This window comes from Castor canadensis, chromosome 5 (genome assembly GCF_047511655.1).
Source record: "Castor canadensis chromosome 5, mCasCan1.hap1v2, whole genome shotgun sequence".
NCBI classification, from domain to species: Eukaryota; Metazoa; Chordata; class Mammalia; order Rodentia; family Castoridae; genus Castor; species Castor canadensis.
The window spans coordinates 5382738-5526916 of record NC_133390.1 but is presented as its reverse complement, the minus strand read 5'-3'; the positions used below and the strand labels follow the sequence as shown (position 1 = coordinate 5526916).

Genomic DNA, 144179 nt, shown 5'->3' with positions numbered 1-144179 from the left:
CTAGTTTCAGTTTTTTGCAGACTGCTAACCAGTTTTCCCAGCAGTTTTTGTTGAAGAGGCTGCTATTTCTCCATCGTATATTTTTAGCTCCTTTGTCAAAGATAAGTTGCTTATAGTTGTGTGGCTTCATATCTGGATCCTCTATTCTGTTCCACTGGTCTTCATGTCTGTTTTTGTGCCAGTACCATGCTGTTTTTATTGTTATTGCTTTGTAATATAGTTTGAAGTCAGGTATTGTGATACCTCCTGCATTGTTCTTTTGACTGAGTATTGCCTTGGCTATTCGTGGCCTCTTGTGTTTCCATATAAATTTCACGGTAGATTTTTCAATCTCTTTAATGAATGTCATTGGGATTTTGATGGGAATTGCATTAAACATGTAGGTTACTTTTGGGAGTATCGACATTTTTACTATGTTGATTCTACCAATCCATGAGCATGGGAGATCTCTCCACTTTCTATAGTCTTCCTCAATCTCTTTCTTCAGAAGTGTATAGTTTTCCTTGTAGAGGTCTTTCACATCTTTTGTTAGGTTTACACCTAGGTATTTGATTTTGTTTGAGGCTATTGTAAATGGAATTGTTTTCATACATTCTTTTTCAGTTTGCTCATTGTTAGTGTATAGAAATGCTAATGATTTTTCTATGTTGATTTTATATCCTGCTACCTTGCTATAGCTATTGATGATGTCTAGAAGCTTCTGAGTAGAGTTTTTTGGGTCTTTAAGGTATAGGATCATGTCGTCTGCAAATAGGGATATTTTGACAGTTTCTTTACCTATTTGTATTACTTTTATTCCTTCTTCTTGCCTAATTGCTCTGGCTAGGAATTCCAGTACTATGTTGAATAGGAGTGGAGATAGTGGGCATCCTTGTCTGGTTCCTGATTTTAGAGGGAATGGTTTTAATTTTTCTCCGTTAAGTATAATGCTGGCTGTAGGTTTGTCATATATAGCTTTTATAATGTTGAGGAACTTTCCTTCTATTCCTAGTTTTCTTAGAGCTTTTATCATGAAATGATGTTGGATCTTATCAAAGGCTTTTTCTGCATCTATTGAGATGATCAAGTGGTTTTTGTCTTTGCTTCTGTTAATGTGGTTTATTACGTTTATTGATTTTCGTATGTTGAACCACCCCTGCATCCCTGGGATGAAGCCTACCTGGTCGTGGTGAATAATCTTTTTGATGTGTTGCTGAATTCGATTTGCCATTATTTTGTTGAGGATTTTTGCATCAATGTTCATTAAGGAGATTGGCCTATAGTTCTCCTTTTTGGAGGTGTCTTTGCCTGGTTTTGGGATAAGTGTAATAGTGGCTTCATAAAATGTGTTTGGCAGTTTTCCTTCCCTTTCTATTTCATGGAACAGTTTAAGGAGGGTTGGTATCAGTTCTTCTTTAAAGGTCTGATAGAATTCAGCAGAGAATCCATCAGGTCCTGGACTTTTCTTTTTGGGGAGACTCTTGATTGCTGCTTCAATTTCATTTTGTGTTATAGGTCTATTCAGGTGATTAATTTCCTCTTGGTTCAGTTTTGGATGATCATATGTATCTATAAATCTGTCCATTTCTTTTAGATTTTCAAATTTATTTGAATATAGGTTCTCAAAGTAGTCTCTGATGATTTCCTGGACTTCCATGGTGTTTGTTGTTATCTCCCCTTTTGCATTCCTGATTCTACTAATTTGGGTTTTTTCTCTCCTCATTTTAGTCAGGTTTGCCAGGGGTCTATCGATCTTGTTTATTTTTTCAAAGAACCAACTTTTTGTTTCATTAATTCTTTGTATGGTTTTTTTGGTTTCTATTTCGTTGATTTCAGCTCTTATTTTTATTATTTCTCTCCTTCTATTTGTTTTGGGATTTGCTTGTTCTTGTTTTTCTAGGAGTTTGAGATGTATCATTAGGTCATTGATTTGGGATCTTTCAATCTTTTTAATATATGCACTCATGGCTATAAACTTTCCTCTCAAGACTGCCTTAGCTGTGTCCCATAGGTTCTGGTAGGTTGTGTTTTCATTTTCATTGACTTCTAGGAACTTTTTAATTTCCTCTTTTATTGCATCGATGATCCATTCTTCATTAAGTAATGAGTTATTCAGTTTCCAGCTGTTTGCATGTTTTTTGTCTTTACTTTTGTTGTTGAGTTCTACTTTTACTGCATTGTGGTCAGATAGTATGCATGGTATTATTTCTATTTTCTTATATTTGCTGAGGCTTGCTTTGTGCCCTAGGATATGATCTATTTTGGAGAAGGTTCCATGGGCTGCTGAGAAGAATGTATATTGTGTAGAGGTTGGATGAAATGTTCTGTAGACATCTACTAGGTCCACTTGATCTATTGCATATTTTAGATCTTGGATTTCTTTATTGAGTTTTTGTTTGGATGACCTATCTATTGATGATAATGGAGTGTTAAAGTCTCCCACAACCACTGTGTTGGCGTTTATATATGCTTTTAGGTCTTTCAGGGTATGTTTGATGAAATTGGGTGCATTGACATTGGGTGCGTACAGATTGATGATTATTATTTCCTTTTGGTCTATTTCCCCTTTTATTAGTATGGAATGTCCTTCTTTATCTCGTTTGATCAATGTAGGTTTGAAGTCTACTTTGTCAGAGATAAGTATTGCTACTCCTGCTTGTTTTCGGGGGCCATTGGCTTGGTAAATCTTCTTCCAGCCTTTCATCCTAAGCATATGCTTATTTCTGTCAGTGAGATGGGTCTCCTGTAAGCAACAAATTGTTGGATCTTCTTTTTTAATCCATTTTGTCAAACGGTGTCTTTTGATGGGTGAATTAAGTCCATTAACATTAAGTGTTAGTACTGATAGGTATGTGGTGATTCCTGCCATTTAGTTATCTTAGTTGTTTGAAGGTTTGATTGTGTGTACCTAACTTGATGTTACTCTCTACTGTCTTGCTTTTTCTTATCCTGTGGTTTGGTGCTGCCTGCCTTTTCATGGTTAAGTTGGGTGTCACTTTCTGTGTGCAGGATCCCTTGCAGAATCTTTTGTAATGGTGGCTTTGTGGTCACATATTGTTTTAGTTTCTGCTTATCATGGAAGACTTTTATTGCTCCATCTATTTTGAATGATAGCTTTGCTGGGTAGAGTATCCTGGGGTTGAAGTTATTTTCATTCAGTGCCCGGAAGATCTCACCCCACGCTCTTCTTGCTTTTAATGTTTCTGTTGAGAAGTCTGCTGTGATTTTGATGGGTTTACCTTTGTATGTTACTTGTTTTTTCTCTCTTGCAGCCTTCAATATTCTTTCCTTAGTTTCTGAACTTGTTGTTTTAATGATGATATGTCGTGGAGTAGTTCTATTTTGATCTGGTCTGTTTGGTGTCCTGGAGGCCTCTTGCATTTGTATGGGAATATCTTTCTCTAGATTTGGGAAATTTTCCGTTATTATTTTGTTGAATATATTACGCATTCCCTTCGCTTGCACCTCTTCTCCTTCTTCGATGCCCATGATTCTCAAGTTTGGTCTTTTGATGGAGTCAGTGAGTTCTTGCATTTTCTTTTCACAGGTCTTGAGTTGTTTAATTAGTAGTTCTTCAGTTTTTCCTTTAATTACCATTTCATCTTCAAGTTCTGAGATTCTGTCTTCTGTTTGTTCTATTCTGCTGGATTGGCCTTCCGTTTTGTTTTGCAGTTCTGTTTCGTTCTTTTTTCTGAGGTTTTCCATATCCTGGCTGTTTTCTTCTTTATTGTTGTCTATTTTTGTCCTGAGTTCATTTATCCATTTATTCATTGTGTTCTCTCTTTCACTTTGGTGTTTATACAGTGCTTCTATGGTTTCCTTTATTTCTTCTTTTGCTTTTTCAAATTCTCTATTTTTATTGTCTTGGAATTTCTTGAGTGTCTCCTGTACATTTTGGTTGACCCTATCCAGTATCATCTCTATAAAATTCTCATTGAGTACTTGTAGTATGTCTTCTTTTAAATTATTCTTGTAGGCTTCATTGGGTCCTTTGGCATAGTTTATCTTCATTTTGTTGGAGTCTGGCTCTGAGTTTCTGTTCTCTTCATTCCCCTCTGGTTCCTGTACTAATTTTTTGCTGTGGGGAAACTGGTTTCCTTGTTTTTTCTGTCTTCCTGTCATTGTCCTTGGTGTTGTTACTGTCCCTGTACTGTGTGTAATTAAGTATTTTCTAGCTTGTAATAATAACAATGGTAATATTGAGAATGGAAGAGTGAGCTGAGATGGAAAGCAAGAAGTTAAAGAAAAGGGGAAAACAAATATACAGACAAGAGGGAGAAAGCAGAACAAGGTATCAGATAGGAGAGTTTCAAAGGTATAAACAGGGAGTGTTAGTGTACTAATCGACAGTAAGCTGAACAGACAATAGAGTGACAGAGAGAGGATTGAAAATCAAAGATAAAAAAAATAAAAAATAAGTATATGAAAGTAATATCTATTTATAAAAATGAATTAAAATAAAATGGAAAATAGAAAATTAAAAAAAACAAAAAAAACCAAAAAACCAAAAAACTTCCAAGTTTATATGCAATGCAATTTCAGTCTTAATAATTTGGATGTCCGTCTCAATCTCCAGTCCTGGAGTTGGTGCCTCAGATGTTGTTCTGTAGTTGTCTCATCAAAGGGGATGCATAAAGTAGAACAAAACTACACTCACACACACACAGAAGAGAAAAAAAAAAAAAGCCCCACCAAGTGTCCCCAGTTCAAATGCAATACAGTTTCAGTAAGTTTTTCGGCTTGCAGGTGTAATTCGGTTGTTCTCTCATCAAAGGTAGGGAGAAAAAGAAAAAAAAGCGTCTGGAGGCAGTTCTGAGAGTGGTATCTGCAACTGTGGCTTGCCTGCCTGCTGCTCTCAGCCTGTAGCTGGCGGCGTTATTTATGCAGATCTCTGGGGTGAGCTTAGCACTCACCTGGTCCCACAGGCTTTGTTTGCTCAGAGTTCTCCTGTGCCGGGGAGGGGGGCCTCTGCTACAGGCTTTCCCCTTTCCAAGCACTGGGAAAGGCGACACTGCCCCGCGTTGTCAGGCCTGCGTGTTTATTTACAGTTCACGTGGGAAGTGGGTCTTCCCTCCTCTCACAAGCGTCCCGCTCCTGGTTGCTGGCGCGCCCCGCTCCCGCCAGAGCCTCTCCGGCCCGCCCGGCTCGTTTATTTACAGTCCCGGGAAGGATTCCCTTCCCCCAATCTTCAGCGCTCAGGGCGCCCCACCCTCTTTCCAGCGTGTCTTAACTGTTCTTATTGCTTAGTACTCAGTTTCTCTTTTTTTCCCGGGTGGAGGTCAGTCTGTCCAGGGGGCTATGCTGCTCTGGCCCAGGCTTGTCTGTGGGGGAACCGCGGTACCGCGAAGCTCACCTGGTCCGCGTCTTCCCAAGCCGTATGGGCGCCGGCCACTGGCGGCCCGGGGGCCTCCTCAGTTCTCCGTTTAACGTGAAGTGGAGATTCTCTGCGCCGGCTGGAGATGTGGAGGAGTCAAAGTTATGCCTTTTCTCAGTGATTATGCCTGCAAAGTGTGTCTCCAGCGTCTCTCCAAGATTTCACTATAGGAGGGTCGCTTTCTGCTTCCTCCCTCTAGCCGCCATCTTGGAATTCTCCTCCCTCACTTTTGTCTGGCTGGGAATGGTTTACTTTCTCCCTCACTTTCAAAGGACAGTTTTGCCCGGAACGGGATTCCTGGTTGATACACAGTGTCTTCATTTGATCACTGTGGCTCTTGACCCACTGCCTGCTAGTGACAAGTCATCTGGTAATCTTACTTGTGTTCTGTGGTCCGGGGTAAGTCGTTCTGCTTTCACAGGGTCTTTCTTTGTCTTCTGAGTTTGAATGAAATATGGTTTTAGTTTTTTGAGTTCATCTTACTCCATATCTTTCCTCACATTTGGGACGCTGTTAGCTGTTACTTATTTGGTCTCTGCTTTGTTTTCTTTTTCCTTCTGTTACTCCCAGTGGCAGATATCAGTTGCCTTGGTGGAGTCCCACAGATCTGTTAGGCTTGGCTCACTTTTTTTCAGTCTCTTTTTTTCTTTCCCAAAGACTCAGTAGTCTACCATCCTGTCTTCTGTTTGCTGCTGTTCTCCCTGTTCAGATCTGTGTTTGAATCCCTCTAGTGAGTTTTTATTTCAGTTGTTGTACTTTTTAGTTCCAGGATTTCCTTTTAGTTCCTTTTTTAGGATCTCTGTTACTATTTCCAGCTTGTTTGTAGAGTTTTCTTGACTTCTTCCGTATCTTCCTTTACTCCTTTGAGGTTTTTTGTTTTTTGTTTTGGTTTTTTGTGGTACTGGGAATTGAAGGAAGGACTCATACGTGGTGGCAAGTATTCCAGCACACGAGCCAGCCCTTATCCTCCCAAGTGGTTGGATTGCAGGTGTGTACACCTTACCTGGCTCCCTCGCAGTTCTTTGAGCTGTTAGCTCTGCCATCAGGTGTCTTTTCATGGGTAGTTTCTGCTATTTTTTACCCTTTCAAATGGGCCATTTTTCTTTTGTTTGTACGTTTGTGTGCGTGTGTGTTTTGTCATTGTTAAAACTTGACATTTGAATCTAATAATATGGTAACTGGAAATTAGATTCTTCTTTCTCTAGAATTTGCTGTTTTTTGGCAGTACTGGGCTTTGAGCTTACGAGGCAGGTGCTTTACCACTTGAGCCATGCCTCAAGCCCATTTGTTACTGTTTTTGTTTACTCTTTGTTTTTTTTTTAATTGCGGTATCCTGTTTCTTTTTTCTTTTCTTATTTTTGGCAATACTGGGGTTTGAACTCAAGGCCTCACACTTACTAGGCAGGTGCTCTACCACCTGAGGTACTCCACCAGCCCTTTTTTGTGAAGGTTTTTTTTGAGGTAGGGTCTTGCAAACTATTTGCCCGGGCTGGCTTCAAACTGCAATCCTCCTGATCACTGCCTCCTGAGTAGTTGGGATTACAGGCGTGAGCCACTGGCTCCCATCTCTGTAGTCCATTTCTGTGCCAAGGGTCAGCCTGTAGTGTAAGCTCATGGTCTTCTCAGGTCTTCCCTGGACGTGCACGGTCACTTGCTATTTTCCCTTGTTTATGTAGTTGCTTTTGAATGAACTAGCACTTAACGTGTGGCTCCCAAAAGAGGAAAAAAGAGGAATTAAAGGGAATTAAGGGCTGCTGACCCTCCAAACCCCTGCTAATCACTTCAGTTGGTGTGTGTGGGGTGTACAGCAGGGCGAGGACAATGACAACACCATCTGTCTCTCTGCTCCTCTGTAGTTGGAGCACAGATCCGGATTCACTGGGCCCTTTAGCTTGTCCTGGCTCCCACCTGCCGTATGCAGGTTACTCACGGAACCTGGGCTGGGGTGGCTGCTGAGTAAGGTGTACCTTGAGATGTTGCAGTCTTGGTCAGATCTGAACCTGCAGTAAGCAAGTCCTGAGGATTTTGGTTGCCAGAGCATGTAAAAGTTACTGCATCACACTGTAGTCTACTGGTTGTGTGATAACATTGCATATACAACAGGGTGCCTACCTAAATTGAATAATATTTTATTTAAAATAAGATTAAAGTATTTTTAAACTAAAAGCTGATTACTAAAAAAATGCTAGCAATCTCCTGAGCCATTGGATAGATGGCACAAGGACACTTACTCCATGCAGAGCTGTCACAACCCTCAGTTGTGTGTAGCACAGGACATCTGAGAGGCGCAGTAAAGCAAGGTGCAAGGCCATGAGGTCACCTGAGGCTGCCAAGAGCTGAGGCTGACAGAAGTCAGCACCAAGTCTCCCTGGAAGCTACAGGTCGTCAGAAGACAGAGCTCCCCAACAGTTGCAGTGGGTCGACTACCAGGGCAGTCCCTGTCGTGGTGGGGAGAGAGTACTGGTGCTTCCTTTTCTGCCACCTTCCCTGAATTCCCACCCATCTACTTTTGTCTCTGTAAATTTGCCTCGTGTGGACACTTCATGCTAGTGGAATCCTATAAGTGGTCTTTTACGATTGGTCCTTTCACTCAGCGTGGTGTTTCCAGGTTCATCTGTTTTGCAGCATGTAAAACTGTTGCTTCATTCTGCACTTCGTTCTGCTTTATGGTCATCATACTCCATGGTATAGCGACATCAGCTGGTGGATGTTGAGTTCCCATCTTTCGACTATTATGAGTGATGCTGCTATGAACATCCTGGTGAAAGCTTTGTGTTTTTATTTTCTTAGGTACATTCCCAGGTGAGCAATTGCCTGGTCCAGTGGTAAGTCTGTGCTCAACCACAGACTCACTGGGCCTGCGAGGCTGCTCTTCCAAGCTGGCTGTGTGATCTCTTTCCACCAGCAGGATTCCAAGGCTCAGACTTCTCCACCTCCTTGCAACACTGAACCCACACATGTGTGTGAAAGGGTCACATGTAGGGCCACCCACTTACCCTCAGCATGCATATTGCGTATGGAGCACTTTTCTCAGATCACCTAGTTATTATTATTATTATTGTTTTTTGCCTGAAGTTTGTAGACAAGCGTCCATGAGCTAGACCTGTAGCCAGCCTGCTGCCTGCCTTTGCCAGTAGCTGTGCCCATTGGTTGATACGTTTTTTTGTTTTCATCCTATAGTGGTGGATTTGAACAGTTGTAACAGAGACTGCATGGCCTCCTAAAGCCAAAAATATGTAATAGCTGCTTCTTTACAAAAAATATTTGCTGATGCTGGCTTTAGAATTTCTTTAGTAAGGCTCTGATGGTGACAACCTTTTTTTTAAAAAATATACCTTCCTTCCTTTCTTCCTCCCTCCCTCCTTCCCTCCCTCTGTCCCTTGCCTTTCATTTTTGTTTTTTGTATTTTGAGACAGGGTCTCATTATATAAGTCACTCTAACTTGTGATCCTCCTGGTTCTACCTCCAAGTGTTGGTATTATAGGAATGCACCACCATGCCCAGCTATTCCTTCTTTTCTTTTCTTTATTTTTTTTGGCAATACTGGAGTATGAACTCAGGGCCTCACACTTGCTAAGCAGGTGCTCTACCACTTGAACCACTCCACCAGCCTTTTTTTTTTTTGTAATGGGTTTTTTTGAGATAGGGTCTCATGAACTGTTTGGCCAGGCTGGCTTTGAACGGTGATCCTCCTCATCTCTGCCTCCTGAGTAGCTAGGATTATAGGTTTGAGTCACTGGTGCCCAGCTGTTTTTTTCTTTTTTTTGATAGAGGGGGTCTCACTATTGTCCAGTCTGGTCTCCAACCATGGGTACAAGTGATGGTTTGTCTGCAGCTTCCCGAGTAGGTGGGTTACAGGCAGTGTCACCGCGCCCGCCTTCCTGGAGGTTTTCCAGCTGCTTGGGTCTCCAGTTTTGGCAAATGCTGGGTAGACAAAGGCTGACCTCAGAGCTTGGCTCACCTCCCGCCTAGGTGCTTGCTGTGACTGCAATGACCACTGACCAGCTGACGCACATGTCTCCAGTTGGTACAGATGTTTGTAAATAGGTGCATTATATTTTTGAATTAGCATACATTAGTAATATGATGGGATTGCATTGTGATAATGCAATCACGCTTACAGTGCACCTTGAACAAGCTCACCCTCTCCATTATATTCCCACCCTCCCACCCTTTCTCAAACAGTGTTTGGTGGGTTTCAATGTGTTGTCTTCCTGTGAATAGACATAGTGTATTTTAGTCCTTGTCACCCTCAGTGTCCTTTCCTCTGTCTTCCCATTGGTCTACCCCAACAGCCCAGTTCACATTCATGTCCCACTATCATTTTTGTTGTCATCTTAGCTCTAGGTTCCACAAATGAGCAACAGTGTGTGATAGTTGCCTTTTTCAGTGTGGCTTACCTCACTCAAGGTGATGATCTCCAGTTCCATCCGCTTTCCTGTAATTTACATAGTAGCACTTTTGTTTATATGACTGAGTCATATCCACGGTATCTCCCTCTCTCTCTCTAAAGCTATGTGTTAATATAGCTCTTTAGACATTCGTTCACTGTGGGCATCTGGGCTGTCTCCATAGCTTGGCTACTGTGAACAGAGCTGCAATAAGCATGGGTGTGCAGGTGCTGCCCTTGTATATGGATTTACACTCCTTTGGTCACGTGCTCAGAAGTGGTATGGCGGGATCAGAAGGGCTAATTTTAGTTTTCTGAGGAATCGCTGCACTGGTTTCCAGTTATTGCACTGGTTTACATTCCTACCAGCAGTATGTGAGGGTTCCTTTTCCCCACATTCTCACCACTTTGTTGTTTTCTCATGATTGCCATTCTGTGTGGGATGAGATGGAATTTAATATAGTTTTGATCTGCATGGCCTTTATAGTTAAGGATGCTGAGCATTTCTTCGTGTGTTTATTAGCCATTTGTATTTTTTTGAGAACTACCTGTTCAATTTGCCCATTTATTATTGGATTATTTGTTCTTTTTCTGTTTAGTTTTTTAAGCTTTTTGTATATTCTGGATTCTAATCTTTTACCTGTTGACTACCACTAAGATTTTCTCTCACTCTGTGGGCTGTCTCTTGATTCGCGTTATTGTTTCCTTTGCTGTGCAGAAGGTTTTTAATGTGATGCAGTCCCATTTGTCAATCCTTGGTCTTATTTCTGGGCAATTAGAGTCCTATTCAGAGAATAATTACCTATGCCTGTATCTTCCAGAGTTTTCCTGTAGTAGTTTCAAAGTTTTAGGTCTCATGTTAAGATCTTTGACGCACCTCTGGTTGGTTTTGTACTGGGTAAGAGACAAGGGTCTAGTTTTAGTCTTCTGCATGTAGATACCCAGATTCCCCGGTACCATTTGTCAAAAGAGGTTGTTTTTTCTCTACTGTGTGGTTTTGGCTCCTTTGTCAAAAACCGTATGGCTATACTTGTGTAGTTTTATTTCTGGTTTTTATTTTGTTTCATTGTTCTTCATGTCTGTTTTTGGCCAGTACCATGCTGTTTTTGTTACTGTGTCTCTAGCATAATTTGAAGTCTGGTAGTGTGAAACCTCCAGAATTGCTCCTTTTGTTCCAGATTACTTTTGCTATTTTGGGATCTTTATGCTTCCATAGAAATTTTATGGTTGAGTCTGCAAAGAATGACACTGGATTTTTTTTTTTTTTGGTAGTGGTACTGGGGGATTGAACTCAAGGCTTTGTACTTAGTAGGTAGGCAGTTTTCTACTTGAGCCATCCTTTCAGTCTGAGTTTAACAATCCTTTTTTTTTTTTTTTTTTTTTTTGTGGGGTTTGAATTCAGGGCCTCACGCTTGCTAGGCAGGTGCTCTACCTCTTGGACCACTCTGCCAGGCTGATATTAGAATTTTGATGGGCTTGCATTGAATCTGTAGGTTGTTTTTGGCAGTATAGCCAAAACCAATATCTTCATAATATTAATTCTGCCCAATCCATGAATATAGGAGGGCTTTCCATTTTCTGGTGTCTTCTTCAATTTCTTTTTTCAAAATTTTTGTAGTTCTCATTATAAAGATCTTTTACCTCCTTGATAAAGTTGATACTTCAGTGTTTTCTTTTTTTAAGGCTATTTAGAATAGCCTAAACTTTCTTTCTCAGCCTGTTCATAGTTGGTAAATAGAAGAGCTATTGAATTTTTAATGTTGATTTTATATTCTGCTACTTTGCTGAAATTGTTTATCACTTGAGCCATTCCATCAGCAGAGTGTTTATCAGACCCAGGAGTTTTTTTGGTGGAATCTTTAGGGTCTTTTTTTTGTGGAACTGGAGTTTGAACTCAGGGCCTCACATTTGCTAGGCAGGCACTCTACCACTTGAACCACTCTGCCAGTCATTTTTTGTGTTGGGTATTTTTGAGATAGGGTCTTGATTTTTGCCTAGGCTGGCCTTCAACCATGATCCTCCTGACTCTGCCTCCTTGTTGGAATTAATAACCCTCTGGTGCCGAAAACAGACACACAAGGAGCAGAAAATCTTGACAAGGCAATTTTCTCTTGATCAAGAGGGTGCAAGCATGTGCTCGCTCCCGCTAAGCAAACACGCAGGCACAAAATGGCTGACAGTGGCTCCTCCTTATATCCCTGACACAATTGTACCTGCCCCTCACTTGGGATTTGTCCAGGTCAAAGGTTCACAGTATTTTCCGACTGGCTAAAAGGCTTGAGAGATGGGTTAGGGTATTTGGTTTGATAGGCAATGGAATCTTCTTCCAGGAATCTGGAAGAAGAAGAAGCAAGGACCCTTTAAACATGCAAGTCACCTAAGATGGTGACCTGAGGAATTTTAAGTATTCTAAGAGGGTGACAAATACTTTGATAGAAAAAACCATTGTTCTTACATTCTGAGTAGCTAGGATTACAGGTGTGAGCCACCCGTGCCGAGTTCTTTAGGCTCTTTTAAGTATAGAATCATATCTACAAGTTGGGATAATTTGACTTCTTCCTTCTCTGTTTGAATCCCCTTTATTCTTTTTTGTCTTATTGCTCTGGCTAGGAATTCCAGTACTATATTGAGTTAGAGTGAACACCCTTGTCTCATTCTGATTTTAGAGGAAATGATTATTTTTTCCCACTTCGTATGATGTCAGCTGTAGGGTCGTCATATATAGTCTTTATTTTGTTGAGGTATGTCCTCTTTTTCCTAGTTTCTTCAGAGCTTTTTCATAAGACAATGTTGACTTTGTTAAAGGCTTTTTCTGCGTCTATGGAGATGATCATGCGGTTTTTGTCCTTGATTGTGTTTTTAATACAGTATTACATTTTTTGACTCATGTATGTTGAATCAACTTTGCATCCTTGGAATGAGGACTGGAGGTGCAGTTCAAATGGTAGAGTATCTGCTTTGCAAGTGTGAAGCCCTGAGTACTACCCTCCTCAAAAAAGCATCCCTAGATTGAAACCAAGTTGATCATGGTATATGATCTTTTTGTGTGTATGGTTTTGGGGTTTGAACCCAGGATCTTGGGCTTGCCAGGCAAGTGCTCTACCATACCACAGCCCCCCATTTAGCAATAAATCCTTTGGATCCTGTGTTTTCATTGTTGGGAGAATATTACTGCTTCAATCTCATTGCTTTTTCTTTTTTTTTTTTGTTTTTTGGTGATACTAGGGTTTGAACTCAGGGCTTTGTGCTTTCTAGGCATTTGCTCAATGGCTTGAGCTATACCTTCAGCCAATCTCATTGCTTTTTATAGATCTCTTTAGTTGGTTTATATCCTCTTGGTTCAATTTTGGTAGATCAGATGCATCTAGAAATTTACCCATTTCTTCTTAATTTTCCAGTTTATTTGAGTACAGGTTTTCATTGTTATTTGTTGTGATATTTCCTTTTTCATCTCTAATTTTATTAATTTGGGTCTTTTCCCTTTTCTTTCTAGTCAGATTGACTAAGCATTTATCAATCTTTTTGAGGCACTAACTTTTCATTTCCTTGATTCTTTGTACAGTTTTTTTGTCTCTATTTCATTAATTTGTATTTTTTTTCATGTGCTAATTTGGGGTTTGGCTTGTTCTTGTTTTTCTAGGAGCTCGAGGTACATCTTAAACTATCTGAGTTTTTTTTTTTTTTTTTTGATGTAGGCACTCCTAGGTAATAAACTTTCCTCTTACCACTGCCTTTGCTATATTCCATACATTCTGGTAGGTTGTATTTTCATTTTCATTAGATTCTAGGAACTTTGGGATTTCTTCTTTCAAGAATGTGTTCTTTAGTCTTCATGTATTTGAATATTTTATGTAGTTTCTTTTGCTGTTAAATTCTAGTTTTATTCCATTATGATCTGATAGAATACAGGGAGTTATTTCACCTTTCTTGATTTTGCTAAGACTTGCTTTGTGTCCATATCGTATATTTTGGGGAGAGTTCCATGGGATGCCAAGAAGAATGTGTATTGTGCAGCTGCTCAATGAAATACTCAGTAGATGTTCATTAAGTCCTTTTGGTCTATAGTGTCATTTTGAAGTTTCTTTGTTGATTTTTTGTCTGGATAGTCTATCTGTTGATGATAGTGGGGTATTGAAGTCTTCTACTATCATCATTTTGGGGTCTCTGTTTTTAAGTGCAGTAGTCTTTGTTTAATGATGTTGAGTGCGCTAACATTTGGTGCATATATGTTGGCTAATAGATTGTTCCCTTTATTAATATGAAGTGAACGTCTTTGTCTCTTCTGACTAATTTTGGTTTGAAGTCTATTTTATCAGATATGAATTAGTTATTTCTGTCTCCTTTTAGGGTCCATTTTCTTGGAAAATCTTTTCTACCCTTTCACCCTAAGCCAGTGTTTGTTTCTGTCAGTGAAATGATCATAGTGTGTGATCTTCCTATGGGGTTTGAAGTCAAGGCTTTCTGCTTGCTAACCAGGTGTTCTACCACTTTAACCACACCTCCAGCCATTTTGGCTCTGGTTATTTTGGAGACTGGGTCTTGCTTTTTGCCCAGGGTAGCAGTTTATGCTTCCTGCTGTTTCTGGGATGTCTGTCAGGCATGCACCACCATGCTGAGATTTTGTTTTGTTTTGTTTTGTTAAGATGGGGTTTCATGAACTTTTTTTTGCCCTAGCTGGCCTGGAACCGTGATCCTCCCAATCTCAGAGTCCTAAGTAGCTAGATTATAAGTATGATCCACCTGGTTCTTGGCTTCAAGATGCCTTTCTTTTAGGCAACAACTAGTCAGGTCTTGTCTTTTGATCCAGTTTGCCATTCTGTGTCTTTTGATTGGTGAATTGAGAACGTTAACATCAAGTGTTTATATTAAAAGGTACATAGTAATTCTCATTTTGTTGCATTTTGAAAGTGTTTTCCTACTCTTCATTTGCTTATCTATTCATCTGGTAAGATTTATTTATTTCCATATTTTCATAATTACATTTATATTTCTCATATTTGTGTAGGATTCCTTTGAGTATTTTCTGCAGTGTTGATTTAGTGGCTGTAGTTTTTATTATGGAAGGTTTTTAAATTTCTCCTTCAATTATAAATGGTAGCTTTGCTATCAAGGTTGGCAGTGATTTTCTTTCAGTGTTTGAAATACCTCATTTCATGTCCTCCTTGCTTTTGCGGTTTCTTTTGAGAAATCTGCTGTTATTTGGATGGGTTTGCCTGTATAGGTGACTTGTCAGTTTTCCCTTGAAGCTTTCAATATTCTTGTTCCTTTTCTCTGTGCTTAATGCTTTAACTATAATATGCCAAGGAGAGGTTCTATTTTGGTCTTGTCTGTTTGGAGTCCTATAGGCCTCCTTTACCCAGACAGGCATCTCTTTCTAAAGATTGGGGGAGTTTTCTGTTATTGTTTTGTTGAATATATTTCTTATGTCTTTAGCTTGCACCTGTTCTCCTTTTTCAATGCCCATGATTTGTAGGTGTAGGCATTTTTGTTTTCTTTTTTTGGCTGTAGTGGGGTTTGAACTCAGGACCTCCCACTTGCTAAGCAGGTACTCTACCACTTGAGCCATGCTTCTAGCCTTATAGGTTTCATCTTTTAGTAGAGTCCCAGAGTTCTTGCATATTCCATTCATATTTCTTCATTTTTTTTAACCTACATCTGAATTTTCTATTTCACTTACTTTGTCCTCAAGCCCTTATATTCTGTCTTCCATTTGATTCTGTTGGGTAGAGAGGCTTTCAGCCAAATTTTTTATTTGACTTAGGGAGCTTTTCATTTCCAGAACTTCATTTATTTCAAGTTTTATATATCTTTATTGAATTCTCCTTTCATATCTTTCATTGTATTGTTTCATTTATTTATTTACATCCTCTTTGAGTTTATTTGTATTGTCTTTGAGTTTATTTAGCCATTTAATTGTATTCTTTTTTATTTCATTTATGGGGACTAGCATTCTTATATGGTACAGTAGGGGATTAGAAAAATAAAACTTATTTGTGCAGGAATTAAAAATTAGGTAGTAAAAATAAGGGGTGAGATAAGAAATAAGGAAGGAAGATGGGGAGTGAAGTGTGAGGATTTCAGGTAAACAAAGCACTAATGTGTAGGAATATGGTTCAATTATTGTGGAGAATGGTGCTATCATTGGGGATTAAGAATAATAAAAGAAGGTAGAATAAACCACCAGTAGAGGAGTTTGTAAACAAGAGATGGAAAAAGTGAAAAGAAAAAAAAAGAGAAAAATGACTATGTAAAAGAGATAAATTGAAAAAATAAAGTATTTCATCCTTGTAAGGAGAAAAGTGAATGTCTGCTGGGTTCTGTAAGAACAACAGATGCTCTCCTCCAGTCTCTGATCCTCAGGTTTCTGTTGGAAATTGTTGCATTTATTCACATATCCCTTCTGGGCTCCAGACTACCTAGAATTTCCCTCTGGATGCAGCCTGAGTTGAGGCTCTGGGGCAGAAGCAGCTGCTGGAGTGAGGTGGAGCAAGATCAGTGGAGCAGCACCAAATCCCAGAGGGTGGGCTACTCTGCTTGGGTTGGGGGTGGTTCCAGCATGTGGAGTAGCATTTGTATGTCTCCAGATGGGAATGAAGTGGCCGAGTGGCTTCTCCTACCCACAGGAGCAGAGCCTGGCGTGGGAGCTTGTGGATCTTGTGGGCACTGTAATGATGAGTAACAGGCTGTGCTGAAGGTGCCCGAAGTGTGCAACCAGCTGGAGTGATGTCTGCAAGACTCCATGCTTCTGTGGATTCCCACATGCCAGAGGAAAGGAGCAGTTCCCTTCCTGCTTCTGTGAGGAAGTCTGGGCTCCACTGGTGCAAAGTTTTCTGTTTGTTTCTTCTTTAATGTTCAGTATTTTACATTTTTCTCTAGCCACTGTCTACGTAGTTTTTCACTGGTGCCCTGCCTTAGCTTGCTAAATTTCACACATGTAGTTGTGGTTTTATTTCTGGTTCATGAGACACAGGAATGTGGTATGTGTGTCTGTAATCTACTATCTACCTTTTTTTGGGGGGGGGCAGTACTGGGGTTTGAATTCAGGGCCTCAGGCTTGCTAGGCAGTCGCTCAACTTCTTGAGTCACTCTGCCAGTCCTTTTTAGCTGTTTTTAATACAAGTGTCAGAGTACTGTCTCTACCAGACCAGAAAAGTTGGATTTAAAAAAAATAATTTTTTCCCTGATTGTAAGGTTATGCTCAGTATAAAAAACACATAGAAGATAATGTAGAAAACACTAAAAATAAATTTGAAAAACTGGCCACAATCTTATTTCTCAGAGATGAGAAGTGTTAGGAAAAACTGCTCAAAAAGAAAGCTCACGAGAAAAGTCTCACGTCCATAGAGCAAGGTTTAATGGCAGGCCCAAACTGCCAGGCTGGCTGGAGAAAAGATGGTGCAGCCCAGAGTCTGGGTGAGCAGTGGCTTTTATAGAGGGGGAGGGTAAGGAAGTTAGCACATGTGCAGTAGTCTCTGGTAGGGGTGGGGCTGTCGCAGGAATTTCTGTTAAGGGGCGGAGCTGCCATTTTAGCCGATTCACAAAATGGAGACATTATTACTCTATCAAGAAGTGGTATTGTAAATATCATCCTATACTTTTCCCAAGGCACACAGTTTGTATGATTAGAAAGCAGCAGGCTTAGATTAGCTTTTTACTAAATCAGTTCCCTACAGAAGCTCTTCTAAACAACTGAGTGACTACTATGATCTGTGCTTTTATTGTGGGTAAGCTTAAGAAAGGATCTCTTGAAAACCCTCCATCTCACATACAGCAGGAGTGCACATTGTAATGTTAACTCAGTACACATCATTTCCAAGACTTGTTTTAGCAAACTTATTCAGAAGTTAGGTAACCATGTCATTTCATGGACCTTTGCTGATTTCTTGTGACCTCTGAGAACTAAAGCCCCTCCCTTCCTGCCTGCCTCTCCTTCTTTCCTTACTATTCTGTTTTTTTCCCACCTTGGTTTTCATAAAGGTTAAAGTTTATGTTAATTATAGCATTTACTCTATTGTTGGTTTTAAATATAATTCTTTTCCTTCCATGACTGTCATTCCCTTTAAAAAAATTATTTTCCTGGCAGGGATCCAAGATGGCAGATAGTGGAGGGAAGCAGAAATCTTGAGTTCTACAATTTCAGAAAACACTTCAGAGTCATGGTAGTCATATTTTGGTAATTCTGTTTCTTTTTAGCCAACTAAATTACTACTAACACATAGGGTGCACATACAATTCAATGACTGACCCTTAAAACAGCTATTAATTGCATAGCTGGGGAATTCCTGGTGTGTGCTGGGACTGGCAAAGCCACTGGTCTGCCTCCAGGATAGCTGTTGGCCGTTTCTCTCTCTTGCTCCATCTGTTTTTCAGTAGATCAAACTGAACTGGATTCTGTGATATAATGATCCCATATCATGCAGCCACAGCCTACATACAACCCACCTGCCTGGACCCAACTCCACTGGAGTGAATCTGTAACCCTAACAGGTGAATGCCATACACCACCCACCCTCCAGGGAACCACACTGTCCAGCACAGTTTGTGGGAAGATTGCACCCTCCCCCTGAACAAAACTGAATACCATAGTCGGAGAACATAATTCACCTCTGCCTGGCAGGGGCAGGGTGGAATGTGGAACCAGCCTCTGAGAATGGGGGTGGGGTGAGGAACCAACCTCCCAGAGTAGGGGTGAGGCAGATCACTGAGTTTATCTCCTGGAACTGTGGATGGGACACAACACTGAGTTGCCCTACCTTGTTGGGGGAGGGACTGACCTGCTAGCCAAAGTGTCTGTGGAGTGACTCAGCTGCCACCTGGTGAAAACAGAAACATATCTGACCACCTTAGAGAATCTGGTAGTGAGTGATCAGAGAGCTCAGTTGCAAGTCTCTGTGGGCAGAAGGAACCAGCAACTGCTCACAAACCAGCCTCCTGCTGAGACCACTTTAGAGATAATGCCTGTACAGATGGCCTACCACACCAAGGAAACAGTGGGCTCAAAAACCCTGAGCCAACTCCCCCCTAAGCTGTCCAACAGAGAGACAACGTCCATCACCACACAGCTCAGCATACCAACTTTGAGAAGGGACAGGGAAACTGAGAAAGCCCCAGTCAAAAGCACTAGTATCTGGATTTAATGCCAAAGGAATAAGTCCAGAGCTTTCAGCAAAATGGTTTTCTCCCCCCTTTTTTATTTAGTAGTTTTAATTTTATTACTACTGTTTTCTTATCTTTATTCTTACTCTCTTCATTTTCTCCCCTTTTCTGTGTGACAATCCATTGTTACCTTCTCTTCTTCCTCTGTCCAAATATCAAACTTAGCCCTCTCTTGCCCCACTTTCCCTTCTCTCCTCAACTATTTTTCTGCCCTTTTCCATTCTCTCCTCCTGTCTTAATTTTCCTCTTGTCTCCCCCTACCCTTCACCCCACATCCCCTTCCTCCTCCACACTTACCACTCACTGAATTGTTGGCTGTACCAACCCTACATGTTACACCCTCCGTCCTATCCCTCTGCAATCCCTGACACAAGCACCCTCCTCTACAATTGAACTACACATTAACATACATAAGGACCCTAATACCCTGTAGCCCCTACACCTTACACCGCTTCCCCCTTCATCATACCTTTTCTGTCCCCCTCCCGTACCATTTTTTTAATTACCTAAGTAACTCTATCCAAACAACTGTTACCCCTCCAATTTCCACTGCTTATAGATAATATCACCAAGGGGTTCTCTATATATTATGTAAATAACTGATCTGGCATTGAACCTGTGAATTTGTAATTGCTAATTTATACCACCAGGTCAGGGAACAGAAATAGCACATCAACCTAGCTAACAACTAAGCCAGTCACAGCATAGTAATTCAGTCAAGGGAAAGATAACAGGTGATTAACTCCCCCCTCCCCCCAACAAGCCAATCAATACAACAGGAGGAAGGCACAAAATAGAAACATGGGGAGAAAAAGAAGGCAGGGGAACACAACTCCTCAAAAGACTAACAATTCAATACAGGATTTAGTGGAAAATGAAGGAAAGTCATACCCAGTTTCTGACCCAGTAGCATGATGATAAGTGTGCCCACTGAATTCAATAAGGTCTGTAAGGAGATGCTCAAAGAGGATCTCATAGTGGAAATCATTGAGGAGATTCAAGAGAAGCTCAAAGAATATCAAGATAACACAAAAGACTTGAGAAGACACAGAAACAACTAAATGAACTCAGAGAGGACACTTCAACAAACCCAAAATAAAACTAAGGAGTCTATAAAAAAAGACGTATGAAAGAAGACAGCACAAAATATGAAAGAGATTAATAAAGATATGGAAAACCTCAGAAAAAAGAATCAAGTGGAAATCCTGGAAATAAAAAATTCCTTAAATCAAATAAAAAATACAGTTGAAAGTACTCCAGCAGACTAGGACAAGTGGAAGAAAGAATTTCAGGGCTCAAAGTCAAAATGGATACTAAAGAAAAAAACAGAAGAATTTTTAGACAAAAGACTCAAGAACTGTGAAAAGAATATGCAAGAACAAGCAATTATATTAAAAGATCAAATCTGCAAATCTTGTGCATTGAAGAAGGAAAGAGGTACAAGCCAAAGGTATATGTAATATACTCAACAAAATAACAGCAAAAATTCCCCAAATTTCAAGAAAGAGATGGCCATCCAGATACAGGAAGCCTCCAGGACACCAATCAGATATGACCAAAATGGAACCTCTCTGGGGCATATTATTGTTAAAATAACTAGTACAGAGAATAGGGAAGAATATTGAGGTCTGTTAGAAAGAAAAATAAAATAACATATACAGGTAAACTCATCAAAATAACAGATTTCTCAACAGAAACTTCAAAAGCAAGAAGGGCATGGAATAAGGTATTTTGTGCACTGAAAGAAAACAGTTTCAGTCCTAGGATGCTCTACCCAGCAAAACTATCATTCAAAATTGATGGAGGAATAAAAGTCTTCATGATGAACAGAAACTAAAACAATATATGACCATCAAATCACCACTACAGAAGATTCTGAAAGGAAATCTACATCCAGGAGATGAAAACAAACCTAACCATAAAAAGATGGAAAATATTAAACCTCAAGAGAAGAACAGATAAGCACTCAGAGAGTAGCACTGAATTGGCTGCACACACAGAATTCCTAAACAACAAAAATAACTAAATGGCAGGAATCACCACATGCCTCTAAATATTAACACTGAATGTTAATGGACTCAACTCTCCCATCAAAATATACCATTTGGCAAACTGGATTAAAAAGGAAGACCTTCAACCATCCATTGTTTACAAGAAGTCCACCTTATTGACAGAAAATACACTGTCTTAGGGTGAAGGGGTAGAAGATTTACCAAGCTTATGGCCCCCCAAAACAGGCAGAAGTAGCAATACTTATATCAGATAAAGTAGACTTCAGACCTAACTTAGAAGAGACAAAGAAGGTCACTTCTATTAATAAAAGGAGCAATACATCAAGAAGAAATAACCATTATCAACTTACATGCACCTAATGTTGGTACACCAAACTTCATTAAACATATACTAAAGGACTTAAAATCATAGATAGACCCTAAGTGGTAGTGGGAGACTTTAATATTCCTCTATCACCAATAGATAGATCATCCAGACCAAAAAAATCAAATTCTAGAAATGAGTGACACCATAGATCTAATGGACCTGACAGATGTCTACAGAGTTTTCCATCCTGAAACAGCACAATATACATTCTTCTCAGCAGCCAATGGCACTTTCTCCAAAACAGATCATATTTTAGGTCAACAAGGTAGTCTCAAGAAATATAAGAAAACTGAAATAATTCCCTACATACTGTCTGACCACAATGCAATAAAACTAGAACTCAACAACAAAGAAACAGCAGAAAATACTCAAACAATTGGAGGCTGAACAACATGTTGCTCAATGATCAGTGGGTCATAGACGAAATAAGGGAGTAAATCAAACAGTTCCTGGAATTTAATGAAAATGAAAACACAACCAATCAGAACTTGTGGGACACAGCAAAGGCAGTTCTACGAGGAAAGTTTATAGTCATGAGTGCATATATTAAAAACACAGAAAGATCTCAAATAAATGCCCTAATGCTACATCTCAAACTCCTAGATAAACAAGAACAAGCTAAACCCAAAACAAGGAGGAGAGCTACAACAAAAGAGGCAAAACAACAACAACAACAAAAACAAACAAAAAACCCCCCAAAAACCAAAAACCAAAAAACATAGAATCAATGAAACAAAAAGCTGGTTCTTTGAAAAAATAAACAAGATTGACAAACCCTTGGTATACCTGACTAAAATGAGGAGGGAAAAGACCCAAGTTAATAAAATCAGAATCAAAAAGGGGAAAATAACAAAAAACACCAAGGAAATCCAGGGAATGATCAGAGACTACTTTGCAAACCTATATTCAAATAAATTGGAAAATCTAGACAAAATGGACAAACTTCTAGATACATATGACCATCCAAAATTGAACCAAGAGGGTATTAACCATCTAAACAGATCTAAAATATGTAATGAAATTAAAGCAGCTATAAAGAGTCTCCCAAAAAAGAAAAGTCCAGGACCTGATGGATTCTACCAGATTTTCAAAGAACTAACACCAACTCTTCTTAAACTTTTCCACAAAAATAGAAAGGGAAGGAACACTGCCCAACTCATTCTATGAAGCCAGCAGTACACTCATCCCAAAACTGGACAAGGAGACAACAAAAAGGAGAACTACAGGTGAATCTCTTTCATGAATATAGATTCAAAATTCCTCAATAAAGTGATGGCAAACTGAATTCAACAGCATAACAATCAAAAAGATCATCCACCATTACCAAATTGGCATCACCCCACGGATGCAGGGATGGTTCAACATATGCAAATCATGAAATGTAATATAGCATATTAAGAGAAGCAAAGGCAAAACCACTTGATCATCTCAATAGATGCAGGAAAAAGTCCAACAAAATTCAACAATCTTTCATGATAAAATATCTGATGAAATAGGAATAGAAGGAATGTACCTCAACATAATACAGGCTATATATTACAAACCTATAGCCAACATCGTACTTAATGGGGAAAAGCTGAAACTATTTTCCCTAAAGTCAGGGACAAGACAAGGGTGTTCATTCTCTCCACTCCTACTCAATATAGTCTTAGAATTCCTAGCCAGAGAAATAAGACAGGAAGAAGAAATAAAAGGAATACAAGTAGGAAAGAAAGAAGTCAAATTATCCCTAGTCACAGATGACATGATCTTATACCTAAAAGACCCAAAAAAGCCACCAGAAAACTCCTAGATACCATAAACAGTTTTTGCAAAGTAGCAGGATACAAAATCAATTTATAAAAATTAGTAGCCTTTCTATACACCAACAATGAACAGATCTAAAAAGAATATAGGAAAAACAATTCCATTTACAATAGCCTAAAAAAATTAAATACCTAGGAATAAACTTAACAAAGGATGTGAATGACCTCTACAATGAAAACTACAAACCACTGAAAAAAGAAATCAAAGAGACTATAGAAGATAGAACAATCTCACATGTTCATGGATTGGTAGAATCAACATAGTAAAAATGGCTATACTACCAAAAGTAGTCTACATGTTCGATGCAGTTTCCAACAAAATCTGAATGATATTCATCACAGAGATTGAAAAATCAACCCTAAAGTTCATTTGGAAACACAAAAGACCATGAATAGCCAAGGCAATACTGAGCAAAAAAAGTAATGCTGAAAGTATCACAATACTTTCAAGCTATATTCAGAGCCATAGCAACAAAAACAGCACGGTACTGGCACAAAAACAAATGTGAAGACCAGTGGAACAGAATAGAGGACCCAGACATGAATCCACACAGCTAGGCCCACCTAATTTTTGACAAAGGTGCCAAAAACATGTGATGGAGAAAAGGCAGCCTCTTCAACAAATGCTGCTTGGAAAATGAAAAGTGGTTATCTGCCTGCAGAAAACTGAAACTAGATCCATGCCTGTCACCCTATAAAATATCAGCTCAAAGTAGATTAAGGACCTTAATATCAGACCTGAAACTTTGAAGCTAGTACAGGAAAGAGCAGGGAATATACTGGAGGCAATAGGTATAGGCAAGGACTTCCTCAGTAGAACTCAAACAACTCAGCAACTAAGAGAAAGGATGGGAAAATGGGACTACATGAAATTAAAAAGCTTCTGCGTGACAAAAGAAATGGATTCTAAATTGAAGAGGCCACCCACAGAGTACAAGAAAATATTTGCCAGCTATACATCTAACAAGGGATTAATAACCAGAATATGCAGGGAACTCAAAAAACTAAACTCCCCCCAAATCAATGACCCAGTAAAGAAACAGGCAAATGAACTGAACTGTGCCTTTTCAAAGGAAGAAGTCCAAATGGCTAAAAAACACATGAAGAAACACTCACAATTCCTGGCCATAAAGGAAACGCAAATGAAAACCATATTAAGAATCCACCTCACTCCTGTTAGAATAGCTATCATCAAAAAACACCACCAACAACAAATGTTGGCGAGGATGTGGGGAGAAAGGAACCCTTGTACACTGCTGGTGGGAATGTAAGCTAGTACAACCACTCTGGAAAACAATATAGAGGCTTCTTAAAAAACTAAAAACTGATCTGCCATACAATCCAGCAATACCACTCCTAGGGATATAACCAAAGGACTGTGAGTCAGGTTACAACAAAGGCACCTGCACACCCATGTTTATTGTAGCACTATTCACAATAACCAAGCTATGGAAACAGCCAAGATGCCCCACTACTGACGAATGGATAAAGAAAATATGGTATTTATACACAATGGAATTTTACTCAGCCACGAAGAAGAATGAAATCTTGTCATTTGCAGGTCAGTGGATGGAACTGGAGAACATCATCTTAAGTGAAGTCAGTCAGGCTCAGAAGGACAAAACTCATGTGTTCTCTCTCGTTATGTGGAAGATAAACCCAATACTAACAGCAATATTGCTTTCTATTTTTATTTTTATTTTTAATTATTCATATGTGCATACAATGCTTGGGTCATTTCTTCCCCCTGCCCCCACCCCCTCCCTTATCACCCACTCCGCCCCCTCTCTCTCCCCCCCACCCCCTCGCTACCCGGCAGAAACTATTTTGCCCTTATTTCTAATTTTGTTGTAGAGAGAGTATAAGCAATAATAGGAAGGAACAAGGGGTTTTGCTGGTTGAGATAAGGATAGCTATACAGGGCATTGACTTACATTGATTTCCTGTGTGTGTGTGTTACCTTCTAGGTTAATTCTTCTTGATCTAAACTTTTCTCTAGTTCCTGGTCCCCTTCTCCTCTTGGCCTCAGTTGCTTTTAAGGTATCTGCTTTAGTTTCTCTGCTTTGAGGGCAACAAATGCTAGCTAATTTTTTAGGTGTCTTACCTATCCTCACCCCTCCCTTGTGTGCTCTCGCTTTTATCATGTGATCAAAGTCCAATCCCCTTGTTGTGTTTGCCCTTGATCTAATGTCCGCATATGAGGGAGAACATACGATTTTAGGTCTTTTGGGCCAGGCTAACCTCACTCAGAATGATGTTCTCCAATTCCATCCATTTACCAGAGAATGATAACATTTCGTTCTTCTTCATGGCTGCATAAAATTCCATTGTGTATAGATACCACATTTTCTTAATCCATTCGTCAGTGGTGGGGCATCTTGGCTGTTTCCACAACTTGGCTATTGTGAATAGTGCTGCAATAAACATGGGTGTGCAGGTGCCTCTGGAGTAACCAACACAGCAATATTGTGAAACACTGGTCACACTAAGGGGAGATCATGCATGGGAGGGGTAGGGTAAAAGAAGGAAACTAAGAACTTGAATAGGGTTGATATACTGTCTATAGAAGAATGAATATAGAAATCTTAAACCAACTGAAACCACCATAATAAAGGGATTAAAGTTGAGTGAAGAAAATTAGAGGAGATGAACCAATACATATGTACATGGAAATATCACAAGGAAACTTCCTATGTAGCTACCTTTATCTCAAATAAGCAAAAATGTCATGTTTTTCTTTTTCTCTTTTCTTCTTTTTTTTTCCTATAAAATCGTAGAACAAGAGGGTGGGACAGGTCTTGCCTGGGGGTGTGGTGGGGTTGGTACTGGTGGGAGGGGGGAGGTGGCAGGGAAAGGGAGTAGGAGGTGAATACAGTGACAAAATGTGTACACATGTATATAAATGCAGAAAAGATATGTGTTGAAACTTCCAGGAATTGGGTGGGGGGAGAAAAGAGTGGTGGAGGGGGTGAATTCAAGTATGACATATTTGGTAAGAACCTTTATAAGTGTCACAATGTACCCCCACCCATCACAACAATAAAGGAAAATAGTATTTTCCTGGCTGGGCATAGTGACTCACATCTGTAATTCCAGCTACTTGGGAGGATCATGCTTTTTGGCAAGCCCAGTGAAAGTTAGTGAGACCCATCTAACAATAAGCTTGTCTTAGTGGCTCATGCCCATAGTCCCCACTATGAGGAGGTATAGGTGGTAGGGCTGTGGTTCCAGGCTGGCCTTGGGTAAATGCGAGACCCTATCTGAACAAGGACTAAAGCACAAAGGGTTGAGGCGTGGCTGAAGTAGTGGAACATCTGCCTAGTTAGCATGAGGCCCTGAGTTCAAACCCCAGTACCACCAATAACTAAATAAATAAAAATTTATTGTACTCTTTTCTATTTTTAAAGAGTTAATACTATTCACCGATCCACCCACCAACCCACACACACCTTTGGAAATAGCATGGTCTAGAACTAAATGAACGTAAGGTTAGCGAAAGATCAGCTGGGTGTATAGACCCTTTTGACGCTCCCAAGTCAAGACATTCTGAATGTAATAGGTAATTGGGACTGAGCAGCTGGCTTGAGTGTACACTAGTTGTACTGGTAGTTTTTTTTTTTTTTTTTAAGAACAATATTAAGAGAAAAAAAGTCAAGTTACAAAAAGGCAACAAATCTCACAATCTCTTGCTTGTGGGTGAGAAAACATCCAGAAAGCCAGGATGCTGGACGCCTAGCTTAGCTGACCAAGAGAAAGTCTGAGAATCATTTTCATGAAACCTGGTTTGCTGCCCCTGAACACTGTTCTTGATAATCTTTTGATCATATGGTTCGCTCTCACAGCTGCTTCCTCATTCTTGTTACAACACAACTCCATTGCTGACAAAATTTTTGTGTGTTGAGATGTCTGTCTTGGGTTGGCTAATTCAGAGTTACCAGCTACGGAGCTCCACGGAGTACCTAAGCTATATAATAATAAATCAGCCTTCCAAAAAATGATGGACATTTCACTTTTAGAGTAAAGATGTAAATTTGTATTTAAAATGTTATCTGGTAATATACAGTGGATTTTTATTAGATTAGCAGTAAAACAAAACCTTAATTATCTAAAGTTAATTTAAGTGCCAACATGTATTCACACATACAGCCTCTCACATTAAAATTATAAGATTAAAGGCACATATGAATTGGTATATCAAAGCAGAATGTATTAGGATATTGATTATATTTAAATAATTACTTTTCTTTTTCCTTCTGTAGGTGAAGAGGGCTTGATAGAATTCACCACGGTGGCTTTCGAGTCTCCAAAGGCATTGCTGGCGGAGGCCTGACTGGGGGGCAGGTGGTGCAGGGTCTTATCTTTCAGGCTGTCCTCATAGCCCTCCATAGCAACAGGGCTGGTTTGGTCATTTTTTAGAACAGAGCCTGATCCAAAGAGTTCCTCCATCAGGCTGCTTTTCTTATCTCTGAAAGCTATGTCTTCCACTTTTGCTCTGGAGGACTTACCAAATGAGGGCTCGTACCTGCTGACAGGGTGCTCGAGCTTCATGTCTTCTGTGTTACTGCGATGTCTGCTGGTGCTGGCATGATGGCAGCGGGCACTGCCTGTGCTGGCTGCCGCCCCAGAGGTGGGAAGCCCCTGATGCAAGTTCTCGGTGGCTTCTGTGAATGAGTAGTGCTTCCTTTGTCTGAAGGATACCTTGGTATTTGGAAGAATGTATTTATCAGGTATCTTGTCAGTGTCACTTATTTGTACACTTCTTTTAATCTTTTCTTGTGTAGTGTCTTCTTCCTGACTGCTTTCTCTTTCAGGATGAATTATCTGAATTCTTTTTGGTGATAATTCTTGTTCTTGTAAAATGGTCTTCTGTTCTTCATCTTCCGTTTTCTCTTTTTGTCTCCTAACATTCTCCAGAAGAGGTGTTTGTACTTCCAACTGTTCCTCTTCCTTTGATAAATCTATATTAGGAAGACAGACAATTTAGTGCCCTTAAAACTCAGTGGATTTCTGGGCTGGGGGTGTGGCTCAGTGGTAAAGTACAAAGCAAGCATGAGGCCCTGGGTTCTGTCCCCATCATCACAAAATGAACAAAGAAAAACCCCAAGCAAACAAAAGCTTGATGGGTCTCTGTTTCAAGATGGCCTGTTTAGCACATTAACTGGCACTTCCTGCAGCACATTAGAGGGACATAAGGTAAGAGCACGAGTGTGGGCAACGCAGCCTCCAGAGGAGGGCACGCTGAATTAACAAGCCTAACGAACTACTTTTCCAGAACATCTCAAATAAATGGCACTTATGAAACCAAGAGAACATTAATAGACAAAGAAACAAAATTTGCCTACAAGATTATTAAAAGATGTTCAACATGAGAAACTGGACACAGTGCCAGTTAAAGCAATGGGAGTGTTTCCACCATCCAGTGGAAAATAACTTCCAGACTTGGTGAGAACATGAGATTGCAGTTTTTCATCCTCCTTGGTGGGTGTGTAAATTGGTAGAGCTTTTTTGAATGTCAGTTTATCAATACCTAGCAAAACTGAAATGAACACACTCTTAGGCTCAATGACTTCACATTTAGGAAGAATACATACAGGAATCCACAAAGAGGTGTGATGTTGATTGCAGCGAGGCTGCGTGTAGGGGAGGCTGTGAGTATGTCATAGGAGAAGTGAAGTGTTAGTCCATGCAAATCAGGTAGTTCTCTAAGGAGCAAGGGGGACAGGGTGACCCATACTAGAAGAGAAGCCGTACAGGGCATGTTGCATTTGTCCACTGCTGTCTTCCCAGTTCTCAGAGCAGGGCCTGACACATGACATATACTCAAAAAGGATTTGTCAAATGAATGAATAAACTTCCTAGGACAATAGGTATTACTGAATTGGGCTGAAAAATACATAAAAAATTTAAATAGACCACAGTGAAAATGCAATTGGCAATCAGTTTCCAGAAAACTGCACCAAAGAGTGTCTTTATAGGTGAGTGCTACCAAACTGTGGTGCTATTTAAATCTTATTTGGTGTCACCAAAGAAGGTGTGGCTTGCCCAGGGCTTCTACTGTGAGAGCTCACTGTGTTCAGCAAGGCTATTCTCCCTAACCCAAGGGAACACACACAATCCCAGCCCAGAGTGAGCTCTGGAATTCTTCATCTGGGGCTGCTCTCTTCTCAGGAGTTCTTGCTTAGTCTTGTGAGGTTTTACCCAGACGTGCATTTACAATAATGTAATATGGAAACAACGGGGCAAGTGTCCTCAAAATCCTGAAGGACAACGACCTCCAACGAACAATTTTCTACTGAGGTGATTATTGATCAGGTGTATGTGTAGAATAATGGCATGTCCAGATGAAAGGTACAGGTTTGCCTCTCTACCCACTCATTCTCAAGAAGCTAGTAGAGGTTGTTCTCCTTAAAACACAATAGGATCTACCAGAAAAAGACAAGGACATGGTTTGGTAAACAAGATTCAGTAGAGAAGGGGGTGGTGACAAGAATCTGCAGGAAATGATGAAGGAGGGCCCCATCTGTGCACTAGAGGCTGAGACGGCTAGGACTCCTGCTCTGTTATCCCTCTAGGTTCCCAATACCAGGTGAGCCAAGTTTGTGGCCTACCTCCGTGGATTGGTGAGTGTTATGTGGTCTCCTGTACCCTGAAGCCTGGACTGGTTTAAGACTCTCCTTGCACCCAGAGAAGCGTTAAGGTTTGACCTACTCTTCAGAGCTGGGGGTAAGCTTTGGTGATCGTGGCAGGAAGAGAGCCCCCCGCCATGAATTAAATAGCCAGAACCTTGATCTTGGACTCCCCAGCCTCTAGAATTGTGAGAAAATAAATGTCTGTTGTTTTAGCTCCCAGTCTGTGGCATTTTGTTGTGGCAGCCCAAATAGACTAATAACACAGGTACATAGGAGGACGGGGCTGAGAGAAGAAGCAAGGGACTGACTGGCATAAAAGCCAACACTGGTAGGCAAGGCCAGGAGAGAAGCTTGGGTTCTAAGGAGCACTAACGTTCTGGGTGCACCGTGTTGCTTTTATTATAATTTTGTAAACTGTATGTGTTATGTGTTCTTTCATAATACATCAAAATGCACAATTTAAAAAAATCAGGTAAGAATAGAGGAGACATTTCCCCTCCTTTTTTGAGACAGGGTCTTACTTTGTGGTCTAGGCTGGTCTTAAACTCATGATCCTCCCACCTCAGCCTCCTGAGGTCTGGGATTAAAAGTAAGCACACCACCACACCCAGTTTGAAAGAGTTGTTAATTCCAGGTGTGGCTTTACGAAGCTGTTAGGATTACTGGGACTGAGCATGGTGACATAATGTAGGAGGCAGAGGCAGGAGAACCACAGTCTGAGGCCAGTCAGGGGCAAAAACTCAAGACCCTATGTGAAAAATAACTAAAGTGAAAAAGGGCTGGCAGCATGGCTCATGTGGTAGGGCTCCTGCCTAGCAAGTGCAAGGCCCTGAGTTCATTCCCCTGTACCCCACAAAAAATTACCTTCATATTTTTTCTTAGATTCTTCTTGCTTTGGTAATTTACTGATATAGTGAGGAATTTCATAGTGTGTTTCAGATGATTTTTCTTTATAACCAGTGTTTCCTGTTGGCTTTTTACCCTATAATTTAGAAAAATAGCAAAAAATACATTTGGGAGGTGTAGAGTTTTGAAATTGTGTTTCACGCTAATGAATATACAAGCACTTTTTAAAAAATAGAATAAGTGATTGTAGTTTACTCTATAGTCTTAAGACATGTTGAATTAGACCCTGTGAGATTTCAAATTTGCCTTACCTTGCTTGTCAAAGATGGGACATCTTCTGATTTTTGAGTTTCCTGGTGTCTCATACTTATAAATGATATATTTTTCCTGTCTGCTTGTACAGATTTTGTTGAAGAAACTGCAGAATAGGTAGATTATATGCAAGAAACATTTTACATCTGGAAGCAATTTTGACATTAAACATAAAATAGCATCAAAATACACAATGTTGAAATGAAACAAGGTACAGGAGGCACTTTCTAAACATTCATTACATGAAAAACACTTGGAGGTCCCTTTTTGTTTTTCGTGCCATCTCCTTGTTTTGTTTTTTTTTTTTTTGGGCCACATAGGTTAGGTTTCAGTGTTAGAGTAAGGCAGGTGGGTGTTGGGAGAAGACAGCTGCTAGGAGATGAGGAGGCTTGCTCTGTGAGGAACACGTTGCAATAAAAAGGTCCAGACTGAGAACAGTAGCATCACCATGGATGAACCTCTGAACACTGTGCTGCACAAAAGAAGCTAGATACAGAAGAGCAGTGCATGCCAGGTGATTCCACTGACAGGAGGTTCTAGAACAGGCAAACGGAGCCATTGTGACAGGGAGATTAGTTCCCATGAGAGGTGGGGACGAGTGACTGTGAAGGAGCACTGGGAGCTCCCAGGGGGAGGTGACCTCATCACGGGGGAGTTTACATGGCATGTCAAAGTCATTGCACTGAAAAGCTGAAACAAGTGCATTTTGTTGAAGTAAAGTTCCTTTTCAAAAGCCACACACTGGCTGACAGAGATAATTAGAGAGTTCAAGTCCTGGCAGACGTTTTGCTTCAAGCTGAAAAGTTACCTCATTCTACCTGAAGAAAGGACATAAGACTGAACCAAAACTGAGAGAAGGGGAAAGCATTTCTACTCTTTTCTAGCTTGTCAGTATTACAGCTTCATTATTCTAGAATCACAATGTGTACTTCAATGCCCAAAGAGATGATTTTTAAAAATATCCATTATTTTGGCTATATAAAATAGGAAAATATGACCAGATGATTAAAAATAGATTTTGAGCAAAAGTAACTAAAACATACCTTTTGGGTAATCATCTTTTTCATGTAAATTTTTAAGTATTCGATTAGTATAGATGTTTTTAATTTCAAGCTCATGATCCTTCTCCTAAAAAGAACCACAATGTCAACTTTTCTATAAATATTTGTTTATAAATATTTGTTTAGAAAAACAATGTAGGTGAATCTATAGTTCTGCAAATCCCAGAAACAGGCCACATCATTGTAACCATTCCTAACACCGAAAGCACTGGCTTTTTCTTAGAAGTGACACATTACAGTGATGAGGACCAGACTCTGAACAACCTGGCAGGTAAGCTGCTTTCACTGTGCTCTTCCTGTCCCCTGGGCCTGGCCTGACCTTTATTGTCCCTCTGCACTGTCCACCAAAGAGGCCACTGGCTGCATGTTGTGATTTAAATTAATTAAAGTGAAAAAATTGCAGTTCAGTTCTCAGTCATACCACCCATGTATCAGTTGCCCCAACACTATTGTGACCAGTGACCACGTATTGGGCAGTCGAGAGCCAGCATTCCCATCGCCTCAGAAAGGTCTATCAGACAGGGGCTGTGTTGGCACAAGTTCAGTGTGGGTAAAACTTAGAACAAGGACATCTTTGCACTATTTTAAAATCTCAATATTGGCTTTTTTAGGTCACGGCAAAACAAGTTTTGAAACTCTTACCTCTGTGTTTGTGTGTGTGTGGTTTATTAAATACTCAGTGCTCCTTCTTAATCATGCATCAAGAGGAAACTGGGACTTGACCACCAAGTCCCTTTCTCCAGGTCCATCTCCATTCCCAACCCTGACTTATGAGGCTCATAAGGAAGTCTACTTCAGTTGTAGAAGACAAGACCATATAGACTTCTGTATGTCTCAGTTGTAGAGTGTAGGTTTGTATTCATTTAATCATAAAGTTAGTTCACTATGAGTGGTACATAAAAGGATAAAACATGAGAATATTAATCTCTTTTGGAGTTAGGTCCCAGAAGTAAAATTATTATGGCCCATCTCCCTTTACTTCTTTCTCATTGTGGTGACACTTAGCTCAAAGGTTGGAAATGCTGAGTTTATTGCTGTGAAAAGGTGAGTAAGTGTACTCTGGACTATTATGCTGAACAGGAAGGAGACAGTATAAAGCACTTACAGTGATTTTTCACTCACACTGCCTGATACAAAAAAGGTCTCGATTACTGGGAAGTTCAGTTTCATGTCTGGGCTGGGCTGGGCACACAGAGGACAGCATGTAGCTCAGCAGGGAGCAGGAGGAGGCAGGTGGAGAGCAGTTGTGTGTGTAGCTGATGCAGGCAGGGATGGCGGGGGTTGGAGGGAAGAAACAAGAAGGACAGTCCTCCTTCAGGCTTGGAATGGAGGCTCACATTGGGTACCCAGGACAGAGCCAGGCCCCAAAGTCTAAGGCAACAATTTTGGAACACATCCAGGTTACCAGTGTGGTTGAGTTCAGTCACTTAATCAAGGGAATAAGAAAAATAATCCACAATGAAGAATGCTCCTGGGATGCTTGGGGATACCCACAGCAAAGGCTGCTAGCAAGCTCATGGGTTATCAAGTCACAGTTAAATGCAAAGTCGGGTCCTGGTATGGAACCATTTTTGATCGGTGTAGATGACTTCTAAATATTAGGTAGGAAGCAATGTCTTGGTGGCCCACACCCCTGGCAGAAGTAAAACTATTGCCTGGTGTAAGCAGGGGTTGCAGTGCCTCATCTGGGAGCTGTGGAAGGCTCTCAACCATCATTTTACTTTGGCCCATACTCCAAAAATGGGGCTAGGCTTGGTGGTGGGTGACTTTGAAAACAGAAATAGACATTCTGAGTTTTAGGACCAGATCTTACCCTGATCAAACAATAATGACTTGGGTTAATGTGGCAGATTGTATTTCCTAAAATTGCCACAACAGTATTTCTGGTCCCTGTGCTCTTTCAGAACTGAGCCTCCACACCAACTTTACTGCCTACTTTGGACTGCCTTGGCACATGGAGTGAGGCAGAAGCGATGTGTGACTGCCAGGGCTAGGTTGTAAAGGACAATATGGCTTCTGCCTGGTTCTCACTCATGTCCATCCCTTCTCTCTCTCTCTGTCTCTCTGTCTCTCTCTCTTAACCCCTCTCTCCCTCTCATCTTCCCTCCTTTCCTGTCTCCTCCTGAATATTCATTCTTACTCTTGGAACCTAGCCACTAAGATATGAGGAAGCCCACACCACATGCAGAGGGCCCAGTGTGGAGTTTCGGCCAACAGCCCATCTAAGATCTCAGTTGTCAGCTGGCACTGCTGCAGATACAAAGTGGGACTTCAGATAATTCCAGTCCCCAGCCCATGAACCATCCTAACTGCTCCAAGAGGGGGAGAATGAGCTGTCCTTGACAAGTTTTGTCTAAACTGTAGATTAAAGAACAAAATTAATGTCATTTCTTTATTACCTTTTGGAAGAAATTTTTATACAGCATAGTAATGGGGACAGTTTCATTTTCAGTTTTCAGGAACCTCTGGAGCGTTTTCCATAGTGGCTACACTAATGTGCGTCCCCGCCAGCAGTGTGTACAGGTTCCTTTCTTCACATCATGCTATCATTGCTTGTTATTTTAAATTAACTTATTTTGGTAGTGGCCTCTCTGACTGGGGCGAGGCAGTCTCTGTTGTAGTGCTGCTTTGCGTTACCCTGATGGCTAAAGATGCTCAACATTTTTTCATATTTTTTTTTGGCCACTTGTATTTCTTCTTTTGAGAAGTGTCTACTCATATATTTTGCCCAATTTGGGTACTAACTGTCTTATTTAGCTTTTCCAAACTGTTGGACACTTTAGAAAACTTGAAGGCAGAAAGACAGCAAAGTCTGCAAAGTAAGTATTTGAAAATTCTCAGGGTTGCCTGGAGGCATGGCTCAGTGGCAGAGTGCCTGCCTAGCATGTGTGAGGGCCTGGGCTCAATCCAAAGCACTGTGAAACAATATTATTTTTAAAGGAGTGTGCATACTTTTAAAAAACAGTTTTGCAAATTTTTATTAATTTTGAGTCTGCAGGGGATTGAGCCCAGGACCTCATGCATGTTAGGCAAGTGCTCTACTGCCGAGCTATATCTCCAGTCACAAATGAGACTACATACATTTTTGGATCTTTAAAACTTACCCTCAGTATTATAATTTTATAAGTTAATCTTAAAATTTAAAAAACTACTTTGAGTTACTTTAAAATGTTAACAAAATGCAGTATTAACGTCTTGAAATAAAGTGATGACATTAAGGTTTACAAATGAATAGGACAGCGCTTTGGTCACTCATCACTTCAGATCCTCTTATCTGTTCATGACTGCAGGGAGGAAACAACTTGAAAAACAGAGTCGTGAAGTTAAATGACTGGAAGATGTGTTGGGACACAGAAGTCCACATCATTTTCACACGCTGTTTGGAAGGAAATACCTTAAGCTTTTGTTGCAGGCGTTTCACTTCCACTTGCAGAGTCTTTGTAGCCGTTTGAGCCGCTAACGTCTTCCGGTTCTCGATGGCCAGCTGCCGGCCAAAGGCTCGGTTGTTCAGCCTCAGCTGTTTCTCTAAGCTCTGAAAACAGGACACATTTCAACTATTCTGTACGCATTTTAGCATTATGAAAACAGAACTGATTACACTTACGAGAATGCTACCTAGGGGACATTATTGGAAGTAAGTATAACCAAAGGGGGAAAAAAGCATAAATCTCAGATCCCTGTTCTAGAGAATTCAAGAGAATAAATATCATATGTTACAAACCCAGTGTCCCAATGTTTTTTGGAATTTGCTAAAAAAGTTTTACTAAAAGGTCAGTAATATAATCAGTGTCATACCTTACATCAAAACCTAAGCAGTTCTACCCATATGAACTACTCTGCTGCCATCCTCCCTGGACAGCCGTCTAGCATGAGCACTGACTGTTGTGGACAGGGATTCCCAGAGAACAGAGACAGAGACTGGACTGTGTAACAGACCCACGCCTGTCCACAGTGATGGACAGTGAGAAAACTGATTTGGCCTGATGACCATCTGCACACACCCCACCTGTTCTTTGTAAGAGCTATTTCATTGGAGAACTGTTTGGTCCAAACTCTGACAAAGGGCTTGGCCAAAAGGACTTTTTTTTTTTTTAAAGTAAAATGGGCTCTTCCCTTTTATAGCATTAGTAATTTCCCATTAAAGACAAGTGGAAAGGAGAAGGCTAAAAGGATGACATTATCACTAAAAATCTCATTCCCTAAAATTAACGTTCAAAAGATATCTACATGTTTTGGTCCATACAACATCTCTCTCCACCACCAAATACAACCAAGTTGGAATGCCCCTCCCTACTAGCAAGTGCTTCTGGTCACCAGTAATGGTCAGCTAGTTCTGGAATTGGTTTCGGTTTTGTTCATAAATATAAAACATGAACTTCTGTAACATTTATATATAAAAATACATACGTGGGATAAAATACATTTAATCTTATATGACACATGCTAAGATGGGCCCAGTACTACCCAAAAAAACAACTAATATGACCTTGGAATACAAGAGTGAAGGGTGAGGTTGTTCACTATTTTCTATACCTCATACATCCTTTGTGTGTGTGTGTGTGGTACTGGGGTTTGAACTCAGGGTCTACTCCTGAGCCACTCCACCAGCCGTTTTTTATGATGGGTTTTTCAGGATTTTGGGTCTCTCAAACTATTTGACCAAGCTGACTTCGAACCGTGATCCTTCTGAGTAGCCACCATCTCTTGGCTCCTATATCCTTTTCACGTGAGACAACTCTTTTTGTAAGTGGAGAAGTTTACCAACAGAAGAAATGATGGGTAAAAATGTGAATGAAATGAGCTTGTTATTTATTTCATGATCATAGAGAAAGTAAGCTTGGTAGTGTGCACACCTGTAATTCCAGCACTTGGGAGGCTAAGGTAGGAAGATCACAAGTTTGAGGCTAGCCTGGGCTACATAGTGAGACTGTCTCAAAAAAGTCATAGAAAATGCTTATCAAGGAATTAATACAAATTAATTCCATTTATGTTTACATCCATAGAGACCTAAACTAACTCCCATGTAAAACAGGCAGAACTCTATATGATCAGTGCCTTCTCCCCAGTTACACTTGTAATGTAATTAGTCTCCTGGCTTCCGACAACCAGGGACTGTTGAGGAAAATCAATCCATTCATCTTCAGTTATTTTAATTCCTTTTCCTTTTCTATTCCCAGAAACATTCTGGTAAAAATTCCTGTTTCTCATAACTGAACATGTGTGTAGTAGTGATCAGCCAGACCGATGGAGAATACAAGCAAAGGGTTGATAACACAGTGGTAGGTGAGGAAGCAGCCTTTCAACAGCAGTTCAAAGAAGGGGGCTCACTTCAAAGGCATCCAGGAGATGACCCTGAGCTGGACATGCCTGTCCAGTTACAGAGTGAGCTCTTGCTCGCTGCAACAGAACTAGTGGCTCCAGTTTTGAGCCTCCCACTTTTCCTTCAAGCCTCTGCCTTTGCCCTGTCCTCCACTGGACGCTTAATTATTCAGTGGACCATGAGCTGGGTGGTCTGTGGTGCTCTGGAACAGGGCAGGCAGATGGGATCAACAATTACCCTCTGTGGATTAGTTTTGGAAGCTTAAGATTTCTAGGCCTCTGAAATACAGACCTGTATTTTCTTGTCATTTGCCTCCATTTTTGCCATAAGAATAGACAGTCTGTGAGTCAGCTCTTCCCTTTCCGCAAGGTTTTTGTCCTCGGAAAGCCTCTGCAGGGCCTGCAGGGCATCCTTGGTCTTTAGTAACTTGCTGTCGGTCTCTCTGAGTTTTCTAGATACAGTTCTTTCCTTCTCCTGAGATCTCCTGAGGAGCTGCCTTAAATTTTTCACTTCATTCTGATGTTTAACTGTAATTTGAGGGAGATTATTTTGTGAGTTCTCATATTTTCCTATAGCTTTCAAGTGCCTAAGCTGGAGTTGTTTCAGAAATTGGTTTTCGAGGACGATGGCTTCCAGTTTGCGGTGCATGTCAGCTAACTCATTTTTGAGCTCTTTAATCTTATGAAGCCGTGCTGAGAGAATTCGGTGGGCCATGGCATCTCTTCTTTGGGTAATCAAATTGATTTGAGAGTTAAAAAATGATGTATTCCACGTGTGCTTTTTCTCAGCTGCGATTTCCTTCTGGCCTGTGGAAGGAGACAATCCAGTGTATTATTGGCAATCTAGACATGTAAACATGCACATATGCGCACCCCACATGCACACACACATATACACCAGCAGAAGAGGAGCCAGAAGGGGGAAGAACTAACACTGAATGAATACTCATGCCTTGGTGTAACTGCATCTAGTTTATAGCTGGAGATTTAAAGTCATTTGCCCAATGTTACACAGTCATGAAGTGACAAAGAATGGATTGAAAAGCAGGTCTTCTTTGCCTCTCAGACCTGTACAGAGATTTCTGCAATAAAAGTTATATTAAAAGGCACGATACTGTAACAGCTGACATTTACTAAACACTTTGCCACGTTAGACATCGAACTTATTGATTTGTGTAGACTATCTGACGAATTCCTTCAACAATACGTTACGAGGTAATGAGAGTGTAGCGTGAGACTGCAACGTGAAGAGCTCTTATATTCAAAATAATTCTTAATACTGTGCACAAAAGAATGAATATAGAACATTGAAACCTGCTGAAATCATCATAAGAATGGGACTAAGGTAGAAAGGAGAAAAATGGAGGGGATGAACCAATTTGAGACACAATACACATGTACCTGGAAATGTCATAATGAAACTCTCTATAGAGATAACTTAAGCAAACTTGTCTTTAAAAAAAAAAACAAAAACAGGACAGGAAGGTAAAGCAAGTCCTGTCTGGGGGTTGGTACCAATGGGAGGCGGGAGGATATAAGGAAGGCTGTAGGAGGGTGAATGTGGTATAAATATTATGTACTCAAGTATGAAAATGGAAAAATGAGAACTTTTCAAACTATTCCAGGAATGGGGGGGATAAAGTAGAATGATGGAGGGGTGAATCTAACTAAGTACATTGTAGGCACTTTTGTAAATGTCACAATGTACCCCTAGTACAACAATACTTTATTTAAAAAACAAAAAACCCCAAATTACCCTTAAAAGCCATTAAACTGTATTTATCTACATTTACATTTATATATGTATCATTTTAATGAATCCATCACAATCAGTTTTTCTTTTGTGTCTTGGGGCACTAATAATTGGCATGTGTTCAGGGGTCTATTTTAAACAGAAAGTATCTAAAGACAATACACGTAACACAAAGTTTATATAGCTGAATTTGAGTGTGTTAAATTCATGTGTAACATCACTTCTTTTTTTTTACACATATTCTTTGGGTAATATTTATTTATTTAAATTATTCATTTATTCATATGTGCATACAGTGTTTGGGTCATTTCTCCCCCCTACCCCCCTCTCCCAGCCAGTCTCCCCCTCCCCCACTCAGTTCCAGGCAGGTCCTGTTCTGCCTTTATCACTAATTTTGTTGAAGAAAAGCATAATAAGGAAGACAAAGCATTTTTGCTAGTTAAGAATAGCTATACAGAGATATTCCTAGCATTGCTTTCATGTACACGTGTTATGACCCACGTTGATTCATCTCTAATTGATCTTTACCCTGGTTACTGATCCCCTTCTCATGATAACCTCTGTCACTTTAAGGTTTCTGTATTAGTTCCTCTGGAGTGGGGACATCAAACGCTTTCATGTTTTGGGTTTTCTACCTATTCCTATATCTCCCGCATGTGCTCTCCCCTTGTCATGTGAGCCAAGTCCAACCACATTGCTGCATTTGCCCTAGATCTAAAGTCCACATATGAGGGAGAACATACGATTTTTGGTTTTCTGAGCCTGGCTGACCTCGCTCAGAATGAACATTATTGTTCTATTAATCTCATTTTTTGGTGGGGGGTAGTACTAGGGGTTTTAACCCAGAGCCTCGAGCTTGCTAGGCAGGTGCTCAACCACTTGAGCCACGCCCCCAGCCCTATTATCTCATTTTGAAGATCAGATAGTGGCACATGGGGACTCCTTGCTAATAGGTCCACAGTGACGGTGAGCCAAAACCCACTGGGTGTCTATGCTATTGCTCCATAGGTGCATGCATGTGTGTGATGCATATGTGTGCATGTGTGTCTTTGTATATAAATATGTGTGTATATATATCAGCACATCTTACAGCTAGCCTGCCTTATTTGTGGATTTAGTGCATGTGGTTTGATGAAGCACAGTCAAAAATAAAAAACAAAGAAATTAAAACAAAATTTAAATTCCCACATGTGCATTACACAGCTAAGAGAATACAGAGAAGCTCTCGGTGGGTCCTGTGTTATCATCAGTTGTATTTAAATCAGTGTGATCTGCTGAGTGTCCCCTTACCCTTAATTTTGTGAAAATATGCCTCCCCAAAACCAAATGGTGCCCAGAAGGAAAAGTTAATGTGCTTAATTTAAGTGATGAAGTGAGAATGTGTCCTTAGCAGAGGTTGGGTGGCGGTATGGGAGATATGAAATCCAGCAGCTGCAGGGCAGCACTGGGCTCTGCATGCTGTGCATGGTGGTCTCCTTGGAACCAAACACCCAAGGACATGAAGGGTCTAGTGGATTGTGTGAAAGGGAGATTAAAACTGCATTCTAAAACCTAAAAGAGCCTAGCTCTTGTTCTCGTTCTGGAGAAAGAAGGGTGCTTAGGGACCAGTATCACTGGAGCCCTAACCCTAAGCAATTGGTCTGTGTGTGGACGCATCATTTGAAACATGGACTAATAGTTTAGTGGTGAGAAGAGAAATTCTGCCTGTGTTACAAACAGTGAGTCAGTAGAAACAAGCATGCTTTTTGGAGATAAAGCTGTGACTGTGATAGACCACCAGATTTTACAGCAGTCTGCAAGTGCACTTCAGGGGCACTTATTTTCCCAAAGGCAACAACAACTTGGTAGGGCTGGGGTTGAATACTGAGTGCTTTAGAATAGCTTGTGACGACAGTGAAGATGCATGAAGATTTACTTAAAATATTTTCTCAATATTAATATACAACAGGACACTGAAGCAAGAGCCAACCCTTCACTCTTCTGGATTATGGATTTAGGGATCCTAGTCTCCCATGAAGTGCTGGAATTGATTTAGGTTGCTCTTAATTGATGAACACATATCATACATAAAGGACTCAGCAGATATTTGTGTAAACAAGTGAGGGACCGGTTTAAAAGGCTAAATGATTAGTGTTCAGAACTCAAGATGCAGTTTGCTTCTTGTAAGTTTTGTAAAAGCTGACTGCCTTTTTGAATAGTCCCACAAAAAATTAAAACTGATGTAAAGGTTAGCACATAGATCTATGACCCCTGTCGTATGCCACTGGACCAGGGTTTCAGAATTCTATCATTACTTATTTATTTTGATAAAGGGTCTTGCTATATTGCCTAGGCTGATCTTAAAATCCTGGACTCAAGTGGTCCTCCTGCCTCATTTTTTCAGTGAAATATATAACTATTTACACCAAGTAAAATGAAGATCAGTTTTATATCAGCTCAAATCAGTTTTTTTTTTCCAAATCAATTTTGGTTTGAGAGGTTGGGTTTTCAGAAATCTGTAAATTTTCAATGTGGATGAGGGTTGTAGAATTGCAGGACCTAGCCAAGATATTGTTTCATAGTAACAGCCTCTTCCAAATTCTATAAAAACAGACTTCTTTTGATGGAGTCCATCATGAGAGAAGGATGTGGGCTTTTTATTTTCTGCTCAGGGCCTTATCAGCAGTGTGAGGCCCATTCTAGCCTATCTATAAAAGGGATTTTTAACCTTTTGAGAATCTGGTGAACACTATGGGTCCATCCCCCTAGAAAAGTTCACAAAAACACACAGGCAAAAAAACAATGCATGAAATTTCATGGGGTTCACTGACATGTGTCTTAGAAGAACTCTTGCTCTAGGAAAGAGGGGAACTGAAGAGTGTCCATGGTCCAGAGGTTGCACTGAGGGTCTTGGACACTCCTGGTAATAGCAGGCTGGGGGAGAATGACACTGGGTAACCGTAATGGTGGTAGATGAGCGCAGAGATAGTAGGTTTTCAATCAAGTATTGGCCAACTGTCGGCTGAGAGTATTCTAATGACTGAAGTGGAAAGGAGCTCCAACTATCCCTGAGTAAGGAATACTTATAATCTCTAGATCACCCACAATGGGAAAAAGAAATTACAGAGCAGGGAGGAAGGAGGCTAGCAATCTAGGGTATTACAAGACTGACTCCAACTTGGACCGTAGGAGTTGATGGGGTTGGTACTCTAAAAATCCACAAGGAAATAACATTAGCAATAGTCTTTGGTGCCTCTCTGTTTCAAAATATTGTCTTTGCCGTGCCTCACCAGATTTGGAGACCATCCTCTTGGGGTATCGAGACAGGCATTTACATTTCATTGATAGTTCAAACCTTGATTCTTCAGTGGAGATGAGAGTCAAGATGCCAGTGAAATCCGGGTGTTTTAGGACATTGTAACAAGGCCACCTGTCAACTAAAAATGGAACCAGCCTCACTAGCAGGCTCCAGTAGTGAGGAGCCTGGACTAGGCTTTACATTTTCAACCTGTTATTTTCTAATTATCCTTAATTTCTCTATTTCCTAATTCCTTCTAGAAAAGTTCACTATAATACACATTTATAATATGGAAAATCAATATATCTGAATATGGACCACTTTGAAATGCATTAAATAAAGTCATTGTAACCAGGGATCAGCCTTGGTTGGGAAATTGGGCTTCTTACCTTTGGGCTGGGAGATTTTAGCAGCATTGTACCTTTTCTTCGCCTTTTCTTTTACCACAGACTGCTCTAAATAATTTCTGTTAGTGGCTGCTTCTGAACATTCAGAGAGAAAGTCTTCTGAGTAGTCATAGTGAGAATTCAGGCTTCTGCAAGAGTATTGAGACCTGCTGTAGTCCACGCTGCCGTTGGATGCCTGGCTGCTCTTGGACAAACCGCCTGTGCACAGGCTTCCCCTGCTCTTCTCTAATTCCAAGATGGGGAAAAGCTCGTCGGTGTGTGTTTTTGTTGGATCAGCCAACGACATAGTAAACAACCTAATAAAAGAAAAGTGTTTTTGAGTTTATAGCTAATGACATTAAAATGAACCTGTGCTTTGTTTTCTTTCAATTATTATGGACAAGTAGAAATGTGACATGATACATTATTGGAAGTACATCTGGAAGAATTAAGTTTGTTTTTCACATTATTTCTACATTAGAGTTTAAGAACCTTGAGACCAAACTTTGGTAATATTCACAGGTAATGTAAGATAAAATCATATTAGATAATAATACTGAGAACATTTATGAGTTAGTGAAGTTCATTCTCATTTTTAAAGGCTGGTTTTTGTTTTTAATTTTTTTTTGCCTTTAGGATGGAAGAAATCTGTAAATTTGGACAGCTGGTATGGAGTATAACAGTGTGAAATTCAGACGTATTTATGGAGCTGTTCACTTTCACTTAATAATGATATTGCATTTGATAGCAAACACATATAGTATAACAGAATAAATCTCCTTGTTTTATAGACCTAGTACTTGCTCTAAACCAAGAGGAGTAGTGTATTCCAATGATGTGAATTGACCTAATGATTATAAGTTTCTTTATGTTTTAACCCAGGACATTTATTTTCCTTCCTGTGTTTTAGAGCGTCATAACATGAATGTGATCCCATGAGTACACACAGGGAGAAGAAGCAATTCAGAAAAGCATGCATGTCTTATGGGAAAATCATCCAGGGACCGAAACTTCTGAGAAGTCCATTAAGTGGAGAACTTACATTTCCTTAGTAAAGAACTGACCATACTTTCAGCTACACTGAAAACAAACTTTTATAAAGTGATCGGAAAAACCAAAATGAAGTTCCTGAATTATTATAGATTTAATTTTTCAACGTGAAAAACTGAAAGCTTATTGGGGACCTAAATAATAGTAAAAATAGACTTCAAAGGTGTATGTTTAACAGCTAAAGTGAAAATAAAATTTGGTGGTGTGACCCCACTTCCTAATTAGGGACATACATAGTTGGAGGATCTTGTAACCAAAGGCCAGAACTGAAAAATTAACTTTTTTGAAAAATTAATTAAAACCAACATGGCATTATCTTTAATTTGGGAAGGATTTGATTTAAACTGGGCATAATTTAAAGTCATTTAAGCACAGTAGTTTATCATTTGTAGATCAGGACTGTTTTCAGTTGGGTGAATTACTCCCAAGCCACATGCATAGGTAACTTCAGGGATCCTGGTAGCTTAAGTAACTCCTTACTTTTTGTCCCAAGGATATTAACATTCAGTAAAAAATAATTTGTAAGATTTATTTATTTAGTTAGTTACGGTAGTAGTACTGGGTTTGAACTCAGTGGCTTGCACGTTGCTAGGAAGGTGCTCTACACTTGAGTCATTAAAGTACTGATTGGATTAACAATCTTTCTGTGATGAGCACAGCTAGGAGACAATGTTCCTCCTGTCTGCTTCACACAGGCTTTCCCATACCTGTCATGCTATACCCAGCTTCTTGTCTTCATCTGAGGACTAGCCTCTGGGGGAGGCTGAAAGCTGCTGTTAAATACACAGGCCCCAAGAACCGGAGATTTTCACAGGAAAGATATCTCCTGAAGAACACTGTGTACACCTCTAAGGTAGCTCAAGACAGCTACTAACAAATATATAGTCCAGCTGGGTGTGGTGGTATATACCTTGTAATCTTAGTACTCAAGAGGCTGAGGCAGGAGGATTAAGAGTTTGAGACTAGCCTAGGCTACATAGTGAGGCCCTATCTAAAAAACCCAAAAACAATTAGTATATCCTTGATAATGTAGGAAAAGTGGATTCCAAAGGACATCCTAACAGTATAGTCTTTATTCTTGATAAATAGAAACTGGATTCCAAAGGACACCAACTTCTGACACTTTCAATAAAGCCCTGTTAGCTGTCCAAACTGAGAATTTAAAATGGACGGGACAGGCAGTCACAGGAAGGACCCCAAATGCATGTACACAATACAGTTAACTTTAGTTGGAAAGCGGGTCTGAAACTAGATCCATGTTTATCACCCTGTACTATTATCAACTCAAAATGGATCAAGGACCTTAATATCAGACCTGAAACTCTGAAGTTAGTACAGGAAACAGCAGGGAATACTCTGGAAGCAATAGGTGTAGGCAAGGACTTCCTCAATAGAACACCAGCAGCCCAGCAACTAAGAGCAAGAATGGACAAATGGGACTACATGAAATTAAAAAGCTTCTGCACAACAAAAGAAATGGTCTCTAAACTGAAGAGACCACCCACAGAGTGGGAGAAAATATTTGCCACTATACATCAGACAAAGGACTGATAACCAGAATATACAGGGAGCTCAAAAAACTAAACTCTCCCAAAATCAATGAACCAATAAAGAAATGGGCAACTGAATTAAACAGAACTTTCTCAAAAGAAATTCAAATGGCCAGAAAACACATGAAAAAATGCTCACCATCACTAGCCAAAAAGGAAATGCAAATCAAAACCACACTAAGATTCCACCTCATCCCTGTTAAAATAGCTATCATCAAAAACATCACCAACAACAGGTGTTGGTGAGGATGTGGGGGGGGGGAAAAGGAACACTCATACACTGCTGGTGGGAATGCAAGCGAGTGCAACCACTCTGGAAAAAAATTTGGAGGCTTCTTAAAAATCTAAACATCGATCTGTCATATGATCCAGCAATCCCATACCTAGGGATATACACAAAGGAATGTGACACAGGTTACTCCAGAGGCACCTGCACACCCATGTTTATTGCGGCACTATTCACAATTGCCAAGTTATGGAAACAGCCAAGATGCCCCACTACTGACGAATGGATCAAGAAAATGTGGTATTTATACACAATGGAATTTTACTCAGCCATGAAGAAGCAAGAAATCTTATCATTTGCAAGTAAATGGATGGAACTGGAGAACATCATCCTGAGTGAGGTTAGCCAGGCTCAGAGGACCAAAAATTGTATGTTCTCCCTCATATACGGACTTTAGATCTAGGGCAAAGGCAGTAATGTTGTTGGACTTGGGTCACACACTAAGGGAAGAGCACATACGGGAGGAATGAGGATAGGTAGGAAACCCAAAACTTGAAAGTGTCTGATGTCCCAACTGCAGAGGAGCTAATACAGTAACCTTAAAATGACAGAGGTTAATATGGGAAAGTGACTTGGAAGTAGTGAAGAGGTCAGGTATAGATGAATCAATTCGGGTTGTAATACACTTTTGCATGGAAGCAATGCTAGGAATCTCTCTGTATAGCTATCCTTATCTCAACTAGCAAAAATGCTATGTCTTTCTAATTATTGCAGATGTCTTCTCTTCAACAAAACTGGAGAAAAGGGCAGAACAGGTTCTGCCTGGAAGCAAGGCGGGGGCGGGGGGGAGGGAAGAGGAGGGAGTGGGGGGCAAGAGGGAGAAATGACCCAATGTATGCACATATGAATAAATGAATAAAGAAAAAAAAGAAGGCAGCTCTTGGGTTTTGTTTTGTTTTGTTTCTTGGTGTTACTGGGGTTTGAACTCAGGGCCTCATGCTTGCTAGGCAGGCACTCTTCCACTTGAGCCATTCCACCAGCCCAAGAAAGCACTTCTTGCAGTTCTTTGTGAGGCACTGCAGGAAGGCACTATTAGGCCACTGTGTCTCCATAGCAGCCTACCTCACTGGCAGATTGAAACAAATAAATCCATTTCCTGGGTCTTTAAAAGGATTATTTTTTCTTTAATTCTCAATTCTCTTGTTTTATCAAGAATGCAAAAGAGAAATTAGCTGGTATCAGATCCTTTTGAACGGGAATCTAAACAATCTCTCGAGAGGTTTTATTTTCCTAAAACAATTTCTGCTTTTTGCTGCCTCTGCTTAGCTCTTGTAGATTTTCCATTGTCACTACGAGGAATCTCATTAGCAATACATGCATTACGCTTCACCAGTGCTTTCATGTTGTACAATTGCTTTAGCATCGTCCATCCTCGCTGCAGAGAGGGAACAGGCTTAGACTGGTTAAAGTCTAAGTGATGACCTGTGCTTTCCAGCTCAGGGCCAGTGCTTTCTTTCTCAGCTTCACAGTGTGGACAGCACACTTGGGGGAACATCACATAATCCAAATGCAAAGAATTCTCTTTTCAGACACATTCTTCTATGTAGCAGTGGGAATCAGCAGAGGCAAAGATCCTTATTTGTGAAACTTTGTATCTGAATTAAGAATAATCCCAGATGCGATCCCAGTTGTTGGTGTAAGAGACCCTGAAGGACATTGCTTCGCCTGGCCTTGTCCCTAGGAGCTGAAGTTGTTCCTCCTCACCCTGCCTGCTCGCCCAACTTGATAAATTCAAATGGCCTGAGCCATGGCTTCTTATCTGCAGGCATGTTTTTGGGCCACTTGTCCCCGACATGAGCTAGTCTTTCACTGATCTCTCTTGAAAAAGCCAGATAGAGTCCTTCCTCCATCTCCAGTTTGGAATACTCCTCCCTCAGCAAGACTCAGGTTGGGGGCATGGCTCAGGGGTAGAGCACACGCTTAGCCTGTGCGAGGTGCTGGGTTCCATTCCCACCACCGCAAAAGAAATAAAGTCTTGGCACACCAGCATTTTTAGGTAAACCTTATTAATATGAGAGTATTTTTCATATCCCATTTATAATCTGCCCACCAGCTACAGAGGTGGCAGGGAGTTCGATGGGGCAGAAAACGATAGACAACTTGAAGGCAGGCAGAGTTGGGGTTGAACCTGGATCTGTCTCTTGGCCATCTGCACAATGTGACTCACACTGCCATCAAGGGGGAATGAGATAGTGTTCCTAGAATGTTTATCACATGGTAAGCACTTCCAAGTATTAGCTTCCCTCCTGAAGAGTGATTCTGGGACAAACCAAGGACTGTCAAGGGCACTGCTAGGTCTTCAGGTGAGAGATGCAAAAGACAGTTTGTTTCCCATCAGCTCTTTTATTAGAAACAGTTGTTGTATGAGCTCCCTAGGCAGAACTGTCCTGGAGGCAGAGGCCATGTCTTCTCCTTGTGGAGCTTCTTCAACCTAGCATAGTGCTGCCAGCCAATATTTTTACATGTTTGAACAATGACCATTATCACCCCATCTGACTACTGTATGATAAGCACAGAGGCAGGAGTTTTGCAAAGCCAGCTTCCTACTCATGAAGATGTCTTGTGAAATAGGCCTTATCAGTTCTGTTTTACAGATGAAAAAGCTAAGGCTTAACAAGGTTAAGTACCCTGTCCAAAATCAAAGCCAGTCAGTGGCAGAGCTGAGTTTTGAACCCACATCTGCTTGATGTTAAAAGTTGTTTTTTTTCACTGCATCACACTGCTTGACCCCAAACACACATAATTTGACAGACCCATTTATCTTACAATCTTAAAATGTTTGTTATTCGAAAACCTGTGATAAAGCTAAGAGAATTACCTGCTACTATTTTATTTCTATTCTAGAGTTCAAAATCCTAGACTAACTGAAAATAATCACTTATCCCTCACTCTTTCAGATTAACTAATGTGATGTACCCTGAGGTTGACATGACAGGAACAGTGAGGTATAAGTAAGTTGGGGGGGGTGTTCTCTTCCATTTCTAGGTTAGAATATTGAGGCCTACTGATGTGATTTTATCCCAACTACACTTTTTTTTTTTAAGATTCTCTCTGAATCACATGCTGTCAATGGGCTTAGAAGACCCTTGAGGACTCTACTAGCCACCTTCGACTCTTAGTCTAAGAAAAACTGATGTAACGGGAAGAAAAACATTCAAATTGAACTCCATTTGAGCTGCATGAAACTTAACAAACCAGACTAGAAACAACTTCACTCTTAACCTGTACTAAAATGCACATAATGGATAGTTGTGTAGCTCTGGCAGGGAGAAAGGTGGTGGATTCGAAGACATTATTGCCTTCCACATGTGTGTTATAATCAGAAGCCTCCACATGGCTGAATTGTCCCATTAAGTACAGTTTCCTGTGGGTCCATTTTGTAGGATCCTTTATTTTTCTTTTGCTTTTTCTCTCCTTTTATTTTCTTTCTTTCTTTTTTCTTTTTGGAGACAGGGTCTTCCTATGTAGCCTAGTATGGCCTTGAACTCAAGACTCTTGCTGAGGCTGCGTAAGTGCTGGGATTATAGTTCACCACCATGCCTGGCTTGCAGGATCTTCATAATGAGGAGTTAGTAACTGCTACTCCTATAAATTATTTGAAAAATCATGTACAGCTAAAAGTGTCCCAATGAGATGCCACCTCACTAGCAAAACTGTCCAACCTTTCCTGTTCAGCAATTCACTTTACCTAAGGCTAAGGCTGCTCCCTTAGGATGGGCTACGATTTTATAGTGAGTCATTTAGTAGGTGTACTGCCAGGCTGCTTGCATCGAATGTCTGAGGTGCGTGGCACGAGGCAGTTATTCTACTATTGGTCACTGTTATGACCTAATGTGGCTCAGAACCTCAGGTTAACTGTTGTGTTTACTGTCCTATAATTAAGTGGCTACAATATCTAGAGATCAGAAACTATAATTTCAATTCATATCCTAAGACACTGAATTTTTGGGAACTTAACCTTAAAGTTGTTATAAAAGTTTTAGGTAGCATATTTCTAGGCTATATTGTTTTGAATAATGTATTTACAAATCGGTAGCATCTGCATATTACTTGGTTGGCCCATAGATTCATCAGGACTTATTAATATTAATATCTCTAAAATGAACTTCAAGGCAAAACTTCTTTTTGCTACAACACAGATAATTTTTTTTTATTATTTTATCATTTACTCACATGTGTATACATTATTTGGGCCACCTCATCCCCTGCCCCCTGCTGCAGGCAGAACCTGTAACGCCTTCTTGTTCTCTGATTTTGTTGAAGAGAAAAACATAAAAGATAATAAGAAAGACATATCGTTTTTGCTAGTTGAGATAAAGATAGCTATCCAGAGAGATTCCTAGCATTGCTTCCATGCCTTTGTGTATTATAACTGACATTGGTTGATCTCTACGAGACCTCTTCACTAGTTCCCAGTCCCCTTCCCATAGAGGCCTCAGCCAGTTTAAGATTACTGTATTTGCTCCTCTACAGTGAGCACATGAACCACATTCAAGTTTTAGGTTTCCTGCCCTTTCCCTCCCATGCATGTTCTGCCCTTAGTGAGTGACCAATGTCCAATAATATTACTGCATTTGTTTTGGGTCTATAATCTGCATATGAGGGAGAACATATGATTTTTGGCCTTCTGAGCCTGGCTAACTTCACTTAAGATGATGTTCTCCAGTTCCATCCATTGACTTGTGAATGACAAAATTTCATTCTTCTTTGTGGCTAAAATTCCATTGTGTATAAATACCACATTTTCTTAATTCATTTGGCAGTAGTGGGGCATCTTGGCTGTTTCCATATCTTGGCTATTGTAAATAATGCTGCAGTAAACATGGGTGTGCAGGTGCCTTTGTAATAATCTGTGTCACATTCTTTTGGGTATATCCCTAGGAGTGGTATTGCTGGATCATATGGCAGATCTATGTTTAGTTTTTTAAGAAGTCTCCATATTGTTTTCCAAAGTGGTTGTACTAGCTTACATTCCCACCAGCAGTGTATGAGGGCTCCTTTTTCCCTGCATCCTTGACAACACCTGTTGGTGGTGATATTTTTGATGGTAGCCTTTCTAACAGGAGTGAGGTGTAATCTTAGTGTGGTTTTGATTTGCATTTCCTTTACGGCTAAAGAAAGTGAGCATTTTTTTCATGTGTTTTTTGGCCATTTGAATTTCTTCTTTTGAAAAAGTTCTGTTTAGTTCAGTTGCCCATTTCTTTATTGGTTTATTGATTTTTGGGGAGGTTAGTTTTTTGAGCTCCTTGTGTATTCTGGTTACCAGTCCCTTGTCTGAGATGCTGGCAAAGATTTTTTCCCATTCTGTGGGTGGCCTCTTCAATTTGGAAACCATTTCTTTTGTTGTGCAGAAGCTTTTTAATTTCATGTAGTCCCGTTTGTCCATTCTTTCTCTTAGTTGCTGGGCTGCTTGAGTTCTACTGAGGAAGTCCTTTCCTACACCTATTGCTTCCAGAGTATTCCCTGCTCTTTCCTGTACTAACTGCAAGGTTTCAGGTCTGATGGTAAGGTTCTTAATCCATTTTCAGTTGATACTAGTTCAGGGTGATAGGCACGGATCCAGTTTCAGTTTTCTGCAGGCAGATAACCACTTTTGCCAGCAACATTTGTTGAAGAGGCTGTCTTTTCTCCATTGTATGTTTGGTGCCTTTGTCAAAAATAAGGTGGGTGTAGCTGCATGGATTCATATCTGGGTCCTCCATTCTGTTCCACTGGTCTTCATGTCTGTTTTGTGTCAGTACCGTGCTGTTTTTATTGCTGTGGCTCTGTAGTATAGTCTGAAGTCGGGTATTGCGATGCCTCCCACATTGTTCTTTCTGCTCAGTGTTGCCTTTGCTATTCGCAGTCTCTTGTGTTTCCAAATGAACTTTGGGGTAGATTTTTCAATCTCTGTGATGAATGTCATTGGGATTTTGATAGGAATTGAGTTGAACATGTAGATTGCTTTTGGTAGTATAGCCATTTTTACTGTGTTGATTCTGCCAACCCATTAGCATGGGAGATGAAAGATACCTATTTTTAACACTAAAGGCGTAGTCTTTGACAAGATGGGGTCATAAGAAATACTGGGACCAGTTGGTTTCATATAAAGCAGTTTCACTGGTAATGATATCAACACTGAAGTGAATTTAGGAGGTTATTCACCAACAATTAATGGTAATTTTGTTTGTTTTTGAGACTGGGTATCTCAGGCAGGCCTTAAACTCACTACGTAGACCAGGCTGGCCTGGAGCTGGAGATCCTCTTGCCTCTTCCTCTCAAGTGCTGGGATTATAAGTGTGTACCACTATGCCCAGACCTTAAGTGATAATTTTTTAATGTATCCAATAAGTCAATTTCTTTGGCTTACTGAGGATACATATTTTGTAAGAAAATGAATTCCTAAGGCTTTGGATGCAATTTTTTAAAAAAGAAAATCCCCTCTTTTATTGAGGTATAAATGAAATTTAGTAAACTTCACACACTTAAATTATACAATTTAAGATTAGACATTACTGTGTTAGATACATGTGCATATGTATACTCAAGTATATATTTACCCACTTTGCAACCATCACCACAATCAAGATCATAAACCCCCAAGTTTCACTGCACCCCTTTGGCATTACTCTCTTCCGTCCCTTCCTGCACCCCACCCCATCTCTATATAGCATTCATTTTCTAGATTTACATAAATGGAATCATATAATTTGTACGTTTATTTGGTTTGGCTTCTTAACTCACCTTATTTTGAGATCCAAGCATGTCACTATGTGTTTGTTCATTTTTGAAAAACTGTTGGGTAGCATCCAATGGTATGTACAACCATGATTTGTATCTATACACCTGTTGATGGACATTTAAGCTATTTCCAGTTTGGGGCTATTAGAAACACAACTGCTATGAACATTCCCATACATACTTTGTGCACAGAGTTACCGCTTGGATCTTCAATGTCTCCCAATGGCCCCTATGTTGAAGGTTTGGTCCCCAGCCTGTAGCACTGTTGGGAGATGGTGGAACCCTTAGGGGTTGGGGTCTAGTTGGAGGAAGTTAGGTCACCATGGGTATATTCAGGAATACACCATGGGTATATTCAGGAAGGCCCTGGATCTGCATCCCAGTTGCCAGCAGGTGAGCAGTTTTCTCCTCTGCACATTCCTGCCATAATGGGCTGCCTCACCACAGGTCCCAAAGCAATTGGGCAACCATCCATACACTGAAACTTCCAAAACTGAGAATTATAATAAATCTTTCTTCCTTAAAAGTTGATTATCTGAGGACTTTTGTCAGTAATGAAAAGCTGACTAAGAATGTAGACATATAATTCTTTTCTCTAGTGTAAGTAACTGAAAGTAGAATGGCTGGATGACATGGTAGGTTTAGCTTTTAAAGAAACTTCCAAGCTGTGCCTGTACCATTTTATAATTCCCACCATCAACTCTTAAGAATTCCAGTTGCTCTCCATCCCTGCTAGCATATTGATACAGATAAAATTTTTAAGCCTTTCTTATAGGCTTGGGTGGTGATCTCCCATTATGGCTTTACTTTGCATTTCCCAAATGGTAATTACACTGAACAGCTTTTCATTTTCTCATCTGACATCCTTAGATCTTCTATGGTGAACTATGCCTATTTTAAAATTGGGTTGTCTGTTTTCTTAATTTTTTTTTTTGTGGAGGGACTGGGGTTTGAACACAGGGTTTTGTGCTTGCAAAGCGGGTGCTCTACCACTTGAGCCACACCCCGGTTCCTGTTTGTTTTCTTATTGTTGAATTTTCAGAGTTCATCATAAATTTCAGATGTTACCAAACCTTTTTCTTGGGGGGGGTGGTACTGGGATTTGAACTCAGGGCCTCATGCTTGTTAGGCAGGTGCTCTGCCATTTGAGCCACTGTCACTTCACTAGCCACTAAAAGTGACTTTTTTTTTTTTTTTGGCAGCACTGGGGTTGAACTCAGGGCCTCATGCTTGGTAAGCAGGCACTCTTACCGCTTGAGCCATTCCACCAGCCTAAAAGTGACTTTTGAAGGGCACATTAAAAAAAAAATTGAAGCTCAATTATCAATTTTCTCTTTTAAGAGTGGTTCTCTTGGTATAGTATCTAAGACAATTTTGCATAATCTGAGATCAGTTATTGTTCTTGATGTCGTCTAGAAGTTTTATAGTTGTGTTATTTAAGTTTGTGATTCTTTCAAGTTAATTACTATGGATCAAAGTTCTTTTTGAGATGGGGTCTCACTATGTTGGTCAGGCTGGTCTTGAACTCCTGAGCTCAAGTGATCCTCCTGCCTCAGCATCTTGTGTAGTTAGGATTACAGACATGCACCACTGTTGCTCACCTGGTGTTCATTTTTTGGATATATGTACATTCAATTGCTCCAGCATCCTTTATTGAAAAGACTATCCTTTTCCCATGGCATTGACTTTGTACCCTTGTCAAACCTCAGAAATCCGTATGTAGATCTATTTCTGTAGTCTCTATTCTGCTCCAATGACCTATTTTTCAATACCATACTGTTTTGGTTACTATAGTTTTATAATAATCTTGAAGTCAAGTAACATTAGTCCTCCAATGCTGTTCTTCCTTTTCAAAGTGTTTTGTCTATTTTAAGTCCTTGGAATTTCTATAGGAATTTTAGATTAGCTTGTCAATTCCTAAAAACATAGTCTAATGGGGTTGAGATTGAGGTTGTGTTGAATCACCATATAAATTCAGGCCAACATTAGGAATTCCAACCTATGAACACAGTACCCCTCCAGTTTATTAGGTCCTCTTTGCTTTCTTTTAGCAATGCTTTGCAGTTTTAGTCTGCAAAGTCTTTAAAACTTTTGTCAGATTTATCCTTAAGCATTTTGTATTTTTGACAGTAAACAGTATTGCTGTTGTAAGAAGTTATTGTCTTTTAATTTCCATTTCTTCTGATTGTTTGCTGCTAGTATACAGGAATAGGATTGCACTTCCATACTGATGTGGTGTCCTGCACCTTGCTAAGCTTGTTTATTAGTTCTGCTGGCTTTTTTTTGTGGATTCGATCAGACTTTCTACATGGATGATAAGGTCACCTGTGAATATAGTTCTCCTTTTCTATTATGGGCCGTTTCACTTCTTTGTTGTCTGATTGCACGGGCCAGAATCTCCAGGACAAGGTTGAATAGAAGGGATGGTGACAGTGGATGTCCTTGCCTTGCTTTGGATTCTAGGAGGAAAGTACTCAGTCTTTCTCATCAAGTATTTATTAGCTATAGTTTTTTACAGATGTCTTTCAATAGATTAGGGCATTGCCTTCTATTCATTGTTTATATTGGGAAGTAAGGAGAAAGGTGAATTCTAGGAAAAAGTGGGATGAGAGAGGGAAAGGGAGGGAGAAAGGAAGGGAAAGGGGAGAAACAGAGAGAAGGTAGGGGGAGAGACAGAGAGAGGGCAGGGGGAGAGAGAAACAGAGAGTGAGTTTTGTTTGTGGCTCCTGCTGAAGGCCTAGGGAATGTCCACTGGGAAGCCTTTCTGTACCCAGGCTGTGGCAGTGGACAGCCCCACTGTCCAGTACACAAAGGAGCAGTCTGGTGAGTACAGTGATAAAGAAGGGAGTCAACATAAATCACACTGGCTTTACCTATCTGAGGCTGCTGGTGGAACATACTCTCAGAATGATAGGCAGCTTCTAAGGTTGCTCCCAACAGCCTCACTCCTGTTACTCATGCCTCTGTGTAAGTGCTACTCTTGCATGTGACTCAGAGCACAACTAGGACTCTCACTTCTGTCTTTTTTTTTTTTTTTGTGGTACTGGGGTTTGAACTCATGGCCTCGTGATTGCTAGGTTGGCACTCTACTACTTGAGCCACTCTACCAGTCCTCTCACTTCTGTCTTAATCACACTTCTTCTTTCACTAGCTCACACTGATGGAAGACAACTGCTATGCTGTAAATAGACTCATGCAGAGACACATCGGGTAAGAAATGCAGGCCTTCAGCCAACAGCCAGTGAGGAACCAAGTCAATCTTCTGAGAAGTGGAGTCTCACTGAGAACCATTTGCATGAACTTAGATGCTTGGCTCTTTCCCAGATGAGAACTGAGTTAAGTGCAGCCCCAACTCAACCTAGACTGCAGTCTTAAGAAATTCCTGAGCTACAGGAACCAGCTGTGCCTGCGATCCTCAGTACAAGAAGTGTTTGTTGTTCTTTTCCAGCCAGTAAGTGATCACTTGAAAACCAGAGAAAGACTTACAGAAGACCTCTGTGTGACTCTGCCACATGAGGTTACAGCAGTGATCTTGCAGAAAAATGGAAGAACCAGGGTTTTATGTTCATTTAGGTGCTTTCTAGAATGATTTCTTAATTTTGCAAGAACATATTACATGATGCCGCCTTAATTTCTCTGATATACTAATTTAAATAAAATCATGTTTTTAAAAAATCAAAGTAACTTTTCTGAGTGGCGGCCAGCCACACTGGTGTTTTAAATCATTACATTTTGCGATAATGATTATACAGGTGTAGCTGATAAACTCAGATGGATCTTATTAGAGTGAATCAGTTTCTGAAAGAACTGCCGATGGTCCTGACTTCCAGTGGTTCAAGTTACATTTTTAATGTAGGATGGTGGGAATGCACTATACAGTCAGTAGAAGTTGTGTTTTGAATTTGATCTCTTCCTGGGCTACCAATACCATACTCTTTTGCAAAGGTGGGCATGAGGCAGCCTCCAGTTAGCCAGGAATCACGAGGGTAACAACTGATACCCTACTACACTGCACAGTGTTGCCAGCATTTTTTGATACAAGAACTCAATAAACTCTGCAAGATATTCAAAACTTTACTACAAAACAGATTTTGTGTTAGACGATTTTGTCCTCCTGTGGGCTAATGTAAATCCTCTGACTTCAGCCTCTTGAGTACTAGGATTATAACACATTTTTGATGACAGCTTATTGAAACACAATCTCACTGTATGTGGAGGAGCCATCTGTACTAGGACTTAAATTACACCAATCAAAGACAAGGGAACATTCCTAGGATTATGGAAATCCTAGGACCCCAGAACTGTCCTAAAATTTCTACTTGTATGACCTGAATATGTGTCTGTTTGAGTTCACCTGACACCATGAAAGTTTCATTCTTTTTCATGAAACTGAATCTGAAACACATCATCAGAAAAGTAAACTAAGTTTGATTCTTGGCTGTTACTCAGTCAGCAATGGAGGGTTAGCAATGAAGGGTATCCTGAATTCATATACCAAGTGCTCTCTGGAATTTTCAGTCTATTAAATACCAGTTTTCTCATTGCCCTGTTAAAAACTGATTGATGACTAGTATCAGGCCTATTATTGCACTTGTAGGTTGGTTAAACTGCCTTAAGAGTATTAATAGAAATAAGCTACATTTCACTATCGTTATTAACAAAAATGTATGCTGTCTCCACACACATAGACTTCTGATTACAGCACTGAGCCAACCACTTACTGCTCTCAATTAAGTAACCACTTGATTAACATACTGAGTCAGAGGGCAGTCATTTAATTATCTATTGGGCACTGGGGGTTACGAAGGCAAATTGTGTTTTCAAGATCTTAAAATAAACAATTATGCAATGTCCACTGTAGTTAGCACACTAGTTTTTGCTGCATCACATCTGAGGTGTGTATAGCTCAGATTCATTCTGGCAGCACTTATATTTTGAACAATCAGTGTTTATAGTATACCAGCACCTATTTTAGTCACTCAAAGCACAACTTTATTATGTCTCTATCACTACAGGGTTTAAAGTTTTTCCTTTGCTATTATAACTCAGGAACATCACCCAACATTATGAACACTGTTTTAATGGAAAAAATCTGATCTGGCTAATGATGGGTTTTCTTGGAAACCACCATGATGAAAGGGATGGCTGTTTATAAGAATAACATTTGTATTTTGTTTTCACCTAATTAGATTAAGAAATAAGAATACTATAGATTAAGGTGTATATCTGATTCATTTTGAATACTGTATCTTCAGAGTATTGTTTTGGCAATAGGGCAGCAAAGAAAAAACATATGCTAAAACGTTTTAAAAAATGAGTTACTGCATACCTGTTGTTAATCAAACTTTCCTAAGATGTCTGAAGATAACCTCTATGTTCTGAGCAGAGGGTTCTTCACACTGTAGTATTTATGAACTTTCCAGGGAAGTATATTTTTACATGTTTTGGTCTTTTAAGGAAAGAATATATTTCAAAAAACCTAAAATGATATTACAAAAGGAAAATATTACTATCTGACAAAGAAACACATTTAAGAATAAACATTTTGAACCACATTAATGTTTATATATATTCATTTGCCTCACAGATTGCTGTACAGTTCACACACAAGCTTTTTCTCTTAAGTGAATCATAGTTGAATGGAAAATTCTTGATTGTAATTAATGGATAGTTATGCCAAAGCAAGAGGTGAAGGAGCCAAAGCAGTGCTTTTCAAAACACTCTGTGGTTCACATGCCTACTCTTTCCTTCCAATACAAAGATGAACAAAAATAATTAAAGTGCTGTGAATGACAAAAATAACAAAAGGATGACTCGCTCATTGCTACTGGTAAGCACTAGAACTTATTTTAGAAATGCCGATATGGGCTATTTAGTATTACCTACTGAAATTTATTCTCCTGGATCCAAAGTCAGATTCATGACTTACCAGTTTCTTGGCTACTATCACAACCAGAAGAGTCTAATTGGCTTTTTTTTGAGGTGCTGGGGATCAGGCCAGGGCCTTGTGAGAAAAGCCCTAATTCTTAAAGGTAGGTGTTCTGCAGTGAAGATATAGTTAATTCCTATGGACGATTTAGTTCAAATGTACCAACTGTTCCCACCCTAAATTGGGTGGGTAGCTAATTGTATTAACCTGTTTTGCCTCTTGAGAAACAACGGTATGTAAGTTCCTATCTTTTCTTTATCCATCCTCAACGCTCCCTAATCCCTTACTCACTGTGCTTTTTCTCCCGAGCACGTCATTATATAACACAATATGTATTTTACTCAGCTCACATGTTGCCTGATTTCCAACAAAACTTTCTGCTTCACTATGGCTTGCATTCTTGGCTACTCTATCTTCTGCTACATCTCCAGAGCCTCCAAGAAATCCTTGGGATAATGAGTGTTCAATAAATGAAATCAAATGAATTTCTGTTTGGGGTGTCTCTGTGCTTTATAATTCTTAAGTACATACACATTACACCTGAAAAACTTTCAGTACTGCTAACCCAACTTAAAACACTCTAAGTAAAAGTTTCCCCAAAGAAATAAGTACACATCTCAAACTAGCCTATGCTTAGTAGTGAAACATTAATTTAAATATTTTAATAATTTAAGGTTACTAAAAGAAGAAAAATACTTATATAAGTTAGAAGTCATATTCTGTTCTTACATCATAATTTACATCTTTACATGATAAAGATGTAAATTCTCCCTAATATAATCTACATAATCAAAGCATTTCCAATAAAATGCCAGGAGTAATTTTTTGAAATTTGATAAAATGATACCAAATTCATATGGACAAATAAATATGCAAGACTACTACAGGGAGCTGGAAACAGATTGTTGAGAAGGAGCAGAAGGGATTCCCTCTCAGATACTGAGATACAAAGCTAGTCATTAAAACAGCCTGATAATAGACAAAGCAATGTGAGGTGTTGGGTTAGAACTGGAAATACTGGGTTAAAAATACATAGACACACATACACATAGGACATATACGTACTTACATATATAAAGTTATATACAGTTCTAAACGTATATATCTGTAAATCTACGTATGTGCACATGTATGTCTTTCCCCACTCTGCTCTCTAATAGTGAGGCAATAAGAATGAGCACACTGTGCCCATGCTTCACTAAATACCCTTCTCCATGACAAGAATCAGGGCTCTTTGGAGAAATGGATGATTCCAAGCCTGGGTCAGGCAAAGTACAAGATTAAGTCTGGGTGTGTGTCAAAAGGACATCAAGAGGAAGCTTAAAGCAGCTCTCAATGGTCAAAACTAGGACAACTCACATATCAAAATAAAGAAGATAGAAGATTACAACTCACTGAATAAAACATGAGTTAATCTGAGTCCACACACACACAGAAGAAGAGAAAGCTCTTTCTTATGATAGCACAACCGGTAAGTATACAGGAGTAGTGGTGGGACTAGATAATTTCTGTGAAAACCACACAGAGGGGAGTAGGCAGCAGTTGTCAATGGATGCTAAAAGTGAATGTAAGTTGATACAAAGGGGAAACAGGTGACTTTGTGGCGAAATCTGGTGGATACCTGCTGAAACAGGTAATTAAAGTTCAGCAGAAGACAGGTGAACCTCACATGCACCATGGCATCTTAGAGCAGAGCACCATTTCTTCCCACCAGGAGCACAGCTTGAATACGGTCAGATGGAAACACAAGCCAGCCCAAGTTCAGGGTCTTCCCTCAGAATAAAAGGCCTGAACTCTTCAAACTTTTACACAAAGTTAAGCAGAATGTTAAGTGAACAGAAAACTCTTCCCCTAGCTTACAAACGTGGCATTATGCAGGCAAGATGATACGTATCTTATGGCTTTTAAGAATATTTTATCTACTTTTAAGATTATGTGGGGCTGGTGGAGTGGCTCAAGTAGTAGAGTACCTGCCTAGCAAGTGTGAGGCCCTGAGTTCAAACCCCAGTCCTGCCAAAAAAATAAAATAAAATAAAATAAGATTATGTGACCAATTTTTTGATTCAGAAATTTGGTGACTCTAAACATGGACAGGGAAGCTAAGAATTAACACTGCTTAAGAGGCAGGAGGCCAGGGAAGAATAAAAGCTTCTAGGGCAAGATCTCTGAGTCCTATTCCAGCTCAGCCAATACAAAATGCCTTTTGGCCTCATGACTGAGGCAAAAAAAAAAAAAAATTAGCTGATGTCTAAGGTTCAGTCCAGCATTAAAATTCACAAGTGAAATCTACACACACACACAATCAGAAATTCCAAGCTTTGATAACATAAAAATGTATCATATTTAATGTTTGGATGACTATAGATGAGGTACGTGCATTTTGCTCACTTAACAATCTTATACATTTTATTTATTTTGATAAAAGTCTGAATTCATTACCAGATTGACCCATCAAAGTAGCACCTTTAGGATGGGAAGATGTGCCTCTCTACTTCCACCAAGTGGGGCACTGCCCAGTGGGAACTGGAATGTTAGGGCTGGGAAGGCCGAAAATCACTACAGAGGTGCCTGTGTTTAGCTCACAGGCTGTGTTTAGTTATTGGGGTTTTGAACTCAGGGCCCTACCACTGTATCCATGCCTCCACTTTTTGCTTGATTTTTTTTTCAGTTAGGATTCTCATGCTTTTTGCCAGGGATCTGCTTATCATGTAGCTGCAACTACAGGTGAGAGCCACTATGCCCCACATGCAACTTTTAATTTAGAGCATTTACTTGTTATTTTACTAGAATTTTTGTTCTATTCAATGGAATTGTACCAAACACCTTACATTAATATCTCCTGTACATGTGATGTTCATTCCATTTGCTTTCAACTCATGTTTGGGTTCTTACTATGTGCCAGGAACTATGTGTGCTGCAAATACTGATGAACACAAAATGTCCCTGTTTTGGGGGGTATTTACATATTGGTAATAAATTAATCACAAGTGACTGTTCTGTTTTAAAGAAAAGAGACACTTGCCTGTAAGGACATGTAACAAAGAATTTAAGTCACTGGGGCATGCTCTGGAAGAGGATTGTGGGATTCTGGTCTCTTCCTGGCCATAAGGGGAATGGCTTTACCTTGTGCTCTCTGCCATGATATGCTGCCTCATCACAGGCCCAAAGAAACAGGGTCAATCAACCATGGACTGAAACCTCCAAAGTAGTGTGTAGTTTTATAAGTTGACTATCTCAGGTATTTTTATAGCTATGGAAAGCTGACTCACATAAGCTTGACCTACGGTGCTGGTGACAGGAGAGCTCACCAGGGCTGGATGATTTAGTGGGTAGTGGGTGAAGAGAAGAGTCAAAGAGGATCCTAATTTACCAGGAAGTGGTCCCAGTTGGAGGTGGTTTTGAATCACTGTTTGGTCCGTGCATGTTGAGTGGGAATACCTGAGTGACACTGAAAGCAATGTCACTCAGCTAGCAGGACATATGGGTCCAGCTCAGAAATGAAGGCCATGCGAGAGAGAAAAAGTTAAGAGTCAAGTGCCTGTAGCTAGCACTGAGAGCTGCAGGCACAGATGTGTGCCTAGTGTCAGAGTCTAGGGAGGATGGAGGAGAACAGACACTGAGATTTGAGGATCACCACCAACTGGGAGCCTAGGCGAGGAAAATGAATCAGAACAGCACCAGGAAGAACAAGAGTGGGAAACAGGAACTATCATAGAAGCCAAAGGCAGAGTGCTTCACTAGTGTGTCAAACGCTGCTAAGAATGGGGTCTGGAAACATCTGATTAGGGTCTTTTGTTTCAGCAGAGAGATGAGGATGGTTGGTCTGTCCAAGGAGAGGAGGAATTGAATAGTAATTAGAAACAGAAGGGGACCATAGGGTCAAGAGGATTTCCTTTTTTCTTTTGAGATGGGAGACTTGAACATGTTAAAAAGCCATAGCACAGATCCAGTTGAGATGGATGAGGTGATACATAGGAGAGAATGGAAAACTGACAGCACAGGGCTTTTGAGGAGTGGGAAGAGATGGGATCCAAAGCACAGGAGAGAGTGGCCTTGGAGGACAAGGAAGATGGGCACAGATGCAGGACAAGCTTGCAGTTTTGGGAGCTGGAGACTGAGGATTTTCCTCTCACAGCTCTCTGAAGTGATAGTTCTCGCAAGGAGGTAGGAGAGCAAATCTGAGTAAAGTGGAGGTTTATGATCTCCTATAGACCCTCTGCAAATAGCAGCAACCTCACTCTGTTACTTTGGTGAAATGGGGTTTTAGTTGATGGGAAAAAAATAGGGGCAGGTTTTTTTAAAGACTGGAAACCGCACAGGTGTGTGGGAACCATGAGCCATTAGCCCCTTGAAGGCAGGGACTGACTGCGTGTTATTCCATAAGTGGCTGGGGTTTCAGTACCTAGGTACTTACGGTCAAAATGATCAGCACAGGGATGATCATTTGTGTCCATTTCAATTTGCCTCTTTTGGTGCTTCTCTAAAAAATAAAAAAGGAAACAGTAAGGAACAGAGCTTAAATTCTTATAAGACTCCCTTTCCTCACCTGGAAGGTGGCTCTGGATTCTTTTGTTCTTCCCTACAGTCTGTTTTAAAACTCTTGACATAGTTCTGTTCCAGGGATGCTATCCTGTTTATATCCAAGAACGCTAAAGGCATCTCTCAATTTTAGCTATTTGTTAATAGTATGATTTTTTTTTTTTTGGTGCTACTGCGCTTGAACTCAGGGCTTTATGCTTACTAGGCAGGTGCTCTATCCCTTGAGCCTTTCCACCAGCTAGTATGCTTCTTCATGTAGTCTTGTCTACTTGTTCTAAAAGGTGAAATTCTCAAAATGTGTACTAAAAAGTCTTATTTGTGGGAAATGTAAAATTCATAAAAGTTCATTTTGAACTTACTCATGTAAGAGAACACAGGGAAGGAAAGTTGCATGACCAGTGAGAGGAAGGGCACCAGCAGGGAACCATGAGGGGGCTACTGAAATAATCCAGGCACCAGGGGAGTGACAGGGACTTGAGAGAAATGGAAGAACTGTGACTCTATTTTTGGGTACATTTTGAAGGATGTGCTGACACACTGAGTCAAGGAAGGCCCCCAGAGCAACTGAAAGAATGGCGTTCCCACTACGGGGGCGGATAAAGAGCACGGCAGGAACAGGCTGCCCTGGACTCTGTGCCAAGACATATGCTACTGAGTCCACAGGTCTGGTGTTCAGGGACGGGCATGGACATTCGGGACTCACTGACATTAAGACAGGCCTTGAGTCCATGACACTTGAAAAACCCTTTTTAGGGAGTGTAAACAGAGAACAAGTTGAAGGTCGGGTGCAGCCGGGAAAAACCGGCCTGAAACAAGTTAACTGTTGGCATACGTGTGACAAGAAAATTTAAAAGCACTCTGGGGGAAATGGGGACAAAGAGCCCCAAGGCTGAGTTGGGGGAGGTCAAATATCAAGAACTTGTGTTTTGGCGGGAGTGGAATTTGCGCTTGCAAAGCCGGCGCTCTACTGCTTGAGCCGCATCGCCAGTTCATTTTGCTCTGGTTATTTTGGACACGGGCACCAACGAACTATTTGCTCGGGCTGCCCTCGAACCTCAATCCTCCTCATCTCAGCCTCCCAAACAGCTAGGATTACAGGCGTGAGCCACCACCGCCTGGCTCCGAGAGGACGTTCAAAACACTGGGTTCTCTGGGGCTGAGCAGCAGAAGGGAAAACCAAACCAGGGCAAAGCAGCAGGTGGACGGATGGAAAACTGAAGGTGCGAGCCTCGGACGCCGCCAGGGCCCCGGCGGCCCCCAGCGTCCAGGCGGCGGTTCCGGCCGCCCCGTGTGCCGAGCGGGGAGCCGCATTTCCCGGGCAGGGGAGCGGCCCTCACCAGCGGCGCATCGCAGAACCGACGGCGGCCGTCCCGGCTACGTTACCGGCTGAGCTGCGAGCGAGGCGCGGGCCGAAAAGCCGGGCGACGACAGAAGCCCAGAAAGAGTTTAGCAGGCGGCTTCGGTCCAGGATGGCGCGGCGGACGCGGCGACGGGCCGTGACCTGCTCCGCTAGGTTCCTGCAACTGCGCCACCCCTAGACCTGGGGGCGGGGGAGGGGGAAGGGAGGGAGGGGGGAGTAATGACTGCGTTGCCATAGAAACCACGCGGGGGGGCCTTCTGGGACTGGCCGGCGCGCGCATGCGCGTTGGCAGCCCGCGGGCGCCTAGCGTGTCGTGGACCGGAAGTTCCTCGTACTTCCGGTTTTCGATGCGAAGTTGGTGCTACGTCGCTGCTTCAGGCCATGGACGCTCTGGGCCTCTTCTGGGATGGGTGTGGACCGGGAGCAGAGTGTCCCTCTTAGCTTCTTTTAATACAGATGGGTTTTTTTTTTTTTTTTTTTTGATAAAACAGTATCTGAGCACAGAATATGTTTGGCATAGAGCATTTAGAGATGTACAGGCAAGGACAAATAACTGAAAATCACCCAGATGATGGCAGGGTAGTTGATTTTTTTATGGCTGTCCATTGAACTGTCAAAAATTGGCCGTCTTTAGTTGTATTCACTTCTCAGTGTTTTGAGACAGGTTCTTGCCTGGGCTTTAACCCAGGCTGGCCTCAAACTCGTGATCTTTTGGCCTTGATAAAGAAACCCAGGGAGAGATCTGAAGGCAAGCTCCTTCCCCGGCTGGGCCCGTTTCACAGGCGTGCTGGTGTGATGGTTGTAACCTCCCATGGAGAGGCTAACCGCCACGTCTGCTTTTGTCCTTCCCGCTTGCTTGCTTCCGCATTCTGAGGCATAGAAACCCCCCAGCCTTGAGCTTCGGGGCAGTGCCATTTTGGAGAGATCCAGGTGCTGGCCTGCTAGCATAATAAATCTTCCTTTCCTACAACCACCTGGGTTTGAGTCTTGTTCTCCCTGGTCCGACATTCTTCCCGAAACAGCCTCATCCTCCCAAGGGTTTCAGTTAGAGGCACACTTCTGCTTTTGACGTTTTGTTCTCTGGGTGTGTTATGGGTGAGGAAGAGGACCCTGGGTTCATGGCTGAAGCAATGGCCTTGAAGTTACCATGACTCATCTCCATCCTGCCATGTGATACCTGTGCCTTTGTTTCTCCGTGCTAGTTTCCTGGAGATGCTGTTGTAATCTGACGATCCTGGAGGCCAGAATATGTTCATAAAGTATTATCACCAAGTCCATGGCTGCAAATCCATGCTCCCTCTGAATGCTAGGAGAATCTGTTTCTCTCCTTTTCCACTTTTTTGGTGGTTCTTTCCTGGTATTCCTTGGTTTATGGCAGAGTTTCTGTCTGTGCAACCGGGAGTTTTAAGCCACAGCCCAATCCCAGGGGTTCCACATGCCAGGTCTGGTCACTTGCTCCAATATACTAAATAAAGAGCTGAGTAGTGGTGAAGGGTAGAGGAAAGAGATTTATTATGCTGCTGGGCACATCACAGGAAGAACAGAGTCAGCACCTCAGCCTATCTTTGTGGTACAGATAAGCTTTAGGTTTAAGTAGAGAAAGAATTGGGGCAGGGTATGAGAGGTATGCATAATTATTAAAAGGTCCTGCTCACAGGTGTGGTCTGGTTGGTCATCATCTCAGGATGGTCAGGCAGCAAGGGCCATGATAAGAAAGGAACTGTTCAGCTGGGTGCTGTCATCCTAGCTACTTGGGAGTCTGAGATCGGGAGGATCAAAGTTGGAGGCCAGACTGGGCAAGTAGATTGTGAGACCTCATCTGCAAAATAACCAGGGCAAAATGGACTGGAGGTGTGGCTCAAGTGATAGAGCTCCTGCTTTGCAAAGGCAAAATCCCAACAAGGGGTCGGGGAAAGGCATCGTTGTCTGGGGGCGGTTTCAAATTGTTGTGGATCAGGCCTATCCTTCCTGGGTTCCAAGGTAGCTGCAAGGTGACTGTGGAGAGGATGGCTGAGAGCAAAGACAGATATGACATGTAGGCATGGATGATTAGGTTTTAGTCACCCTTTGGTCTAAGTCAGTGCTTTTAGCAAAAGCAGTTTGTAAGTACTTGTTATACCTCCGTTCTCACGTCGTGTTCTTTCTCTGTGCCTTCTCCTTACACGACCACCCATCATGATGACTCATCACAAGATCCTCACCTGGTTACATCTGCAAAGACCTACTTCCAGATTAGGTTACACGCAGAGGTTGTGGTGGAACGTTATTCAACCCACTACATTTATTAAGATCCATCACGCTATGTAATAATAACATATACCTTTATTTATCATTGCCCATAAAGCTTTGTAAGTCAAAACATAATTTCTGGTATCACTTATGGTAAGATCATCGAGCACCTCTGTGAAGCTTGTAGCAAATACCTCATAATTTAATAATCAAAATTAGGTTGTATCAAGAAATGTTGTTATTTGACTTAAACAGCATGACTAGAGATGTGAAATGAGTATTGAATTCGTGGCCTGGAGCTTTCTAGGCAGGTACCCTACCACATAAGCCACACCTCCAGTGCTTTTTGCCCTGGTTAATTTTGAGACAGGGTCTTTTTTTTTTTTTGCTTATGTTAGCCCAGACATTGACCCTCCTATTTATGCTTCCTGAGTAGCTGGGATGACTGCACACCACTAAGCCCCACGGCATGTACCATTGTTGAGATAGGGTCTCATGAACTTTTTGTCTTGGCTGTTCTCGAACCAAGATCCTCCTGAGCTCCACCTCCCAAGAAGCTAAGATTGTAGGTGTGTGCCACTGGTGTCTGGCAAAAGGAGAAACTTCTAAAAATGAATTCATCATGAGAAAAGGGAGCACTGGGAATTTGAGAGCAGCATCTTAGGAGCTTCTATGGCATTGTTGGGTCTGGAGACCTAAGACAGATGGGTGAGTATCCCATCCCCCCATGGACAGCACTATGATCCCTGTGTCCTGAAGAGTTATAAATCTGCATTCCTGCATCCTGAGAAGGAGGTGTAAATCTGCATTTCTGCATCCTAAAGAGGAGATATGGGTCTGATAGGTCTGCCACAGGGCTGATGAGCAAAATGCTCTCAAGATTGTTCCTCCCCCCCACCCCCACCCCAGTAAGGGGCAAACAAACCAGTTCATCTAAGAAAGCCCTCTAATCCACAGCCATGAAAAGAGCCCACCCAACCCAGAGTTAAAACGTCCATAAAAACCCCAGCCTTTACCTGACCAGGGAGCCACCGGTTTCCGAGCTCTGCTGCAATGCTCTAGCTCAGCCTTTCCTTTCTCTCTAATAAATCCTACTTTGTATACTGGCTTGGGCTCACATATCAATCAGCTGCTTCACGCGCCGGTTCCCTGGCTTGTGAAGGCAAGGACCCTCGACACTGGCCTACAACACTTTCAAATAGGCATGTAACAGCATGGTGTTGAGAGAGCCAGACTGGGGTCAGATCTTGGATATACTATGTTCTGTCCCCATTGTGTCTAGATCTATGTCTTCACTGGAGTCGGAACCCAGTGCAGGGTTGTGTAGATTAGTAGGGATTCATGTAAGGCACCTGGAGCAGATCTGGCACATGGCCAACAGCAAAAAATAATATGTATTACTTTAGTAGGAAATTGAAGGCAGTTTTCATCCTAGATGAACAGGATGTGTGTTCTCTAGAGAAGGTTGTAGTTTATGTTGCTAATTTACATGACCATAAGGAAACAGACCTAGTTTATTGCTTTCTTAAGTAATGCTTGGAGGAAAACAGCACACACATGTGGCAGACTTTAAGGTGTGAAAAAATATGTACATACATATATTGTGTGTATGTGGAAAAAACGAGTATGTGTTTACTGTAGAAAATTTGAAAACACAAAGAATAAAAGTAACAGTGATCTGTAATCTTTCATGGGTCTTAAAATGAAATGTCTAATTCTAGAGACTTAAGTTTGGAGAATCCATCAATCATCTTCATGAAGGACCTACTTTTGGGGATAGGTAACTTCATGTTAAAGCCCAAAGTTAAATCAGGGAGCAGTGTCCTTTCCCAACACAGGCACTTACCCGAGGAGGAAGGGAGCAGGCCTCAGAGCCTCTAGGGTTGTGATGAAGGGAGCAGGTACACAGGCCAATGAGGACCCTTCCTGTTTCGTGATGAGTAGCAGGGGGTAGGTTTTTTTTTTTTTTTTTTTTTTTTTTGTGATGGGGTCTGGCTGTGTAGCCCAGGCTGACCTAGAACTCCTGATCCTCCTGCCTCAGCCTCCTGAGTACTGGCAGGTGTGGGAAGCCAATCCCCACTCAGCAGGGAACTTTTAAAAAAAGGGAGGGGGAGAAAGAGAAGAAAATATTTCCCTGGTGCTTCCTGAAAGCCAGGCTTTGCCCCTAACACCCTCGACCTTGATTTTGAAACCCATTAGAAGAGTTTGAGTGGCTAGCATTTGGGCTTCTTTACTAGTGTTTGTGTTCTGATTTTTAACAAAATTGAAATTCCCTATGTAAATAAGATGGTATAGGGCCTGTTATAAACAGATCACTTATTATTTTTCTTCCCAAAGTCTTTAAAATAGTGAAGACAGAGTGGGTGAATGTGATTAAAGTGCATTATTATGCATGTATGTAAATATCACAATGAAACCCCTTTGTACATTAACTCATGCTAATAAAAAATTTAAAAATGAAACAACACTGGCAAGCTAGTGCTATTTCCCTGCCTCAGCTGAGATGCCCTCGAATCTACCCAGTCCAACAGGTGGTAGAGGAGAAAGCTGGAAACAGGCTGTTCATAGGAGGATTTCTTTTGTCTGACAGCTCATTGAATTTTTAAATAATCTGCCAGAACACTTTAAAACAATGAAGCTTCTCTTTATTTAAAGGCCTCTGTGGCTATTCTGACCCTTCCAGTTTGTTTGCCAAAAGCCGGCCTCCTCCTGGACCAACGTGGCATTTCTGGGCTCTCTGGCAGCCCCACAGAACTCCTCCCTTGCTGCTTTTCTCCTCCTCTCTTTGCCCCCAGGCATCTCTCCATGAGTCTCTGATTGGTGCGCCATGCAGCCTGGCCTTTTAGGGACTGTTGTCAGGCTTTTAAAGTGATAAGGGAAAGGGTGCAGTGGCTGCTTTTATCAACCAATCAAATATTTTCTTGACAGATCCTCAAATATTCCCAGGCCAATGGAGGGGGAAACCCAAAATGCCTGTCTGCTCCTCTCTAAATTGGAGGGGAGGGGCAGAAGTGGAGCCCTGGGCTGCCGCCAGCTCCGACCTGGCACTTGCTCCTCCGCGTCACTGTCAGGATTTGTCTAGCGACGTGTTCCCTGACAGGGGTGTGTTGGGGGGAGCCCTCTTCCCGACAATCAAAATGGTTATCAAAGTATTTGTTGCCACATCTTCTGGGTCCATAGCGGTAGGTGTCTGGTGGGGTCTGGGGCTTTGTTCCTGTACTGTTTTCTGGGTAACTCAGAGTTAGAAGTAGAGGAGCCGGATGGCCAGGCCTTGGCTTTGAATTACTTTTTGTGTGTAAGTCAACTGCACTCCGCAGTGAGCATGTGCACTCTTGGCTTTCTGCATTTGTTTTCATAGTGTTGAAAAAAGTGTGTAAAAATGTGTAATCCAGACAGGTGGTATGAAAGGGGCTTTGTGGAAGGAGTGCTTGATGCTGGAGTTTTAGATGTGATTTGAGTTGTGTTGTCATTTTATATACATATATATATATATAATACATATTATATATATGTATATAAAATAGAACCATGGGCTTTTTTTTTTTTGAGTGTTTCTGCCATTCATTATGCAAGACTTAGACTAATTTAAAGTTGGAAATAAATGACACTTTGTGTACTCCTGTGATGAACCAGACAGCTAAAATGACTTGTTGGTTGTAATAATTGTATTTGTGATGTAAGCGTGCAGAAAGAGTAAAGTTAGTAAGTGTAATACCCTTATTTAAGGGAAACAATGTCACAATGACAAGAGCAAACGTTTCTGAGGCCACAGTTTTAAACGCTCTAGGAATTCCAGCAGTCCAAAAATAGGAAGAAAAAAAGCCAACCTCTGTACCATTGCTTTGTCCTGGAGACCACCCACTGCCAATGTGGGCCTCCGTCCTGTGTGCGGTCTATGAGGGTAACACGCTGACTCATCTGTCCTTGGAAATGATTCAGGCTTTGGTATCAGGCTTGAATCTGCAGTGTCTGTCTGGGAACGATGATGTTTTGAGCAGCATTTTAGCAGCAATTTGGAGGCTATGGAAAGAAAAGAGTCTGTTAATCCCAAGAGTTAGAGACAGAGAGGGGGCTGTTTCCTTTTATATCTGGCTCCCGGATGATCTCAGGTTGCAGCTGGGATTTCCAGTCACTCAGCAGAGATGATCCCCTAAGTAGGCTGCTGGCTGGGTGTCAGCCCCCAGAGCAGCTTGCTAAGGGCCACCTCTCCAGCCCCGAAAGTTCATGGGATTTCCAGAGAGGGTGAGAGGAAAAGAACTTGTGGGTCCAGTAATGATAGCCCAGTAGTGACTGTTTTAATTCTGTGTGGACCAGGTTAACAGAAAAAGATGAGTAAAGATTCCACAGGTTAATCTTTCATGGCTGTTGATGGCTGCAGAAACTTTTCGTTTGATGTATAATGAGGACATTTTTGTTTGTTTCTGCAGTGCTGGGGTTCAACTGCAGGACCTCATCCATGCTAGCTAAACACCCCTGAGCTGTATCCCCAGCCCTTGAGTACATTTTTGGGTTATTTAGATGAAAAATGTTTTGAGGAAAATGACTTCTCAGCGGGCTTTAAATATGCTAATGTCAATGGCAAAATCCTTTACCCTTTCTAGTGGATTCTCCAGACATGGCAAGACCTGGTCTGCATGGCTGCATGTATTCTTCAGAAGACAGAATAAATGTATGGATTGCTTAGGTTATACTCTTGGAGTTTGGGAGCATCATTTAGTTAGCCTTGGAGGACCTGGAGAACCGCCATTCATTCCAGAATCTTGGAAGCCAAGTCAGTTCTGGTTCCCTAGGCAAAGGTTTCAGTGCCACTTGGAATCGTGTGACCTTGGGAAAGGCATTTCACCTTGCTAAGCCTCAATTTCCTTGTCTGTAAATGAGGATAAGAATAGTATCCATCTCATAGCGTTGTCATGAGGACTTCTGAAGTAACGCGCTCCGAGAGGAGCCCGGCGGGGGTCAGGTGCTTCATCAGTGCACAAGAAACGTCCACATCTGGCCACCGTCAGTTAATGTGAGTTGCTACATAATTTTGATCATTACCAGTTAATGTTAATACCAACTAGTTGTTAGCTGATCAGTTACTAGGAATATCAGCTAATAATATCCAATACATATAGGTCTGTGATCATTTCGAGTCAGAAGTCTGGTCCAAACCCAATAAGTGGAAGAATTTCTGTTTTTCAGTAAAGACAGAGCTTATTCTCCTGCCCCAGTGTACACGCTGATGTGTTTTCATGGGTGTGGAGTTTTACCCCAAAGCTTCTTGGCAGGAGACCCTCGAGCAGCTGCTGTGCTCACACTGCATGTAGGCTGGGCGTTCTGCACAGCTGTCACTATTTACTTCTCCAGTCCACGTGTTTCAGAAGTGAATTCTTCCTCATGCCTAGTCACCGAGACCATTCTGACTGCTGTTGGATGAATGGAATGACTGAAAAAGGAAAACAGACCTCAAATCTCTTTGAATATGTGCTGTGGCTATTAGTTCTGTTTTAACAGTTGACTCCAAAGAGCTGTGACACTTCTACCATGTTCTGGAACCCTGGGGAGTGGAGAAGATGGGTGTCTTCTCATACAACCCTCCTGTCTCAAAGTCATTGCTGCAGTGGAGCACGGGAGCAGGGAGAAGAACAATCCTCACTGTCTGTAAGATGCGCAGCCCCAGGAACCATGAATGGTCTTTAAGGCAGACCCTCGGGGTGCTCCTGGGCTTCTCATCTAGACTGATAGTGTAAATATGGTGGGAAGGGCTGGAGGCATGGCTGAAGTGATAGAGAGCTTGCCTAGCAAGCTTGAGGCCCTGAGTTCAAGGCTCTGTATAGAAAAATAAATGGTGAGAAAAGCATGACTCTTGGATTAAACTGATCTGAATGTCAATCTTGGGAGATTCAGTAGTTTATTGGAGCCTCATTGTTGTTATTTTAAAATGGTGACAAGAACTTGTACTTGGTAGGCCAGGTGTGGTGGTACACACTTGTAATACCAGCACTGAAGAGGTGGAGGTAGGAGAGCAGGCCAGCAAGAACTGTCTCGACAGACAGAAAGAAAGGAAGAAAAAAAAGAGAAAAAGAAAAAGAAAAAAAAAAACCCCAAACCCTTGCCTTTCCAAATCACCTACCTGGACTACCAGTGTGACAATGAAATAATGGGTGCCTGGCAATGAAGTTCTCAACTTGTGGCACAAAATGCTTTTCTGTGCATCCTCATCTTCAGTTCTCACTGCTGCCCCCTCCAGGATGGTGTGTCATATCCGTTCTGTGGCTGAGGCCATTGAAGATCAGAGCCCTTGCTCTGAGAGCAACCTTCTGAACTGGGACAGAAGGGAAGGTCATCTGCATGTGTGACTCACATGCAGCGTGTTTAGTACTGCACTGTGGTGACCTCAGTTGGAAAAGCTCCGAACTGTACAAGACAATAGACTGGAGGTGCCAAGTGAGTGTCAGTAAAGGTGCTGCTGTCAGGTCACTCAGGCACTTTAGAGTGATTAACAGTGGCAGGGTGACTCCAGGACAGAGAATAAGCTTTTCTTATGAGTGAAAGTAACAGGGTGGAACAGGAGCTCTGCCTCCACTGAGGTCCCAAAGGCTCTAAACAATGACCCAGATCCCAGGTGTGCTCAGGTCCTGCAGAGCTGCTACCCAGGACAGACCCATGGCCCCCTGGAGAGGGTGGAGAGGGGGCAAAGGGAGAGAGGGAGCAGGTTTTGGTGAGAACTCTTGGGGTGCTGGGCATGTCCTTCCTCTTGAGGCCATAAAGGGGAGGTGCCCTCTAAGGTTTGAGACTTCCTGTGTCAGGCCAGGACACCTGGTGGAGAAGAGCAGCACTTTGGGAGGTCCAGTGGGGCTTGTTGATCAGGGACTGACCCAGGGGAGGACTTTGGGAGAGGGGCACACTGTAGGGTGGACTGTAGGGTCCAGCAAAGGAGGCAGTGCCAGCCAGGTGAGCTCATGTGCTCTTCTCACTCTTCTCTCCTTAGGGCATGACCCTAAGACCCTTCCTTCTCCGCGGGCTGCCAGCCCAGTACAACTCAAGTGCACAATCAGCCCTGGAGCCGGGTTTTAATGGTGTTTGGGAAGTTCTGGCAATCAGGTCTTCTTTTTTCTTTTTTGGGGGTTGGGGGTGGAGCTGAGAAACAGCACTTGATACAGTGTCATGCATCTGGTAGTCACTTAACTTACCTGGAGGTTCAAGACCCACAGTGAGCATGGTTACCCTTTCGTTTTCACAGTCCCTTTGCCTTTCTGAGAGAAGCAGAAGCCAAGACATTGGGCAATGTTTTCACCTATTCAGAAATTGTGGATAAAATCCAAGCCCCTCACCACCTCACCTCAGTGTTGGTAAGGTGGCCTGGCCTAGGCTGGTTGCCTCCCAGGCTGACTATGTCTAAGAGGCGTTTGAGAAGGGATTTGGAGGAAGGACAGACTGGGGTGTGGACAGAAAAAAAGAGGTCATTTTCTGAATATTTCATTAAAAGTGAACCTGCCTTAAATGAAGACATCTCTACTGAATGAAATGACAAAGTTATCTCTGAAAATACCTAAGGGAATAAGTAATTCATAAACCAGCACAAGTGATATGGACTACTAGGAAAGGATGTACAGAGAGGGTGACTAAGATAATAATTTGGTCCAACGATCTATGACGAGGTCCGATGGGATTTTGCAATATTCAAAAGTGCAGTCTGAAGCTGTGGATTTGGAGTGATTTCTGTGCAGAGTAGGAAATCCCAGCAGAGGGAGGGAGGGAGGAGGGAAGCACACAGACACTCCCCTGATTCTTATAGGGGAGCACTCTGGGGTTACCAGAGTCCTTATGCTGGGAGTTAAGGAAAATGCTATCATTAAACCCCTGTAAAAATTTTTTTCCATGCTTGTCCCAAACTGAAATGCATGACTTAGCCTAAATCTTATTTACTGTAAGTTTTGTGTTGTAGCCAAAAGCAGCCTTTAGTTTATTGATCTAATGCTTTTAGTTTCAACGTGTTTCTTATGTGCAAGGTAGAAATCTCAATTAAAAATTAAATGTGTTATTTCCATTTATATATGTGTATACATAATTTGCATGTATTTAATTAAAAACTAAAAATTATTTAATATTAACTTATGTTACATATATACTATACTTTTTTTGTATGTATGGTACTGGAGTTTGAACTTAGGGCCTACATCTTGAGCCACTCTGCCAGCCCTTTTTTTTATGATGGATATTTTTGAGATAGGACCTTGTGAACTATTTGCCCAGGCTGGCTTTGAACCGTGATCCTCCTGATCTCTGCCTTCCACGTAGCTAGGATTATAGGTGTGAGCCACCAGCGCCCAGCTGTACTATGTGTTAAATAAAATTACTACCCCAAACAAATTATATACACAAATTATTTTATAATCTTTTATATAATTTGCCTTGGACAGTGGTTTGATTCCAGGACTTAAACGTCCATAGAAGAAGCACCTCATCCACAATGATAGAGTCATTGATTTTGGCAAGAATGAAGAAAATAGTTGGTTTTTTTTGTATGCAGATCTATAAAAAAGGAAAGATTTGGGTTTAGCCCAAAGATGATTTGAGTCTAGACAGTATGTTTGTGATGGGCCTGTATCTTTTATAGCCTTCATTTTGAAGCCTCAATGTTTGTCCTTCTGCTGATAAACAAGTCTCATGGATAAGGGGCCCTTTTGCCATTTGAAACATTTTTAATGACTTGTCTTCATTATGAGACATTTTTCTCTTCCTAACTTAAAAAAAACTCAGATATTAGGTATTTTCATGTCAAATAAAGTACTTATTTAACATTGTAGTCTTACTTATAAAAATGAGTATCCTAGTCATTTTTTTATTATAATCTTAGTGTGTTCTGTGTCTCTATTGTACAAATTAGTTTCATGCCTTTTTTCACCCAAATAAGAATCTTTTCACCTGAAGAGCCTGGCGTGATGTCTTATGCAGAGTAGAGAGTCAACTCTCTATTGATGGATTACACTTTCTGCAATTTTCTTCCTGGGGTCCTTAAAATAGGGTCCACAGAATACTACAATTTCTTTACCAGTTTGTAAAAGATGTCATCGCACATTTCTGGGTGTAAACCACTGAGAGAGAAACTGGTTGTAATAGTTTATGGGGAAGGAGCTCTAAGCTTTGCAGATGATACCAGTAATGAGAGATTGCAGTCCCTCGACACAGGCATTGCACGTGAACCACAGGTAGAGAAAAGGGGGCTCGGCCCTCTCTCCTAGGTGTGGCTGCACTGTACTCCTGCACGAGAGCCATCCAGTGTGGCAGGAAAGAAGAATCTGTGGGAGGAAAGGGATACTTTACTGTGTTACCCTTCTGTGTGCTGGAAGAAACACCCACCAGCCTTTTCTACCCTTTTCCTCTGCCTTCCAGTAATCTCCACATGGAAGGTACACAGATTCCCGAGTTAGAAAGCTACTTTGAGTCCCATTTCCATAACTGTGAAGGAGATGCATTTTAGTATGGATATGCTTGGTGTTTGCATTTCACAGTAAGGCTTCTATTTCCTCTGTTTTTCTTCCTCTTCTCCCAATCTCTTCTTTTCCTCACTAATTCATGTTTACTGTTTGGAGCTAGGAAAGCTTTGAATTCAGAGTATTTTAAAGACCATAAATGGGACAGGAGACCATCTCCATATCAGTTAGGCTGGCTTTACAGTGTTTTAAGCATTGGCAATCTTGAAATCTCACAATTTGAACAGTCACTCTGTTGATCATTGATAATTAATTTTAGAATCGGAGATGTGACAATTTTAGGTGTGATTTTATTGTTTCCTTCATGAAGTTATTTATGCTGTATGCTCTAGCTAGAGCAAGGATTTAATGTGTATAGACGTCAGCCAAACATTTTCCCAGAAACAACCTAACAATTACTCTCAACCAGATTAGGAAGAAACAGCAAGAAGTGGTGGGCTTTCTGGAAGCTAATAAAATCGACTTCAAGGAGTTAGATATAGCTGGAGATGAAGAGAACAGGAGGTGGATGAGAGAGAACGTGCCTGGAGAGAAGAAGCCTCAGAATGGGATCCCTTTGCCTCCCCAGATCTTCAATGAGGAGCAGTATTGTGGGGTGAGTATTTGGTTTTGTAGAAAATTCTCTGGATCTACAGTAATTGTATGTCTATCAGAAGATTTTCAAGCCGGATTAATTTTGCGACAGCACTTGAAATTGTTCTCAACTGCCCGTCATGATTTGTTTCTACTGTCCGATGGCCGGGTGGTAGGTCCATTGTGAATAATCAATACTTAGGATTTAGAAAATGCTGAGAGCAAATCCATGATGATGCAGAGTGTTTTAGATTATTTTAGTTTCCTAACAAGGTCACTTGTTTAAAAAATATTGCATTTAGTCAGGAAGGAATTGTATGTAACCTTGCTTAGTGTGTACCCATGCATTCCCTGGACACATGGTAAGTTATCAGTTTTGTAAAGACTGATCTGCAGAAGTGCAGTCTTAATATTGATACGACGTAAATTCATGTGAGTTTACCTAATTAGTTTAAAAACTGCTCTGGACATTTTGTTGTAACAAATTTTATTTCATAATTTTTTTTTTTGTATTTTACATTATTGGCAGTACTGGGGATTGAACTCAGAGCCTCGTGCTTGCTGGAGAGACGCTCTACTACTTGAGCCTCTGGCCCTTATATATTCAATAGTTAATGTCAACACAAAATCACCTTTTTGTTTAGAGCTTGCAGATTGTGCTTAATGAATCAAATTGTTGAAAAGAGCCATTAGAAAAAAACAAAACAAAACGAAGGTGTTTTGAATGAGAACTGAAAATTATCCGTACCTGAACCATCTAGGCCATTTCTCAGATGGGGGAATGAGGTCTCAGTCAACTAGTGTGTGCTGCTTCCGGGAGCTGGAACCAGTGCAGCCATCTGAAGCCAGGTCTTCTCTTGTCACACAGAACTGCTGCTTCTTTGGTGTAGATTTTCTTCCTTATTATGTTTTTCCTCTGAAGCACCTGTCTTTCAAGAAGGTGACGGCCAAATCTTCCCATTGTCACTTTTAGTAAATAAGGTTTTGTTGGTGAACATCCACAAGAATTTATTTACTGATTGCCTGTGGTCAAGTTCACTCCATTGCAGAGTTGAGGAGTTGTAACCAATATGGTACAGTTCTTGGAGCTCTTTTCAGAAAAGCTTTTCAAATTGTGGTTTGAAGTATGATTTGTTACTTGTTCGGTCTTAGATTATTTTCTTGGGGCTGCTGTAACAAAGTACCACAAACACAGAGGCTTTAAACTACTGAAACTTATTCTCCCACAGTTCTAGAGGCCAGAGGTTTGACATGGAGATGTTGGTGCTGGGTTGGTTCCTTCTGGAGGCTTTGAGGGTCTCTTCCAGGCCTCCTTCCAGATTCCAGGTTTCCCACCAGTCCCTGGCTTGTTGAAGTATCACTCCAGACGCTGCTTTGGTATTCACATGGGGTTCTCTCTGTGTCTGTGTGTCTCCCATGGCCTCCCTGTGACAATAGGCATTGAAATAGGACTGATTCTTTGGTGTAGGTTTTCTTTTCTCTTTTATTTTTGGTGGTACTGGGGTTTGAACTTGGGACTTTGAGCTTGCAAAGTAGGTGCTCTACGATTTGAGCCACACCTCCAGTCCATTTTTCTGTGGTTATTTCATGAACTATTTGCCTGCGTTAGCTTTTAACCACCAACCTCCCCATCTCAGCCTCCCAAGTAGCTAAGATTACAGGCTTGAACCACTGGCACCTGGTTCCCCTTCCATTTCTGACCCTGTTACTCAAGCTGTCTTCCCCTGAACCACGCTGGTGCGGGGCTACCATCTGGGATTTCTCTTGGGGCCTGCTGTACGTGGTTCAATACTCTGCTACCATGACTTGAAATTCTTAGCCATTTTCGAACCAAGGGCCCTTCTTTTTCATTTTGTGCTGGTCCCGCACATTATCTTGCTCTGAGCCAACCAATGTTAGCAACTTCTTGTTTGGTGTTCCAGAGCTTTCTGAGTCTATTTACAACTGAATATCACTTAAAATGGGAGTGTACAACATACACTTTGTTTTGTTCAGTGAACAAAATTGCATCCTGGTCCACTCACAGCTGCAGTGTGCCTCATTTTAATGGCTGCTTGTGTCTGAGGAGCTGTCTGGTCGAGAGCTCTCAAGTTGTCTTCAGCCCTCACTGTTAAGACAATTTTGCAGGAACCATCTTTAGATTTACATGCCTTTCTGTCTAGCACCAGTGTATATGTGTAGATAAGTTCCTAGAGCAGGTGCTGAGTTAAAGTACATATGCAGGTCACATTTTCATACATACTTATTGGCAATGGACCCTATTGTGGCTGCACCACTTACATTTGCATCAGCTGAGTTAGGGGGTGGCTAGTTCCCTGTGTTTTGGAACAGCGTGTTTCTCTGCCCCAGCGCAGTGGGGGAATCAGATGTCAGGGGAGTCCTGAGTATCATCACACTCCTGCCAGGTTGAACTCTTGCTGTTCTATGCAGGGCAGATGAAGATATTATCCCAAGAGCCAGGGTAGACAACTGTTAGACAGAGAAAGGGGGCACCAGATGGGAAGCCAGGCAGGTCAAGGCCATGTTACCCGCCTGGTAGAAGATTACCTCTGGAAGTAGCAGACATATCTGTTGATGACAAGTTGGAATCTGTGCATGTTAGTCCAGATAATGGCTGAAGTGCCCAGAATCCGAGCCTGAGCATAGCAAAGGGGACTTGGTCATTCAGAAGAGAGGCTAGTGTCTCTGGTGACATTTGAGTTTGTCTTGGTCCTGTAAGTAGAAGTGGAATTGTTCGGTGGTAGCTATGGGCAAGTTTAGCTTTATTAGATAATACAAAGCGTTTTCTTAGGTGATTCTACTAACTGTGCTCCTGCCAGGAGTGGGTAAGGGTTTTCAGTATTTCACACTTCTACCACATTAGCAGGTTTTTGGGAACCTGATTACATGGGCAATGATAACTCACTGTGGCTTTAATCCTAGTGAGAGTGATTGGTTCTTCATATGTCTTAATTACTTGTTCTCTTCTGTATATTGTTGGTACATTTGCCTACTGAGACCTTGCTTTTCCTTGTGATGTGCAAGGGTTCTTTTTCCCCATCTTTATTAGGATATATTCATTGTACGGGGGGATTCATTGTGATTATTCCAAATAGGCTTACATTGTACATTGGTTAGATCACCCCCATCAGCAAGGGTTCTTTATACAGTATAGGAAATATTAGAATATTCCTTCCAACTGTGGCCTCTTAGAGCACACTAACAGTAGGGTGGGCAACACTGTGACTGAATTGACTAGTGTTGACCTGTTCAAGCTGGGACAAACTTGTTCTTCGATGAGCCTTTGTGCAGTGTGTTGACATTGCATCATGGCCCTGGGGACAAAGACTGATGGTATGGCACCAAAGTAGTCTGGTAGAATATATTTTATGTTTAATGATGAAAACAAAGCTATTCCAAGCCATTGACAACCATACTCGGAGAGAATTGGTCAGGGATGAATCTGCCCACGCCTGACCCTGACCCTAGTAGGGATGGAGCCTCAGATTTCAGCCTGCTCCCGAGTCTCAGGTCACTGGAGAGTTTTTACCATTTTGCCAAGACATGCCCCAGGTAAGTCCTCCATCTTCTAAGTGTTCCGTGGTGCTGTAACTCCTAGTACTGGGTGGCCTGAGGTGAGACTGGGCCTCAGAGCTACCGAGTAACAGTAGGGAAATCCTGTGTGGTTTCAGTCTTGACCTGTCAGGGTCCAAAACTATAGGCCAAATTATAATTAATCTAGTTAAACATGTGAACTTTTGGGAAAGTCCTTTGCTCAGGGTACTTGGGTCTTGTCAGCAGTCCTGAGCATCAACAGTTGTGGTTGTGAATTCTTACCACAATGGACAGGCACAATGAAAATGCATTGAGAGAAATGTAAAGCTCATGGCAAGTCGTTTTGCTGGCGGTACTTGGGGGTTGATACTCCCAAGGACAAGGGCCTCGTGCTTGCTGGACAAATGCTGTCCACTTAAGCCCCAGCCCAATCCCCTTTTGCCTTTGTTTTGATAGGGTCTCACACTTTTGCCCGATCTGGCCTTGGACTGTGATCCTCCTACCTCCACTCCTGGGTGGCTGGGGTTACAGACAGGTACCACTAGGCTTGGCCTGGGTTTAGTCCTCTTTGACAAAGCAAATTGGAATAACCTTTTGTGTTAGCTTCTAATTTAATAACTACCAAATAGAAAGGATCAGTTTAGTCAAATATATGGGCTTACAAGTGTGCAATGACTTTAAACATTCTCTTTCTTTGTTTCAAGGATTTTGACTCTTTCTTCTCTGCAAAAGAAGAGAATATTATTTATTCGTTCCTTGGTTTGGCTCCCCCTCCAGACTCAAAGGTAAGCTTGGATAGCCTGTTGTGGTTCAGTGCAGGTGATAATAAATGAAAGTAGGAACCAACAAACAGCACTGTAAATAAATAATGATCTTTAAGTTAGCATGATTCTTTCGAAATTCATGGGATGCTTCATGAATTTGCAAATCATCCTACAGGGCCATGGCGCTTTCTGCATTACTTCAGCTTTTACATCTTTGTTGGCAAAGCAGACACTGCCATGGCGTCAGTATACTCTGCAGTCTGGCTAATTTGTCTACATTAGAGATAGCACAAAGCTTTTACTAAAAATGTTTCAAAGTTATGCTTTTCATGTTCTTGCTATGTTTTCCCAATGTTATAGTTAATTTTATAGTACTTAAGAAATAGAAAGGCTGGGACTGTAGCTCATTTGTACAGCGTTTGCTTAGCGTGTGTGAGGCCCTGGGGTTGACCTCCAGTGCCATAAACAATAACAGCAGCAAAAAGAAATACTGCACTTACTAATTTCAAGTACCTTCATTAAATAGTAAAGATATGAACTCCTTGGTCATGTTTACGAAGTGATTTTTGCCATGAGTTGACTTCTCTTTCAGCCTATTTTAATTTCATAATCACACATGACTTTGGTTAATAGCTTCTATTTAAAATGAGCTGATAATGCAGAAACCTTAAAGTGACAGAAGTCAATGGGACCCTTCAATGGAAAGGGGATGAGGAACTAGTGAAAAGGTCAGGTAGAGATGAATCAACTTGGGTTGTAACACACTTGTGCATGGAAGCAATGCTAGGAATCTCCCTGTGTAGCTATCCTTATCTCAACTAGCAAAAACGCTTTGTCTTTCTTATTATTGCTTATGTCTTCTCTTCAGCAAAATTAGAGATAAGGGCAGAACAGTTTCTACCTGGAAGTGAGGGGGGAAGTGGGGGGAAAGAATGGATCAAACAATGTATGCACATGTGAATAAATGAATAAAAAAAATTTTTAAAAATTAGCTGAGCTTGGCTTTGTGAGTCCGGTAAAAGGGGAAATGTAAGATCTAGGCTCAAGCACAAGATAGATTTCAGGAGGCTTTTTCCTCCAGTGTGTCTCATCTTTGATCATGTACAATTAAACAGAGTAAGGCTAATAAAGCTGATGCCATGAACTCTGGTGTTTCATTGGACCGCCTGCTTCCCTCTGACACTGCCCACAGCATCCCTTCCTGCACAAGGACCCTCACGCACGACTCTCCATAGACATAAGCCTGCATTTGTGAGATTCATTTTTTAAAATATTAATTTTCTTGTTTGTACTCAGATACATTTCAAGAGAGATTTGGAACGAGTGAGTCCAAATCAATTGTCACAATAGGAGTGGCAATGAAGTCTGTGCCCCACAGAAGCAGGTTTGTGGAGGGGTGTGGACACAATCGTTCATAAGCCTTTGAGCTTTCTCACTGCTTTGGATAATACACTCAGGGCTTGCTCTTACATTTTCTCCAAAGGGCTGTGTGTAGGTTTTGCAGTTGGTTAATGGTTCTGTTGAAGGAAAAGTCTTCCCTTTTAATGAAATGCCATTTTGGTTTGGGTCAACTTAAGTACTATATATCTCACATACTTTATTAGCAGTTTTAAAAAAGTGCTGAAGCCCATTTTATGAAATTTAATATTTTTACTTGGGATAGGATTTGCTTAACTGAATCATATTAGTGTAGACATACATTACATTTAAGAGCTAGGTCTTAGTGTGTAGGAAACATTTCTTGGTGGGGACACCCAGGTCATTTGTGTGCCAAATGAGGAGAAGGACAGGTTAGATAAACACCATGTGAAGCAGAGAGAAAAGCAAGTGCAATTTTCCTCAGGAAGGAGCCTGGAGGGTCCTAATGACACCAGATCGCTGTTCCTGGGTTTGTGTCCTAGCATAGTTGATGGTTGAAGACGCAGGACCAGGAGTTAAGAGTAAAGCAAGCACAAAGTTTGCTGAAAGGATAGCAAAGCACCCTGATGGGTGGAACTTAGTGAGAGACAAGCCAAAGGATGGCTGACTTCTAGGAGATGATATAGAGCCTTAACTGGCTGAGGTCCAACTAGTCTATCTTTGTGATTGGTTAGTACCTGGTCAACTTCTCATTAAATCTGACTACCTGCCTGTCCCTCTCCTTATTGAAGTGGACATTCTGGGAGGGGCTGGTCATCTTGTCCTGCCTTGCAAGTTTGTCCAACTCATCCTGGCCTTGTGGCCCATTACCCACTTTGTGTAGCTGCATCTACTTTGGTGAGAGGCTTGTTATTTCTCTGAGAAGTCCATTGTTTCCCACACCTCATTAGATGTCTGCTTTTAAAGTGCCCCTCTCATCCAAAATGGAGTCACCTCTGTCATTGCTCCCTTTTCATTCCCAGGGTCTTTTCTGCTGTTTGTTCCCCAAACCATTTCTGCTTTTTTATTTCCGAAGCTATTTCTGCTGTTTATTTTCCCTCACATTTATTCTCCTCACACTAAGAGCTGTTGTGAGGCCCCTGTTGCTGGGGTGCCATAGGTGGTGGGAGTGGCAGGTGGATGGACAGCTCATTGTAGTGCTCTGGATACTGTCTTTGTTACAGGGTAATATTGCTAAGGTTTTAGGAAGATGAGTATGGTGCCTACTATGGGATGAATGGATAAAAGAGGGTGCAAAGCCTGCTTAGCAAGCATGAAGCCCTGAGTTCAAATCCTAGTCCCACTAAAAAAAAAAAAGAGGTCATAGACTACTATTGCCATCTAGATGAGACTTCATGGTGGCTTAGCTAGGTTGTGGGGATAGAACAGGAGAGGAGCAGATGATGTTAGGGACCAATTTAGAGGTGGAATCCTGTAGACTTGCTGATGGATTGAATGTGGGGAGGGAAGGAATGAGCAATTACAGCCACTGTGTGTAGAACTTGCTCTGGTGGAGGGCCATATGTCTACAGGGGATATTAAGATGGAACAAGGCCGCTAAGTGAAGAGACAGGCATTGCCTGTCGATCTGCATCTCACTCAAGTCTGGTTGAGATGCACAGAGGAAGCCCCAGTGTTTGGGTGGAGTTGAAGTCACAAGAAGTGGATAAAACTGAGTAATCAAAGAGGGTTGACAGCAGGAATCCAGGCTGGGGTGTGGAGGGCGGGGAAGCTTCAGGCTTAAAGTTGGTAGAGGGTGAGGACAAAGCAGCAGAGGAGGCTAACACAGAGTCTTGAAGGGGGAAGTCCAGCAGCATGTGGGGTCAAGGTAGCCCAGGAGGAGTGCTCTCCACACAGGGTGAGCTTTGTTTGTTGAATGCTGCTGAGTGATTGTCAGGCAAGCACAGAAAAGTGACCACTGCTTTGTGACATGGAGATAGATCCTTGGTGGCCACAAAAAAAGTAGTTTCTGAGGAGTGGTGGTGACAGAGGCATATTGCAGGGATCCAAGAGGGCTGCTGGCGAAAAGTGGGGCGGGGGCGGGGGGCTACGCATGGGGGATTTTCCCATGAAAGACAAGAGAAAATGGCAGGCAGCATCATTTTATGAGTGTCCTCCCACCCCACCGCCATGGAGAAATTTGCAATTCCTTCAGCACCACTTGCTACAGTTCCCTGGCTCCCTCTGCTCCCTTCCTCATGGACTCCTTAGCTGTCACTTTCCCATCCAACTAGTCCCCCAGCCCCAGGGAACCACTGCAGTGCTTTCTTTCTCTGTAGCTTTGCTTCTACTGGCCACTTCATATAAATGTGACTGGCTTCATTCACTTGGCATGTTGTCCAGGCTGTCAGTGTTGTTGCAGGGGTCAGGACTTGTTATACATTGCGTAGACACACCAGCTTGTATTTATATACTCACCAGCTGATAGATGTTTGAGTTGCTTCCACTTTCAGGCCTTTTTTGAATAATGCTGCTGTGACTATTTGTATATATATTTTGTTTAATTTTCTCTTCAATATTACTATTATTTGTATAATAAAAAAGATTGCTCACAATCTTTGGACAGTTTAAAATACTCCAGACCCACAAATCTCAGATTTGCCTGAGACCCCACAGTATGCAGACTTTTAAAATTAAGTCTAATGCACATTTGTGTTAACAGCTGCTACACTGGAGACTCATTTAATAACTGTGCAAGTGAGTGCTTCTCCAGAACAGATGTGACACCTCAGTTGCTGTAAAGAATTCAAACATCACAGGGAAACTGTAAGACCAAATGTTCTCTTCCCCATTGCTGTTTCCCTGGAGGCCACCAGCATCATGAATTTAGTATCTGTTTATTATGTATCTACCTATCATCTATCTATCCATTCATCCACCCATCTGTCTGTCTTTCTATCTATCCATCCACCTATCTATCTTTGTCCATCCACTCACCAGACCATCCACCCACCTATATATCTATCTCCTATATATCTCCAAGACAAGAAAAACATCATATTTTTTGTATTTTAAATGCCTAATTGTTATCATGCTATGGAATGTTCTGTAACTTGATATTTTTTTCTTTTTCAAAATCATCATGAAAGTTTTATTAATTTTTTTTAAGCAACAGAAGAAACAACAAATAACACCTAGGAGCCTCCAAATAGAATTCTAGTCACTCCCCTCCCACAAACTAACATAATAGCATTTATTTTTTTTGCTGTTGTTATTGTGGTACTGGTTTTTGAACTCAGGCCCTTAGACTTGCTACGCAGGAGTTCTACCACTTGAGCCACTCCACCAGCCCAGCACTTAATATATGCCAAGGAAGATACATGGATAGGTGAATTATGAAGCTGAAAATGTTTAGGTAGACCTCTCTAGGTCACAAGGCTCACAAGCTGAAGACCTAGAATTTGAGTTCAGTGCTTCATATGGATGGAGTCACGTGGTGTGTATTCATCCAACACCCTCTCCAAGCCCTGATGCGCAAAGAAAGTGTGTTTATAGAACGAAGCCATCCACCCTGAAGACCACCGTAAATTAAAAGATATGTAGAGGTAACTATCATGCAATGCTTTCTCTGAAACTGATACTAGAAGATCAATCCATTTTGACCTTTAAAACAAGAGTCTGTAATTCATCCCTGGTTGTTGAGGAAAATTATTTTTCACAGATCAAATATCAAAGACATGATAGAATTAGAGAAGGTACCCTCTCCCAAACTCCAGTGTAAGAATTGAATGTCAGTAGCGGATAAGCCTATTGGTAAAAGGCAGTAGGTGAATTTGTTTTTGGGGAAAATGGATAAATTTCCTATCTTTAAATGTCACTCCCACCTCCCCAGTATTATTTTCTAAATTCAAAGGGGAAGCTCATCTTCATAACACAGAGGTCTATTGTCATAGCCTTAGAAAGGCAGGTGGAACCCACTGATGCCCGGTGTGTTGCAGATGTGAACTGTGCATTGTCAAGGGTGCCTGATGGTCGTTTAATAATTGATTCTTTCAAGAAAATTTATTTGAGGACTGGTGAAGTGGCTCAAGTGGTAGAATGCTAACCTAGGAGCCAAGTGCAAGGCCCTGAGTTCAACCCCCAGTACCACCAAAAAAAAAAGAATTATTTGAGTGTATACTGCCAAACACTGGGTGGTTGACTGAAAGAATTTTGTGGTCCAGAGGGATAGGTATACGTTGTTCCCCTATGGTAGATGTAATAACTGTCTTTGTGAGTATGGACTTACCAACCTCAGGCCTTAGACCAGGTCTCCGCTGAACTTTGGCTCCTCTGAAATCCATCATGAAATTTGATTGCCCTGTGGTGGTGTTGTGAGGTGGGTCTTTGAGAGGTGACTAGAGGCCGGGGATATAGCTCAGTGGTAGAGCGCTTGCCCAGCATGTGTTAGGCCCTGCTTTGGTCGCAGCACGGCGTGAGGGAAGGGTATGAAGAGGTGATTAGATAGCTTTTCAGCCTTTCAGGAGTGGGTGAGCTCGTGTATGACTGTTTTGTTATAGAGCAAGAGCCGATGTTATGCTCTTGGATTTCTCAGCTTATAAACTGTAAGCCCAAATAAACCTCCGTTCGTTATAAATGGCCCAGTTCAGCTATTGTGTTACAGCAGTAGAAAACAGACTAAGATGATTGAAGTCTTGCTTGATACGAGAAGATCTAGTAGAAGCTAAACTAGTGACAAAGACAGTGAGGGCACCAGGAAAAGGTGGAATAAGCTGTGGAGGCAGTGACATTGGTCCATTCAGGGAGGTGATGCTCGAGGTCTCAGTAGATCCCAGAGTCCCCCTGCGGCAGGACAAGGGCAATAAGATGTATTCTATCTTCCACGACGTCTTCTCTGAGCAGTGAGAACAGATGAACAGGCTAGTGTAGAGTGATTAACGTTTTCTAAAACCTGTGAGTGACCGCAATGTAGAAGGTTGTTAGAGAAAGACACAATCCGGGAGTGAACTTACATCCTCAGAGCCAATTGCAGTGCGTAACTCATAGCAGGTGTTCAACTCTGAAATTGGAAGGGAGGGCTGGTGGAGTGGCTCAAGTGGTGGAGCGCCTGCCTAGCAAGCATGAGGCCCTGAGTTCAAACCCCAGTACTGCCAAATCAGCAACAAAAAAATCATCTAGTGAAATTGGAAGCTCAAATTAGCTGAAATTCCAAAGTCAGAGAGGCACTTTGTTATATTAAGTGCTTTTCTGAAGGCTGAATGTAAGTGTGACACATTGGTTTCTGTTTGTTGCCTTTTTTAAACCTCCTGTTTTGAGATCCGTCCACACTAAGACATGTAAATCTGTTTCGGTCTCTGCTGTATGTCGTCTTACTGTTACCTGCAGTAGCACAACAGAACTTCTTATTCCAGTCTGACTGTAACTGAGTTCCACTCGTCATCCTCTATCTTTCCCTCCCTTCCTGCCTCCCCCCAGACCCAGAAACTGCTATTCTACTCTCAATGCCTATGATTTCAACTTTGAAAAATTCTACGTACGACTGGGGTCTTGTGCCTGGCTTACCTCACTTAACGTAATGATGTCCAGCTCCATCTGTGTTACTGCGAATGATTTCAGTTTTAGATCCTGCCCTCATTTGTGCTCAGGTGTTTTCGTATTCCATGAAGCTCTCTTTAAGTGGAGGACAGGGATGGCTTATCTGGATTCTTCTCCCAGAGAGGACCCCAAAGTGCCAGGGGCCTGAATGACCGGTATGCCGCGAGCCCACTAGTTAGCGGTGCAGGCTGTGCTGTGGCCTCCAGTGCCCGGTGCTGCCGGAGTTGCTGGGTTGAGGCACTCATGCAAGCACACCGGGGAAAGTACTCCAAGTATCCTTGGAAAGACAGATGCTTGATTTATGGAAACGATATGACTTGACGCAGTGTCATATTGTCGTCAACAACATTGTGGAGAGGTGTCAGCAAGGAAAATTAATCTCCATCAAGCTAAACATAGGCACTCTTGACAGTTATGTGGAAAATCTGTGCTTCTGAAATGACATGAAGCACCAGGAGCAGCATGGTTGCCTTTAGCAAATTTCCCATGTCTTTGGAAAGCGGCAGCAGGCTGATGGCCAGCATAGCTCCTCCCAGGAACTCCTTAATGTCCACCTTACTTCTCTAAAGGCGTCTGGCCATAGCCGACTAAATAACATCACTCTTAACATGCACTCCAGGCAAGGCTTTGGTTGGATAAACAACGCTGCAGTCACACCCTGGCAAGAAGGAAGACAGATTCTTATTTAAGGTATGCAAATAGCTATGTTGCCATACAAAGTATATATATATATACACACATATACATATTTATATACACATATATGTATTTCAATTCAATAAATAGATTCAATAACAGTTTTTGAATCCTGAAGTGGTCAGGCAGAGAGAATAAGATGTCATTTATAAATATGTTATTTCTGTTTACAAAATCGGAGTCAATTTACATTGCCACAATGTGTAAAAAGCCAGTGAGGAACAACAAAAGGCTTCTCTACTTATCCAGAAAATAGAACATTAAAACAATGCCAGCAGTATTCGAAACAAAAACTATTATCACGGCTCATCAATTCACTTAATCCTCTAATTAGTTCTTATTTAGTAGTGTCATGAACCCATCTTCTCCATTAGATGTCTGAAAATTTTGACTCAGTCCATTGGTATGGTGTCAGAGTTCTTTAAATGATGCCCTCAGAAACCTGTACCCAAAAGTGTCTGGCATATAATCCTTTTCTGTGGGGCTCTGAACAGTTGTTCTTTCTGGGAGATGAAACATTATGGCTTGTACTTATTGCAAAGAAAAAATAATTTCAGGAAGGTATTAAAGTAAAATGTTCTAACAAAAAGATCTCTGTAGATGCTAAAAGACTTAAAACAGATTTGGTTTATTACTGATAATTTTCAAAAGTGAAAGAACTGATGAAAGTTAAAACAAGCATAATGTACCAGATGAGAAAATTTGCAAAAAAAAAATGAGTGAAGTTAATTCAAAAGAGTTTTAGCCAAATGATCTGCAAACATAATCATTAAGCCTATTTTCAGGCTGGTGCAGTGGCTCAAGAGGTAGAGCAGCTGCCTAACAAGGATGAAACCTTGAGTTCAAACCCCAGCACCACCAAAAAGAAAAGACTTTTCAAGAAATACACAAACAGAGGCTGGGACCAGATGGCAGATTAGAAACATCTTCCTTTTGGTGAGATGCTTTGGTGAGATATGAGTGAGAGGAGCCAGGGTAACAAAGGAGAGACTATATTTCAAAGAGAGAAAGAGAGGAAGAGTACCGGCAATCATGAAAGAAGGGACAGGACAGCTGAAAAGCATAAAGAAGCAGAGGAGACAGAAGAAAGGACAAAACAGTCTCAAGTTCCATCCCTGGATTCCTCAGGGGAAGCAGAAGCCAAAGATGAAATCACAAGGCAAGCCAGACCTCCCTGGTGCCAGACTGACAATGCTAGCTGTGGGATAAGCCTCCTGCAAGCTTTAAACCATTATGGCAATTTGGTGAGACAGTGACTGTTTCTGTGTGGAAGGCTTGCTTCAGTGAAGGAAGACATTTTGTTGCTTCCCTTATTTTGAAGAGCTACAGTAAGATGCCATCTTGAGAGGAGCCTATTGAGACTGAGCTGCTCTGGGGACTTGAAAACAAGGAATAATCACAGGTCATGGAGTCTTGGGATAACCTGCTGCATTGTCTGGATGGAAGGTGGCCATACTAGGTGGTCATGGAGAGGGTCTGATGTAGGCCTTCTGAGTTAAATTAGCAGGGAACTTGAGCAGTGAAGGCTTAGTGATTGGAGACCCCACCCTCCTTGGTGAGGAGTGAGTCCCAGCACCCAAGGGGCATAGGGGAAGCCAGCAGTGAGCCCATGGCTGTCATAGATTGGCCTCTAGGTCCTGCCTCCTGGCTATGCGTGTTGCCTGCCATATGGGTCTGGAAACGTCAAGCCAGCCCTCCAAATCATGTGATTTCCACAGCCTCCTGCCCAATAAGAACATGAATGCTGGGCTGGGTCTGAAAGCACCAAGCCAAGCAGGCAGAGTGCCGGGTCCCTCAGTTTTCCTCCAGCCAGTGCAGAACTTAGTGCTGTTTGCTAACCCACACTAGAATGCATTTGGGATTACCCTAGGCTTGGGTGCTTGCTGCCCCTGGGAGAAACAAACTTCAGTGTGTGTCTGTGTGTGGTGGTGGGGGGTTAGAGGGAAAATGGGAACCTGCCTGGCCCATAGGCTAGAAAGCTCCCTATGGCCAACACTGTCTCTCAGTACCTATAGAAAAGAAATTTCTTTAATGTGAGTAGCCTAGAAGTGGACAACTAACCCCTGTACAAGAGACTCCAGCTAGTTTTTCTCAACCTGAGGAGTGCTGGGGATTAGGCCTGGTGCCCTGAGCATGTGGGTGAATGCTTGGCTACTGAGTTCAGTGAGGAGAAATAGCACCTCAACTCAGCCAGTGTCCTGCCTGAATTGTGAGACTATTTCACCAGAAAGACCGCAGGTGATTAAAACTTACAACCAATGACTTGGCCCCAGGTACACAAATCCCAATGCAGAAACACAAGAAATATGAAAAAACAAGGCACCATGACTCCTCCAAAACTGAACTCCACAGTAACAAACACTAATAGTGAAGTGGGTGAAATTTCAGATGAAGACTTTAAAAAATGATTAAAAGAATGATCAATGAAACTAAGGAGGATATGAATAAATACATGAATGAATTCCAAGAGAACACAAACAGCTGAATGAAATAAAGAAGATAAGGCAGGGCATGAAGGAAGAATTCAATAAAGATATACAAATTCTGGAAAAAAATTAAATTGAAATTTTTGACGTGAAAAGCTCAATAAGTCAAACTCAGTTGAGGCCAGGCATGGTGGCTCACACCTATAATCCCAGCTGCTTGGGAGGTGGAGACAAGAGAATAATGGTTTGAGGCTATTTTAGGCAAAACATGTTAGTGAGACCTTATCTCAAAGAATAAGCTGGGTGTGGTAGTACATGGCCATAATCCCAGCTATGCAGGAGGCAGAGGTAGAATTGCAGGCTGAGGTCAGCCTGGACAAAAGTGTAAGACAGGCCCTATCTGAAAAATAACTAAAGTGAAAAGGGTGTGGCTCAAGTGGTAGAGCACTTGTCTAGCAAGCAAAAGGCCCTGAATTAATTTCCCAGAACCACAACAAAAACAAAAACAAAAACAAAAACAAAAACAAAAAATCTCCAGTTGAAAGTCTCTCCAGTAAAGTAGATTAAATTGAAGACAGAATATCTGGGCTTGAAGACAAGGTAGATGTATTATGACATTCATATGAAAGAAAAAAATTAAAGAGCTATGAACAGAACATGCAAGATCTCTGGGCACCATTAAAAGCCCAGACTTACAAATCATGGGCATAGAAGAAGAGGTGCAAGCTAAGGCATAAAACACATAGAGTAATATTAGAAAACTCAGTCTTGAGAAAGAGATAGTCATCCAGATACAGCAGGTTTTTAGGACTCCAAACACACAAGACCAGGAAAGAACTTCTCCAATGTTTATAGTTAAAACAATGGGCATCCAGAACAAGGAAAGAATATTGAAAGCTGCAAGGGAGAAGCACCACGTCACCTGTAAAGGCAAACCCATCAGAATAACAGCAGACTTCTCAACAGAAACGTTAAAGGCAAGAAGTGCATGGAATGATGTATTTCAATTCCCCAAAGAAAATACTGGCAAACTAGATTACTGTATCCAGCAAAGCTCTCCTTCACAATTGAAGGAGAAATAAAAACCTTCCATGATAAACAAAAACTAAAGGAGTTCATGACCACTTAATCAGCACTGCAGAAAATTCATACACAGAAGAGGAAGATAAACACAACCAGGAACATAGAAGAAAGACTACATCTCACTAGACAAGCAGCCGAGGAGTAGGGAAGAATCAAACACTACAAAACAAAATACCTTCCGATGATAATTCTGAATGTTAATGGCCTAAATTCTCCAATCAAAAGACACAGACTGGCAGATTGAATTAAAAAAATAAGACTGCAAGCAAGTATCATTTGTTGCCTACAAGAAATGCACCTCACTGGCAAAGACAAACATAAGCTTAAAGTGAAAGGGTACAAGAAGATTTTCCAACCAAATGGAGCCCCAAAACAAGCAAGAGTAGCTAAATTCATCTCTGATAAAGCAGACTTCAAACCAAAATTAATCAGAAGAGACAAAGAAGGTCACTTCATCTTGGTAAAGGGAACATGTATCAGGAGGAGATAACAATTGTAAACACATATGCACCACACATCAGCACACACAATTTCGTGAAACAAACACTACTGAGCATAAAAGCACTGACAGATCTCAACACAGTGATAGTGGATGCCTTCACTACCTCACTGTCACCAATATTGGGACAAATATTTAATATTTCAAGTATTTAATATTGATTATCATAGGAGGTGGGAATGGAGTATATGTATGGGTTAATTTGTTCCCACAAGCTTAAAGGGTGTTGGTCATAAAAATAACCTGATGTTTTAAAAGGCTGGGGACCATTACATAAGTAAAAAAAGCATCAGGTGTTTGTGTGTGTGTGTGTGTGTGTGTGTGTGTTGTAGGGGGAGGGGAGATGTGTAGACCCAGCTCTGCCCTTGCTTGTATTGTGAGTTTTCTGCCTTTATGATCTTGTCACTACAGTGGGGTGATAGTGACTGTCCTGCCTATGTAGGCCTCAGGGTTACTGTGAATAAAATGAAGGAGGAAGACAAATATAATTTGAATAGTTAAAAGACATCAAAATGCAAGGTGTTATCTTCAAGAAACTCATGTTTTCTCTCATATGTGGAATATATAACAATATTATGAAAAACAGGTCATGCTAAAGGGAGGTCACAGAGGAGAGAGGGAGGGTAAAAGAAGGAGGTTAAGAAGGTGGATATGGTTGATGTGCTTTCTCTACCAGAATGAATATAGAATTTTTAAACCTTTTGAAATCACCATAAGAAGGGGACTGTGGAAGAAAGTTAAAAAATAGAGGGGATGAACCAATTCAGGTTGTAGTACATACATACATGGAAATGTCACAAGGAAACCAATATATAGCTATCTTAAACAAACAAAACAAATCAAATATTTTCAATTTATATGATGTAGGTGACAAAGTCGCTGGAGGAAGCAGCTTCCCTTCCCAATGGCGATGTAGCAGGGGAGTCAGAGAGTACTGCGGAGGTAAGGGCTAGCATTGCAAACCACCCTTCCCCATGCCAGTGTCTTCATGGTGGCTACCTGGGCCTAATCTGTCTGTCTGTCGCCTACCTACCTTCTGTCTGCCTTATTTACCTGTTTCTGTCCATCTCTGCATCCATCACCTTCATAACCCTTAAGTGGGTGAATGGAGACTCCCCACCCAGGCAGTTTGTCACTGCAGTTTTGCGGTTTGGGGAGCCTATGCTGGGACAACTCAGTGACCTCACCAACACGAGGTCTGTTGGGCTGAATTCATGTCATGATCTGAACAAGGTGGTCACAGCAGGTGTGGAGTGGATGTCCCTTGGGAGTTTACCTAAGGTTGATGACACCTGGCTTTCTATTCTGACCAGGGAACAGAGAAGACTGAAGAAAGTGGAGAAAATGAGGCACAGAAAGAAGACAAGGAGGACATGGGCAACCTCCCTGAAAACCCGGAGAAGAACGTGAGTGTTGGCGTTTCTCACTGTAGCTTCGTTGGATTCAGGTCTGTTTTTCACTTACTGGGCTCCTGCCAGGTGACAAGAATTGGGCTGCATTCTGGGTATATACCAAGGAGGAAGAAGGGTAGAAGCTGAGAGTTTAGCCAGGAGGAAGAAGGTGACTTTCCTTAACTGCTGTTGTTGGTAACTGCTGTGGACTATGCAGAGAGAGCTAACTGGAGGCCAGTGGGAGGACCCTGAACCCAAGCCTGGAGGGAACCAGCTAGACAGGCTTCAATAATTGTTTGCTGGGTTGTTAGGGGTAGGCTAGGCTCATGTTCTCCATCAAACTAGGGTCCTCTTGGTCTTGAATAATACCGCACAAGGGGGTGGAAGTGTATTTGTGGGGCACCAACAAGAACTTGAGGATAAAAGGGTGCCTGGGGGAGGAACCTGACTCTAAATTCAACCCCAGTCAGGGGACTACAGATCCCTACTAGTCCCAGGGAGAGGGTTGAATCCTGAAGAGGTTCCTAGTCTGGGGAACAGACTGATGAGTGGGGAAGGAAGAGGGAAACTTGTTCTCTAAGCGCCAGGTGGGACTTGGGGCTGAATGAGCCACTCACTGAAGGACTTCCGGGAATGTGGCTGGGAAGCCAGGCTGGAGGAGGCCTTGGCTGCACAGGGAGACCAGTGGGGCTGAAGTGGGGAGCCTACCTGTAGGAGAGTTTCAATGGGAACATCATGACAACTTTATAAATTGCTGGAAATGTTGCAGTTTGTTTATATTTGTATTTGGCTTTTATCAGGGTAAAGTTTTTTACTAAAGAATTTTAGTAAAAGGTAAAATTATTTCAAGTTGGGTTCTGTGCTAACCTAACAGTCTTATCTGCAAATCTTTAAGCCCTTGGCTTGATTGACTATGTGATTATGGTACCTCCCCCACTTTGGCCTCCTCCAAAACCAGTCCCCACAAAAGCTCCTTTCTCCAAGGCAAATGTTGTTATGGGTGGCAAGGAGCTCCCACATTTAAGGCCAGACCCTCAGAGGGCCTGAGATTGGCCTGTCTCCAGGCCGGCCGCCTTCTCAGGTCACACTGGTGGCTCTTGCTCCCTCCTCTGTCTACTGCCTGACACTCACCACCACTGACACCTGTCCTTGGTTCTGGCCATATGCCACATCAGCAGCCTGCACCCCTGGTCAAGCTCCCAACAAAAATAGCTTCTGTGGAAGGTCCTCAGCCTTCCCACTTCCTGGCCTCTCTCTGGCTCCTAGCTTCCTCGGAACAGCATGGTGGGACCACTTAAAATTGTTCGTTTCTTCGCTGTGTTCTATAATCCTGTGAGAGCTTGGCTTAATTGACCAGGTGGCTACAATTATTTTTAAAAAGCTATTTTCAGTACAATTATTTGCTAACCATAAAAGTCAGTTCAAGCTTTGTACATAGAGGGATTTTTAAGGACTGGCGTAATTCTGACATTGTGTGATTCTGGGAGCTAAGGTTGGAAGCTTGTTATTTTATTCTTTAGTTAATATACCCCACCACATCCCAAGAAGGATTAGAGGCAGATGGCGCTTTTCATAAATGCATTTATTCAACATTTTATCAGCACATTGTTCCACGTGCCTGGCAAAGCTCAGTGACTGGGGAGCACACAGTCGGGAGGGAGAGTCCCGCTCCTGGAGCTGGTGTTCAGGTGGAGCTTGCGACCGCAGTACCTATTCTTTTAGGGTCACTTGACCTGTTGAGGCCATTTGTTAAATTCTCTGAGCAATTACTTTCTCCATTTCAAGAAATTCAAATGCCAATAAAGGTCAATTCAAACACTGTTAAAGAGGCTAGGTCCCTCCTAATTGCTGTTAGTTAACCCATAAAAGTTGAGACTACCAGCCATTCCTATAAAACCCCTACTGCCCTCTGGAGTAATGCTAGTAAGCTGGATACAGTTAATGAAAATAATTGCATTTAGGAAAATGTAAAACTCTATGTTACATACAGCAAATTTTAATCTGGTCCCATGTAGATAAGAAAATTCATGTTCTTTGAGAGCCAAAGAGTTACTAGTAGCCTTTATGCTCTCCTGCCAAGTGATTTACTGAGCTGACGCCTTTATTTTTTTGGTGGTACTGGGATTTGAACTCAGAGCTTCATTCTTGCTAGGCAGGAGGAGCTTTACCATTTGAGCCACTCCACCAGCCCATGAGTTGGCTTCTTGATTCCAGGCAGTGGCTTTGTCCTGGAAATCCCCAAGGAGTGAGCAGACAGGTTATGGTGACAGACATGATGATTGTTGGAGCAGATCAGAGGGTCCCCTAAGTCAGTCTTAGAGGTTAGGGAAGTCTTCCTTGTGAACATTGTTTTGAACAGTGTCCTGGAAGGGCAGCTGATGAGAAAAAATGCATGTGATTCTATATGGCTGAAATAGAGTGGGAAGGGATGAAGCCAGAGGTACAGGTGGGGGCCAGGTGGCTTTTTGCCAGTTAAGGAGCCTAGATTTATCCTGAGATGAAAGTTTGCAAACACAACAGTAGCACAGTAAGGCTTATTGTCTGTAGCCACATCTCTGGCTACACTGTGGAGACTGGAAATGAGGATGTCTGGGGGATGGTGACCACATGGTGACTCCTTTCAGCAAGTCAGGTGAGCAAAGTTGGCAGCTGTGCCAGGAGGGACAGGACACAGGCAGGGCAATATTAAAGAAGTGCAACCCACAGGACACTGAAAAGTGAGACCTGGATCTGCAACAGGTGTAAACAGGTCTGTTCTTCCTGGACGTTACTTTTGCACGAACACTTGGTGTGTCCCAGTGGTGTTTAACATCAAGATTAGCTGGAGGTTCCCAGGCTGGGAAATCTTCCTGGTGTGGCTCTGACTTGGCCAGCTCTGTCAGGCATTCACGCTCTGTGCCAGTTCCTGAGATCTGAAGCCATTGCTCTGGAACCGGCCTGAAACGTGAGGCTGGGCCAGGGGATGTAGACGTGTGCTGGATTCTCTATTACTCACCCTCCATGACTGTGGTTCTTTCTGTTACTAATCCTGAGAGACAGCCTGGTAGAGAAGGAAGGACACAGAATTAGTAGCCAGGAGACTTGGGGAGAGTCGCTATTGTGCTGTTTACTTGCTCTGTGACCTTTGGCAAATCACTCAACTCTGGTCTGCGTGTCCTTGTCTGTCCAAAGAAGGGACTGGTGAGAGGATACATATGGCAGCACGACTGCTTCCCACCCCAGTCTAGGATCCCATGAGTACACTGCCTGAGCTGCAAGGTGGTGGGGTTTTCTAGGACGACGTAAGAAGCTGTCTCTCCTTCAGCCATGGGAGTGCTCTGGCCCCAGGGAGGTCATCATAGGCCCATGCTGGAAAGCAATGGAAAAGCTCTTATTTCCTTCTCACAGCTGCATTTTAGAGATGTCAGCTGGCTTTATTACCTTGATCTGGGGGAACCGGGATTCCAGGTGGGTGGCAGGGGACCTGTACGAATCTGTGATGACCCCACCCTCCCTTACCCTGAAGGCTTCTTTTTACCCAGAAATCTGTGGTTAAATACTGCATGGTTCAGAAATGCTGTCATTTTGTTCTGATAGAGAGAAAGGTTTTGGTCTGTTGTATTAATTGGTTCAAAGCTGAAGTAAAGCATACATACAGAGACATTTTTTTGCTTGCATATATGATCCTAGTTTTACCAGATAGCTCTACAGATCTTTGGTGTGCTTGAACTAGACATACGATTAAGTGATATTACTAGTGGATTACGTTTTATAAGGACTGTGGGTGATAGGAAAATATTTGTAAGCTCATAATCTCCCAAATGCTTGGAATATAATGCACAAAATAAGAAGTGGTCACTGTTACTATAGCTTTACCGTTCACATAGTTTCTGGACAGATTAAAGTGTTTATTCTAATGCGCTTCTGTCTTATTACAGTTTGCTTAATTTTCAGCTACAAGTTAAAACTTACTTGAATTTATGTTTTTCTTTATGGACCTAAGGAAGAAGAGGGAGAGCGAGCAGTGGAAGAGGTATGGTGGTCTGTCATCTTTCACAGTTGTGCTTAATCTGCTTAGTGAAAATGTCTTCTAGGTGACCGCATGGCAGCTTTAGCCATGTCCCTGGTTCTTTGTGAAATGAGGGAGCCAGCACACCCCATGCACCCTGAAAACCCTCCTGTAGCCTCCAAGAAGGGAATTCTGTTGGAGAGAAATTTGGGTGGGGGATCTGGATAGAGAAGCAGGCTTGGCTGTGGGTATTCCTGTGTCTCCCATAAAAAGAGGACTTGTGCGTTTCTTTCCCAAAGTCAGGCCTGGCCAGGCCAGGGCTATAGATGGAGATTCTTTCTCCTCTGGTCCTTCCCACCCCACTATAGCACACAGTACCTGCAGCCCACACGGTACGTCATGGTGATGTTCTGATGGCTTCCTAGTCACCTGCTGATGAGGGAGGGATTCCTGTCTTACGGTTATGGGGCTGGAGTCACAACACCTGACGCTCATTAGTTATGCACACTCACCACCTAGGGGAGAGGACTTCCAGGCAACTCAGGGTCACGCGTTGGGAACAGTATACACGAGCAAGGGAGGGTCCGGTCCTGGTGTTGCTTGGAAGCCACCCATTCCCAGGGGTTCTTGTGGGATCTTTCCAGGAGAACATGAGTGGTTGGGAAGGACTAGTAACCTGCCTCCCCAATGTGGCTCAAGTGGTAGAACACCTGCCTAGCAAGTGCAAGGCCCTGAGTTCAAACGCCAGTGCTGCTAAAATATAACAAAAAACCCCCAGTGCTTCTCGTCTGCTGGCGTGCATCAGAATCACCTCTGGTGGTTTTTAGATTTTTCCAGAAGCCTGGTGTAGTATTCTGTTTTGCCTTACTGTGATACAGGCTAACTTGCAAAGAAAAAAGTTTATTTAGTTCACAGCTTTGGAGGCTAAAACCCTACAGTTTGGTGAGGGCCTCCACTGGCTGTGTCACCAATTGCTGGTGGCAGAGGTGGGACACAGGAGGGAGAAAGAGCTCACATTTGCCTGGCAGAAGCTAGAGAGCCGGACCCCACAATCCCTTCTGAAGGCACTCCCTAATGACCCTCAGGACCTCCCACTTCATCCAGGCCCCACCTCCCAGCACTGCCACACAGAGGACCAAGTTTATGACACATGAACCTTTGGGGGTAAACAATGTCTCTTTCTGTGGGTGAATAAGAGCCCAGAGGTGTGGCCCTGGTGAAGCTGCAGACTTCCCTATGTACCTGAGCTCCAGAGCTGTCACTTTAGGAAGCCCCCGCCAGGGATGGGAGATCACATAGAGACAAGTGCCACCCACTCCCTACGTGTGACACAGCCTTCCTCTCCGCTCTTCTTCCTGTCAACAACAAGGAAAATAAATGTCCCAAAGGAGAATTAAAACTCAGAAGTAAAACAACAGATTCAATAAGATAAAAGAATTTAAGAAAGAAATATCTTACAGTGGATAAAGATAGAATTAGAACAACTCGAACACAAAAGAATAAAGTTTCACAAAGATAGACGATTAAGAATTATATAAAATAAGGAGAAAGTATTATAATTTGGGAGTACTGAGTTATGTATTTAATGTGACCAGGAACTAGAGAAAAGGTTAGATCAAAAAGAATTAACCTAGAAGGTAACACCCACACACAGGAAATCAATGTGAGTCAATGCCCTGTATAGCTATCCTTATCTCAACCAGCAAAACCCCTTGTTCCTTCCTATTATTGCTTATACTCTCTCTACAACAAAATTAGAGATAAGGGCAAAATAGTTTCTGCTGGGTATTGAGGGGGGGAGCGGGAGGGGGTGGAGTGGGTGGTAAGGGAGGGGGGGCAGGGGGGAGAAATGAACCAAGCCTTGTATGCACATATGAATAATAAAAGAAAAATGAAAAAAAAAATAAAACTAAAACTGAAATGAGTATATATTAATACTATTTAGTATTAAAAAGCTATGAAGCAGCCAGGCACTATTGGCTCACGCCTGTAATCCTAGCTACTTGGGAGGCTGAGATTGGGAGGATCATGTTTCGTGGCCAGCCTGAGCCAATAGTTTGCAAGACCCATCTCCAAAATAATCAGAGCAAAATGGACTGGAGGTGTGGCTCAAATGGTATAGCACTTGCTTTGCAATAGCAAAGCCCTGAGTTCAAATTCCAGTATTGCCAAAAAAAAGCTACTAAGGGTAAAATTTAGAAAAATGAAACTTATCCTCTGTAGCATGTAATTTAATGTGCCTCTTTATAGAGTCTGTGCTTGCACTATAACCAGCACTCTCGGGTGCAGTGGAAGACCTCATGTTCCGTGTTTGGAGCTGGAGGTTGTTTGACCAATTGAAGAATAATGTCTTAAAAACACAGAGGCATTAAACACTTTTTTTCCTTTCGTGATGCTGGGGATTGATCCCAGGGCCTTCAGCATGCTAGGCAAATGCTGCACGGTTCAGCCATATTCCTACCCTTAACATTTATTTTAACTTGAAATACATAAATGGTTATTGACTGCCATTTTTTTTAGCTATTAGAACAGGGACTTTTTTCCCCCTCTAATCAGAGTACAAATATTAGTAAGCCTGGTTGGTTTTCTAACGCAACCATACTCATTTGCCTGTCTAGAAGTTCCAGTTTTGGTTTTTTAGAGCAGAGATTTAAAGACACCTGGAGCCACCTGAGTGTGTAAGGACTTTATGAATTCTCCTCCTTATCCCAAGCTTTTAAACACCTCATTTATGATAACAAAATTTTAAGGTGATTTACATATATTGCATCTTTCTGATGCATTCTATTAAGTCTCCATAGGAAAAAAGTTCTCGCCCTGCTTGTATTTCATTCACTTTCCTGATGTGTCTTTCAATTATGTAATCACGAGGCTATAAATGTCACACACGCATGGCAGCAGACGTGACCAGGGCTGGTGACCGCGGACTCCATGGATGGTGGTGCCGCACCTACCGGTTGTGAGCGCTGAGTGCGCTGCTCACCGGTCAGTCAGTGTGATCTCAGAGAGGTTCTCCAGGTGGTGTCCCAGGTCAGCAGCAGCACCTCCCACCCAGAGACCTCCAGAAACAGTAGTTCTCCCTTCTCCATGATTTCATGTCCCATGGCCCACTGCAGTCCAAAAATACCAAATGGCATCTGGGCATGTGAGGTGTGTGTGGTGTGTGTGGTGTGTGTGGTGTGATGTGTGTGTGTGTGGTGTGTGTGTGTGGTATGTGTGTGTGTGTGTGTGGTGTGTGTGGTGTGTGTGGTGTGTGTGGTGTGTGTGTGGTGTGTGTATGTGTGTGGTGTGTGTGTGGTGTGTGGTGTGTGTGTGGTGTGTGTGGTGTGTGTGGTGTGTGGTGTGTGTGTGGTGTGTGTGGTGTGTATGTGGTGTGTGTGTGTGTGTGTGTGTGGTGTGTGTGTGTGTGGTGTGTGGTGGTGTGTGTGGTGTGTGTGTGGTGTGTGTGGTGTGTGTGTGGTGTGTGTGTGTGGTGTGTGTGGTGTGTGTGGTGTGTGTGTGTGGTGTGTGTGTGTGGTGTGTGTGTGGTGTGTGTATGGTGTGTGTGTGGTGTGTGTGGTGTGTGTGTGCGTGTGCCATGTTGCTGGGGACCCTCAGCTCTAGGTTGTGATTTCATGTTCCCTTTCTTGTGGCGTCTTTGTCCCTTGCCTTTCTCCATAATAACTTTTGTGTTTTGTGACCACAGAGGGAAGAAGTGGCAGTGGAGGGAGCCGAAGGGGAGGCCAAGGCCGAAGAGGGCGTGGAAGAGGAAGGAGGAGACTCTTAGGTGGTTCTGGGCTTTCCCAGGTAGCTGCAGCGCTGGGAGGGCAATGGCCCGAGGCCAAGCTGCCTCTACTGGGCACGGGTGGCAGGCCGAGACAGGTGCGCCTGACCCGGGGGGATGGCAAACCTCCAGCCTGCAGCCTCCTTAACGACGGTGGCAGGGAGTCATGCTTAGAAACCACACTGTTCAGGCCTAAGTGCCAGATATTGTGTTTCTTTTCTTAAACATTGGCTGGAACGCTCACGGACACACTTGGGAATGTGGCAAAGTGCAAGGAACCCCCAACAAGCCTTGGCACCTTGTCGTTTTAAACTTCTTAACAGCTGGGTCGGTGCCAAGTGATCGCACGCAGCTAAGGACAGTGTGCGGTGATGACGGCTGAAGGATTTGGGAAGGTGGGCCGCAAGACAAGACAGTGTTGGGGTGAAAGCAGAGGTTTCACCAGACGTGTGGCGAGCTCCCAGGAAAAGGGTGCATGACGCGTTTCTGTTTTTATTTTTTGGGGGGTCGCTGGGGTTTGAACTTAGTACCTTGCACTTGGGCGTGTTATGTATTCTCAAATGATTGATGTTATGACTGAATTTGAGGCAGTGGACTAGGCTGCTTGCTTATAGTTTTGCTGTGGTGCTGTGAGGGGTTTTAAAAAATTTAAGTGGAATCCTGTGGATGTCTTTCCTGCACCCAACAACGTGAAGGGTTTCTGGGCCATTGCTGTCAGAAGGCAACAGGGAGGAACAGGCACTCGAGCACGCAGTAGGTCTTCAGCTCAGACATGTGCTGAAGCTTGATGCATGGAAGGGTTCATTTAGAGATGGAAGAAAAACTGCCCGAGTGCTGTGAGAACTGCTGACCAATGGCAGTGCTCTGTGTACCCAGGACCAGTCTTAATAATACAGACCTCCCTTTTCAATATGCACACAAGTAAAAAGCTAATTTCAAACACGCCGAATGTATTTAGTGTATTTGGAGCTGGTGAGAGTAACTGTCACTGTTTATTATTGCACCATAAAATTTTATCCTTCATGTACATTTCAGAGTGAATCTGGCTTGGGGTTTGATACTTTTCCCAGCCAATTTCTTCCATGTGCTGGACACACAGACCTTTAGCTTAAGGTTTACTGATTGTACTTTTGGTCACGATTGCAGTTTTAAGCAATGTCTTGGGACTCTTTTGAGAAAAAGAGGACTGGCAAGTTTAGGAGATTCTACTTGAAGAAGAGTAGGAAATGCAAAAGGACTGATATTTATCTTTATGCCAGAAACAAAAGAAACCATAAAGGATCCGCAATAAAAGACTCGGAAGTCTATTCACTCTGCTTGCAAAGTCCCTAAAATCATGTGATTTTAGTGTGATAATTCTAAAAAATACTGAATGTGGAATGGCACAGCCCAGAGAGATTCCTTAGTGTAGACAAGTGGCTTTATTGGCCATTTACAAAAAAGTAACATTTCACTGTGGCTAGCACATTTTGCCTATTTCTCTGATGGGTTCTAGGTTGGAATCCTGTCCATAATAGTCTATTGTGGTGTCAGAATACCTGAAAGTGAAGGTGTGCACCAGACGACACCCTAAATTTTATCCCTGACCCCCACACAGATTCAGTTTCCTTCTTTAAAAGGCAACATGCCCTAGCTGGGTGCTCCTGTAATCCGAGCTACTTGGAAGGCAAAGATTGGGAGGATGGGAAATTCACACAGTTTGAAGTCACTGTGAGGGGGAGGAGGGAAAGCAAGACCAGAGCAGAAAGGGCAGGAGAGTGCCTGCCTAGCAAGGGCACAGCCCTGAGTTCAAATCCTAGTACCACCATAAAAAAAAAAACAACAAAAAAGCCCACAAGTAACATGCTAGTGTGACCAGGTGTTCTGCAAACTGTTCACAGCTTGAGGATAGTCAGGCATTCTATCTGACAAGATAATTTTAAGGAGAAGGATGACAGAGCAAGACTAAGAAAGAAAGAAAGAATTCTCTTTTCTCATACTTGGAGCTGGAGGTAGAATCTGGGTTGATGCTGGGGTCTCAGGAGAAATAGTGTACAAGGTGAGACAGACTTCTCCCTCCCCGAAGGAGGTAGAAAGGCTTAGCCATGGACCGCTGACATTCCCCCCTCTGGGATTCAGCTGGAAACTCATCCTCTGATTTCTGTGAAGTGCTTCCTTCTGTTGTTGGCCTGTGTTAGCACAGAGAAAGGGTTTTCCCATGAGAAAAACTTACTTTTCTTTCCTTGCACTGGGAATGGAACAGTAGGTAATGGTTTATCAGGCCTTATTTCCCTTTGCTGTATGTTCACTAATGAAGATTGTGATAAAACTCCTTGTCTCTCTCTCTTTAACCATCTTGCTATAACATTTCCCCTTTCTTTTAGAAAACCAAAGCCCACGAAGCAGCATTTCAAAAGTCTCCCCACAAATGTAACCAAATATTTTGGCCCAAAGCATGCACACCTCTCTCAGTACATCCGGGACTCCCGAGGACTCGTGCTGTCTGGCGAGGTTAGATACACAAGAACGTCTTCTCAGTCACATTTGCAGGAGGTTAAATGTGAAGACCGTCTGCCTACCTTCATGTGCCCAACGTTCTTGGCCTCTGCTCGTTAGCACTATTCGCTCTGCACAAATAGACCTTCTTGGTAATACTCTGAAAGAAAGATTGAAAGGAATAGAGCCTCTCCGGTACAAAAGAATTTCTTTGTATGTGCCTTTTGCTTCCTGTCATTGACTTAACTTTGAAAGGAGGTGCTTTCCAGAGAACAGCCATAGAAATAAAGATTCATAGCAAATACTTCATCCGTGTTTCTTTATTCATTGTCTCTGTGTGCAGGTGCCTGAGCTCAGTGTGTCTGCGGTGAGTGTAAGTCCCTTCTGCCTTGGGGTGGACAGTCTCGGTGGCAGTGATTATTTGGTCCATGTTTTCAGGGTGCCTCAATTGTCTTTTTATGTCATATTTTGTGCTATCCAAATGGCTGTCTTTGGAGCTGAGCTCACTGTAGTTCTGTGATCCACACATGTAGGGAGGATGACAAGGACAAAGATGGGCAGCTCACTGCCCTTTGCACATTTCTGAGCATCAGGGAGCAGTTTCTGCTTCAGTTTTTCTGACCACTGATTGATTTGCAGTCATGGCTCATGTGGAACCCAGTGCTGTACTTTTGCCTCCCATGGCCAGGTATGTGTGGTCACCATCGCTGCCAGCCCTCCACCCCGGCCTTGCACTGGGTAGGTTGGACAGCTCCTCTGCCCACCTCAGTTTCCTATAGATATTTCTCTTTCTCGTGAGAGAGATGTTGATGCTTGTGTTTTTCTTGCAGCAAACATCGCTTCTGTCTGGTCAGAAGGGCTCATCTCGTTGTTGTGCTCCTTCCCTGTTTCACGATCATGTAGCAGTTTCCTGTGGGGTGGCCACAGATTTTCCCCTCCCAAGCCTACCTGCAGAGTGGATTGCATGGTGGCAGGAGGCATGGGGTCTCAGGACCCTGGACAGCAGCTCCCTTCTTGGCACCTAGTAACAGACATTTCGAAGGGAATTAAGGTTATTGTGTCCTGAATTGTTGAAGTCACCTTTAAATCCACCTCTCCCTCTGCTGAAAGTAAGGTGAAAGACTACAGTGAAATAGAAAGTCATATAATTAAAAATTCCTATTTTTATTTCGTGGCATTTAATTACATCCTATTTTAAAAGCTTGCTCATTTTTATAAACATCGACGTACAAATAGGCCTTCAGGTGCTTGTTGCTTTGGGCTGCCCTTTTAGGGTGGAGTAGGATGGAGGTAGGGTTAACTAGTGTTCACAGATTGCTAAGTGAGAATGAGTATTTGTGCCAATAATAAGCAAAGGTAACAAACCATACCTGATGTATTCAAATTGAATTAATTTTTCTTATGTTGTTTTCCTGTGAGTCAGCAAACTAACATTCTAGAAGAGTAGTTTTTCTTACACACGTCTCACTTTAAGGTGTCGAAAGGCAGAACCACTAGATGGTAATATCACACGACCAGTGTCAGTTCCCGTCTTGGTTTGGTTTCACTCATCACTACAACCTCCACGGGTAAGTGGATCCACAGTGAGGAAAGTCTCTAGGATATGTGATATCAAAATACAGTTAAAATTACATGCTTTATCTGTTACAGGAAGCTTTTAGAAACTAAGCAGCACTGTGAATATGCAAAACCCCCAGAAAACCCCAAGTGAACAGGCAAAAAAAAAAAAGGAGGAAAGCAAAGTCCAGAGAGATGGAGTATTGTATGTTGATCTGAAGCTGAAGGAGATTTGATGAATTTGTTTAGTTTAATGGAAGTGGAAGCCTTCAAAGTAACTGTTTTGTTTTGTTTTTTGGAAAAGCAACTACACAAAAATTTGCGTGCATTTTTCGTAACCACTGAGTAATACCTGCTTCTTCTTCCGTCCTTCCCTCTGTGCTTCCTCTTCCTTTAGACTGAAATCTTCCTTCAGCTCACGGTCATGATACATGTTAAGGATGGTTTGTTCTCAGTTTTCTTGTTTGAATATAGAGGTATAGGAAGAAAAAGAATGGATCATCTGCAAAGGATCTTGGGGAATCTTTCCAAATGTTTTCTCAAAGTCCTTTAACCTTGGAACCTGTGCAAGCCTGGGAAAAAGGGGAAGTGGCCTGCAGGCACTGCAGTAATAGAGAAAGTCCACTAGGTGGTGACAAAAGACAAGCTTCTTGATTTGGTGTGAGGCCCTCCGAGCCGCCCTCTGTCCTGTGCCCACTGCAGGTACTGCAGGTTGAAATCAGAGGGTGGGTATGAGCTGTTTATCAATCAGACAGGGAAAAGACAAGCAAAACCCGAACCCTCCAGCCAACTGCAATAATCAGTGTGTCGCTTTTGATGATTTATCCAGGAGAATTTGTTTTGGGCAAGACGCAGTGCATTCTTAAAAGCTTTAAAATGAGTAAGGTATTGCTTGGATTCCCTCCCTTCCCTGATGTGGAAGGAGTCTAAACTCAGTCAACAAGTGGCTGCACAGCAATAATTCTGATAAAGATACAGGGTCTTCCTGTGGCTTCTGACTTCTTCTATCTCACCATAGAAGTAGGCACAGAGTTCTGATTACTTAAGGGGCTAATTGTCCTCAAGCCTTTTAGTCCAAATATTTGGAAATATATTCACGATCTTACCCAAGGCATTCTTTTACAGTTGTCTGGGGTACTTGGCTTTTTTAGTACTTCATCTTGGGAGTAGAAAAACCGAGTTGTGAAGTCTTAACTTATAGAAAGAATGGAATACTTGTAAACCCCAAACTCAGAGTTTTACAGGTATGAACTTACCTCACACAGGGTACTTTCATGTTGAGCACACTTAAAATTTACTTTTTGTTTACTTCTTTTTTTACCCAGGAAACCTGCAAAAACATTTATTTATTAAAAAAATGAGATTGTATTACAAGGCTCCTCTGCATTTTGCTTTTTCTCGTCTAATGCATTGTGGAATCACTACAGGTTCACTGGCAAACTTTGAAGCCTTGTGTACAGTGGCTGTGTGATATCCACGGAATGGAGGCACCTTCTTCACCCAACCACTGTCCTGGTGAGACAATGCCCCGTTTCCTGCTCACAGTCTCTCTGCAGCATCAAACACATCCTTGAACTTGCTTCTTGGTACTGTGGGTTGAATCGTGTCTCCTAAAGGGATGCGTTGAACTCCTGACCCCTGGTGCATACGAATATGACCTTATTCGGAAATAGGGTCTTTGCAGATGTAATTATGTTAAATGAAGTCACTGGTGTGGGCTTTAACCCAACATGACTACCAGTTATTTATCTGTCTGGAAATATTATTCTCTGATTTTATTTTTACTTAACCCTAGACATTTTCTCATGTATTTAAATATTCTTCAGCTACACTATATTTAATGTCCTTATGAGTCTATTATTTGCAGGTACCGTAAAATTAAATGATCTCTGAGTGACTGGCAGAGTGACTCAAGTGGTAGAGCACCTGCCCAGCAAGTGTGAACCCTGAATTCAAACCCCAGTACCACCAAAAAAACAACCAAAAAAGTAGTCTTATAAAATGCCGGGTGCCAGTGGCACTGGATGCCTATGCTAGTGGGGAGGCAGAAGGACCAGGAGGATCAAGACGTAAAGCTAGCCTGGGCAAATAATTCCCAAGACCCCATCTGGAAAATATCCAACACAAAAAAGGGCTGATGGAGTGGCTCAAGCGGTAGAGCACCTGACTAGCAGGTGTGAGGTCCTGAGTTCAAACCCCAGTACTGCTGAGAGAAAAGAAAAAAACCAATCTCTGAGTATTGAGTATTTAGACTGAGGCTTTGAAATTATAATCAGTGTGATAGAAAATGCTCCTATAAAGATGTCTTTGTTTTTTCTTTGTGGCACTGGGGAATGAATCCAGGGCCCTGTGCTTTCTAGGCAAGTGCTCTACCACTTGAGTCACATCCCCTGTCCTTTGTTTTTGAGATAGGGTCTTGCTGACTTTGCCCTGGCTGGCCTCAAATTTACAGTCCTCCTGCCTGTACCTCTCAAGTAGCTGAGATTATAGGCATGTGCTGATATCTTTCTTTACAGTCATGATTAATTCCTTAGGTGGGATTCCCAGGGGCAGACTTACCTGTAAGATCGAAAGGTTTGTAAACTTTGAAGTAACAGTTTACTTTCACTATTCTTTTAATTCAGTTGTTAATTCAAGTGAAAAAATATATATTTCTTTAATTACTAAGGAGTTTGACCACTTTTATTTATTGCATTTTTTTTCCTTCTTAGACATGCTTTTCATATCCTTTAACTATTGTTTTATTTATTGATGTCATCTTGATTTTAATGCTTGGCATTTTCTTTAGTTCCTCTTTTCCAAGCCCATAAAGGGTTTTCCAGAGAAACAGGATCACAGGATGTGTGTCTCCATACATGTATGAACCTATAATGTGCATTTTACATACACAGTTATAACCCGTCCCATCGACTCGCTGCATAAGGAACCAGATGGCACATGTAATCAATTACATCACATACGCTTGTGGATTTAGAAGGATTTTAAGGAATTGTCTTTCACTGACTGCAGAGGTGGCAAGTTTAGTGTGCAGGGCAGCTGGCAGGCTGCAGGCACAGGACAAGGTCGAGTTGCAGTTGAAGTCCCAAGGCCACTTGCTGATGGATTTCTCTCTTCCCCACCCCCCATGACGGTGATCTGCTACCTTGAAGTCAGCTGATTTCAGTGTTCACCTCATCTACAGCGTACTCTCAAAGAAACAACTACAATGTCTGACCAGATATCTGGCTACTGTGGCCCAGCCCAGTTACACCTGGCAACCCAACTTCCACCATGTCTCTTGAACCCACTTTCTGTTGTTCCCTGTCACATATCCTTTAAAGGGAACATTTTCCTGTATATAGGGTTCTAGGGTTCTTTTTTGTGTACCACTTGACCCGTGCCTCATTCTCCCAAGAAAAAGTGCCATCTGGTTTCTCTTCCCTTGTCTGTGGGTTGACTGAGTGACTTCCTTTCTAATGATGAGTGGTAGGAGTGATGCTGTGTGACCTCCCAGTCAGATTAGAAAGGCAATACAGTGCCCACCTGGCTTTCCATCTTGGAACACTGCCCTTGGGTCCCAACCACCATGCTGGGAAGAAGTCCGGGCTCCTTGGAGAGGTGCATGTGGGATTCTAGTGGACAGTCCAGTCCCGTCAGAAATGTTAGTGAACGAGATTCCAGATGATACCAGCCTCCAGCCTTTGAGCACCCAGGTGACATGGAAGGGAGTGGAGACAAGTTATCCAAACAGGTTCACAAGCCGATGAAGGCGTGCCTTGGCGGAGTGAGCTGTCATGCAGCAGTGGACCACGACACACACAGAGCCTCCTTCTCTGTGCTATTCTAGATGGAATGCCCTTCACCACCAGTCCACATGCCTAAGTCTCACCAACACACAGCGGCCAGTTGATGTCACCTCTAGCATTAAGCTGTCCTCAGTATTTACTCCAAACTCTGGCATTTCAGAATGTCTTAATGAGTCTCTTTCACTATCCCCATCACGTTACAGATGTCAGCTCTGTCTTTCAAGTCAGTGGCTTTGAATTCTTTTTTTTTGTTGTTTTTTAGAGGGATTCACAATATGACATTTGGACGGACGGATAGCTACTACAATTATAGTTACAGGACCTTGAACCCCAAGAAACTTAATCCAGAGCGGTTTGAAGCCCCTGTGTTAGATTGTAGGATTTGAAGTAAGTTTGTGTGAGGTTTCTTTCTATCACAACATTCTGAGCATACAGTTAACGAGTCTTGACAAATGTGTGTATTCAGGGTGCAGGTGTCTGTCTCACCTGTACAAGAGGGTATCTTCTTCGTGCAGAAGTCCCCACGCACCCGTCCCCTGGCACCTGCTGCTCGGTTTTCTGACATTCTAGATTAGACATTCGTTTCCTAGAGCTTCATAGAAATGAGGGAAACAATGGTCTCCCCTGTGGTCTGGCTTCTGTCCCTCCAGGTAATTCGTAGAGGTTTTGGGGTGCATTCATATTGTGCTAATCCAGTAGCTTGGTGCTTTTTGTTTGCAAGTATGACATTATCAGAGAGAGTTATTCACACCCCTGGAAGACTTTGGGTCAGCTCCACTTTTGGGGTATTTTGAATAAAGCTGTGGACCAGTCTTTTTAATTTGTTGTTATTATTTTTGGCAGTACTGGGGTTTGAACTCAGGGCCTCGCACTTGCTAGGCAGGCGCTGTACCACTTGAACCACTCTGCCAACTTTTTTTTTTTTTGTGTGTGTGTTTTGGGTATTTTTAAGATAGGGTCTTGCAAACTGTTTACCTCAGGCTGGCTTCAAACAGTGATCCTCCTGATCTCTGCCTCCTGAGTAGCGAGGATTATAGGCATGAACCCCCATGCCTGTCTTGTCACAAGTCTTTCTGTCTGCAAATATTCTTATTTCTCTTGGGTAAATATCACACAGAAAATTGAGATTGCATGTTTTTGAGGACATAATCCACGTTCCATTATCTTTGGTGACCTGGGAGCCTAGGGCCTTGAGCCCAAGTTTAATACAACTTCTTGGTGATAGAAGGGATGGAGATTCCCTGGACCTAGTCTAGGTACCAGGTGCGCTCTCTAGAGGAGTTTTTATGTATTGGTGTACAGTGTCTGTCCTTCGGGATTGGTCCCTGGATTCCTGGGGATACCAAAATCCAGGGATGCTCAGGTTCTGTATACAAAATAGAGTAGAATTTGCATATAACCTGTACACATCCTCCCATGTGCTTAGGTTGTCACTAGGCTTTTACAATATAAATGCAATGTGAATAATTGCTGTACTGTAGTGTTTGGGGAATAATGAAAAGAAGTCAAGTTTGGGTCCATCCATTCAGTTCAGATGCAGCTTTTCCTCCTGTATTTTCAATCTGGTTGGTTGACTCTGAATATGAATACCCAACTGAATTTAGTCTTTTTAACAACCATAAGACATAAGTGTTATTTTTACACATTTTTTTCATGGTACTCAGGACTTCACACTTGCTAGGCAGGAGCTCTCCTGCTTGAATCACAGCTTCAATTCTTTTTGCTCTGGTTATTTTGGAGATAGGGTCTCACTTTTTGTCCGAGCCAGCCTGGACCACAATCCTATTATGCTTCCCCATATTGCTGGGATGACAGGCATGTACCACCACACACACCTTTTTCTGTTGAGATGGAGTCTTGCAATTTTTTTTTTTTTGCCAAGTCTGGCTGGAACTACAGTGCTCTTGATCTCAGACTCCTTGTAGCTTGAGATAATAGGCATGTGCCACTGTGCCTACCGATTTGTTGTGATGGGATCTTGCAAACTGTTTTTCCCCCCAGGGTTGGCTTTGAATTTCTATTCTTCTAATCTTAGCCTCCCAAGTAGCTAGGGTTATAGGCTTGAGGCACTGGCTCCTGGCGCACAGTTTTCTTTTTGGCTGGAGAAGTGTGAGCCTGCAGAGTTAAGTAGCTTGCCTAGGAGCACACAGCTAGTTGTAGAACTAGGGTTGAAGCCCTGTTTGACCCTGAAACCTAGGCTTTTTTTCTTACTATAGTGGCCCATCCAAGCAGCAGGGTTGATTTAATTCGTCGGAGAGTCTTTGACTTTTCTGGAGATACTGTGGAGTGGGCAGAGCCTCTCTGGCCATCCTGGTCTTCTACAGCTATATTTTGAGGTGACTTATGCTGGTTTCCTACCTTGGTCATGCCAAAGTATAGCCAGGTGTTATAATATAGCTGTTATGACCATTGATTGGGGGTTCAAACATTCTTCAATTTTGACTTTTGTTTCTTCTACTTCCCAGCATGTGTGACCTTTGGTGACATATGACAAGTCATACAGCATCTCTGTGTCCCAGTTTTCTCCTCTGTAAAATGGGTAGGATAATACTTCATAATGGGCGTGGGTAAATGAGTTAATGCACCCACAAGGTGCTCCCTGCATATGGGGCACAGTCAGGTGTGTCCACTGAATTCTCCAGTACTCACTGGATGTTGTGTGTCACTTTGTGAGATGTTGGAGGCGTTGCTGTTAGTTCCAGAAGAGCTTCTTTCATTGCTGTAGAGTGACTTGAGTTTGTTTGAGTTCATTCAGCTCCATGCCCATCTGTTTCTCTTTTTGGGCAAGATCTTTTCCATAAGGAGTGATTGACCTAAAATAGAAAGAAGTCAAGAAGAAAGAGATTATAAAACTGAAAAACAAACTCAAGCTGAGCGTGCTGACTCATGTCTGTAATCCTAGCTACTCAGGAGGCAGCGATCCAGAGGATCAAGGTTCAAGGTCAGCCCTGGCAAACAGTTAGTGAGGAGTCTCCATATTGTTTTCCATAGTGGTTGTACTAATTTACATTCCCACCAGCAGTTGATGAGGGTTCCTTTTCCCCCACATTTCGCCAATATTTTTTGTTGGTGGTGTTCTTGATGGTAGCTATTCTAACAGGAGTGAGGTGGGATCTTAGTGTGGTTTTGATTTGCATTTCCTTTATGGCCAGGGATGGTGAGCATTTCTTCATGTGTTTTTGGACGTTTGGAGTTCTTCCAAACGTTCATTTGCCCATTTCTTCATTGGGTCAGTGATTTTTGTGGAGCTTAATTTTTTGAGTTCCCTGTTTATTAATCTCTTGTCATATGTATAGGTGGCAAAGATTTTCTCCCATTCTGTGGGTGGCCTTTTCAATCTGGTGACCATTTCTTTTGTTGTGCAGAAGCTTTTTAGTTTTATAGAGTCCCATTTGTCCATCCTTTCTCTTAGTTGCTGAGTCATTTGAGTTTTATTGAGGAAGTCCTTGCCTATGCCTATTGCTTCCAGTGTATTTCCTGCTCTTTCTTGTACTAGCTTCAAAGTTTCAGATCTGATGTTAAGGTCCTTAATCCACTTTGAATTGATACTTACACAGGGTGATAAACATGGATCTAGTTTCAGTTTTCTGTATGCAGATATTCTGTTTTCCCAGCAACGTTTAAGAGGCTGTCTTTTTTCTATAGCATGTTTTTGGCACCTTTGTCAAAAATCAGGTGGGCACAGCTGTGTGGCTTCATATCTGGGTCCTCTATTCTTTTCCTCTGGTCTTCATGTCTGTTTTTGTGCCAGTACCATGCTGTTTTTATTGCTATTGCTTTGTAATATAGTTTGAAGTCAGGTATTGTGATACCTCCAGCATTGCTTTTTTTGCTGAGTATTGCCTTGGCTATTCGTGGTCTCTTGTGTTTCCAAATGATGATTAGGGTAGATTTTTTCAATGTCTGTGATGAATGTCATTGGGATTTTGATGGGAATTGCATTGAACATGTAGATTGCTTTTGGTAGTACAGCCATTTTTGCAATATTAATTCTGCCAGAACTGCTGTATGATCCAGCTATACCTCTCCTAGGGATATATCCAAAGGAATGCAACTCAGGTTACCCCAGAGGCACCTGCACACCCATGTTCATTGTAGTGTTATTCACAATTGCCAAGTTATGGAAATAGCCAAGATGCTACACTACTGACAAATGGATTAAGAAAATGTATTTATACACAATGGAAGTTTGCTTAACCATGAAGAATAATGAAATCTTGTCATTTGCAAGTATATGGATGACATATGGTTTGAAGGTAAATGGATAGAACTGGAGAACATCATCTTAAGTGAAGTTAGGCAGGGTCAGAAAGCCAGAGGCTGTGTGTTTTCTCTCATATGTGGAATACAGACCCAGTACAAATACAAACAATATCATGGAAAACAGGTCACACTAAGGGAGGTCACTGACAGGAGAGGGAGGATAAAGAAGGAAGCTAAGAAGGTGAATATGGTTGATATTCTTTCTATACAAGAATGAATACAGAACATTTAAACCTGTTGAAACCACCATAAGAAGAGGTAGAAAGGAGAAAAATAGAGGGGATGAACCAATTCAGGTTATAACACATATATACATGGAAATGTCACAGTGAAACTCCCTGTGTATCTATCTTAAACAAACAAAAATGTCTTTTCAAAAACAGAGACAGGAAGGTAAAACAGGTCCTATCAGGGTGTTGGCAGCAGTGGGAGGGGAGGATATGAGGAAAGGGTGTAGGAGGCGAATATGGTGCGAATATTCTTTACTCATGTATGAAAATGGAAAATGAAAACTGTTGAAACTATTCCAAGAATGGAGGAGAGGGAAATAAAGGAGAATGATAGAAGGGGTGAATTCAACTGTGTAAGGACTTTTGTAAATGTTACAATGTATCCCCAGTACAATAAAAATATAATAAAAAAGATAAAAAAAAACCAGTGAGCGAGACCCCATCTCAACCAATAAAAGCTGGGCATGGTGGCAGTGCCTGTCATACAAGTTAGGGGGGAAGCATAAATAATTGGATCATGGTCCAGGCTGGTCAGGGCAGAAAGAGAGACTCTGTGTGAAAAATAACTGAAGCAAAAAGGTCTGGGGGAGTGGCTCAAGTGGTAGAGCTAGCAAGGGACCCTACTCCCCCAAAAATCCCAGTACTGCCAAAACCAACCAACAAATGCACACACACACACACACACCACACACATACACACACACACACCACACACCACACACACACCACACACACACACACACCACACACACACCACACACACCACACACACACACACACCACACACACACCACACACATACACGCACACACACACCACACACACACACACACACCACACACACACACACACCACACACACACCACACACACCACACACACACACACACCACACACACACCACACACACACACCACACACACATCACACACACACCACACACACACCACACACACACCACACACACATCACACCACACACATCACACACACACACACCACACACACATCACACACACACCACACACACACCACACACACACCACACACACATCACACCACACACATCACACACACCACACACACACCACACACACACCACACACCACACACACACACACACACCACACACACACCACACACACACCACACACACACCACACACACACCATACACACACCACACACACATCACACACACACACACACACACACCACACACACACCACACACACACACACCACACACACATCACACACACACCACACACACACCACACACACACCACACACACACACACACACACACACACACCACACACACACCACACACCACACACACACACACACCACACACACACACATCACACACATCACACACACACACACACCACACTACACACACACACACACCACACACACACCACACACACACACACACCACACACACACCACACACACACACACACCACACACACACACATCACACACATCACACACACACACACACCACACTACACACACCACACACACACACACATCACACACACACCATACACACACACACACACACCACACACACACACACCACACACCACACACACACACACATCACACACACACACACCACACTACACACACCACACACACCACACACACACCACACACACACACCACACACTCACACTCAGAGTGTGAGCTTAGTCTATGGTTTTCCCCTCTTTGCCCATAAGGTTGGAGAGGAGATGATCGCCATCTGCCTTCCATGTCAAGTAGATTGAACTCAAAGACCTGAGGCTTTTCTGGACAGAAAAAAACTGCAAGAGCCTCAGGGTTTGAACGCTTGCTTTTAATCTTTAATGACAGCAATTGTGGTTTCTCCTCTGCCTAGCTATTAATGTTTCCTTGATAAGACTGTATTTCTGAATTGAAAGAACACACGCAGCTTGACAACAAAAGCAACAGCCATCTTCATTCTGAAAATGCCAGGATGTGAAGATGAAAAGACACTCTTTAAGATGTGTGTATGCACATGCAAGCCTGTGGTGTGCACGTGTGTGTGCATGCATATGTGTGTGTTCGTGTATGCGTGTGCATATGTGTGTGTGAGGCACTAATAACACATGGAGGTGGAGGCACTGATCAGGAAAAGAGAGCAGGGATCTTTCAGAACACATGCACACTCTTCACCATGCGGTCAGTGAGCCCCTTGGTTCTTCCTTTAGTCTTGCGTGGACCCAAGGAGGAATGAGAGATGGTGGGTACGGTTTTCCCAAGGAATGACATCATTTCCATAGGTGAGTACTTCCTTTCTAGACTTCAGACCTTGGTAAAAAAATCATTTGATTTGTTTTGGGGAAGACAAAGAAACTAGAAGCCTACCTAATAAATGGGAATTTGTTTTGAGACAGGGTTTTGCTATGTTGCCCAGTCTGCCCTTGAACTCACAATCCTGTTGTTTCAGCCTCCTGAGTGCTGGGATTACAGGTGTGAGCCACCGTTCCAGGCCAGAATGGCTTTTCAATAAGTGATAATGATGGAAGGCTTTTTTCAATCATGTGTTTGCACAGAAGGTTTTATTTAAAAATGATAATGTAGTTGAGCAGGTAGTGCACACCTGTAATTCCAGCACTCATGAGGCTACGGCAGGAGAATTGCAAACTTGAGACCAGCCTGGGTTTCCTAACGAGACTGTTTCAAAACCAAAACCAAACCAAACAAAGCACGAATAGTATAGTAAATCTTGCAGGGTCCTCTTTCACTTAACCAGCTTAATTGATGTCAACTTAGGTCAGCTGTCCTCTGAGATTTAAAGTTGGCTTACCTCCTTTTCCATTCATGGAAGGAAACCCAGTGTCCACTAGGAAGCAGATGGAGGTTCAGTGAAAAGAAAACGCTGTAATCACTCGTGTTTATGTATTCCTGTGCCCCAGGCTGCTTGGGCTTGGATGGGAGGAAACCACAGACCGAGTGACTTGTGACCCCAGGGAACTCTCTGGGGTCTTTCACAAGGACTGTGCTCTCGTGACCTGATCACCTCCCAAAGGCCCTGTCTCCTGATGCCATCACCTTGGTATTAGGGTCCAACAGATGAATTTTGGGAGGACACAGGCTTTCAGTCTATAGCAACATCCGACTCATACATGTTCATGTATGTGGTCTGTTTGCTTTGCTTCATGGGGTGAGGGGCCCATGAAGTTTCATTCATTTGACTGAAGTAATTTTTAAATTTAAAAAAAAGATTCGACAAGTCCAGGAAAGCAAATGAAAATCCTTTTAATATGGGTCTGTTTTGAAATGATTCCAGGGCTGGGTTTGGGTGGGCCTGACCTTGGGCGTCTCATTGAGCTCACTGTGGTGTATTTGTCATCCTGATGAGTGCTCATGTTCTCCATGTTAATAGAGTTGGTGGCAGAACTGGGACCCAAATATGGACGTTTAAAGGTCACACGCTCAGGTGGTCTGGACACTCCAGCCAAAGTTGCAGCAAGACCTGGGACGTTCCTGTGTGCCTCTCTGCAGGCCTGCCCACCCTCACTCCAGGACCCTCAGCCATATCCAGCCTCGTCAGGCCCCCTTTCTGCTTGAAATCCTTTGATTCCTGTGTCGCTTTCAGCACGAAGCCCAGACCCCTCGCCACGGCCCACCAGGTCTGCATCTCCATCTTCCCTCCCACACTTCGCACCGCAGTCCTAATAGTTGCTTCTGTGTGTGTGTGACAGAGAGCGTGTGCATGTGTGTGAGTGTGTGTGTCACACATTCTCCCTCCTCTGAACCTGCGTGCCCGATCTCTTCCGGAAGCGCCTGCTCATTCTAGACTCTTAGGAGGAGGAGCAGTCAAGTCCACCTGCTCACTTTTTAGCCCTGCTTGGCCACTATGGAAAGCAGAGAGACTGAAGAAGGCCACTGTTCAGCCTGTTGGTGTCGGATCATGGTGACACCCCTGCGTGTTTACCTCTCTGGAGCTGGGAAATGGTGGGTAGCAACAGAACCTGGCCGTGGGCTCTCCTTGTTCACCTTGCTCTCCGAGAACACACACCCAGAGGAACAGCCTTCCTTTGCAGGGGCAGCATACCCCCAAATCCAGAGACACCTCTGTAATTAGTCTTTGTTATCCAATAAATGTGCACTTACACTTTGCATACCCTTTAATGAAACATGCCAAGAGAAGACGGGGTTGTGGATGAAATTGCAGGAAGTCTGAATCAATCACTCATTGAAACTTATGAATAAACTGAATTAAGACATTCAGTGCAGGAAGTGGGAACATGTAGACCCATTTGCCCCAAAATGCATGACCAGATCACCACTGGAGAGTGATATTTCCAAATCACATGGAGATCAGCATTGCAGGCCAGCCTGCAGTCTCCTCCTTGCTCCCTCGGCTGCAACCTCATCCGTGAACCTCACTGCCTCATACTCTCCGGCTGTGTTCTTGGCGCTAGATCTTTCTGTTCCCTGCCTGGCATAACCTCTCTGACATCAACATTCATGGCTTATTTGAATGACCCCCTCAGGGTCTGCTCAATGTTATCTTATCACAAGGCCTGACCCAGCAACACTACTCTTACGTATGCACCCAAGAAAAGTGAAAACAGGTCCACACAAAGACTTGTACATGAATGTGCACAGCAGCATTAGTTATAAAAGCCAGGAGGTAGAAGCAACCCAAATTCCTAACAAAACGTGGTGCATTGATACTATGGAGTATTACTGAACCACAAAAAAGGAGTGAAGTGCCGATACATGCCACAGAATGGATGGACCTCAAAAACACTATGCTGAACTGGAGGTGTGGCTCAAAAGGTAGAGCAGCTACTTTGTAAATGTGAAGCCCTGAGTTCAAATGTCTGTCCTGCCGAAAAAAAAAAAAGTGATCAAGACACTATGATGTATGATTTCATTTGTGTCAAATGCCCTGAGTACAAATCTATAGATACCAAGTAGACCAGAGGTTGCCAGGGGCCGGGGATGGTGAGAAATGGGGAGAGAAAGATAGTGGGTGTTTTGGGGTGGTGAGTAGTGAAAATACGTGGGAGTGGAGGGTGGTGATGGTCACACAGTGCTGTGAAGACAGGGGACAAAACCCTCAGGATCCATCAGGCAAGAAGGGTGAACTTGACACATTGTATGTCAGTGAAGCCAAGGGAGCTCCCTGCCCTCCTGGCACTCACTGCCCTAGTTCTTGTCTTAGGTCCTTGCTAATTCCCACCTATGGTGCTGTTTATTTATTTTGTTTGCTGTCTGCCTCACCACACTGGATTAGAAGCCTCGTGTCATCAGAAACCTTCATCTGTGTTGTTCATTGTTGTATCTCTTTGGCCTAGAAAATTGTATAGAGTTGGTGCTCAACACGATATTGTTGAGTAATTGCTTGAATAATTGTGACTAGGTATACATGTTGAAGCTGGCACAAGGATGTCATTTGAAAAAAAACGGTTGCCTAAATAAGAAAAAGAAAAACTAATTCAGAGACACTTTTGTGTTGGACTAATACCATAAAGCCAGCGACACTAGTTTTGGACTGAAAACATGAAAGCTATGTCTGTAAGATGTAAGATGACGTTCTCAGGGAGAACTGAGCTCCATTCTGGGACCACACTCCCATCAGCTAATGGTGAGGCCTTAGTCTTTCTTTTCTTCAGGAAAAAATGGCTCCTATGGTGCTTTAAGCATAGTGTAGACTAGATTGGTGATCTGTAAGGCCAACGGGTCAGGGGATTACTGCCATTGAAAGGAGAAGTCCACAGTTCCTAAGAGGGAGGAGCTGGTCAGGAGGCAGAAGGAGGATGGGGTGGGAAGGACAAGCAGGTTCCTGCTTGTATTCAGACTACAAGCAGGGTAGTCTGAATAACTTCAGCAGACCCGGTCCTGGAGTGATGAGGGCCAGTGGACTGTGGCCTGGAGTGTGGGATGGGTGGGGTGAGTGGGCTCTGGATGGTTGGTTTGGTGAAACGCATTCTCAGGAAAGACGTCTGACTCTCTCTAGGGATTGTCTAACCGTGGGAAGAGCAGTCTGCCAGCATCACCACAGCCAGCAAAACGCACGGTTAATACACCTGCATGCCTGAGGGCAAATTGAGCTAGACCTTGGATCCTGGGACCAAGGTGATCCTGAAATGGCTTGTTTTGGGGCACAAAGATATTTGGGGTTTTGGTGGAACAGGCAGGTGAATGTGTATGAAGTTACCCAACTGCTGGGGTAGGAAGGTGGTTAAGAACCTGTGTCAGAGAAGGTACTGGAAGACGCCAGTGTGGCCCGGGCATACAGAGGAGGGGCCAGCTTTGTGAGAGGATGGTGACTGACTCTGAGCCTCGGAGGCTCTCCTGTTGGCCACACTCCCAGGAAAGGATGCTGGGATGGAAAGACTCTTCTGCAAAGACAGAAAGAGGACGTACAAAGGTCAGGTGGAGTTTCTGCCACAAGCCAGAGCCTAGCTGGGCCTCCTGTTCACGAGGGGGGTGGTTGGGTGGATTATTTCTTTTAGTCAAACTATAAGCAAAACATGAATTTGGTCTGAAGGGAAGGCCCAGTAAACTCACAGAGATCTGTTGGGGGCCGTGCATAGGACTTTCCTCCTTCTCTTGCTTACCCACCCTTCCCCCTTCTCTCTCTTCCTCCTGGAGACCTTTTTCTTCCTCTTTTCCTCCTCCTCCATTTCTCCTTCTCACTAGCACCACAGCCACCACTTATTCGGTGTCCACTGTGTCCCAGCATTGTGTCACGCACTCTGTCGCCAGGGTCGCATCTCATGAAGTCATACGATGGGTGTTCTCATCTCCGCTTCTCCGTGAGGAAACTGACAGAACCATGTGGTCCACCTAACGTCTTGCAGCTAGCAAAGAACTGGAGTTTGATACCAGATTTTCCTGACTTCAAAGCTAGCGCTCCACACTCTTTGATATCTACTTCTCTGTGAGTTAACTGTGCAGAAAGAGCACACCATTTCCTCCCTCAGTTGTCCTCAGGCCTGGCTGCAGGGTTTGTAACATTTCAAGGCAGATGATAACTGCCCTGTGTCATTTTGTGTGTGTGTAGATCGTGTTGATTTTACTTCTGCGATGACGGTTATAGATAGCTCTGCTTCTTACGCAGGGCTGACTGGGTTTTTTTTGGCAGTAATGTACTGGAGTTTAAACTCAGGGCTTGGTGCTTGCTAGTCAGGCTCTCTCCACTTGAGTCACTCCACAAGCCCTTTTTGCACCATGTTTAAGTGTATTTATTTATTTAGTTTTTGGTGGTACTGGGGTTTGACCTCAGGGCTTTGCAATTAATTGCTAGGCAGGTGTGCTACCCTTGAACCATATGCCCAGTCCTTGCATCATTTATTTTTGAGATAGAGCCTTGCTTTATGCCTGGTCTGGCCTGGAATGCAGTCCTAGTAATACTTCCCTGCATGGCTGGATGACAGACGTGTGCCACCACACCTTGAGATGGGGTCTCATTAACTTTTTGCCTGAGGTGGCCTGGAACCGCGATCCTCCCCATGTCTGCCTCTGAGTAGCTAAGATTGCAGGCGTGAGCCACTGCGCCCGGCACACTGGCTGTTCTTTCTGCATCTGCTAGGCTTGGCAAGGCCGTGTAGGGCCCTGGCTCTCAGGCTTGTGCAGAGACCTCTCCTGCAGCTACTTAAGCTCTGCTACTACCCCCCACCCCCCAAAAGACCATTGCTTTCCTTCAGGGCCCAACACGACCCAGCTGTGCGTCATCTTAAGGAATTCTGATCTCAGAAAGAATTTATGGCTAGAAAACATAAATTATGGCTTTTTACTGGTCACCATTATCAGGAATTCATGATTGAAGAATTGTTTTGTTGTTGTTGTTGTTAAAATAACTTGTCACGGGACTCCCTAGAAGAAGCTCCACCAAGACCTGAGAGACACACTGGAGACATCTGTGTAAAGACACAAACTTCACTTGCCAAAGCCAGGCTCTGGGTGGGACCCCAGGGAAGGCTGCACTGTGCCTTACAGCCGATCAAATACCAGAACTAAGAGGGATTATTCCCCAGGATCAGAGGGTCACAGATTTTTTTTTTTTCTGGCAGTACTGGGGTTTGAAGTCAGGCTTTCATGCTTGCTGGGCAGGGGCTTTACTGCTTGAGCCACACCTCCAGCCCACGGATAGTTCTTAAACCAAGAATAAGATCAACAGAAGGTGTGCGTATAAGCAAATTAAATGAAAAGCAGCCTGTTTTATCCAAAGAAGCTCCTGCTTTCCCCAGTGAGCTCAGTACTCACTTTAAACATCCTCGTGCTTCAGCAATCGGGGATGGCTTCCTACTTTACCTTCACCTTTCTTTCTGCTTCCAAAGCGATCAGTTTATATTTGATAGGCGAGTTTATTAGCATGAAGCTCAACTTGGAAGTTTAATTTTTTTTTTCCTGAAGCTTTTGTGGCAAGATGGAGGGACCCACTGTGGAGGGCGAGCCTGGTAACCATGGCAGCAGCATTGCCATTAAGGAGGTGGCTCTCAGAGACTAAGCCACTCAGGTCGTCAGGAAGGCTAATTCCTACCACAAAGCCTTTCTCTGTTCCAGTAGGCACAGGAAAACCGCTGGCCGTGATGGTGGCTGTGACAGAGCCTCAGGCTGAAGACTCGTGAGGGAGAAATGTAAGTCGTGCACTCCTCGTCCTTAAATATTCTAAGAGCAGATGAATGAACAGGCTGGCCAGCCTGACGAATGTCCCCATGTCACCCAGGCCTCCTCAGCCAGCGTGTTCCAGAGTGAACACATGGAATGCTCACGGTTAGAGCGGCCTAACATGTGCTGTAAGCATTTCTTATTCTGAGTACCAAGCGCACAGCACCGAAAACTGGCTCGAGTATCTCAAAGGGGTGACAAGTGCCATCCTTTCTTCAGTATTAGTCTGTTGCTGCCTCAGCTGGTTTAATCGTCTGCTCCCCACGCAGAGATGAAGCTGGGTTAAAAGTTGCTTGTTGTTTTGTGACATGTGATTTCTGAGGTTGTCTATGGTAGTCACCTTACTAAGGATGTTTTTTGTCAAGTGACAATCTGCTTGTTAAAAATTCAAGACCAAATAGATTACAAGTTAATAAAATGTTTGGGACTGGAAGTGTTGAACTTGAAAAGAGGTTTCATTTTGAATTCCAGAGACGTGTGTAGTTGAAGTCCGGTTCATTTTGGTCTGTGACAACAGTTGTACTGGTTACAATGGCGAAATTCCAGGCTTTGTGGTTAGATCTTGGGTTTCCCTTTTTCCAAGTGTGTTCAACCCTTTCTTCTTCTTCGTCCTTCTCCTGGCCTCCTCCTCCTGTCCTCCTCCTCTTCTCCCCTTCCTCCTCTCCTCCTCCTCTTCCTCTTCTTCTCTTCTCCTCCCTGTCCCCTCCCCCTTCCTCCTCCTTCCCTTATTCCTCAGTTCTGAAGTGGAAATAAAATAATAAATACTTTAGCGGTTGTAAGAATTAATTCATGTTAATGTATTTGGCGCAGTGACCACGCAGGGTTCGGAAGAGCCTGATAGCCAGGTTCTGCCTAATGGCTCATTCGGACTGGAATAATCAGGCTGTGTGCATGTTTCTTTGGAAATATAACTGCAGCATAGAGCATGGCGATGGAAGGGCACAGTGGGAGTTAGCCTAAGTCTTGGCTTGTGTTTGAAGTTATTCAGGACAGCAGTTTAAACTTCCAGTCTTTAAGGAGCACCATAGGGTTTGCTTTGAGCCTGGGAAGCCATTCTGCTTCATATTCAAGCCCCCAGCCCTGGGGATGGGGACGGTCCCCTCCCTGTACAGGAGGATTAGGAATGCCTGCTGTAACAGCTTGCCCTTGCTTCCTTGCTTGAGTTGAGCTGTGATCCCCTGGCATCTGCCTGCCTGGTGTCCGGGTCAGGGACCAGGGAAGGCCAAGGAGCACCAGTCCCCAAGGGACCTGTAGAGCAGGTGTGGCCCATCTCCCCTGGGGCTCTGGCCCTCTGGCCCCACCTCAACTGTGTTCATGGTTCTGTGGTGGCAGTGTCCTATGGACCCTCAACCCTAGATGAGAAGTCAGAGGTTGGGCCCTGCCTTCTAGTGGTTGGCTTGCTGTTTGGTTCCTTAAAGTCCCAAGGCGGGACCAGTCATGGGCTTGCATCTAGGGCTCCGGTGCCCAGGGGAAAGGGCAGGTCGGCCTCAGGCTCTTCTGCCTCCTGGCTGAGTGACCTGGACCAGGCTTGTCTTGGGGAATATCGTACTTACCCCACAGGGGTGCTGTGAGGGCTCGGAAAATACAGCAAGCACGCTTAGCACGGCACTCAGTGCCCAGAGAGCTTGGCACCTCATTCAAATAAGCCCTAAGTGGTTCCTGGCAGAGTTTGGAGGCCACTAGTGGCTTTAAGGTAAGCCCTCAGCAATTGGTGACCCTCTGTGTGCAACGTGAAGCAGGTGGGGGAGTCGTGGGATTTTGGGCAGTAGGCACCCTGGTCCGAGGGCCACATATGTCAGTAAAGTATTGCCCTGAGCAATAAACTTGGGGAAGGTACCAATTGTGTTAAGGGTTATTGAGCTCCTAATGCCACCAAGGTCCCAGGGGCAGAGTTCCTGGCTCTACAAAGCTACTGGGCTATAGAGGAATTGTGGCTCTCTTTCCCTCTCTCTGGCACTCCCTGTCTCTGTCTCGCTGACCTTCTCCCTCTCTCTTTTTGTCTTTTTCTATCCCTCCCTGTCTGCCTGTGACTGTCTCTTATTTTCTGACTGTCTCTCTTTGTCTTTCTCTCTCTCTCTCTTCCTTTCTTACTCTCTCTCTGTCATTATCTCCCTGACTTCCCGTCTCTTTCTCAGTAATACCTCAATAAAAGGAACAAATCACATCCCACTCCCAAAGCACTGTTTTTGGTTCCCTAAAGTCACAAGGGCTGGACGTGCCAGGGGCTGATGTGGTTTTAACCCATTGTGTAATGATAACCTAAGGGTCAAGAACTTTCTTGAAGGGGTATCCATAGGCAGGGTCTTAGAGGAACTAAATTGGTAAACTTGTGCCAAATGCTCCCTGACTTGCCTACCAGGCCGACTCAACACCAGTACCACCCTTTCAAAAGAATTTGAGTGGAGTACATGCTGGTGATGTACAGAAAATAAAATCTCTTTTCTCCTCTGATGCTTTTCCTGGTCCTTAGCAGTCATCACTTAATAACATTTAATTGTTATAATTTGTCAACAATAAATTATGAATAGCATTTTCATGGTCTTATTCTTCTAGAACTCAGACATATATTTCTATGAGTGAACAAGCAAGTGTAGGATGTGAGGAAGAGTGTAGCACAGGGTGATGTAATATTGTCTGGGATTATACACTTTGTTTTGACATTTTTTCTTTCTGCTTAAAATACAGAAGCAATCTTTCCATATGACTGCATACAGGATTTTCTTCTTTTTTTTTTGAAAACCCAGATAGTATTGCTACATTGAGGTATTGTTGACTTTGGGGCTAGTTTCTACTTAGTTGCTCTTACAAATAATGCTCCAAAGAATATTTTTTACAGTTGTTATTGTAATTTGTGTAGATGTCCATAAGGTAAATTCTTCTACAGGATTTCAAGAATTTAAACAGCATTAATTTGTGCATTTTAAATACACATAGACAAACATTGTACTTCCACTCCAGCTGCAGTGAATAAGGGCTTGTTACCCATGCCTACCTACACTTAAAACTTTTGCCAACATTCAAAGTAACTGAAATTTATTATTTTTTCCTTAATGTTTTTAATTATGAGTAGGTTTGATAGTCTTTACTTATGCTTTTTGACTATTTTAATTTCTTTTGTGGGAACTACCTATTGCAGTCTGGGGTTCTTCTCCTCGTGGGTGACTGCTTGCTGATTCAGAAGGGCTCTTTGTACAGTGAAGAAATAACCTCTTTTTAACCACCCATATTTAAACAAGCTTAGTCACGTGGCATATGTCCTCTGACTTTGACTAAGGGGCTATGTTTTGTTTTTCCCTTATGCAGAAATTCTGAAGGGTTATAGAGTTAAATAATCAGCCTTTTTTTTATAGCTTGTGGAATCAGCAGAGACTTCAACTAGCAGGGACACCCTGTTGCTCACCACCCCCGCACACATACCTTGCCTTTTAGTGGTGATAATTGAGCCATTAAAGAACAACTCTGTTGTCTTTATTATATGACCCTGTGATATTTCAGAACATCTAAAATATCTCCATCCTACAGCTCCCAAATGTTTCCTGTTCTGTGGTAGCAGCCCCTGAGCAAAGGACATGTGACCCACCTGATGTGTTCAGCATCCCGTGGCTTGGCCCAGTGGTCCCAGCTACAGGGCAAGCACAGTTTGATCTGGCCCCCGGGGTTTGTGGCAGGAAAGTCACCTGGGTGAAATCTCGAGGACAGGTGCAGAAGGACAGCTTCCACAATGTCTTTTCTTTCCCCTCCAAGCCTTCAGATTAGCCGAGGGGTGACACTGGCCATCAGGGGAGACCCTGTCGTCGGTGATCGGCAGGACTCTCTCTTGCTGAATGTGGACCGGAGACTCCAGTTTTCCTTATCCTGAGCAGCCTTTGGATAGTTGGCCTTAGGTTTGAAAGTGTCTCTATAAGGATTTACATCAGGCCCAGCTCATTTAATCCAATTCTATCAGTTTTCTAGATAACATATTACTATCAGCTCAGTGACATAAAACAGCAAAAATGCTTTCTCACAGTTCTGGAGGGCACAATGTGCAACTGAGGCCTCTGTAAGGCATGCATTTCTGAGGACTCTTGGGAGCGTCCTGCCATGCCTGTCCCAGCTCCTGGTGGCCTTGGGGGCCACTCTGCTTTGGCAGTATCACTGTAGTCTCTGCTGCCATCATCACATGGCTTCCTTTCAAGGTTTCTGGGTATCCTTGTCTCCTCCTGTGAGGACACATGGCATTTTAGTTCCAAATAAGGTCACATTCTGAGGTTCCAAGTGGCTATAAGTTTTGGGCACACATTATTCCATTCACTACACAGTGGAAACAAATGATCTCAAGACTTCATGCAAATGTAGACTAATTTTTGACATTGACAATTTGAGAGATGCAAGTGGCCGGTGCAGAGCTGACTTGTTGAGACCGAAGTTTGAAAATAGTACTACAAGTTGAGGAAGGTTGAATCTTATCACAATGATGGGGACCAGGGTCAGTGTTCCCACGGAAATGAAATAGCACACTCCAAACATGGCAGCCCAAGAAGGGCAGAATCAAAGCACAAGGTACCAAGGCACAGGTGTAGAGAAGCAGCCAGGGTTAGTGCAGTACGGGGACAGGGAAAGAGCATAAGTTCCCTTATCATCGTAGGAACAAAGAGATGGGAGGGAGAAAGCGACCACAGGGACCGGAAGGGAAGAGAGTTATGTGGAAAGGCTGCTTTATGGGATCAGGGCCCAAAGCCACCCTGCTGGAGGGGGAGGGGGTCAATGCGAGGATCGCTCTGATCTGCCTTCCTTTCTCTTGCTGGTCTCCCTTTGTTAAATTCACTTGGAAAGCAGAGGGCGAGGGGGTGTCAATAGCCGTGTGTGTGTGTGTGTGTGTGTGTGTGTGTGTGTGTGTGTGTGTGTGTGTGAGAGAGAGAGAGAAAGAGAGAGAGAGAGAGAGAGAGAGAGAGAGAGAGAGAGAACCGGTTTGGCGGTGCTCTGTGGACTGGGTGTAGCTGTGTAGCTGAGTGCAGAGTGCTTGCTTGCATGTGCGAGGCTCTGGGTTTGACAGCACCTTTAGGCTTGCTGCACATATGTCTCTATCCCGAGGCAGCTGGCCTGGAGCTTTCCTAAGAAGACACAACTTCTGGGCTGTGTCATGAGGAAATCAGCATGGTCTGTTGCCTGGGGATGTGACTTGCTGGGCCTCTTCCTGGACTGCAGCAATCCCGGCTGGCCAGACTTTACTCCCCGCACAGTGGCACCCCTGTGGGATGCGATCTGTTCACACTGGGCACCCACAAAACTGGCTCACTTCAGCGACCTGCATCCCTCCCCCTTTCCACCCTGGCTACCTGTATGGTCTCCTCCTTCCTCCCTCTTTCCTTTCTCTTTTTCCTCTCCTTCCTTCCACCTTCTTCCCTCCTCTTTCTCTACTTTTCCCTTCCTCCCTCTCTCTTATTCCCACCTGAACGTTAGGTGCAGAGGATTGAGTTAGTTACTCTTCTGGTTCTTGGCACAGTTTTAGTGCTGCTTTGTGCAAGGGACTCTCTTGTTTTGTTCCTTAATTCCCTGTATAAGAGGGAATAGCTATCACCAAGCCTCCTTGGTGCTGCCTTTGGGTGGGGGCTGTCCCAAGGGCTTCCTCGTGTCCACTCCTTCTTCACTCCTCTCTTCAGCATGGTAAGGTCTTACCATGATAGCCTGCAGCCCAAGGGATTTGCTGAACCTTGCAGGAGTCAAGGTCATGCCCAGTGGTCTGTCTCGGTGGCAGTCTTGACTCCTGCTCTACTGCTGTCCTCTCTCTCCTCCTTCCCCAACCTCTGATTTAATTGATGGAAAACCAGTATCATTGTTTTGTAGTCTTATTTTTCAAAATGGGCACAGAATCATTGTGTCATCAGTCTGTTTCTTTTTTCCAATAAGAAGTATGTCTAAGACTCATCTGCACTAATGCGCTCATCTGATCTGTCACTTTTCTTAGCTGCTACTTCCGATTCTCCTGGAGGAAAGCCATCTGCCAGTCCCCTTTCCCAGTGGTGGTCACAGGTGGCTGGAGTCTTCCGCCCCATGTCCTGCACATGATCAGGGATGGGCATTGTCCCCAGGTCTCCACAGGGTGATGCACACATTACCTGGCCCTGGGGGGGGCTGGGGCTTCATTTGACTGAGCTGGGCCAGACTGACCCAGAGTGGCCCAGCTTTGCCTCCCATCAGTGGGCACTGTTCCATGGCACTTGTCCCTGCCAACAATTGGCCTCAGCCAGGTTTTGAACTTGTGCCAGGCTAATAGGTGTGAAGTGATTTCTGTGGCATTAATTTACATATTTCCAACTGCTAATGATTTTGAGCATTTTCCCCACTGCATGCTGCTGTCCCCCGCTTGCTCCTCTGGAAGTTGCTGGCACTCATTTGAACAATGGAGTTTCTGGGATTTTCTTACAGGTTCTCAGGGATTTCTTCTCTCTCTCTCATTCTCTCTCTCTCCCTCTCCCTGGTGGTGTTGGGGTTTTGAACTCAAGACTTCACACTCACTAGGCAGGTGCTCTACTGCTTGAGCTCTACCTCATTTTTCATCTTGATTTTATTTGATGTGTGTGTGTTTAAAAGCTTCTCCATGTCTGCCAGGTATCATCCTTGTCCCCGCATTTGGAACTCAAATTCTTCATTTTCACACTCATATTTGTTCATATTTCTGTACATTTTCAGTTTTAGGAAATACCACCCTATCTGCAGGTCTGTGAGATCATCCCTTATGTCTCTTTCTGTGAACCCAGTCCTTTGTGATTTTTTTCTTTTTTTGAGATGGGGGTCTCATGGAACTATTTTCGTGGGCTGGCTTTGAACCCTGATCCTCCTGATCTCTGCCTCCTTAGTAGCTAGGATTACAGGTGTGAGCTATCGGCGGCGACAATCATATTTTTCTTGATAGAGTTTTCCCACCCTCTCTACCAACTGGTGTGGTCTCTTCTTCCTGGGTCTCATTACCACCTCTACTGCACGTTAGGGCCTCCCTAGACACAGCATTCACACAGCGCTCTGACTCTGTCTACTTGGTATATTTTCTACTTTGTGCTGATGGAAGACTGTCTTTCTTTCTAAAGGATGGGCTCCATGTTGCCCAGGCTGGCTTTCAATTCTTGGACTCAAGCCATCTTTGCACCTCAGCCTTCTGAGAATGGGGACTCTCAGTGCATGCCACCGTGTCCAGCACACACTGCCTTTTTGTTGTCACGACTTTGAGTTGTATCTTATGTTTAGTGGGACAAGTGTCCTATTTCATTTGGCTTTTAAAAAGTTGACTTAGCTCTTTATAGACATCTTCTTTCACTAAAACCTTTAAATTTACTGAGTTCCTCAAAAACACCCACTTGGAATTTTCTGGTCTTTGGATTGCATTTACAGGTTATTATAAGGAGAATGATGTCTTTATTCTATGGTTTCCCACCCAAGAGTCATCTTTCATGGGTTCTTCTTCATCCCACTAACAGGGGTCAAGGGTGAACCCCAAGTGCTAGAAGCAGGGTATTCCTGTGTCCAGAGGGAGTACACCTCCCGGCCTCCTTTACTCTATCAATAGTGGTTTCAACAGGCTCAAGGGAAGGCCTTGCTGCTGGGGTGGGGCTGCCCTCCCTGGTCACCTGCAGCAGTCAGAGGCAATTGGTGTCACTGGATGATCCCGCATACTGGCCTGTGTCACCACAACCTGTCACAGCGTGCTTTTATCCATGTCTCAGGCGATTCCTCTTGACTCCTCACCTCCCCAGTCCAACTTGCAGGTGTCTGAACATTCCCCATCTGCTCTGCATGTCCAGTTCCTGCTCAGATCCGTGAGCAATTCCACTCGCTGTGTCCCTCCTGCCCGATTGTCCCTTCCAGATCTCCCTAAACACCTCTGCTCTGAAGCTCATTACTTCATCCCTCTGACCCTCTTGTTGCCATCAACAAGAGGGCTCATTTCCCAGTGATTTTGGTCCTGACTCACTGTCACTCTCTCCATCCATTCTCCTGCCTTAATTCTTTTTATTTTTGGCACTGGAGATTGAATCCAGGGCCTTGTGCATGCTAAGCAAGCAGCCTTCATTCTTTATGATCCCATGTGTGTAGCTGATTGTTCCAGAAAAGAACATTCTAGTTCTCTGAGTCCTTCTCTTCCAATGACCATGTGCTATGCCACTCCTTGCAAACCATCCTCTGCTCATGCCACTCTAGCCCTGTGTTGTCCTATCATGTATAGTAGCGTCTTATCTGTTTCAACTCAAACGAGTTACAATTACCAATAAAGACAAAGTTGCCCTAGCCACATTTCAAGTGCCCGTGGAGGGCAGCTGCCATGTTGACAAGAGCAGATATAGAATATTTCCATCATCACAGATAGCTCTACTGGAACTTTCTAGCAACACCAGGGTTTGCTCTTCTACAGTCTCTGCTGTGTGCCCCTTAGCATCCTGGACTTGTCACTTGATTCTGCATAACACCTGAATTCTGCCAGTCCTGTGACCCTTCTAGAACCTACACACAATTCATTGACTTCCACTCCTTTTCACTATTCCTCACCTATTCGCCCTGAGGCTATGACCACACTGGGACTTTCTGCCCACCACTTGGTGTGCCAATGACTGAAACTTAGAGTTTTGCAAAAGAGAAAGTTTATTTGAAAGGTGGCCAGGCATGGCAATGGGACCAGGTCTTGAGTCTACCTCCCTGAGTAAGAGCTTGGGTATTCATGAGCCAAGGAGCAGGTGGTCTGGGGTGGGACAGGAGATTGGGGGTGGAGTCTTTGGGGACTCTTCATGGGACACATGTTCAGAGTATGGTGGCCTCAACCCAATCTGATGGTAGAGATTTCAGTCCCTATCATCAAACAGGCCTCCCATCAGACACCTGGCCAAGTGAGGGGTAATGGTTTTGCCAAAGGGCCTTCAAGCCTCTGAAAAGTAACCCAGGTGGCCGTTATTGTCATGTCCACCAGGGCAGAGGTGTCACTGATAGCAAAGCCAGTGGGAGGCTGATGACATACTCAGTTCTGTGACCTCCAAAATTGGAGCTGCAGTTGCAGCTGGAGGGCTCACCCAGGTTTCCCTGTTTCCTGCCTCTCTCCTCCTCCCAAACAGTTAAATTTCCTTGTCAAACATTCTAGTCATTGGTGTACATGTTTCAGCTTGTTTTCTCTTTCTTTATTGACCCATTGTTTTACTGAACTTGGTTGGGGAGCCACACCCCGGTGAAATGCAATTTGCCATGTATTCCTTGCCTTTGCCTATCTGACAGAGTGGGGACGGAGAAAAACTCACAACTGCACACAGGGGTTGCACTCAAGTGCATGACCACAGGCATCCGTGGGCCGTTCAGTGCCCTGGCCCCTACAGCACACTGTCATCCTGGTCTGTCCTGCTGTCTTCTCCAGCATGATGGTTTCCTGAGTGCCTTCTTCTCAGAGTCCTGTCATCCTGTCCTCAAGTCCTTCCTCACTGAACACAAAGGAGAGCAATCGCAGACTTCTACTGTACCTGCTCGCCTGCTGGCATTGTGTCTCTCTTCTGTTTCTAGCTGTACGGCAGTAGAGATGGACTGTCCAGGCTCCTGGTGTAGATAAATCCTCCTGCTTTTATCAGGGTCTGGTCCTGTCCCCTGTCCCATAGTCAAGGACACTGTGGGGTGGCTCTCCCTTCCTTTCCTATGTTACCATTTCTTACCTCCTTCCTGGCTCAGATGCACACAAACATGTTTTCATTTCTTTCATCTTAAAAGAGAGAACTTCTGAGCTGGGTGCAGGGCCTCATGCCTGTATTTCAGCTACTTGTGAGGGGAGGAAGAAATTGGGAGGATTGAAATTAGAGGCCAATCTGGCCAAAAAGTTCTTGAGACCCCCCCCCATCTCACTTAGTGATTGGGTGTGTTGGTGCACACCTGTCATCCCAATTATTCAGGGAAGCACAAATAGGAGGATCAAAGCCTAGGACTTCTGAGCATAAAGCAAGAGCCCATCTCAAAAATAACCAGCACAGGAAGGTCTGCCGGAATGGCTCAAGTGGTAGAGCACCTGCCTGGGACGTTTTTCATTTTATCTTTTGCTTTTCTCTTCTACAAACTGGAGAACAGGAAGGCAGAACAGGTCCTGGGGGGGCTTTAGTGCTTATGGGAGGAAGGAGATGGTGGGGAAAGAGGGTAGGAGGGTGAGTGTACACATGTAAGTAAATGCAAAAAGATACCTGTTGAAACTTTCAGGAATCAGGGGAGGGGGTAAGAAGTAAAATTAATGTCATGAAGGTAAAAGGAGGCTAGAGGAAGAAGGGGAAGAAAGTGGGGGGGAGTAAGAAAGAGTAATGGGACGAATGTGATCAAAGTACATTATTTGCATGTATAGAAATGTAATGAAACTCCTTGCTTCGTACAATTAATTTACACTAGTAAAATATTTATAAATGCTGAGCTTTCTCCATGGCTTTTGCCTTTGATCATCGTGAGAACCTCTGTTACCTTGTTGATGCTTTTCTGCTTGAATCCTACTTTGTCTGATATTAATAAGACCACTCTAGCTTTCTTTTTGTCTGCATTAGCCTGCTGTATTCCCATCCCTTTATTTCAAGTTTTCTCTGTATCATTGTCTTAATGGTCTATTACAAAGACATATCACCCAATCTATGATGAAATCAAATCTTACAGACAACTCCAATTCCATTATGCCCAGGAATAGTCCTTATTGGACCAATATTTCGATAGGTAACAGTGATGAACTCTGGCTGAACCAAGCAACACCTTAAGGCCCAGGAGACAGGCATGGGCAAGCCAGTGCGGGATGAGATGACACTTGAGAGATGAAACTGGTTTCACCTTTTAGCCTGAGGGGAGCCAAGCACTGCAGAGCAGACAAATCTCCAATAACAAATCATTCTTCTTTCTGGCTTGAAGACTCAGATGGTAGAGTTGGTGAAACCCCAGCTACTGGAAAGCGTGCGTGTATGATCTTGGAAAGATGAGTGCTAGTGAGGATTGTCCCCAGTTCTGGGCACAGATTTCAGAATTCTTGGCTGATCCCTAACTATGCATCTGTGGGACAGATTCCAGCTAGGGAAAAAAGAAGGGACAGAGAAATGAGCTGCTTCTGGAGAGTCAGAGAAACTCCTCATTCCTCAGAGGACCACACAGAGCTCCATCCCCAGAACACAGGACTCCCAATATCAGGGTACAGCCAGAGTCCTTTGGAGATTCTTATTCCCTACCTCCTTTCTCACAACCCCTTCTCACACACCCAAGTTTTGCTGAGATGGTGAAAAACTATTGATTTCATGGCTATTAAATGGTTTCTTTTCAGAAGTGGTTCCAGCAATGGTAGAGCATTAAGTTCACCCGGGAGCAACCCACTGGTGATTTTCTCCTGTTTGATTTTGCCTGTAACCCTGGATTTTCACATTTTCAAACTCTCCCAGTGTTTCTAATATGCAGTGGGGTTGGGGTGACCACCAGCACTCACTCTTCTCCCTGTTTCTCTTGAGTGAGGGCGGCTCCTTGGAGCCTGCCCTGCCCAGGGACAGACTCTTCTGTTGACCACTGCTGGTCCTGAGGGCAGGACTCATGTGAGGTGAGAGGATTCCACCTGCTGATATAAACCAACAGCCTCATCTCCCTCCCTCAAACTGGAACACAGTATCTGGTGACCTGGAAGACTTTTAGAGACATGCCCACCTTTGGCAGGGGTTTGGACCTTGGTTTCCTTCTTCAAACCAACCCTTTTGGTTTCCATCTTTCTGGGATGCTTCCTAGTTTCTGGTCCTCACACAGCATCCCTGGTTTTACTGCACTCAAGAGACAAGGGGCTGGAGGGGGAGGCTTCACAGCACCCCAACTTGGCCAGTCCTTTGCATCTGCCAAAGTATCAGCTCTCTTCTGCAGGTCTTTGACCTCCCAGAGCTCCCACGATGTCCATATCCTGTTTCCCAAATCCAACTTGGAGACTCAAGCCTTTCACTCATGATTTCCATTTCTTTGTGTTTTATTTCATGTTGGATGTGTTTCTCTCTCTGATCTTCAGTGATGATGTGGTGCTCACCAATGTCCATCCTCTATGCAGTTTAAATGAACAGATCCAGGAACATCCTTTTATCTTCCAAGTTCTTGTCTTTGAAGGCTCTCTTCATGTCTCCCTGGGCCCTCTGCTTTTTCCTTTGTACTCCCTGAGTAAAGGCACCTGAGCTGTGTGTTCAGTTTGGCCCTTCTTCTTCAGGTTGTCAGGAAATAAAAATATCTATTTATATATTTTGACATTTCTCAAAATTGTTTTCAACAGGAGATCACAAATTGAGCAGAAAGTGGTTATCACATCGTTTTGGGTTAAAAATCACATTATATGGATTGGGGTGCTGGCTTACTCCTATAATCTCAGCTACTTGGGAGGTAGAGATTGGAAGGATTGCTGTTGGAGGCCAGCACGGACACAAAGTTAACAAGACCCCTCTGAACTGTGGTGATGTGTGTTCCTATCATCCGAGCTATGTGGGAAGTATAAGAAGGAGAATTGTAGTCCAGGTCAGCCCTGGCATAAATGGAATATCATATTAGAAAAATAACTAAAGCAAAAATGGCTGGGGGGCATGGCTCAAGTGGTAGAGCACATGCCTTGCAAGTGCAAGGCCCTGAGTTCAAACCAGCACTGTAAAGAACCAAAATTACATCATGTGACTATAGAATCTGTGCCTTTTTCATCAGAGCCGAATGCATAAGTTCAAAGGGCAAATCCTCCTTTAGTAGAGGATGCACCATGACTCACTCCATGGAGGGTGTGATGTCTTCTGGGTTGAGTGACTTACAGGGTAGAGGTTGGAGGGGTGTGTGTGTGTGTGTGTGTGTGTGTGTGTGTTGAGTTGAATGCATCCCTTTCCCCAATTGATCTAATGGAATCATAACCCTCAGGATCTTAGAAGATGTCTGTTTTTGGAAATAGGGACTGTCCTGTCATATGAGATTTCAGGGTGTCCCCTAATCCAATATCACCAGAGTTCTTTTAAGAAAATGATGATTTGGAGACAGAGTCATTTATAGGGAGAATGCCATGCAAATATGAAGGGGACCATCCACAAGCCAGATAGAGAGACTTGGATTAAATTCTTCCTCACGACCCCGCCAGCACCTTCACCTTGGACTTCCAGTCTCCAGAATGGTCATCAGAGTACTTTGTGGGGGTGGCCCCAGGGCACTAGCCCAGCATGACTGGCAGATTCAGAGTTACTTGGACAAAAGTGTGGTAACAGAGATGTCTAAATGGTCAAACCTGCCTTATTTGCAGGTTTTACATGTGATTTTGAGCAAGAGAGGTCAAAAACATAAATTTAAGAAACAAAGGAAATTTCCAAACAAAAATTTTAAATTCTGGCCCACACATTCCACAGCTCAGTGGATGCAGAGGGCACTCAGTGGGGCCTGTGTTATCGTCAGTTGTGTTTAAATCATTGTGTGATCTGCTGAGTGTTTCCATGACTCTTAATTTTGTGAAAATATACCTCCCCCAAAGCAAATGGTGCCTTAAAGCAGGGTAAAAGTTATTGTGCATAATTTAAGTGATGAAGTGACACTTTGACATTTATTGTAAGGCTGTATGTCTTTAATGGAAGTGGGGGCATTCTGGGAAAAAAGAATCAACAGACAGAGCTCTGTGAGTCTGAATACCATGTTTTCCTCCTTGGTCTCCTTGGAGCCAAGGAGCCCCACAGACACCAAGGGTCTACTGTATGTTGATTTGCACACATCATGTGTGTACATATACATATTTGTACATGAAGAATGGAGGGTCCTTTACATGGGTGGGGGACATGCATATGCTCTGTAGGCCTCTTTGGATGGGGGCTAAGCTGCTATCCTACATCCTCTAAGGAGGGTGGTGACAAAGACATTTTGAGCAGTTTTAGAATTTCACTTTGGGTAGGCAAGGTGAAATCCCACAGGGTGCCTGGAGAGTGTCAGGAGATGGAGAAGTGTAAGGTCTTTCCTTGAGGAAGTGCCTCAGGCTACCATCTGTCAAAGAGGGCCACCAGCTTGGAAAGAGTGGGAGAGCCATAAGAAAGGAGGTCAACATGGGGAGACGGAGGACTTTAAGGAACCCGTAAACATCCAATGGACAAACTTCTCCTCTCTAGCTAAGTTACACACCACAGTATTTTTTATACCTCCTGCCATGTGCTTTTGAGGGTTCATGGATGGGAAGGAGCTGCAGACTGGTGTGAGTTCCTCTCTGGAAAACAGACACTCTAGATCGGTAAGCTTAAAGTCAGCCCCCGTAGCTTCTGGAATGTTATGTGAGGCAGATTTCTCCCGAACATTTACCAAAAGAAATATGAACAAAGTGTTGGCTCTGATTCCCAACTAGCTAGTCTTATTTTCCTTCTTAACTAATAAATTTAAGAATACTTGTTGTCTTCAAATCATTAAAATACTTTTCTCACAGAAATTTTCTGGAGGAACATGGAGAAATATGACACTAGAAACCAGACAGTGAGTTCTTGACTGTCTTTGAATAGTGTTGATGAAGGATGTGGGATCGAGATAGAGAGGGCTGTCACCTCAGGCCACACATATCTGTCCCAGGGTGGCTTCACGGTCAACTGTGCAGCTGAAGACCTAGCAGAAATGCAGGGTCCCCACAAGCAGGCATGTGTTTGTAGAAATTTGAGTCCTATGGGACGCCTTAGCTAATGATGTACGCATTATAAATTATCAATAAATATTTATTAAATGATAAGTGAAGAAAACAGAGTGCATGTGAATTAAATTTGTAAAGTACAAAACACTGAGTGGAAATTCTGATTGAATACTCAAGATTAAAAGGTTTCTCTAAATATTAGAGCATTTGCCAAAAGCCAACATAGATTTTTTTTTAAATTTTATTATTCATATGTGCATACAAGGCTTGGTTCATTTCTCCCCCCTGCCTCCACCCCCTCCCTTACCACCCACTCCACCCCCTCCCTTACCACTCACTCCACCCCCTCCCTCTCCCCTCCACCCCCTCAATACCCAGCAGAAACTATTTTGCCCTTATCTCTAATTTTGTTGAAGAGAAAGTATAGGCAATAATAGGAAGGAACAAGGGTTTTTGCTGGTTGAGATAAGGATAGCTATACAGGGCATTGACTCACATTGATTTCCTGTGCATGTGTGTTACCTTCTAGGTTAATTCTTTTTGATCTCACCTTTTCTCTAGTACCTGGTCCCTTTCTCCTATTGGCCTCAGTTGCTTTTAAGGTATCTGCTTTAGTTTCTCTGCGTTGAGGGCAACAAATGCTAGCTAGTTTTTTAGGTGTCTTACCTATCCTCACCCCTCCCTTGTGTGCTCTTGCTTTTATCATGTGTTCAAAGTCCAATCCCATTGTTGTGTTTGCCCTTGATCTAATGTCCGCATATGAGGGAGAACATACGATTTTTGGTCTTTTGGGCCAGGCTAACCTCACTCAGAATGATGTTCTCCAATTCCATCCATTTAACAGCGAATGATAACATTTCGTGCTTCTTCATGGCTGCATAGAATTCCATTGTGTATAGATACCACATTTTCTTAATCCATTCGTCGGTGGTGGGGCATCTTGGCTGTTTCCATAACTTGGCTATTGTGAATAGTGCCGCAATAAACATGGGTATGCAGGTGCCTCTGGAGTAACCTGTGTCACAGTCTTTTGGGTATATCCCCAAGAGTGGTATTGCTGGATCAAATGGTAGATCAATGTTTAGCTTTTTAAGTAGCCTCCAAATTTTTTTCCAGAGTGGTTGTACTAGTCTACATTCCCACCAGCAGTGTAAGAGGGTTCCTTTTTCCCCGCATCCTCGCCAACACCTGTTGTTGGTGGTGTTGCTGATGATGGCTATTCTAACAGGGGTGAGGTGCAATCTTAGTGTGGTTTTAATTTGCATTTCCTTTATTGCTAGAGATGGTGAGCATTTTTTCATGTGTTTTTTAGCCATTTGAATTTCTTCTTTTGAGAAAGTTCTGTTTAGTTCACTTGCCCATTTCTTTATTGGTTCATTAGTTTTGGGAGAATTTAGTTTTTTAAGTTCCCTATATATTCTAGTTATCAGTCCTTTGTCTGATGTGTAGCTGGCAAATATTTTCTCCCACTCTGTGGGTGTTCTCTTCAGTTTAGAGACCATTTATTTAGATGAACAGAAGCTTTTTAGTTTTATGAGGTCCCATTTATCTATGCTATCTCTTAGTTGCTGTGCTGCTGGGGTTTCATTGAGAAAGTTCTTACCTATACCTACTAACTCCAGAGTATTTCCTACTTTTTCCTGTATCAACTTAAGAGTTTGGGGTCTGATATTAAGATCCTTGATCCATTTTGAGTTAATCTTGGTCTAGGGTGATATACATGGATCTAGTTTCAGTTTTTTGCAGACTGCTAACCAGTTTTCCCAGCAGTTTTTGTTGAAGAGGCTGCTATTTCTCCATCGTATATTTTTAGCTCCTTTGTCAAAGATAAGTTGCTCATAGTTGTGTGGCTTCATATCTGGATCCTCTATTCTGTTCCACTGGTCTTCATGTCTGTTTTTGTGCCAGTACCATGCTGTTTTTATTGTTATTGCTTTGTAATATAGTTTGAAGTCAGGTATTGTGATACCTCCTGCATTGTTCTTTTGACTGAGTATTGCCTTGGCTATTCATGGCCTCTTGTGTTTCCATATAAATTTAACAGTAGATTTTTCAATCTCTTTAATGAATGTCATTGGAATTTTGATGGGAATTGCATTAAACATGTAGATTACTTTTGGGAGTATCGACATTTTTACTATGTTGATTCTACCAATCCATGAGCATGGGAGATCTCTCCACTTTCTATAGTCTTCCTCAATCTCTTTCTTCAGAAGTTTATAGTTTTCCTTGTAGATGTCTTTCACATCCTTTGTTAGGTTTACACCTAGGTATTTGATTTTGTTTGAGGCTATTGTAAATGGAATTGTTTTCATACATTCTTTTTCCGTTTGCTCATTGTTAGTATATAGAAATGCTAATGATTTTTCTATGTTGATTTTATATCCTGCTACGTTGCTGTAGCTATTGATGATGTCTAGACGCTTCTGAGTAGAGTTTTTTGGGTCTTTAAGGTATAGGATCATGTCATCTGCAAATAGGGATATTTTGACAGTTTCTTTACCTATTTGTATTCCTTTTATTCCTTCTTCTTGCCTAATTGCTCTGGCTAGGAATTCCAGTACTATGTTGAATAGGAGTGGAGATAGCAGGCATCCTTGTCTACTTCCTGATTTTAGAGGGAATGGTTTCAGTTTTTCTCCATTAAGTATAATGCTGGCTGTAGGTTTGTCATATATAGCTTTTATAATGTTGAGGTACTTTCCTTCTATTCCTAGTTTTCTTAGAGCTTTTATCATGAAATGATGTTGGATCTTATCAAAGGCTTTTTCTGCATCTATTGAGATGATCAAGTGGTTTTTGTCTTTGCTTCTGTTAATGTGGTTTATTACGTTTATTGATTTTCGTATGTTGAACCACCCCTGCATCCCTGGGATGAAGCCTACTTGGTCGTGGTGAATAATCTTTTTGATGTGTTGTTGAATTCGGTTTGCCATTATTTTGTTGCGGATTTTTGCGTCAATGTTCATTAAGGAGATTGGCCTATAGTTCTCCTTTTTGGAGGTGTCTTTGCCTGGTTTGGGGATAAGTGTAATACTGGCTTCATAAAATGTGTTTGGCAGTTTTCCTTCCCTTTCTATTTCGTGGAACAGTTTAAGGAGGGTTGGTATCAGTTCTTCTTTAAAGGTCTGATAGAATTCAGCAGAGAATCCATCAGGCCCTGTACTTTTCTTTTTGGGGAGACTCTTGATTGCTGCTTCAATTTCATTTTGTGTTATAGGTCTATTCAGGTGATTAATTTCCTCTTGGTTCAGTTTTGGATGATCATATGTATCTAGAAATCTGTCCATTTCTTTAAGATTTTCAAATTTATTTGAATATCGATTCTCGAAGTAGTCTCTGATGATTTCCTGGACTTCCATGGTGTTTGTTGTTACCTCCCCTTTTGCATTCCTGATTCTACTAATTTGGGTTTTTTCTCTCCTCATTTTAGTCAGGTTTGCCAGGGGTCTATCAATCTTGTTTATTTTTTCTAAGAACCAACTTTTTGTTTCATTAATTCTTTGTATGTTTTTTTTTTGTTTCTATTTTGTTGATTTCAGCTCTTATTTTTATTATTTCTCTCCTTGTATTTGTTTTGGGATTTGCTTGTTCTTGTTTTTCTAGGAGTTTGAGATGTATCACTAGGTCATTGATTTGGGATCTTTCAGTCTTTTTAATATATGCACTCATGGCTATAAGCTTTCCTCTCAGGACTGCCTTAGCTGTGTCCCATAGGTTCTGGTAGGTTGTGTTTTCATTTTCATTGACTTCCAGGAACTTTTTAATTTCCTCTTTTATTTCATCGATGATCCATTCTGCATTAAGTAATGAGTTATTTATTTTCCAGCTGTTTGCATGTTTTTTGTCTTTACTTTTGTTGTTGAGTTCTACTTTTACTGCATTGTGACCAGATAGTATGCATGGTATAATTTCTATTTTCTTATATTTGCTGGGGCTTGCTTTGTGCCCTAGGATATGATCTATTTTGGAGAAGGTTCCATGGGCTGCTGAGAAGAATGTATATTGTGTAGAAGTTGGATGAAATGTTCTGTAGACATCAACTAGGTCCATTTGATCTATTGAATATTTTAGATCTTGGATTTCTTTATTGATTTTTTGTTTGGATAACCTATCTATTGATGATAATGGGGTGTTAAAGTCTCCCACAACCACTGTGTTGGAGTTAATATATGCTTTTAGGTCTTTCAGGGTATGTTTGATGAAATTGGGTGCATTGACACTGGGTGCATATAGGTTGATAATTATTATTTCCTTTTGGTCTATTTCCCCTTTCATTAGTATGGAATGTCTTTCTTTATTTCATTTGATCAATGTAGGTTTGAAGTCTACTTTGTCAGAGATAAGTATTGCTACTCCTGCCTGTTTTCGGAGGTCATTGGCTTGGTAATTCTTCTTCCAGCCTTTCATCCTAAGCCTATGCTTATTTCTGTCAGTGAGATGGGTCTCCTGTAAGCAACAAATTGTTGGATCTCCCTTTTTAATCCATTTTGTCAAGCGGTGCCTTTTGATGGGTGAATTAAGTCCATTAACATTAAGTGTTAGTACTGATAGGTATGTGGTGATTCCTGTCATTTAGTTGTCTTAGTTGTTTGAAGGTTGTGTGTACCTAAGTTGAGGTTACTCTCTACTTTCTTGCTTTTTCTTTTCCTGTAGTTTGGTGCTGCCTGTCCTTTCATGGTTAAGTTGGGTTTCACTTTCTGTGTGCAGAATCCCTTGCAGAATCTTTTGTAGTGGTGGCTTTGTGGTCACATAATGTTTTAGTTTCTGCTTATCATGGAAGACTTTTATTGCTCCATCTATTTTGAATGATAATTTTGCTGGGTAGAGTATCCTGGGGTTAAAGTTATTCTCATTCAGTGCCCGGAAGGTCTCACCGCACGCTCTTCTTGCTTTTAATGTTTCTGTTGAGAAGTCTGCTGTGATTTTGATGGGTTTACCTTTGTATGTTACTTGTTTTTTCTCTCTTACAGCCTTCAATATTCTTTCCTTAGTTTCTGAACTTGTTGTTTTAATGATGATATGCCATGGGGTAGTTCTATTTTGATCTGGTCTGTTTGGTGTCCTGGACGCATCTTGCATCTGTATGGGAATATCTTTCTCTAGATTTGGGAAATTTTCCGTTATTATTTTGTTGAATATATTACACATTCCCTTCACTTGCACCTCTTCTCCTTCTTCGATGCCCATGATTCTCAAGTTTGGTCTTTTGATGGAGTCAGTGAGTTCTTGCATTTTCTTTTCACAGATCTTGAGTTGTTTAATAGTTCTTTGGTTTTTCCTTTAATTACCATTTCATCTTCAAGTTCTGAGATTCTGTCTTCTGTTTGTTCTATTCTGCTGGATTGGCCTTCCATTTTGTTTTGCAGTTCTGTTTCGTTCTTTTTTCTGAGGTTTTCCATATCCTGGGTGGTTTCCTCTTTAATGTTGTCTATTTTTGTCCTGAGTTCATTTATCTGTTTATTCATCATGTTTTCTCTTTCACTTTGGTGTTTATACAGTGCTTCTATGGTTTCCTTTATTTCTTCTTTTGCTTTTTCAAATTCTCTATCTTTGTTGTCTTGGAATTTCTTGAGTGTCTCCTGTACTTTTTGGTTGACCCTATCCAGTATCGTCTCTATAAAATTCTCAGTGAGTACTTGTAGTATGTTTTCTTTTAAATTATTCTTGTGGGCTTCATTGGGTTTTTTGGCATAGTTTATGTTCATTTTGTTGGAGTCTGGATCTGAGTATCTGTTTTCTTCATTCCCCTCTGGTTCCTGTAATAATTTTTTGCTGTGGGGAAACTGGTTTCCCTGTTTTTCCTGTCTTCCCATCATTGTCTTTGGTGTTGTTACTGTCCCTGTACTGTGTGCAATTATTTTCTAGCTTGTAATAATAACAATAGTAATATTTAGAATGGAAGGGTGAGCTGAGATGGAAAGCAAGAAGTTAAAGAAAAGGGAAAACAAATACACAGACAAGAAGGAGAAAACAGAACAAGGTATCAGACAAGAAAGTTTCAAAGGTATAAACAGGGAGTGTTAGTGTACTAATTGACAGTAAGCTGGTCTGTGTCTTCCCAAGCCATCTGGGCATGGGCGACTGGCAGCCCGAGGGCCCTCCTGGTTTCTCCATTTAACGTGAAGTGGAGATGCTCTGCACTGGCTGGAGGTGTGGGGGGATCAAAGTTATGCCTCTTCTCAGTGATTATGCCTGCAAAGTGTGTCTCCAGCGTCTCTCCAAGATTTCACTACAGGAGGCTCGCTTTCTGCTTCCTCCCTCTAGCCGCCATCTTCCACCAGCCCCAACATAAGATTTAAAAAGAGTAAATAGATGTCATTTCTGCAATTAGTTTATTGTCTTTCTCCAGTGGCACAAGCTCTGCTTTTGAGAAAGAGCTGGAGACTTAACTGACAATAAATTAAAGATGGGACAAAGGATAAAGGGGTGAAAATCCCATGCCACATTCACAAAAAATGGTGTCCACATTTGTTTGTGGTGGACAGATCACACCTCAGCACTGTATCCATTTTTCTGTGTTTTTAGAAGCATCACCCAGATTAGACCAATTCCAGAGATGAGACCATCACCCCACAGAACTGGCTAAGGGGATGAGGAGGAGTTAGCTGAGGAGAAGAGAAATTTGGGGTAAACTTGTTGCCAGAATAATGTGCCAGATTAATGCTGGCCCCTGAACCAACTGCACTCCAAGTTTTCTGGGAAATTCTAAAATATGCAGATTCCCAGGATGGAACCTAAACTCACAGCCAGCTTCGAGTCTATGACAGAAGATGGCAACTGCGACACAGACGCAGATTGCGTGAGCCCCGTGAATCATGGACCTTGTCAAGATGCTGGAGACACGCTTGGTTGAGGCTGGCCAGGCCCCCGTCCCTCAGGCCCACCAGGCTCCTTCCCCACAAGCCTGCCAGACCCCTGCTGTGCAGGCCCACTGGACTACCACTCTGCCGGGCCACCGTCCACTTGCTCACTGGGCCCCTGCCCCACAGACCCGCCGGGCCCCACCCAGCAGGCCAGCCAGGCCACTGCTCACACCCTGCTGGCCTGCCAGGCTGCCAGGCAACCACCCACCCGCCAGCTCACTGGCCCACCAGGCCTCCACCCTGCAGACCCGCCAGGCCACAGGCTGTCCAGGCCTCTACCTGCCTGCTGCCCACCACAGGAGGGCTC

General features: G+C 42.6%; 2 protein-coding genes across 6 annotated transcripts; one reads left to right on the top strand and one right to left on the bottom strand.

The window, feature by feature from the left end:
- Nucleotides 1–26821: 26821 nt before the first annotated feature.
- Lca5l (lebercilin LCA5 like) lies at nucleotides 26822–64277 on the bottom strand. Of its 4 annotated transcripts, none has more exons than XM_074072627.1 (10): nucleotides 64078–64277; nucleotides 62616–62681; nucleotides 57602–57751; nucleotides 42670–42983; nucleotides 37543–38057; nucleotides 35326–35463; nucleotides 31914–31998; nucleotides 30870–30976; nucleotides 30577–30694; nucleotides 26822–28041 (listed from the first exon to the last, which is right to left on the bottom strand). In XM_074072627.1, exons 4-10 carry the CDS (start codon nucleotides 42971–42973, stop codon nucleotides 27311–27313), a joined length of 1998 nt encoding a protein of 665 aa, XP_073928728.1. In that variant the 5' UTR covers nucleotides 42974–42983; nucleotides 57602–57751; nucleotides 62616–62681; nucleotides 64078–64277; the 3' UTR covers nucleotides 26822–27310. The 4 variants fall into 4 exon arrangements, with proteins under 4 accessions (XP_073928728.1, XP_073928730.1, XP_020017348.2 ...); XM_074072629.1 differs by having other exon boundaries at nucleotides 64124–64277; XM_020161759.2 differs by lacking the exon at nucleotides 57602–57751.
- Nucleotides 64278–69266: 4989 nt separating this feature from the next.
- Nucleotides 69267–104240, top strand: Sh3bgr (SH3 domain binding glutamate rich protein). 2 transcript variants are annotated; one of them, XM_074072630.1, is made up of 8 exons: nucleotides 69267–69511; nucleotides 76218–76403; nucleotides 80620–80700; nucleotides 93184–93258; nucleotides 93630–93722; nucleotides 97690–97719; nucleotides 101381–101461; nucleotides 103822–104240. In XM_074072630.1, the coding sequence occupies exons 1-7, from the start codon at nucleotides 69299–69301 to the stop codon at nucleotides 101459–101461; spliced, it is 759 nt and encodes a 252-aa protein (XP_073928731.1). In that variant the 5' UTR covers nucleotides 69267–69298; the 3' UTR covers nucleotides 103822–104240. The 2 variants fall into 2 exon arrangements, with proteins under 2 accessions (XP_073928731.1, XP_020017365.1); XM_020161776.2 differs by having other exon boundaries at nucleotides 101381–101481.
- Nucleotides 104241–144179: the final 39939 nt, after the last annotated feature.

Excerpts from the sequence above, each read along its gene's own strand:
- Lca5l (XM_074072627.1), bottom strand. The coding sequence starts at position 42,973 with ATGTCGTTGGCTGATCCAACAAAAACACACACCGACGAGCTTTTCCCC. Across the intron at positions 38,058-42,669 it reads TAAAATCTCCCAGCCCAAAG|GCCAGAAGGAAATCGCAGCT; the intron begins GTAAGAAGCCCA and ends CTCCTTCCACAG. Across the intron at positions 30,977-31,913 it reads AAAAGATGATTACCCAAAAG|TTTCTTCAACAAAATCTGTA; the intron begins GTATGTTTTAGT and ends CCTATTCTGCAG.
- Sh3bgr (XM_074072630.1), top strand. The coding sequence starts at position 69,299 with ATGCCTGTCTGCTCCTCTCTAAATTGGAGGGGAGGGGCAGAAGTGGAG. Across the intron at positions 76,404-80,619 it reads ATGAGGAGCAGTATTGTGGG|GATTTTGACTCTTTCTTCTC; the intron begins GTGAGTATTTGG and ends CTTTGTTTCAAG. Across the intron at positions 80,701-93,183 it reads CTCCCCCTCCAGACTCAAAG|GTGACAAAGTCGCTGGAGGA; the intron begins GTAAGCTTGGAT and ends TATATGATGTAG.